The 143,478-nt window shown below is 49.3% G+C and overlaps 3 protein-coding genes across 3 annotated transcripts in view; 2 read left to right on the forward strand and 1 right to left on the reverse strand.

The window, feature by feature from the left end:
• LOC139360958 (P2Y purinoceptor 8) overlaps positions 1 to 963 on the reverse strand; it is a 67,948-nt gene extending 66,985 nt beyond the window's left edge. The window contains exon 1 of the mRNA XM_071089435.1: positions 363 to 963. The gene's annotated coding sequence lies outside the window, so the exon portion shown is untranslated. The remainder of the gene's footprint in view (positions 1 to 362) is intronic.
• A 43,363-nt stretch (positions 964 to 44,326) lies between these two features.
• Positions 44,327 to 57,060, forward strand: LOC105478057 (A-kinase anchoring protein 17A). The gene is given in 6 exon segments (XM_011735020.2): positions 44,327 to 44,478; positions 46,357 to 46,501; positions 46,503 to 47,138; positions 48,243 to 48,391; positions 53,656 to 53,896; positions 55,130 to 57,060. Coding segments are annotated over 5 exon segments (2,091 nt in total). The 5' UTR covers positions 44,327 to 44,478; positions 46,357 to 46,375; the 3' UTR covers positions 56,069 to 57,060.
• A 13,454-nt stretch (positions 57,061 to 70,514) lies between these two features.
• LOC105478259 (acetylserotonin O-methyltransferase) lies at positions 70,515 to 96,872 on the forward strand. Its single transcript, XM_071089409.1, has 8 exons — positions 70,515 to 70,947; positions 78,840 to 79,014; positions 80,683 to 80,812; positions 84,267 to 84,335; positions 87,498 to 87,616; positions 89,082 to 89,222; positions 94,992 to 95,114; positions 96,594 to 96,872. Exons 1-8 carry the CDS (start codon positions 70,879 to 70,881, stop codon positions 96,803 to 96,805), a joined length of 1,038 nt encoding a protein of 345 aa, XP_070945510.1. The 5' UTR covers positions 70,515 to 70,878; the 3' UTR covers positions 96,806 to 96,872.
• Positions 96,873 to 143,478: the final 46,606 nt, after the last annotated feature.

Genomic DNA, 143,478 nt, shown 5'->3' on the forward strand with positions numbered 1-143,478 from the left:
TTTTAAATGTATTTTTTTAGTAGAGATGGGATTTCACCTTGTTAGCCAGGATGGTCTCGATCTCCTGACCTCGTGATCCGCCCGCCTCGGCCTCCCAAAGTTCATGGAATGAGTTTTTAAAGGAAAGGTGGTTTGCATCCCTGGAAAATGTGAGCATTTCCCCGCTAAGCGGTTCTGCAAAGTCTCCTTCGCAGGGAATTTGCAGATTTGCACACCTGGTCTCCTCTAGCGTGAGAAGAATATACTTCATGGGGTTTGCACCGTCTTCCCCCATGTTCTCACCCCACACAGACCCTCCCAGCGACCCTCTCATCTCCCTTGACAACACAGAACAAGAAGAAACGGCCAGCCCGGCAGCTCACCCGTGCAGAAGCAGCGGCAGAAGGAGCAGGTGAGAGTTCAGAGGTTCTCCAGGTAACGGAATCCAACGCGTAAGTCGACGGCCGTGTGCCTCAGAGCCCAGGACTCAGAGGGTCAGCCACCAGCTTGCAAGCCCTGGCCACCCAGAGTGCTTAAGAAAGTGCTTGCTGGTGGCAGACAGCTGCCCTTCCAGTTCCATCTCTCCAGCAAACGTTGCAAGGGTGGCCTCCCCGCTGGGTGGCCCGCCGGCTGGCACGATCATCTCCAAATGCAAATTCTGCAAACTCTACCTCCGAGCGGACAACCACGGTTACGACTCAGGCTTAGGTGGAAAGGAAGCCTGTTGTGAAATTTCCTGTGTAACTGTCTGAACCCTGGTGTGCAGGGCTGAGCTCATCGCTCGGTCTCTGGGCGGCACCGTTAACCGCCCACCTCCCTATCACTGGCTCCCAGGGGGCCCCACTCGAAGAAAACCCTGAGAATTTTCTAGAGAGGAAAAGAGGGAGAATGATTTTCCTCGACGTTGTCACCAGCGGCAAAGTGCCGTGGCATTCCCCAGAAGAGATTCCTGTTTCTTCTGAAATTAAAACAAAACCAAACCCCAAAAAAAAAAAAAAACCCAGAACACGTTTCCTTTTAGATTCTAAAGCTGTGCGAATTGCGACGTCTCGGTACACGGCCAGACTGTGACAAGCCAACAGACCTTGGGCACTGATCATTCCGGCTCTGACACTGGGTCACCGACGGGAGAGGTTCATACCCTCAACATCCCCTGAGGATTGGCAGGTTTCACGACTGAGGACCAGGTTCCCGAGTTCCGGCATCCTTGCTTGTGAGGAGCGATGGTGGGCTGTTGTCATTCGTGCGAGGAGGAGGTTGAGATGGAAGGATCTGTCACCCCGAAAGAATGAGTGAATATTGAACCACGGCTCAGGGAAAACACAGGGTACAAACCCTCAAGCCAGCCTGGGTGTGGGGGCTCATGCCTGTAATCCCAGCACTTTGGGGGGCCAAGGGAGGTGGATCACTTGAGGTCAGGAGTTCGAGACCAGCCTGGCCAACATAGCGAAATCCCGTCCCCTACTAAAAATACAAAAATTAGCTGGGCATGGTGGTGGACGCCTGTAATCCCAGCTACTGGGGAGGCTGAGGCAGGAGAATCGTGTGAACCCGGGAGGTGGAGGTTGCAGTGAGCCGAGATGGCACCACCGCGCTCCAGCCTGGGCGACGAGAGCGAAACTCTGTCTCAAAAACAAACAAATAAATAAATAAAAATAATACAAATAATAAAACGGAGTGCATAGACACCACAGAATAGTACAAAGCCATGAAAAAGAATGAAACGATGTCCTTTGCAGAAACTTGGATCCAGCCGGAGGCCATTCTCCAAAGCGAATTAATACAGAGACCCAAAGCCAAATGCCGCATGTTCTCACTTATAAGCAGGAGGTAAACATGGGGTCCTCATGGACATAAAGAAGAGAACAACAGACCAGGCGCGGTGGTTCATGCCTGTCATCCCAGCAGTGCGGGAGGCCTAGGTGGCTGGATCACCTGAGGTCAGGAGTTCGAGACCAGCCTGGCCAACATACTGAAACCCCGTCTCTACTAAAAATACAAAAATTAGCCGGGCATGGTCACAGACACCTGTAATTTCAGCTACTTGGGAGGCTGAGGCAGTGGAATCGCTTGAACCCGGGAAGCAGAGGTTGCAGTCTCTACTAAAAGTACAAAAACTAGCTGGGCGTGGTGGTGGATGCCTGTAATTCCTGCTACTCGGGGGGCTGAGGCAGGAGAATTGCTTGAACCTGGGAGGCGGAGGTTGCAGTGAGCCGAGATTGCGCCACTGCACTCCAGCCTGGGCGACAAGAGCGAAAACTCGAAAGAAAGAAAGAAAGAAAAAGAAAGAAAGAAAAAGAAAGAAAGAAAGAAAGAAAGAAAGAAAGAAAGAAAGAAAGAAAGAAAGAAAGGAAGAAAGGAAGGAAGGAAGGAAGGAAGGAAAGGAAGGAAAGGAAGGAAAGGAAGGAAAGGAAGGAAAGGAAGGAAAGGAAGGAAAGGAAGGAAAGGAAGGAAAGGAAGGAAAGGAAGGAAAGAAAGGAAAGAGAAAGAAAGAAAGAAAGAAAGGAAGGAGAAAAGATGGGAACAAGAGGCATTACAGACTCCTAGACAGGGGAGGGAAGGAGATGAAGGGCTGAAAAACTACGTACTGGGTGCTAAGCTAAGTAGCTAGGTCATGAGATCATTCATACCCAAAGTCTCAGCATCACACAATATGCCTTTGTAAGAAACCTGCACATGTACTCCCGGAATCTAAAATAAAACAAAGGCCGGGCGCGGTGGCTCACGCCTATAAACCCAGGACTTTGGGAGGCCGAGGCGGGCAGATCACCTGAGGTCAGGAGTTCGAGACCAGCCTGGCCAACATGGTGAAACCCCATCTCTACAAAATACAAAAATTAGCCGGGCACAGACATGGTGAAACCCCATCTCTACAAAATACAAAACAATTAGCCGGGCGAGGTGGCGGCGCCTGTAGTCCCAGCTACTCAGCAGGCTGAGGCAGGAGAATGGCGTGAACCCGGGGGGCGGAGGTTGCAGTGAGCTGAGATCGTGCCCCTGCACTCCAGCCTGGGCAACAGAGCGAGACTCTGTCTCAACAACAAGAAAATTAAAGATGTGATCTCGAAAACAATATGTTGATAAAAGGCTAAAAGTAATGAAAAAGTAAAGACAACTGAAATTGAATAGATAGAATATTATTATTATTATTATTATTATTTTTTTTTTTCTGAGGCACAGTCTTGCTCTGTCGCCCAGGCTGGGGTGCAGTGGTGCCATCTCAGCTCACTGTAACCTCCGCCTTCCGGGTTCAAGCAATTCTCCTGCCTCAGCCTCCCAAGTAGCTGGGATTACACACGCACACCACCACACCCGGCTAACTTTTTGTATTTTTAGTATAGATGGGGTTTCGTTATGTTGGCCAGGCTGGTCTCGATCTCCTGACCTCGTGATCCGTCTGCCTTGGTCTCCCAAAGTACTAGGATTACAGGCGTGAGCCACTGCACCTAGTTCCCTGTTTTTTGTTTTTTGTTTTTTTTGTTTGTTTGTTTGTTTTCAGGAGCAGGTGTATTCGGGCAATACATGGGATGCTCATCTTAACATTTTATCATTGGTTGGCTTTTTTTAATTGTCTTTTTTTTGAGACAGAGTTTCACTCTTGTCGTCCAGGCTGGAGTGCAGTGGCGCGATCTCGGCTCTCTGCAACCTCCGCCTCCCAGGTTGAAGCCATTCTCCTGCCTCAGCCTCCTGAGTAGCTGGGATTACACATGCCCGCCACCACGTCTGGCTAATTTTTTGTATTTTTAGTAGAGACGGGGTTTCATCATGTTGGCCAGGCTGGTCTCGATCTCCTGACCTTGTGATCCGCCCGCCTCGGCCTCCCAAAGTGCTGGGATTACAGGCGTGAGCCACCGCACCCGGTTCCCTGTTATTATTTTTCAGGAGCAGGTGTGTTTTGCCAACACATGGGATGCCCATTTTAACATTTTATCTTTCGGTGGCATTTTTCATTAATTTCAGGTTCGAGTCAGAGAGAAGAAAGGAAATCTACAGTGAAATCTCATCTCTACTAAAATACAAAAAGGTCGCCAGGTGTAGTGGCGCAGGCCTGTCATCCCAGCACTTTGGGAGGCTGAGGTGGGAGGATCACTTGAGGTCAGGAGTTCGAAACCAGCCTGGCCAACATGGCAAAACCCCGCCTCTACTAAAAATACAAAAATTAGCCGGGCATGGTGGCGGGCACCTGTAATCCCAGCTATTCGGGAGGCCAAGGCAGGAGAATGGCGTAACCCCGGGAGGTGGAGCTTGCAGTGAGCCAGGATCGCGCCACTGCACTCCAGCCTAGGCGACAAGAGTGAAAACTCCATCTCAGAAAAAAAAAAAAAGGTGAGAACAACAGGTATTGGAGGCTCCTAGAAAGGGGAGGGAGGGAGAAAAACGGCTGAAAAACTACCTTTTGGGTGCTAAGCTCAGTAACTAAGTCATAGATAGATATTCATACCCAAAATCTCAGCATCACACAATATATCTTGTAACAAACCTGCGTATGCATCCCCAGAATCTAAAATAAAATAAAGGCCGGGAGTGGTGGCTCATGTCTGTAATCCCAGGACTTTGGGTGGCCCACGTGCGCAGATTTCCCAAAGTCAGGAGTTCGAGACCAGCCTGGCCGACATGGTGAAATCCTGTCTCTACTAAAAATACACAGATTAGCCAGGTGTGGTCACGGACACCTGTAATCTCAGCTACTCGGGAGGCTGAGGCAGGAGAATCGCTTGAACCCTGGGAGCAGAGGTTGCAGTCTCTACTAAAAGTGCAAAAATTAGCTGGGCGTGGTGGCAGGTGCCTGTAGTCCCAGCTACTCAGGAGGCTGAGGCAGGAGAATGGCGGGAACCCGGGAGGCGGAGCTTGTAGTGAGCCGAGATTGCACCACTGCACTCCAGCCTGGGCGACAGAGTGAGACTCCGTCTCAAAACAAAGATTTCTCTTGACTTTCCCCATCTTATAACGTAGGCTACAAAGATAGTTTAGAGTATGGAGCCAGGGGGTGTTTTGTTTGGTCAAGAGTACGTGCAAGCCCAGAGAACACTTAGCAAAAGATGTGAATTCTCTCGTAACAGATTGATGACACGTTTTACCAAACTTCAGAGTAAATGCTAAATATCAGTTAACCCAATAGCAACTTAAAAGGAAAAAGTATGTGAGTCGGGTGAAAACTTCCAATGGTGAATGTCCTAAAGACAAGTTTCTTATTTGTGAATGTGCATGATATAATTTTGCGGCATAAAATTTTAAAAAATAAAATTGTTTACCCCCCCAAAAAAAGATATATCGTTACATGAGTTAGTGTTCTCCAGAGAAAAGCACCAATAGAATGTATTTTTATATATACATAAGACATCCATTTTTATCTGGGCGTGCAAGGTTTATATATATAAATATATGTGTTTTATTGTCTATATCTTTAGGTAGATGAGGACATAGGCAAATATATTTCTTTTATATAATTTATAAATATTTATATATTCTATACATATTTACATATTTATCAATACATACATATGTATTTTAACAACTCTATAATATATGAGACTTCTTGGAGGAAATAAACTCATAATATTACGGAGATTGAGGTGTCCCGCAATCTGCTGTGTGAAAAGCTGGAGACCTGGAAGAGCCAAGGGTGTGAATTCCAGTCTGAGTCTGAATTTCTACCCAGAAGAGCCAAGAGTATGAGCTCCCGTCTGAGTCTGAAGGCCTGAGACCCAGGACAGCCGAGGGTGTGAGCTCCAGGCTGAAGGCCTGAGACCCAGGACAGCCGAGGGTGTGAGCTCCAGGCTGAAGGCCTGAGACCCAGGACAGCTGAGGGTGTGAGTTCCAGGCTGAAGGCCTAGGGAGACCAATGTCAGAGCGGAAAACCCAGTAGGCAGGAGGAATTCCCTCTTAGTTTCTGGGACGACGGCTGTGCGTAGCTGTCCACCTGCTTGACCTCTCTGTGGGGCAGCTACAGACCCTCAGGCCGGGTGCTACAGACCGATGTCGATAACTCAGGCTCATATCTGCATCTCGTGGGGACCATGCATCATGTTTTGTGAGTCCGGGTTGCAGGTTGCAGGGAAGAATGTGCTCATCTCTCTGACATGGCGTTTGAAGGTGTCTGAGCCGATCTGAGCTTGATCTGAGGACGCCGGCTGAACCCCGGTGGGTTTAGTGACTGCCGTGAGGTCATTTGGGGCTGTTTCTCTGAAGGAAGCCAGGAACAGGATGCGTTCATGTCCCGGGAGAGCTGAGGGCCTGATGTTGAGAGCGGAACGGAAAACTGACGGGCCCTGGAGGAAGAGAGGGACAGAAATAGCAGCCCCGGCCAGGTCCCCACGTCTGCCCTGGGAAACCAGGCTGTTGGCAGCTGCCCTCACAAGGTGCCCACGCAAGGGACAGACAGACAAGGCGGCCTGGAGCTGCGGTGGGGTCCGAGCCATTGTATCAGCTTCTCTGCTGCATACGCAACGTTTCGGGGCTGAGCACACCGTGAAGCTTTCGGGGGCTGTTCACTCAGGCCTGGGAGGCCTAGACCATCCCAGAAATAGAATCCCAGTCCTGAAATCCAAGCACATCCGTGCAGGCCAGGTGTGGAGACGTGATTCTATCTGCAGCCGTTGGTTTAGGGATGGGGAGGATATTGAATGCTGCTTCCCATACGCCCTTTAAAATAATTGCAGGTTCGTGCTCTGAAGGTGAGAAAGGAAGCTTATTTGCTAATAGGGTCTTTGAAGATACGAGGAAGGTTAGGATGTGGAGGGCTGTAGTCTCAACTCTTCCTGCAACACGCCCTGAGCAAAATCCTGGGTGTCGGCCGGGAGCGGTGGCTCATGCTTGTCATCCCAGCCCTTTGGGAGGCCGACGTGGGTGGATCACTTGAGGTCAGGAGTTTGAGACCAGCCTGACCAACATGGCGAAACCCTGTCTCTACTAAAAATACAACAATTAGTCCTGTGTGGTGGTGTGCACCTGTCATCCCAGCTACTCGGGAGGCTGAGGCAGGAGAATGACTTGAACCCAGGAGGCGGAGGTTGCAGTGAGCCGAGATCGTGCCATTGCACTCCAGCCTGGGCGACAGAGTGAAACTTAGACTCAGGAAAAGAAAAGAAAAAAAAATGCTGGGTGTGGTGGCTCACACATGTCATCCCAGCACTTTGGGAGGTCGAGGCAGGTGGATCACGAGCTCAGGAGTTCGAGATCAGCCTGACAAACATGGTGAAACTCCGTCTCTACTAAAAATACAAAAATTAACCCAATGTGGTGTCACGTGCTTGTCATCCCAGCTATTCGGGAGGCTGAGGCAGGAGGATCCCTTGAACCCGGGAGGCGGAGGTTGCAGTGAACCCAGATCACGCCATTGCACCCCAGCCTGGGCAACAAGAGTGAAACTCCATCTCAAAAAAACAAAACAAAGCAAAACAAAAAAAGATTCTGGGCATGGATGGAGACGGGGAATACAAAGGAAAGAGAAAGAAGAGAACACAGCATGAACGGGGTCCAAGGAACCACCCAAGGGTCCATCATGCTGAGACCTTTGAGGGATCGTGTGGGACCTGCCTCAGAGCCATCCCTCGGAGACAAGTGAAGGATGGACATCGTGGGCTGAGCTGGTTTCCTGTGAACCAGGGGCAGCAGAGGAGATGGATGTGACTGTGTGTGGCCTGTCGGGCGCCACGCTGCAGGTCACCCTGGGGGTGTTTGGGGGACGCAGGTCTCACCGAGCCTCTGGGATCGTTGTCTTAGGAGATGAATTCTTACCCTTCCGTGTGCACCATCATCCTCTTAACCTTGCAGGATTGAGGGCCAAGCCTATTGTAGCGAAAGGCTGGTGGCTGCTTGCGGGATGAGAGGCCAAGTGTATTTTGGGGGTATGATGCTTCGGAGCCGTTCCTGGTCTGAGTGAGGTGGTATCGGTCGCTGACAGTTACTGGGCTCTGATGTGCCAGCTGGATGCACGGCCTTTTTGTCATCAAAAAACGCTCGTGTTACAAGGACATTTGGGGCCGGGCATGGTGGCTCGTGCCTGTAATCCCAGCACTTTCGGAGGCCGAGGGGAGGTGGGGGATCACTTAAGGTCAGGAGTTCGAGACCAGCCTGACCAACATGGTGAAACCCCATCTCTACTAAAAATACAAAAAATTGGCCGGGCGCGGTGGCTCAACCCTGTAATCCCAGCACTTTGGGAGGCCGAGGCGGGCGGATCACGAGGTCAGGAGATCAAGACCATCCTGGCTAACCCGGTGAAATCCCGTCTCTATTAAAAAAATACAAAAAACTAGCCAGGCGAGGTGGCAGGCGCCTGTAGTCCCAGCTACTCGGGAGGTTGAGGCAGGAGAATGGTGGGAACCCGGGAGGCGGAGCTTGCAGTGAGCTGAGATCCGGCCACTGCACTCCAGCCTGGGCGACAGAGCGAGACTCTGTCTCAAAAAAAAAAAAAAAACACAAAAAATTAGCCAGGCACTGGGGCGGGCGCCTGTAACCCCAGCTGCTTGAGAAGCTGAGGTGAGAGAATTGCTTGAACCTGGGAGGTGGAGGTTGCAGTGAGCCAAGATCATGCCATTGCACTCCAGCCTAGGCAACGAGAGCACGACTCTGTCTCAAAAAAACCAAAACAAAAAACAAAAACAAAAAAAGGCCAGGCACAGTGGCTCATGCCTGTAATCCCAGCACTTTGGGAGGCCGAGATGGGTAGATCACCTGAGATCAGGAGTTTGAGACCTGCCTGACCAGCATGATGAAACCCCGTCTCTACTAAAAATACAAAAATTAGCCAGGTGCGGTGGCATGCACCTGTAACCCCAGCTACTCGGGAGGCTGAGGCAGAATAATCACTTGAACCTGTGAGGCGGAGGTTGCAGAGAGCACCAAGATGACACAACGGCACTCCAGCCTGAATGACAGAGTGAGACTCTGTCTCAAAAAAAATAAAATAAAATAAAAATCACTCGGAATGGTTATGCCATTGGCCCAAAGGCCTGGTGGATCTCAAAGTCTGTTTCCTTCTAATGGCATGATTTCCTTTCTCATGACAGATTCCATTCCAAGGTCCCACAGAACCCCAGCCTGGCATTCTGTATCTCTTTCCTGGGATGGGGGTCTCTGTTCTGAGCCTGCAGTGTTAGTCCGTGGTCACCCTGCTATAAAGATTGGCCTGAGACTGGGTAATTGATAAAGGAAAGAGGCCGCGTTGACTCACAGGTCCACATGGCTGAGGAGGCCTCAGCAAACTTACAGTCATGGCGGAGGGCAAACGGGAAGCAGGCACCTTCTTCATAAGGTGGAGCAGAGAGAGAGCGTGCGGAGGGAGAACCGTCAGACACTTGTAAAACCAGCAGGCCGGGCGCGGTGGCTCACGCCTGCAATCCCAGCACTTTGGGAGGCCGAGGCGGGCGGATCACCTGAGGTCGGGAGTTCAAGACCAGCCTCTGGCCAACACGGGGAAACCTCATCTCTACTAAAAGTACAAAAATTAGCCGGGCGTGGTGGTGCACGTCTGTCATCTCAACTACTCGAGAGGCTGAGGCAGGAGAATCGCTTGAACCTGGGAGGCAGAGGTTGCGGTAAGCTGAGATCGCGCCACGGCACTCCAGCCTGGGCAAAAAGAGCGAAATTGTGTCTCTAAATAAATAAATAAATAAATAAATAAATAAATAAATAAAAATACGAAAACAAAATTAGCCAGGCATGGTGGCAGGTGCCTGTGGTCCCAGCTACTCGGGAGGCTGAGGCAGGAGAATGGTGTGAACCCTGGAGGTGGACGCTGCAGTGAGCTGAGATCACAGCACTGCACTCCAGTCTGGGTGATGGAGCGACACTCCATCTCAAAAAACTAAAATAACAACAACAACAACAAAATAAAATAAAATAAAATAAAATAAAATAAAATAAAAAGGGGCCCCAGAGAGCTCCTTTACCCCCTCCACCATGTCAGACACGGCAAGAAGGCGCCATCTATGGACCAGGAAGCCACTGGTTCATAGACCACCAGACGCTGAGTCTGCCACGTCTTCACCTTGGACTTCCAGCCTCTAGAACCATGAGATATAACTGCCTGCTGTCGATAAAGCCCTCACGCTATGGTATTTCATGATAGCAACATAGAAGAACCAAGACACTGTCCTGAAACATGAAGGTTCCAGCCCCAGCAAATGAGGGAATGGGAAGAATAATCCACTTGCAGGGAGGGTCAGGGTTGAAGCTGACGCTACCAGGGCCCTCTTGAGTTGGTGTTCAGGGCCAGATGCAATACGTAGAGAATGTGTATGGGGAAAACAGAGATGGTCACGCTTTCTCATCCATGCCATAAAGACCCGGACACTGGAGCAGTCCTGGGACCCAGTGCCTGGCAAACATACTTCACAATGACTTTCACAGGAACCCTGTCCCTGGGAGGCATGGACACCAGAACCCTGCCGGGGCTGTGTAAACACCGCCTTTCCCTTCTCGTGAGGCTTTTCTGAGTAACCCGGTTGTCTCCCGCCTGTCTGCAGCCCTGGGTAGGTCCGTTGTTGACTGCAAAGGTGGTACGGGAACAGGAAGGACCACACCCTCCAACTTTCTGCATCGCGAACCCTATCTGATCCTCCTCATCTAGGGGTGCTGTTTTTCTGCAGAGGTTGGCACTAAAATCTTTGAAGACAACAAAACAAAACAAAAAACCCAAAGTACTGGCTACAGGAGGCCCAGACTACCAATTTCACTCCCTTATAGACTCGGTTCTGGGGTCTTGATTAAGCGTCCCTGTGACCTGCAACTCAGGAGGAAAACATTTTATGGTTGTTTCTTCTTGTTAAATTAAATGTATCAAGAGGCAGAACGATGCACACATGGGAGTGGATATGCAGGATAAATCCATGCAATGGAATACTACACAGCCATGCAATGGAATACTATGCAGCCATGAAAAAGGAATGAGGTTCTGGCACAGGCTACCGCATGGATGAACTTTGAGGGCATCACGCTCAGTGAGAGAAGCCAGACACACAAGGCCACACTTTGTAGAAGTCCAGGCAAGCATCCCTGTGACCTGCAACTCAGGAAGAAAACACTTGATGATTGTTTATTGTTTTTAAATTAAATCTATCAAGAGGCAGAACCACTTAGGAATATACATAGCAGCACACAATAGCGGAAAGGTGGAATCAACTCAAATATCTATGCACTTGGGAGTGGATATGCAGGACAAATCCCTGCAATGGAATACTACACAGCCATGAAAATGGAATACTATGCAGCCATGAAAAAGGAATGAGGTTCTGGCATGGGCTACCGCATGGATGAACCTTGAGGACGTCACACTCAGTGAGAGAAGCAGACACAGAAGGCCACACTTTGTAGATTTCCAAGCAAGCATCCCTGTGACCTGCGACTCAGGAGGAAAACACTTGATGGTTGTTTATTGTTTTTAAATTAAATCTGTCAAGAGGCAGAACCACTTAGGGATACGCATAGCAGCACACAATAGCGGAAAGGTGGAAACAACTCAAATATCTATGCACATAGGAGTGGATATGCAGGATAAATCCCTGCAATGGAATACTACACAGCCATGAAAATGGAATACTCTGCAGCCATGAAAATGGGATGCTATACAGCCTTGAAAAAGGAATGACACAGGCTGCCGCATGGATGAACCTTGAGGACATCACGCTCAGTGAGAGAAACCAGACACAGAAGGACACACTTTGTAAGATTCCATTTCTATGAAATGTCCAGAACAGGTAGATCCATACAAATAGAGAGTAGATTTGTGGTTGTGAGGGACTGGGGAGCAGGGATTGGGAATTCATGCTTAATGGGTACAGAGAGTCCTTTTAGATGAGGAGAATGTGTGGAAGCACAGACAGCAGTGACGATTGTGCAGTCTTGTCAATGTGCTCAATGGCACCGAATCACATCCTTTAAAATGGTTAGTTTTGGCCGGGAGCGGTGGCTCACGCCTGTCATCCCAGCACTTTGGGAGGCTGAGGCGGGCGGATCACGAGGTCAGGAGATCGAGACCATCCTGGCTAACACGGTGAAACCCCGTCTCTACTAAAAATTTAAAAAAGTAGCCACGCATGGTGATGGGTGCCTGTAGTCCCAGTTACTCGGGAGGCTGAGGCAGGACAATGGCGTGAACCTGGGAGGCAGAGGTTGCAGTGAGCCGAGATCGTGTCACTGTACTCCAGCCTGGGCAACAGAGTGAGACTCCGTCTCAAATAAAAAAATAATAAATAAAATAAAATAAAGTGAAATAAATGGTTAATTTTATGTTCTGTAAATTTTACCAAAAGAAAAAAAAAATGGTAGGGCATGGTGGCTCACATCTGTCATCTCAGAAGTTTAGAAGGTTTAGGTGGGAAAACTGAGCCCAGGAATTTGAGACCACACTGGGCAATGTAGCCAGACCCCATCTCTACAAAAAAAATTTTTTTAAAAATAAGCCAGGCGTCAGGCCTGCAATCTCAGTACTTTGGGAGGCCGAGGCGGGCAGATCACAAGATCAGGAGATTGAGACCATCCTGGCTAAGGTGAAACCCTGTCTCTACTAAAAATACAAAAAATTAGACGGGCATGGTCATGGGCACCTGTAGTCCCAGCTACAACCTCACTGCAACCTCCGTCTCCTGGGTTCAAGCAATTCTTCCGCCTCAGCCTCCCAAGTAGCTAGGATTACAGGGATGCACCACCACGCCCTGCTAATTTTGTATTTTTAAAATAGATGGGGTTTTTGATGTGTTGATCAGGCTGGTCTTGAACTCCTGACCTCAAGTGATCCCTTCTCTCGGCCTCTCAAAGTGCAGGGATTCCAGGCCCACCGGCCGGCCGGACATGATCTGTTTGTGTGTTTGTGGTGAGAATACTTAACATCCACTGTCTTCAAGACTTTTTTTTTTTTTTTTTTGAGATGGAGTCTCACTCTGTTGCCCAGGCTGGAGTGCAGTGGCACGATCTCGGCTCACTGCAAGCTCCACCTCTCGGGTTCACACCGTTCTGTGAGTAGCTGGGACTACAGGCACCTGCCACCATGCCCGGCTAATTTTTTGTATTTTTATTTTTGTACAGACGGGGTTTCACCGTATGAGCCAGGATGGACTCTATCTCCTGACCTCGTGATCTGCCTGCCTCGGCCTCCCAAAGTGCTGGGATTACAGGCATGAGCCACCGCGCCCGGTCTGTCTTCGAGATTTTTAAGTACACGATTCAATGTTATTCATTATAGTCACTGTGTTGTACCGTAGATTTCCTCAGCTGACTCATTCTGTCGGAATGAGCATGGTTTGTTTGTTTTTGTCCTTAGATCAAACATCTTTTCCATTTTAACTGTTTTTCTTTTCTTTCTTTCTTTCTTTCTTTCTTTCTTTCTTTCTTTCTTTCTTTCTTTCTTTCTTTCTTTCTTTCTTTCTTTCTTTCTTTTTCTTTCTTTCTTTCTTTCTTTCTTTCTTTCTTTCTTTCTTTCTTTCTTTCTTTCTTTCTTTCTTTCTTTCTTTCCTTCCTTCCTTCCTTCCTTCCTTCCTTCCTTCCTTCCTTCCTTCCTTCCTTCTCTCTCTCTCTCTCTCTCTCTTTCTTTCTTTCTTTCCTTCTTTCTTTCTTTCCTTCTTTCTTTCTTTTTTTTTTTTTTTCAGACAGGGCCTTGCTCTGTCTCTGCAGTCCAGGCTGGAGTGCAGTGGTGCAGTCTTAGCTCACTGCAGCCTCCACCTCCTGGGCTAAAGCTATCCTCCCACCTCAGCCTCCCGAGTAGCTGGGACTATAGGCACACACCACCATGCCCAGCTAATTTTTCTTTCTAGAGATGGGGTCTTGTTATGTTGCCCAGGCTGGCTTCCAACTCCTGAGCTCAAGCAATCCTCTCACGTCAGCCTCCCAAAGTGTTGGGATTACAGGTGCGAACCACCATGCCCAGGCTTGGACATTTGTCCATCCATCTTCTATTCATCCATCTGTTTATCCGTCTATTTATCCATCCATTTATCCATCCATCCAGCCATCCAGCCAGCCAGCCAGGCAGCCAGCCAGCCAGCCAGCGAACCATGCATCCATTCATTCATCTATCTATCTATCTATCTATCTATCTATCTATCTATCTATCTATCATCTATCATCTATCTATCTAATCTATCTATGTATCTATGTGTGTATCTATGTAGCATCTATCTATCTATCTAATCTATGTATCTATGTATCTATCTATGTATCTATGTATGTATGTATCTATCCATCATCTGTCTATCTACCTACCTATCATCTATCTATGTATCTATGTATCTATCATCTATCTAATCTATTTATGTATGTATGTGTGTATGTATGTATGTATCTATCTATCCATCATCTATCTGTCTATTATCTATCTAATCTATTTATGTATGTACATGCGTATGTATGTATGTATCTATCTATCCATCATCTGTCTATCTATCTACCTATCATCTATCTAGCTAGTTAGCTAGCTAGCAATGTATCTATGTATGTATCTATGTATGTATGTATCTACCTATCTATCTATCTATCATCTATCTATCTAATCTATCTATCTATGTATCTATCTATGTATCTTTGTTTCTATCTATCTACCATCTATCTATCTACCATCTATCTATTATCCATCTATCTATCTATCTATCTATCTATCTATCTATCTATCTATGTATCTATCTATCATCTATCTAATCTAACTATGTGTCTATCTATGTATGTGTGTATCTATCTATCTACCATCTATCTATCATCTATCTTATCTTATCTTATCTTATGTATTAAAGTGGTTCTCAACTGCAGAAGATTTTGCTGCCCATGAGACAATCAGTAAAATATGGAGTCATCCTTGGTTCTCACCACCGGCTGGAGCGGGAGGTGCTCCTGGCATCTGGTGGGTGGAGCTTGGCCAGGGCTGGTGTGTTCTCGGATAACCCCCTCCCCCCACATCCTTTCTGGGATGCCCCGTTGTGGCTGCCTTCATCATCTTTTGAATGAGGGGATGAGGGAGTGAAGACACTGGAGACCATCTGGGTAGAAAGTTTCCCTCTGAGTTCCCACGGACGTCTCGGTCCTGTACCCAGCACAGGTCACCACGGGCAGCCCCTAACCACTGCCGGCCTCCTGAGGAGGGTCACCCTTCGCTTATTCTCCGTCATACCCGTCTGGGGAATGGGTGGATTCCACAGACCCACCAGGCAGCTCCCTGAATCCCTGTACCTGCTGGAGGGTGCTACGGTGTCTCCGATTTACAGGGACAGTTTGAGCAACCAACCAGGTCCCCAGATGGTGTCTGGGCTACAAACCCAGGCCACCGATGTTCCTTGCTATGTGCGGATCAAGACATTTATGTCCCCATTGTTTGGGGGAGTTCATCCACGCAGTAACACTACAGAAAAGTTGAATGCTGTGTTTGTTTTTGTTTTTGTTTTTTTGAGACACAGTCTCGCTCTGTCGCCCAGGCTGGAGTGCAGTGGCGCGATCTCAGCTCACTGCAAGCTCCACCTCCCGGGTTTATGCCATTCTCCTGCCTCAGCCTCCCGAGTAGCTGGGACTACAGGCGCCTGCCACCTCGCCCGGCTAGTTTTTTGTATTTTTAGTAGAGACGGGGTTTCACTGTGTTAGCCAGGATGGTCTGGATCTCCTGACCTCCTGATCTGCCCGTCTCGGCCTCCCAAAGTGTTGGGATGACAGGCGTGAGCCACCGCGGCCGGCCTAGTTTTTCTTTTCTTTTCTTTTCTTTTTTTGAGACGGAGTCTCACTCTGTCGCCCAGGCTGGAGTGCAGTGGCCAGATCTCAGCTCACTGCAAGCTCCGCCTCCCGGGTTCATGCCATTCTCCCGCCTCAGCCTCCGGAGTAGCTGGGACTACAGGCGCCCACCACTTCGCCCGGCTAGTTTTTTGTATTTTTTAGTAGAGACGGGGTTTCACCGTGTTAGCCAGGATGGTCTTGATCTTGTGACCTCGTGATCCACCCGTCTTGGCCTCCCAAAGTGCTGGGATTACAGGCTTGAGCCACCGCGCCCGGCCCCGGCCTAGTTTTTCTTACAAGAATGCAGTATTGTTTGTAGGCTACTCTACAGGTTTGTGAGTGCAGAGACCCCAAACAGGCACAAAGGGGTGGAAAAGGGATGTGCTTGAAAAGAGGACGGAGAGAGAGGGGTCCCACGGCTCTCAGCAGAGAGACAGCTGCAGGTATCCAGCACTGGGGGTTACTGTCACAAAGACATCCAGTAGGTGGGACATTCGCCTGCCTCTTCCCGTTGCATCTCTGAATGCAACCAGGGGCAGCAGCTGAGCTTCAGGGATTCAGAGATTCTGTCGGGACAGTAGATGAGGGACTGGCGGGCACTTGGGCCCTAGAGCTTGGCACCTGCAAAGCAATGTATACCTTTCTTTTTGGAGACAGGATCTCACTCTTTTGCCCAGGCTGCAGTGCGGTGGTGCAGTCTCAGTTCACTGCAGCCTTGACGTCCCGGGCTCAAGCGATCCTCCCGCCTCAGCCTAATCTCTGTTGCAGTGAGCCGAGATCATGCCACTGCCCTCCAGCTTGGGTGACAGAGTAAGACTCTGTCTCAAAAAAAAAAATATATATATATATATATATATGGCAACCGGGCGCAGTGGCTCACACCTGCAATCCCAGAACTTTGGGAGGCCAAGACGGGTGGATCACCTGAGGTGAGAGGTTCAAGTCTAGTCTGGCCAACATGGTGAAACCCCGTCTCTACTAAAAATACAAAAATTAACCAGGCTTGACGGTGGGTGCCTGTAATCTCAGCTACTTGGGAGGCTGAGGCAGGAGAATTGCTTGAACCCAGGAGGCAGAGCTGAGATTGGGCCACTGCACTCCAGCCTAGCGTACAAGAGCAAAACTCTGTCTCAAAAGAAAAAGAAAGAAAGAAGGAAAGAAGAAAGAAAGAAAGAAGGAAAGAAAGAAAGAAAGAAAGAAAGAAAGAAAAGAAAGAGAAAGAAAGAAAGAAAGAAGAAAGAAAGAAAGAAGAAAGAAAGAAAGAGAAAGAAAGAAATGTTTATAGTGCCAGGTGCAGTGGTTCACACCTGTAATCACAGTGCTTTGGGAGGTCAGAGCAGGAAGATAGCTGGAGGCCAGGACTTTCAGACCATCCTGGGCAAGATAGCAAGACTCTATCTCTACAAAAAAATTTTTTTTTTAAATTAGCCCTACATAGTGGTATATGCCTGTAGTCCCAGGTACTCAGGAGCCTGAGGTAGGAGGATTGCTTGAGCCCAGGAGGTAGAGGCTGCCGTGAGCTGAGATTGCACCACTCCTTTTCAGCCTGGGCAATGGTGCAAGACCCTGACTGTAAAACCAAACAATACAAAAAGTGTTTATAGTAATATTTGCAATTGTGTAAGGTTTTGATGGTGATTACGCTTTTCCGCAATCACTTCCTCTGCCTCAAGCGTCTCCCTTTTGTCTGCTGGTTTTGCTCTCTGGTTCTCTTTTCTTTCCACCTTTCTTTGGACTGTAACAAGAATACACGTGGACAAAAACTGTGGCTGAGGGCATCCCATGACTGGGCATATACCCGAAGGATTATAAATCATGCTGCTATAAAGACACATGCACACGTATGTTTATTGTGGCACTATTCACAATAGCAAAGACTTGGAATCAACCCAAATGTCCATCACTGACAGACTGGATGAAGAAAATGTGGCACATACACACCATGGAATACTACGCAGCCATAAAAAAGGATGAGTTCATGTGCTTTGCAGGGACATGGATGCAGCTGGAAACTGTCATTCTCAGCAACTGTCACGAGGACAGAAAACCAAACACCGCATGTTCTCACTCATAGGTGGAAATTGAACCAGGAGAACGCTTGGACACAGGGCGGGGAACATCACACAACGGGGCCTGTTGTGGGGTGGAGGGAGACGGGAGGGATAGCATTAGGAGATACACCGAATGTAAATGACGAGTTAACGGGTGCAGCACACCAACGTGGCACATGTAGACATATGTAGCAAACCTGCATGTTGTGCACCTGTACCCTAGAACTTAAAGTATAATAATAATAATAATAATAATAAACTGGGGCTAATCCAGTGGAGCTTTGCTGTAGTCGGAATGTCAGTGTCTTCCCCCAACTCCCACCTTGATGTAACCGCCGACAAGAAGATGTTAGGAGGCTTGGGGAGGTGACGAGGTTGTGAGGCTGTCATAGAAGGAACCCCAGAGACCTCCCTCGCTCCTTCCCACCATGTGACACACAGAGAGAAGGCACCATCTATGAACCAGGAGACGGGTCCCCACCCGACGGTGAATCAGCCACGCCTTCATCTTGGACTACGCTGTCTATGGATAATGCTAACACGTGCTTGAATTCTTTTTGAGGAATGACTATGGTAGCATTCTACAACATAGCAACATTTCTTTGCTCATAGTGACATAGGCAGCAAAGATAACTGTATAAAACTCAGTTTTTTTCCGAAACGTTATGGTGAAAACTGAAACTCTTTATTCGCACTGCTTGAGATAAGGATTTACGATGGTGTGACTTTCCTCCTTGCCCCTCCTTCTCTCCGATGCTGCCGCAGTCTGTATTTATTTCAGTGTTTCACATCTTTTATTTCCAAAGTCTACTCTAAAAATGTATTTTGTCTTAGAATGCATTGTCCTGATACTAATGAATACGTAGAATATTACTATAGTGTATATTTTAATACACGGTGCCTTGAAAACATTTTTAATGAACCTTCTTATGTTTTATGGTTAACTGCCAATCATTTTGTACCACAGCTTCCTCATTTTAAATTATTAATTTCATTCGTTTCTGGTTTGGCGGGAGTTACTTTGGCTGTTTTTTGTTTGTTTGTTTTTGGTGCAGATTCACTCTTGTTGCCCAGGCTGGAGTGCAGTGGCACCATCTCAGCTCACTGCAACCTCCTCCTCCTGGGTTCAAACAATTCTTCTGCCTCAGTCTCCCGAGTAGCTGGGATTACAGGCGTGCACCACCACGCCTAGCTAATAGCACAGTCTCAGCTAACTGCAACCTCCTTCTCCTGGGTTCAAGCAATTCTCCTGCCTCAGTCTCCTGAGTAGCTGGGATTACAGGCGTGCACCACCATGCCTGGCTAATAGCACAGTCTCAGCTAACTGCAACCTCCTTCTCCTGGGTTTAAGCGATTCTCCCGCCTCAGTCTCCTGAGTAGCTGGGATTACAGGCATGCACCACCATGCCTGGCTAATAGCACAGTCTCAGCTAACTGCAACCTCCTTCTCCTGGGTTTAAGCGATTCTCCCACCTCAGTCTCCTGAGTAGCTGGGATTACAGGCTTGCACCACCATGCCTGGCTAATAGCACAGTCTCAGCTCACTGCAACCTCCTTCTCCTGGGTTTAAGCGATTCTCCCGCCTCAGTCTCCTGAGTAGCTGGGATTACAGGCATGCACCGCCACACCTGGCTAATATTTGTATTTTTAGTAGAGATGGGGTCTCACCATGTTGGTCAGGCTGGTCTCGAACTCCTGACCTCACGTGATCCGCCCGTCTTGGCCTCCCAAAGTGCTGGGATGACAGGTGTGAGCCACCGCACCCGGGCTGTTGTGCTTTTAAAAACACAGTCTGTGTTTTTAAACACAGTCCGGAGTGCAGTGATACCATCATAGCTCACTGCAGCCCTGATTTCCTGTTCTCAAGCAGTACTGGATGCAATTACTTTTAAGTCACTTTTTTTTCCGCCCTCCCCCTCCCCCAAAAGGGGACCTAGGTGTGGTGGTGCACGCCTGCGGTCCCAGCTACTCAGGAGGCTGAGGTGGAAGGATGGCTTGAACCCAGGAGCTGCAGGCTGCAGTGAGCTAGGACCGCACCACTGCCCTCCAGCCTGGGAGACAGAGACTCCCTCTCTGAAAATTAAAAAAAAAAAAGGAGTTGGGGGATATGAAAAACATATTTGCATCCTTGAAAACGCATACTTCTAAGAGGACAGATTTTTCAGTGTAGGATTTTGGGGAGGGAAATATTTCCCCGTCAAAATGACGTACTATATACAATACAGTGTGTAGAGTCAACTTAACTGTATACATAAAAACGGGTAAAAGAGTAGATGATGTGTGAAGTGTTCTTATCACAACAATAATAAAAATACATCATCATCATATTGAAAGGGAAAAGGAATCTTTTGGAGGTGATGGATATGTTTATGACATCGGGAGTGGTAGGACTTTCAAGGATATGTTTTTTTTTTTGAGACGGAGTCTCCCTCTGTCACACAGGCTGGAGTGCAGGGGTGCGATCTCGGCCCACCACAAGCTCTGCCTCCCGGGCTCACACCATTCTCCTGCCTCAGCCTCCCGAGTAGCTGGGACTACAGGCGCCCGCCACCTCGCCCGGCTAATTTTTTGTATTTTTAGTAGAGACGGGGTTTCACCGTGTTAGCCAGGCTGGTCTCGATCTCCTGACCACGTGATCCACCTGCCTCAGAAGGATGTGTCTTTTATCCAAAGTTATCAGGCTGTATACATTAAATATATACAGCTTTTCGTACGTTAAACCTCCATACCGTTATTTTGTTTTTATTGCTTCAGGCCTTCAGTTCTTTTGTTCTGTCGATGCCTGACGATTTGTTGCTATGTAAAATAATCTGCTTATTTCTCCTGGGCATTACGGGATGTGATTTGTCTTTAATATTTAAACAAATTTCCAGGAATTTCCAGGGGTATCTTTTCATTAAGATACTTAAAGGGCTTTTGGTTTGTACGCTGTTATTCAGTGTGGATGTATTTTTCTCTCTTATTTCTTCGATTATTCTTTCTGCTCTATTGTCTTTGTGGAATTTACGTTGAAAATATACCATATATGGGAGATCTGTATATATAATATATGTATACATGAGATGCATTTGTGTTGCAAATATAGCATATATGGTAGATATTATACACGATATGATATATTTATATATAGATGAATTGATGTTGCAAATATAGCATATATGGTAGATATTATACACGATATGATATATTTATATATAGATGAATTGATGTTGCAAATATAACATATATGGTAGATATTATACACGATATGATATATTTATATATAGATGAATTGATGTTGCAAATATAACATATATGGTAGATATTATACACGATATGATATATTTATATATAGATGAATTGATGTTGCAAATATAACATATATGGTAGATATTATACATGATACATATGTGTGTATATAATATATGAATATATAGTATATGTATACATCAGATGAATTGATGTTGCAAGTATAACATATACGGTAGATATTATACATGATACATGATATGTGTGTATATAATATATGAATATATAGTATATGTATACATCAGATGAATTGATGTTGCAAGTATAACATATACGGTAGATATTATACATGATACATGATATGTGTGTTTATAATATATGAATATATAGTATATGTATACATCAGATGAATTTATGTTGCAAATATAACATATATGGTAGATATACATGATACATGATATGCATGTATATAATATATGAATATGTAGTATATGTATACATCAGATGAATTTATGTTGCAAGTATAACATATATGGGAGATATTATATGTGCTATAATATTTCTATACATGGGATAAAAATATGTTGGAAATATACCACATATAGTAGATATTATATATGATATATGTGTATATATATCAGATGCATTTATGTTGCAAATATAACATATATGGTAAATATGTATTATACACATATAGGAGATGAATTTATATTGCAAATGTAACATAATATGGTAGATATATATGATATAAAATACTTATATATGAGACAAATTTATATTGCAAATGTTACAGATATGCTAGATATGTACATATGCTGTGATAGACGATAGACGTATACATGGGCTACATCTATGTTGTAAATATACTACATATGGTAGATATTATATATGATATATGTATATATGAGATGGATTTATGTAGCAAATATAACCTATATGGTACACAGGTATATATGCTATAATAGATGGATACATGGCATAACTTTATCTTGTAAATATACTATATATGGTAGATACTGTATGTGATATATGTATACATGACATGAATTAACGTTGTAAATATATTTGCATATATGGTAGATGTGTATATCTAACATGGTATACGTACACATGAGGTAAATTTATGTTTCAAATATTTTATATATATATATATAGTAGCTATGAATCCAGTCATCCCACAGTAACATTTTGGGAAATTGGTTCTGGAACCCACCTGAGGACACGAAAATCCAGGGATGCTGAGGTGCCTGATATAAAATGGTGTAGTATTTGCATATAACCTACCCACATCCTTCTATATGCTTAAAATCATCTGTCAATTATTTATAACATCTGATATAATGTAAATACTATGTAAATAGTTGTTATAGGCTGGGCGTGGTGGCTTATGCCTGTCATCCCAGCACTTTGGGAGGCCGAGGTGGGCGGATCACCTGAGGTCAGGAGTTCGAGACCAGCCTGACCAACGTGGTGAAACCCGTCTCTGTTAAAAATACAAAAATTAGGCCGGTGAGGTGACTCACACCTCTAATCCCAGTACTTTGGGAGGCCAAGGCGGGTGGATCACAAGGTCAATAGATCGAGACCATCCTGGCCAACATGGTGAAACCCCATCTCTACTAAAAATATAAGAATTAGCTGGGTGTGGTGGTGTGCACCTGTAGTCCCAGCTACTCGGGAAGCTGAGGCAGGAGAATCGCCTGAACTAGGGAGGCGGAAGTTGCAGTGAGCTGAGATCATGCCACTGTGCTCTAGCCTGGTGACACAGTGAGGCTCTGTCTCAAGACAAAACAAAACAAAACAAAAAACAATTAGCCAGGTGTGGTGGTGTGCGCCTGTAATCCCAGCTACTCAGGAGGCTGAGGCAGGAGAATCACTTGAACCTGGGAGGTGGAGGTTGCAGTGAGCTGAGATCACACCACTGCACTCCAGCCTGGGCAACAGAGTGAGACTCTGTCTCAAAAAAAAAATATATATATGTGTGTGTGTGTGTATATATATTATATATGTGTATATATAACATATGTGTATATATTATATATGTGTATATATGTCTATATGTGTATATATGTCTATATGTGTATATATGTATATATATGTGTGTGTATATAGTTGTTATACTGTGTTTTTTATTTGTATTTTTATGTTTTTCAAACATTTCTGATCTGAGGTTGGTTGAATCTGCAGATGTGGAACCTGTGGATATGGAGGGCTGAGTGCATAAGGTAGAATATATAAGTGAAGTTCCTTCTTTGGTTAAAACATCTCTATATGTGCCAGGTGAGGTGGCTCACGCCTGTAATCCTAGCACTTTGGGAAGCCAAGGTGGGCGGATAACTTGAGCCCAGGAGTTTGAAACCAGCCTGGGCACCATGATGAGACCCCATCTCGACTGAAAAAAAAAAAATACAAAAATTAGCCGGGCATGATGGCACGCACCTGTAGTCCCAGCTACTTGGGAGGCTGAGGTGGGAGGATCGCTTGAGCCCAGGAGGTTGAGGTTGCAGTGAGCCGTGAAATCATACCACTGCACTCCAGCCTGGGAAACAGAATGAGACCCTGTCTAAAAAAAAAAAAAAAAAAGTGTATATATGAGATGCATTTGTATTGTAAATAGCATATATATGTATATATGCTAGATATGTATAGAGGAAATAGAATATATGCTTATATGAGAGGCGTTTGTATTGTAAATAGTATATATACATGGGCCGGGAGTGGTGGCTCACGACTGTAATCCCAGCACTTTGGGAGGCTGAGGCAGGAGGATCACCTGAGGTCAGGAGTTCGAGACCAGCTTGGCCAACATGATGAAACCTCATCTCTACTAAAAACACAAAAATTAGCCGGACATGGTGGCATGTGCCTGTAATCCCAGCTATGTGGGCGGCTGAGGCAAGAGAATCACTTGAGCCTGGGAGGCGGAGTTTGCAGTGAGCTGAGATTGTGTCATTGCACTCCAGCCTGGGCGACAGTGGAATTCTGTCTAAAAAAAAAAAAGAGTCACTGCTTTTAATTTTGGCTAAGCATTCATAAGGCAGTCCCAGAAGTTGATATCGTTTGTATTTGGTATGCCAAGACCACGTGAGCACACACCATTGTAAGTGAGAATCTTGTCTGATTTTATTTACGCATTTTGGTTAGTGATGTGGGGTCCTCTCTGTCCCCACCCAAATCTCAGGTTCTGCTCTGTGTCCCCACCCAAATCTCAGGTTTTGCTCTGTGTCCCCACCCAAATATTATCTCCTATTGTAATCCCCAGGTGTTGAAAAAGGGACTTGGTAGGAGGTGATTGAATCATGGAGGATGATTTCTCCCATGCTGTTCTCATGATCGTGAGTTCTCACAAGATCTGATGGTTTAAATGTGTTTGGTCGGCTGGATGAGGTCGCTCACACCTGTAATCCCAGCACTTTTGGAGGCTGAGCCAGGTGGATCACCTGAGGTCAGGAGTTTGAGACCAGCCTGGCCAACGTGGCAAAACCTCATCTGTACTAAAAATACAGAAATTAGCTGGGCATGTTGGTGGGCGCCTGTAATCCCAGCTACTCAGGAGGCTGAGGCAGGAGAATCACTTGAATCTGGGAGGTGGAGGTGGCAGTGACCTGAGATAGCACCACTGCACCCCAGCCTGGGTGACAGAACAAGACTCTGTCTCAAAATAATAATAATAATAATGACAATAAAATGATAATAATAATAAAATGATATTAAAATGAGATCATGTCCTTTGCAGGGACATGGATGGAGCTGGAGGTCATTATCCTTAGCAAACTAACACACGATCAGAAAACTAAATAATACACGTTCTGTCTTATAAGTGGGAGTTAAATGATGTTAACAGTTGGACACAAAGAAAAAATTCAACAGATGCTGGGGGCTACTTGAGGGTGGAGGGTGGGAGGAGGGAGAGGAGAGGAAAATTACCTATATTCGGCACTGGGCTAAGCACCTCGGTGTTGAAATAATCAGTAGCAAAATCCCCCATGACGTGAATTTACCCATATAACATTCTCACGCACCTCCGGAACCTAAAATAAAAGTTAAAACATAAAAAAGAAAAGAAGCTAACTTGAAACGATGCAGTTTGAAGTTTATTAAAAATGCGGAAACGTAACAAGGCTCTCCAAAACTGGGCAGGATGATAGTTTTTATGTTATGCGTATTTTACAAAGAAAAAAAAAATAGGTCGGGCGTGGTGGCTCACGCCTGTAATCCCAGCACTTTGGGTGGCTGAGGTGGTGGGTGGCTCATCTGAGGTTGGGAGTTCGAGACCAGCCTGTCTAGCATGCTGAAAATCGCCTCTACTAAAAATACAGAAATTAGCTGGGTGTGGTGGTGCATCCCTGTAATCCCAGCTACTCAGGAGGCTGAGGCAGGAGAATCACTTGAACCCTGGAGGCGGAGGCTGCAGTGAGCCCCGTCTGCACTATTGCACTCCAGCCTGGGCGACACAGTGAGACTCTGTCTCAAAAAAAAAAAAAAAAAAATTGTAGAAACAAGACAGGACTCACAAAAAATGGACAAGATGATGGCTGGGCGCGGTGGCTCTCGCCTGTAATCCCAGCACTTTGGGAGGCTGAGGCGAGTGGATCGTGAGGTCAGGAGTTCAAGACCAGCCTGGCCAAGATGGTGAAACCCTGTATCTACTAAAACTAATAATAATAAAAAATAGCTGGATGTGGTGGCAGGCGCCTGTCATCCCAGCTACTTGGGAGGCTGAGGCAGGAGAATCACTTGAACCCAGGAGGTGGAGGTTGCAGTGAGCCAAGATCGCACCACTACACTCCAGCCTGGGTGACAGAGCGAGACTCTGTCTCCCACAAAACAAAAAAAAAAAAAAAAAAAAAAAAAGGACAGGATGATCGTTTTTAGGTTCTGTATATTTTACCACAATAAAAGAAGTTTTGGAGGACAGGGTAAGCAATACTGTGGGGGAGGAGGGCGGCTTGCCAACCATTTCCTGACTTCTTCCTGTCCCATTTTTACCTAATCATTCAGCAGGCATCCTGCAGCCGCCGTGTTGAGATGGGCAGGCGGGATCGCAGGGCCGTTTACAGCTGCAACGAGGCGTTGGGGGCCACATCCTAGCTTCCCGTGTTCTTCTCCTAAAAGGGGTCTTTTTACCGTGCCTGAGTCGTGATACCAGCCAGTTTCCTAGTCTTCTCATACTCCCTCCTTGTGGTACATGTGAAGAAACACCACATGGGGACCTGCTGGGGTAAACACCGCATGGGCACCTGCTCAGCTACCCCAGCCTGACACCCGGACCTTCACTGAAGCACCTGAGCTCTTGCACCTGAGCCTGTAGGGAAGGGTCTGGAGCCCAGAGCTCTGACTCCGACTGGCAACGTGTACCCAAATGCCCAGTCTGCACGGCGATTTCAGCTTTGTCGTGTGTGAAGGGAGAGGGATAACAGCAGGATGCCAGATGAGAAAGGCAACCTGTGAACCCAGCATAGCAGTACAGTGGGTACCACCGTGAACACCACACACACGATAGGAAGCTCATTTTCCCCGGTCGAATGTTCGATACGACGTGCCCTCTGCTTAACCAGAATAAAAAGCAAGGCTCCATTCCATGTAACCCTTGCATCATGGTGCCAGACGTAGCCATGGAAAAGTAAACTCCTTGATAAACTAATGAGAATTCACAGGTGAGTTTACAGCTTATCCTGTGGGCTGCTGGCTGTCTAACTTTTTTTTTTTTTTTTTTTTTGACATGGAGTCTCACTCTGTCGTACAGGCTGGAGTGCAGTGGCGTGATCTCAGCTCACTGCAACCTCCACCTCCCGGGTTCAAGGGATTCTCCTGCCTCAGCCTCCCCAGTAGCTGGGACTACAGGTGTGCACCACCATGCTCAGCTAATTTTTGTATTTTTAGTAGAGACGGGGCTTGTGCTGGGATTACAGGTGTGAGTCACCGTGCCCGGCTATCTTTTTAATTAATTAATTAATTATTTTTAAATTTTTTATTTTGAGACAGAGTCTTACTCTGTCACCCATGTTGGAGTGCAGTGGTGCAATCTCAGCTCACTGCAGCCTCTGCCTCTGGGGTTCAGGTAATCCTCCTGCCTCAGCCTCTCAAGTAGCTGGGATTACAGATATGTGCCACCACGCCTGGCTAATTTTTATATTTTTAGGAGAGATGAGGTTTCACCATGTTAGCCAGGATGGTCTTGACCTCTTGATCTCATGATCCACCAGCCTCGGCCTCCTAAAGTGCTGGGATTACAGGCGTGAGCCACCGCACCTGGCCAATTTTGTATTTTTTATTTTTTTGAGACGGAGTCTCACTCTGTCGCCCAGGCTGGAGTGCAGTGGCACAATCTCAGCTCACTGCAGCCTCTGCCTCCTGGGTTCAAGTGATCCTCCTGTCTCAGCCTCCCGAGTAGCTGGGATTACAGGCATGTGCCACCATGCCCGGCTAATTTTTGTATTTCTAGTAGAGACGGGGTTTCACCATGTTAACCAGGATGGTCTTGATCTCTTGATCTCATGATCCACTGGCCTTGGCCTCCTAAAGTGCTGAGATTACAGGCATGAGCCACCGCATCTGGCCATTTTTTTTTTTTTTTTTGAGATGGAGTCTCGCTCTGTTGCCCAGGCTGGAGTGCAGTGGCACAATCTCAGCTCACTGCAGCCTCTGCCTTCTGGGTTCAAGCCATTCTCCTGGCTCAGCCTCCGGAGTAGCTGGGACCATAGGCAGGTACTACCTCTCCTGGTTAATTTTTGTGTCTTTTTTAGAGACAGGGCCTTGCTTCGTCACCCAGGCTCATCTCGAACTCCTGACCTCGTGATCCACCCGCCTCGGCCTCCCAAAGTGCTGGGATGACAGGCGTGAGCCACCGCACATGGCCTTCCAACTTGTTTTCGAACCTCACCGTAGAGTGACGAATGCATTCATAGGATGACCCAGGATCCACACATGCATGCTCCATTTCCTTCATCTGCAAAACAGACACAAGCATTTCACCTGGGAGGAGCTACACACCCAGTAATCGCTGCCTCTGATTGGTGAAAATCGGATAGCGGCAGTCACGCAAAGTCAGGTGATAGAGAAGGATGGCCACAAATCCAGAAGCACCGGGTGAGAATTTCTCTTCGTTTTCCAATTGCCTCTCCTTGGGGAAGCCATAAAAATATGTTGCCTCAGGGCCAGGCGCGGTGGCTCACGCCTGTCATCCCAGCAGTTTGGGAGGCCGAGACGGGCGGATCACGAGGTCAGAAGATCGAGACCATCCTGGCTAACCCGGTGAAACCCCATCTCTACTAAATATACAAAAAATTAGCTGGGCTTGGTGGCGGGCGCCTGTAGTCCCAGCTACTCGGGAGGCTGAGGCAGGAGAATGGCGTGAACCCGGGAGCCGAGGTCGCACCACTGCACTCCAGCCTGGGCGACAGAGTGAGACTCTATCTCAAAAAACAAAACAACAAAAAAAAGTGTCACTTTGGGGTGAAGGTCTGGAATCTCCGGCAAAGATCTATGTCTGAGGATTACAACAAGGAACTGCAGGAAGGTAGGACCCACCAGAGAGGGACTAGGGTGAGGGAATTGACGGCTGTGTCTATGATATAAAACTTGAGGGGGTTCCCCAAACCCAGTAACCAACGTGACTGATCATGTCGTGTAACATATTTTATTTTATTTTATTTTATTTTATTTTATTTTATTTTATAAAGACAGGGTTTCATCACGTTGCCCAGGCTGGTCTCGAACTCCTGACCTCAAGTGATCCACCCACCTCGGCTTCCCAAAGTGCTGGGATTACAGACATGAGGCGCTGTGTCCGAACCTCACGCAATATTTAAATAGCAATAAAGGCCGGGCGCGGTGGCTCACGCCTGTGATCCCAGCACTTTGGGAGGCCGAGGCGGGTGGATCACCTGAGGTTGAGAGTTCGAGACCAGCCTGACCAACATTGAGATACTGTGTCTCTACTAAAAATACAGAATTAGCTGGGCATGGTGGCGCATGCCCATAATCCTAACTACTCGGGAGGCTGAGGCAGGAGAATCACTTGAACCCGGGAGGGGGAGGTTGCAGTGAGCCGAGATGGCACCACTGCACTCCAACCTGGGCAACAAGAGCAAAACTCTGTCTCAAAAAACAAATAAACAAACAAACAAACAAATAAATAAATAAATAAAATAGCAATAAATATGAAGGCAAAAATGCCATGAGAAACAAACCATGCAAATTTTGAATAAGGACGGGACTAGTACGCTGATAGTAATTAAACATGAAAGCTTCATGGTCACTTGGTCAAGAGAAACTGACAAACATGACAATCCTATCCATTAAAATTATATAAGCAAAAATGAAAGTTTGAGAGTATTTCGGTAAGTATGCTTTCATTCAAGCCAGGAAAGTAGAATGACTCCCTAAAAAGTCTGGTTTTGATAAAAAATAAATATTTAAAAGTTAAAGCAATGCTCTGAATTGTCATATACCTGTGTTTCCTTGTTGTAATATTTTCCCAACTATTTTAATGTTCTGGAAAAAAATAACCCACTGGAAAAAAAAAACACATGAAATATATCTAGAGGGGCATGAATTTTTCCTTTTCCATATGTTTTACTCCAGGCTCCAAAAGGAATTATCAAAGCACTGCTGGAATCCTGTGTTTGTTCACAATATTGATTTGTTCATGGTTGTTTGTTTGAATTAATTTTGCTTTTAAAATATTGAGTGAATTTGATTTTATAATATGGGTTATAGGGGTTATGGATGGAGGGTGACTGAATGGATGGGTGGATGGATAGATGGGCTATTGGATAGAGGGTGGACAAATGGATGGATGAGTGGATTAGTGGTTGGGTAGATGGATGGATGGATAGATGGATTAATGGATAGAGAATAGATGGATGGATGAATGGATGGATGGTTGCGTGGGTGGTTAAATGGGTGGGTTAATGAATGGAGGGTGGATAGATGATGGATAGATAGGTTAATCGATTGAGGATGGATGGATGGATGAGTGAATGAGTGGATAGGTCGATGAGTAGGTTAATGGATGGATGGGTCAGTGGTAGGCTAAGTGGGTGCGAGGGTGGATAGATCAAAGAATGAATGAACAGACAGATGGATGGATATATGGATATATCGGTTAATGGATAAAGGGTTGGCTGGATGGCTGGCTGGATGGCTGAATAGGTGGATGGATATATGGGTTAATGAATAGAGGATGAATGAATGGATTAATGAATGGATGGGTTAATGGATGAAGGGTTGGCTGACTGAATGGATGGATGGCTGGATAGGTGGATGGATATATGGGTTAATGAATAGAGGATGAATGAATGGATTAATGAATGGGTGGGTTAAAGGATGAAGGGTTGGCTAGTTGGCTGACTGGATGATTGGATAGGTGGATTGATACATGGGTTAATGAATAGAGGATGAATGAATGGTTAAATGAATGGATGGGTTAATGGATGAAGGGTTGGCTGACTGAATGGATGGATGGCTGGATAGGTGGATGGATACATGGGTTAATGAATAGAGGATGAATGAATGGATTAATGAATGGTTGGGTTAATGGATGAAGGGTTGGCTGGCTGGCTGGCTGGATAGGTGGATGGATACATGGGTTAATGAATAGAGGATAAATTAATGGATTAATGAAGGGATGGGTAAGTAGAAAGTGGGTGGGTTGATAGCTGGGTTAATAAACGGAGGGTGGATAGAGGATGGATAGACAGATACACGGATAGATGGTTTAACGGATGGAGGGTGGATGGATGGGTGGATGGATGGATGTAGGGATGGATGAGTGGGTAGATGGATACATGAATGGGTGGATGGATGAATAGATTGACAGACTGATGACTGGCTGAATGGGTGGATGGTTGCATAGATGCATGAACAGATGAACTGACCGATGGAAGCATAGATGGATGGATGGATGGGTGGATGGATGGATGGATGGATGGATATGATAAAGGCGGGAGAACTAAGATCTCTCATATTGGATTCCAGTTTAGTGATCTGGTCCCCGGGATTCTCAATCTTTGCAAAACCCTCCACCTCCTACCTCAGGGTGCAGCTCTAGGAGAAGAGTCCCCATGTTTGAGGGTCAAGCCTTTGATCACTGACCTCACAGTACTGGGCCCTGCCTAGGAGTCTCTCGATGGACGACCCCACTCCTTGGAGGCATCTTGATAAGAACCACAGTCCTGGGTCTCTCTCTTTCTCATCTTCCCCTAGGACCTTCCAAATGATTCGTTCCCTGCATGGCCTGCTCTGCATAGGGTGGCTTGCCCTGTCCTGGCGTCGTACACACTTTTCTGAATTATACCTCAATTACTCTAAGGAGAAAAGGGAAGGCTGTTGCATGAGAAGCAATGCAAGGAAGTCATTTTCCTCAAGGAGGAGGCCCACTCCCGTATCTTCGTTTTGTATCTTTATTTCCTGTTTGAGGCTTCCGTTTTATCTGATCTTTACAACGTCTGTTTTTCTGGTCTTTACGTGGGCGATAACGTGCTGATGTGCAGTGGTATAGCTCCTTGAAATATCATTGTCACATCAACATTTAATAAATTCCTGGAAACTGCATCCCACACCACAAAGCAGCATTTTCTCAGCAGGCTATGTTTTCAATGAAATTTTCTGCCCAATCACTTAGTATCAACCTCACCAGTTATCACGGATAAACCTGAGTGGTAGCCTCTGCTACTTCTCGTGGAAGGTATTTGATTCTTATGATGTTGTGAATGAGGCTGGACTCGGACTTCTCCTTTTTTGCTTGTGGCCAAGGGATGGCAGACAGGAGACAGAAGTCATCCAGCCACTTGCAGTGATGGATGAATAGATTAATAGGTAGATTTGCGAATGGCTGAATGGGAAATGTATAGATAGATGGGTGGATGAATGAATAGATGGGTGGGTAAGTGGATGGATGGGTGGGTAAATGGATGGATGGATGGGTGAATGAATGGATGGGTGGGTGCATCAATGGATGGATGGGTGAATAAATGGATGAGTGACTGGATGGATGGATGGATGGATAGATAGATGGGTGGGTGAATGGATGGATGGATGGATGGGCACATTAATGGATGGATGAGTGAATAAATGGATGAGTAACTGAATGGAAGGATGAATGGATAGATGGGTGGGTGAATGGATGGATGGGTGGGTATATTAATGAATGGATGGGTAAATAAATGGATGGGTGACTGGATGGATGGATGGATGGATGAATGGATGGATAAGTGGGTGGGTGAATGGATGGATGGGCAGGTACATTAATGGATGGATGCGTTAATAAATGGATGGGTGACTAGATGGATGGATGGGGGCGTGAATGGATGGGTGGATAAGTAGATGGATGAATAGATTGACAGGTAGATTGGTGACTGACTGAATGGGGAATGTATAGATAGATGGATGGATAAATAGGTGGATGGATTGGTGGATGAATGGACGGATAGATGAGTGGGTAAATGGATGGATGGGTGGGTAGACGGATGGATGGATGGATGGATGGATGGATGGATGGATGGATGGATGGATGCATGGGTAGATGAATGGATGGGTGGATGGGTGGATAAATGGATGAACAGATTGATGACTGGCTGAATGGGTATGTGGGTGGATAGATGAATAGAGTGATGGATGGATGGATGGATGGATGGATGGATGGATGGATGGATGAACGGATGAGTGGATGGGTGGACAAATGGATGAACAGATTGACAGGTTGATGACGGGCTGAATGAGTAGGTGGGTGGATAGATGAATAGAGTGATGGATGGATGGATGGATGGATGGATGGATGGATGGATGGACGAACGGATGAGTGGATGGGTGGACAAACGGATGAACAGATTGACAGGTTGATGACTGGCTGAATGGGTGGGTGGGTGGATAGATGAATAGAGTGATGGATGGATGGATGGAAGGATGATGGATGGATGGATGGATGAACGGATGAGTGGATGGGTGGACAAATGGATGAACAGATTGACAGGTTGATGACGGGCTGAATGAGTGGGTGGGTGGATAGATGAATGGGTGAATAAAGTGACAGACACATGAATGAGACATCCAGGTCATCTGCAGTGATGGGATGGCTTGTCTCTCCTGTGTACCACCCTAGGACTCCGTGTCTCCAAATGAAAGCCCCATGCTTGGTTCTAAGATCTTTGTTTGATTAAGGCCAATGCTTTTTCTTTTTTTTTTCTTTTTTAACTTGTTTCCACAATCTCCAGTTACTCACCATAATAGGTTGAATCTCATCCCCCCAAAAGATATATCTCATCCTATCCCCTGTTGAATGAGAACTTATTTGGAAATGGGGTCTTTGCAGATGTGATTAAGTGAAGGGTCTTGAGATGAGATCATCCTGGAGTAGGGTGGGCCCTAAATCCAGTGAAACGTGTCCTTCTAAGAGACAGAGGAGGAGACACAGACACAGAGGAGAGGGCCACATGGAGACGGAGGCAGAGACTGGAGTGATGCGGCCACAAGCTCAGGTACTCCTGGAGTCCCCAGGAGCTGGGAGAGGCAGGAAGGATCCTCCCCTAGAGCCTCCAGAGGGAGCCCAATCCTGCCCACACCTTGATCTCAGACTTCTGGTCTCCAGAACTGTGAGATAAATCATGTCTGTTGTCCTAAACCCTTGAGTTTTAGGTAAATTGTTAGGGCGGCCCCAGAGCAATCACGTACCTGTGAAATGCATAATTCTATATTTCTGCAGTCCCCACCAATTCCCTTTACTTTGGTCACCAGCTGCACATTCAAATTCAGGGGTCCCGGGAAGCACTCTCTTTTCAGAACAGGTGGCTAAAACTTATAGGCTCCCAGTGACCACCTTCAGGGTGAATAATTGCCTAGAATGACTCACAAGAAGTCGGGAAAACACTGTGTTTGTGATTAAAGTCTTATTATACCGAATAGCTATAAATTAAAATCAGCCAAGCTGGGCGCAGCGGCTCATGCCTGTAATCCCAACACTTTGGAAGGTCGAGGTGGGAGGATCGCTTGAGCCTAGGAGTTTGAGACCAGCCTGGCCAACAGAGCGAGATCTCATCTCTCCAAAAAAAAAAAAAAAAATTAGCCAGGGATGGTGGTGCACGTCTGTCATCCCAGTTACTCAGGACGCCGAGTTGGGAAGACTGCTTGAGCCCCAGAGGTTGAGGCTGTAGTGAGCTGTGATTGTATCCCTGTACTCCAGCCTGGGTAACAGAGTGAGACCCTGGCTCAAAAATCAATCAATCAATCAATCAATTAAATGATATCTGGAAAAAAAGAGATGCCTAAAACAGAGACCCTGCCTTAAAGTCAATCAATTAATTCATTTAATTAAAAAATATTAGCCAAGAAAAGTGAAGTATGAGACAGTAAGACTCTGCCACAAAATTAATTGTATTAAATAAGGTCAGCCAAGAAAAAAGATGCCTAAGACAGAGTGAGACCCTGTTCAAAATCAATCGATCAATCAATATCAGCCAAGAAAAGAGATGCCTAAGACATAGTGAGATCTTACCTCACAATCAATCAATGAATTGAGTTAAATAATATCAGTCAAGAAAAGAAATGGATAAGAGGGTGAGACCCTACTCAAAATCAATCAATGAATTAAATAATATCAGCCAAGAAAAGAAATGGATAAGAGAGTGAGACCCTACTCAAAATCAATCAATCAATTAACTGAATTAAATAATATCAACCAAGAAAAGAAATGGATAAGAGAGTGAGACCCTACTCAAAATCAATCAATCAATTAGTTGAATTAAACAATATCAGTCAAGAAAAGAAATGGATAAGAGAGTGAGACCCTACTCAAAATCAATCAATCAATTAACTGAATTAAATAATATCAACCAAGAAAAGAAATGGATAAGAGAGTGAGACCCTACTCAAAATCAATCAATCAATTAGTTGAATTAAACAATATCAGTCAAGAAAAGAAATGGATAAGAGAGTGAGACCCTACTCAAAATCAATCAATGAATGAATTAATTAAATAATATCAGCCAAGAAAAGAGATGCTTGAAACGGAGACTCTACCTCAACATCTATCAATCAATTAATTAAATAAATAATATCAGCCAGGAAACAATATATGAGAGTGAGACCCTGCCTCAAAACCAATCATCGATTAATATCAGCCAAGAAAAGAGATGCGTAAGACAGCACAACACTGTGCCTCAAAATCAATCAATTAATTAAAGTAAATAATATCAGCCAAGAAAAGAGATGTATGAGAGACTGAGACCCTGCTCAAAACCAATCAATTAATTAAATAAATACTATCAGCCAAGTAAAGAGATGTGTGAAACAGAGACCCTACCTCAAAATCAATCCATCAATCAATTAATAAGTTAAATAATTTCAGCCAAGAAAAGAGATATATGAGAGACCGAGACCCTGCTCAAAACCAACCAATTAATTAAATAAATAAATAATATCAGCCAAGTAAAGAGACATGTAAAACAGAGACCCTACCTCAAAATCAATCAATCAATTAAATAATAGCAGGCGAGAAAAGAGATGTATGAGACAGTGAGACCCCTGCTGGAAACCAATCAATTATTAAATTAAAAATAATATCCGTCAAGGAAAGAGATGCATAAAACAGACATCTTACCTCAAAAGCAATCCATCCATCAATTAATGAAGTTAAATAATATCAGCCAAGAAAAGAGATGCCTAAGACACAGGGAGTGAAAGTCAATGAATTAATTAATTTAATTCAGTAATATCCGCCAAGCAAAGAGATGTAGAAGAGAGAGTCAAGGAGGAACCGAGACCCACAGCTTCCATTGTCCTCTCCCAAAGGACTCGTGGGTTCTGTTCCCTCCTCTTGGCATCAATGTGTGATGACAGAGGTCAAGTCGTGCCCACCAAGAAGCCTTATCAGAACCTCAAGTGTGTGGAGTTTTACCCGGGTCCCCACCACTTTCTGCCTCTGGCACTGAGCTTTACTCTCCAGCCCCTCCTGGAGGTTGAAACTGATACTGCATGTCCCAAGACGCCCACCGTAAATTGCCTTGCTGGACCCTCCAGGGGGGCCAAAGCCCGCTGAAGATGACCACATCTGACTAATTTCTGTATTTTTTTTTTCTTTTTTTTAGAGATGGAGTCTTGCTATGTTACCTAGGCTAGTCCTAAATTCCTGGGCTCCAGCAATCCTTCCAAGAAAAGAGGTAGATATCTATTTGGGAATGGTTACTCTTTTTTTTTTTTTCTTTTTTTGAGACAGGGTCCAGCTCTGTTGCCCAGGCTGGAGTGCAGTGGCAAAATTGTAGTTCACTGCAGGCTGGAACTCCTGGGCTCAAGCGATTCTCATGCCTCCACCTCCTGAGTAGCTGAGACTACAGGTGTGTGTGACCACGCCCAGATCATATTTTCCTTTTTCTTCTTTTGTAGAGATGGGGGGTCTCACCATGTTGCCCACGCTGGCCTTGAACTTCTGGCCTCAAGTAATCCTCCTGCCTCGGCCTCCCAATATCAGCCAAGAAAAGAAATGGATAAGAGAGTGAGACCCTACCTCAAAATCAATCAATCAATTAATTAAGTAATATCAGCCAAGGAAAGAAGTGCTGGGATTACAGGCGTGAGACACTGCACCTGGCCAAGGGCATACTGAAAAGCAAAGCATAAATGGCTTCAGCTGATGATAACCGCTTTGCAGGAAAATGCAAAACGCTGATATAAAAAAAAAAATGACTTGGGCTAGGGTGTGGTCTGCTGAGGAGGACAGAGAAGGGATATGAAGCAGGGGACCGATGAGAGCTTGTGGAAGGAAGGTGAAGCTGAAGGGAGGCTGGGCTCTCGGGGCAGGGCCGAAAGTGCTTGCTGCATTTTTCAGGGGACAGATTGCAGAAATCCTCCGTGCTGGAGAAGGATGGAATGGCCGTGCGTCTAGAGGAGTCTCTGAGTCATACAGGAGCTGGTTGCGTCCAGGTAGAGCCTGTGGTTGCATTGTGCGAGTTAAAAATCTGTTTTTATCTGTCACTTCCTCTGGCCTGCACAGCCCCTCACGCAATGGTGGAGAGAATCACCGCATTTCCCGGAGTGGAATGTTTGTTTCCTGAGTGTCCTCTGGTTCAAAGACGGACTCTGCATTTTTAGCGTCATTTGTTGTTGCTCTGGGCAAACGGGTCAAGTATCCTCACGCCTTAAATCTCCTCTGTGACTTCTGGACGGTATTCCTTAAATCTCCATCTTTCTTCCAACATTTAGCAAGCTGAGGGCTGGAATTTTCTGGAAATTTCAGGTTGTCTTCTGAAATCGCCACCATCGGGGGCTGACATGTTCCCCCAGTCCTGGAAACCAGGAGTCTGAGATCAAGGTGTGTCAGGGAGGCACTCCCTCCAGAGGCTCTAGGGGAGGATCCTTCCTGCCCCTCTCACCTCCTGGGGGCTCCGGGCATCCCCGGGCTTGTGGCCACATTCCTCCAGTGTCTGCCTCCGTCTCCACGTGGCCTTCTCCTCTGAGTCTGTGTCTCTTCTTCCCTGTGATAAGAACACCTGTCATTGCATTTTGGGCTTATCCTAATCCAGGCAGATCTGATCTTGAGATGGTTAACAAATGAATTCTGCAAAGACCTGTTTCAAAATAAGGTCTCACTCCAGGTTCTGGCCTTTAGGATGTGGACAGATATTTCTGAGGGCCACTGTTTTTTATCCAGTTCCTTCTGGAGACTCTAAGGGAGGGTCCTTCCTGCCTCTCCCAGGTCCTGGGGGCTCCAGGCATCCCTGGGCTTGTGGCCGCATCACTCCAATGTCTGCCTCCGTCTCCATGTGGCCTCCTCCTCTGTGTCTGTGTCTCTTCTTCCCTATAATAAGAACACCTGTCATTGCATTTTGGGCCTATCCTAATCCAGGCAGATCTGATCTTCAGATGGTTAACAAATGAATTCTGCAAAGACCTGTTTCAAAATAAGGTCTCACTCCAGGTTCTGGCCTTTAGGATGTGGACAGATCTTTCTGAGGGCCACTGTTCACTACACTATAATTAAATTCAGTTTTTTTCCAGAGGCTCTAGGAGAGGATCCTTCCTGCCTCTTCCAGCTCCTGGGGGCTCCAGGCACCCCTGAGCTCGTGGCCGCAACACTCCAGTCCCTGCCTCCGTCTCCATGTGGCCTCCTCCTCTGTGTCTGTGTCTCCTGTTCTGTCTCTTAAAAGGACACCTGTCATTGCATTTCAGGTCCACCTTATTCTGGAAAGGCTGTCCTGTTTTGTTGTGTTGTGTTGTGTTTGTTTTTGAGATAGAGTCTCTGTCACCAGGTTGGAGTGCAGTAGTGCAATCTTGGCTCACTGCAACCTCTGCCTTCTGCGTTCAAGCAATTATCCTGCCTCAGCCTCTCAAGTAGCTGCGACTACAGGCAGGGACCACCACGCCCAGCTAATTGTTGTATTTTTAGTAGAGACGGTTTTGCCGTGTTGGCCAGGAAGGTCTCCATCTCTTGACCTCGCAATCCGCCCACCTCGGCCTCCCAAAGTGCTGGGATTACAGGTGTGAGCCACCACGCCTGGTTAATTTTTGTATTTTTTAGTAGAGACGAGCTTTTGCTATGTTGCCCAGGCTGGTCTCGAACTGCTGACCTCACGTGATCCACCCGCCTCGCCCTACCAAAGTGATTGCATTATACGCGTGAGCCACCACGCCCAGCCCTTCCTGTCCAGTATGTATCTCCACTGTTTGTTCTCTGTGGATCCCAGCAGTCACACCTGACTCTGTTCTGCTCTCTCGACCCAAACTCATCGTCCATCCATCGTCTGACCTATGCTTCTGGACATTGCAACTGTGCAAACACTCTCTCTCCGTCTAAAGGAAGAAGAAACAGAGGTTCAGAGTGGTTGAGTCACTTACCCACAAACTGGAGGAGGGATATCCACCCAGGTCCCATCTTTCATCACGGCCAACGTTTGATCTTCCAGGCATGAGCCATGTAGCCTGAGGCTGTCTGTTGAGAAAGATACAGTCACAGTGTATCTTATAGGGTGTGCCCATAATTAATAGGACAGGTGTCCTCATGAGAAGAGGAGAAGAGGCTGGGTGCGGTGGCTCAAGTCTGTAACCCCAGTACTTTGGGAGGTTGACGCCGGTGGATCACGAGGGTCAAGAAATCGAGACCATCCCGGCCAACATGGTGAAACCCCATCTCTACTAAAATTACAAAAATTAGGCCAGTATGGTAGCACCACGCAGGACTAATTTTTGCATTTTTAGTAGAGATGGGGTTTCATCACGTTGACCAGGCTGGTCTCGAACTCATGACCTCAGGTGATCCACCCACCTCGGCCTCCCAAATTGTTGGGATTAGAGGGGTGAGCCACCGTGCCCAGCCTAGTTTTACTTTTCATCTTTTTAGAGACAGAGTCTACCTCTGTCACCCAGTCTACAGTGCAATGGTGTGATCACAGCTCACTGCAGCCTTAAACTCCTGGGCTCAAGTAATCTTCCCACCTCAGCCTCCCAAGTAGCTGGGACCACAGGCACATGCCACCATGCCTGGCTAGTTTTAAATTTTTTTTTAGAAGTGGGGTCTCACTATGTTGTCCAGGCTGGTCTTGAACTCTTGGGCTTTTTCTATGTTAGCCTCCAAAAGTGCCGGTATTACATGCATGAGACAATCCAGACGTTTTCTTTTCTTTTTTTTTTTTTTTGAGACGGAGTCTTGCTCTGTCGCCCAGGCTGGAGTGCAATGGGGTGATCTCGGCTCACTGCAACCTCCGCCTCCTGGGTTCAAGCGATTCTCCTGCCTCGGCCTCCTGAGTAGCTGGGACTACAGGCGCCGCCACCACGCCCGGCTAATTTTTGTATTTTTAGTAGAGACGGGGTTTCACCGTGTTAGCCAGGATGGTCTCCATCTCCTGACCTCGTGATCCGCCTGCCTCGGCCTCCCAAAGTGCTGGGATTACAGGCGTGAGCCACCGCGCCCGGCCCCAGACCTTCTTTTAAAGTACTCACCTGATTAGGTCAGGTCCACCTAGAATACGCTCCTGTTTGATTATCTGGAAGTCAGTTGACTAGAGACCTTAACTGCATCTGGAAAGTGCTGGCACCTTTGCCATAGCATCATGGGACTGATATCTCAGACTATTTTTATTTGCCTTTCATGCTCAATTCGGGGAAATTATACAGACTGAGTACACAGGAAGAAATCATGGCTATCTCCCTATGACAAAGAATTACAGCTGCAGATACCAGAGAACTTTGTTTTTTTATTTCTGGGGTACATTCAGGAGAGGGGGATGTTTTGCTCCAAAATGTTTTACAAGTGGGGTCTCACTACACTGTCCAGGCTTAGAGGGCCAAGCATTTTCCTTCAACATTTTCCAAATTACGATAATCATCCTTTGGTGCTTGCTGGTTCTGAAGGAGTGACGATCTCCTTCTGAATTCGCTTTGTGAAATACCTTCAGGGAGCTAGCTGAGTGGCAAAGCTCCCCGGGGAAGCACACACCAATGGTATGTAAAGCAGCAGCTGCGAGAAGAATTTTTAAAGAGAACCCCAAACGCTTTCGTGTCCCTAAGAAGAAGGAGACTGTACATGAAGGCAGCAAAGGGGTGTGTCTCACTGAGAAGCCTGCTTGGGTTCACAGAATGGTCCCCGTCCTGGGCACCCTGGTGTGTTTGGTCAAGTTGAGACTCATAATCATATTAATATTAGCCTTTAGGGACATCATGGCTCACACAATGCAAATGACCCCCAAATACCCACAAGCCCTCTTCTTTCCTCCCCTCCCCTCCCTTCCCCTCCCCTTCCCTTCTTTCCTCCCATCCCCTCCTCCACTCCCCTCCCCTCCCCTCCCTTCCCCTCCCCTCCCCTCCTCCCGTCCCCTCCTCCCATCCCCTCCCCTCCCCTCCCTTCCTCCCGTCCCCTCCTCCCATCCCCTCCCCTCCCCTCCCTTCCCCTCCCCTCCCCTCCCTTCCCCTCCCCTGCCCACCTTTCCTCCCGTCCCCTCCTCCCATCCCCTCCCCTCCCCTCCCTTCCCCTCCCCTCCCCTCCCCTCCCTTCCCCTCCCCTCCCCTCCTCTCCTCCCGTCCCCTCCTCCCATCCCTTCCCCTCCTCTCCCCTCCCTTCCCCTCCTCTCCCCTCCCTTCCCCTCCCCTCCCCTCCTTTCCTCCCGTCCCCATCCTCCCATCCCCTCCCCTCCCCTCCCCTTCTTTCCTCCCGTCCCCTCCTCCACTCCCCTCCCCTCCCCTTCTTTCCTCCTGTCCCCTCCTCCACTCCCCTCCCCTCCTTTCCCCTCCCCTCCCCTTCCCTTCTTTCCTCCCGTCCCCTCCTCCACTCCCCTCCCCTCCTTTCCCCTCCCCCTCCCCTTCCCTTCTTTCCTCCCATCCCCTCCTCCACTCCCCTCCCCTCCTTTCCCCTCACATCCCCTTCCCTTCTTTTCTCCCATCCCCTCCTCCACTTCCCTGCCCTCCCCCTCCCTTCCCCTCCCCTTCCTTCCCTTCCCCTCCACTTCCCTCCCTTCTTCTCCCTTCTTTTCTCCCGTCCTCTCCTCTACTCCCCTCCCCTCCCCCTTGCCTTCTTTCCTCTCCCTTCTTTTCTCCCGTCCCCTCCTCCACTCCCCTCCCCTCCCTTGCCCTCCCCTTCCTTCCCTTTCCCTCCCCTTCCCTCCCTTCCCCTGCCCTCCCTTCCCCTCCTCTTCCCTCCCTTCCTCTCCCTTCTTTCCTCCCGTCCCCTCCTCCCCTCCCCTCCCCTCCCTTCTTTTGAGATGGAGTCTTGCCTTGTCACCCAGGCTGGAGTGCAATGGCGCAACCCTCAGCTCACTGCAACCTCCACCTCCCGGGTTCAAACCGTTCTCCTGCCTCAGCCTCCCTCAGTAGCTGGAACTACAGGCGCCCGCCACCATGCCCGGCTAATTTTTTGTATTTTTACTGAAGACAGACAGGGTTTCACCATGTTGGCCACGCTGGTCTCAAACTGCTGACCCCAGGTGATCCACCCGCCTCAGCCTCCCAAAGTGCTGGGATGACAGGCATGAGCCACCGTACGGTCCCTGGAGGCTGAGTCCAAGATCGATGAGTGGGAGGTTCAGGGCCTGGTGAGGACCTGCTTCCTGGTTCACTGATGGTTCCTTCTGGCTGTGTCCTCACATGGTGGAAAGGGCGAGGGAGCCCTGTGGAGCCTGTCTTCTAAGAGCACAAATCCCACTCATGACCTAACCACCTCCTAAAAACCCCACCCTCTAATATTCTTGCAGTGGGTGAGGACAGAAACCATTTCTCTTACTGTCTCCTGCCTCTGAAGAGGAGGAGGAAGTAAAAGCTGAAAAACAACAGGAATGAAGTTAGTGGCAAGACCAGCCGGGTGCCACGGATGACCAGGCCTGAGGTTAAAAGATTAACCCCCCACTCGAACCACATGTGCTCTCCATCTATCACCACCCTTTCACGTGGAACCCCTTCGAGTTGTAAGCCCTTCAAAGGCCGGGAACTCCGTCTTCGGGGAGCTCGGCTCTTAAGACTCGAGTCTGCCGACGCTCCCGGCCGAATAATAAAACCTCTTCCTTCTTTAATCCAGTGTCTGAGGAGTTTTGTCTGCGGCTCGTCCTGCTACACGGGAACTGAGTTTGCACTTGAGTCTTAGAAGGACAGAAACACGGAAGGTATAGCAACCCTCTCACACAGCCTGGTCCCTCTGAAGCCTGCCTGGGTTCACAGAACGGTACCCCTTCCCGGGGCCCCTGGTGCGTTCACTTTCTCCTTTGTCACCTGCTGACGTTGAGAAATGCAAGATTCCTGTTGTGATGCTCTGACCCTGGATTTCCACTTTGGGGACCTGTGGCATATTTCGGACATCAGAAACACGCACTTCTCACATGGAGCCTGGCATACTTAATAAACAACAAATTATAATAAATAAGTGAATAATGCGTTATAAATTATCATTATTTATTTACTGGAGACAGAGTCTCGCTCTTGTCACCCAGGCTGGATTGCAGTGGCGTGATCTCGGCTCACTGCAACCTCCGCCTCCCGGGTTCAAGTGATTCTCCTGCCTCAGCCTCCTGAGTAGCTGGGACTACAGGCACCCACTTCCATACCTGGCTAGTTTTTTGTCTTTTTAATAGAGACGAGGTTTCACCATGCTGCCCAGGCTGGTCTTTTTTTTTTTTTTTTTTTTTTTTTTTGAGACGGAGTCTTGCTGTGTTGCCAGGCTGGAGTGCAGTGCTGCGATCTCGGCTCACTGCAAGCTCCACCTCCCGGGTTCATGCCATTCTCCTGCCTCAGCCTCCCTAGTGGCTGGGACTACAGGTGCCTGCCACACCCCCTACTAATTTTTTTTTTTGTATTTTTAGTGGAGATAGGGTTTCACCATGTTAGCCAGGATGGTCTCGATCTCCTGACCTCATCATTCGCCCGTCTCGGCCTCCCAAAGTGCTGGGATTACAGGCGTGAGCCACCACGCCTGGCCCCAGGCTGGTCTTGAACTGTTGACCTTGTGATCTGCCCACCTTGGCCTCCCAAAGTGCTAGGATTACCGGCGTGAGCCACCGCACTTGGTCTCATTTATTATTTTATAGTTACATTATAAATTGTCATTTATTATTTCATAATTACATTATAAATCATTTCATAATTACATTAAATATTGTCAGTTATTTCATAATTACAGTATAAATTATCATTATTTCATAATGACATTATAAATTAATTTTTACGATTATATTATACATTAGCTTTATTTCATAATTACATTAGATTATCATTTATTTTTAAATTACATGATAAATTATTTATTATTTCATAATTACATACATTATTTTATAATTACAAATTATCATTTGTTTCATAATCACAATACAAATTATCTTAATTTCATAATACCATTGAAAGTTGTCATTTATTATTTCATAATTACATTATGTAATGGTATGCGTTAATAACTATTAATAATACAATTAATAATTAACAATTCAATTAATAATTAACTAGCAATGTATAATATGTAATTCTATAATTACGTCATAGAATAGGATATCTAAGTTATACATAAATTATATTATTCAAGTATATTACACACAATTTGTAAGTATAGTATAGAATCCCGTTACAGGATTATATTTATATAATATAAATATATTATTATATTTCAGAATTTTATTATAGATATTTGACTCTATAATTGGAATTTAGACCCCACACCGACCCCCTTTCCTGTTTGGCTGAAGGGCGATGGCCGCAGATCCTGGCCGAGGGACGTCCCCTGGTTACCCGCAAGCAGGTGGCCGCATGGGCGGGGGGGTGGCGGGGAAACTGGCCTGGCGCACGCGCAGTGCAAAAGGCCGGGCTCCCGGAAGTCCCGCCTTCCAGGGCGGGGCCAGGACCAGGAGGAGAAAACCCGGTGTCGCCGCGCGGCCGCTTCCGCGAGCCCTCGCGCCGGAAACGGAAATGCGTCACAGAGGGCGGGCGGCGACGGCGGTGGCGGCGTCGGAGGCGCCTCCAGGGGAACGGTGGCGGCGCCGGGTGGTGAGGCCGCGCCTGTCCGGGGGGTCGTCGGGGGACGGCGGGAGCTTGGGCCAGCGGCGGCGGCGGCCTGGGACGCAGGCGGAGCCCCGCGCAGGTGAGTGCCGCCCCCGGGCCTGGCGAACGCTTCGCTGGTCTGACCGGGCCCGGGGGGGCCGGGGCTTGGGAGGCGGGGCTGGGGCCTGGGGGGCGGGGCCTGGGGTCTCGGAGGGGAGGGGGCTGGGGTTGGGGGGCGTGGGGTGGGCTCGGGGGGCTGAGAGCGCCGGGGGCCGTACGGGGGAACCAGGGGGCTGGGGAGGTCTGCGGTCGGGGTCCGGGGGTCCCGGGAAGTAGGGGTGGGGGCTGGGCCCGGGGGGCCGGGGCTTGGGAGGCGGGGCTGGGGGCCTGGGGGCGGGGCCTGGGGTCCTCGGAGGGGAGGGGGCTGGGGTTGGGGGGGCGTGGGGTGGGCTCGGGGGGCTGCGAGCGCCGGGGGCCGTACGGGGGAACCGGCGGCTGGGGAGGTCTGCGGTCGGGGTCCGGGGGTCCCGGGAAGTAGGGGTGGGGGGCTGGAGCGGTTCCGGGGGACTCCACCGAGGGAGCTGAGGCCTGGAGCGGTCTCGGAGGGCTGGGAGCTCGGGGGACCGGTTGGGGGGGTCCCCAGGGTTCGGCGAGCGGGAGACTGGGAGGCCTGGGACTAGCGGACGTGGCGCTGCGGTCGCTCCCAGGTCTACACTGGGAAGCCAGGGGCTGTCCGGGGGTTTCGGAGGCGGGGGCTTTGGGGCTCATCCAGGAGTGCGGTGACCGAGGGGCGGGGGGTACCGAGTGGCCGAGAGCCTGAGAATGCGTGGGGCCTTTCCGGGGGTGCCAGGGGCAGCCCGAGGCTATGCTGGGGGGGCTGCGGTAGGTGGGAAGACCAGGGGCAGTGCCGGGTACTGGGGGTTGGGCAGCCAGTGTACCGGGGTGGTCGGGGGTGCGCTGGAGGCCACCGTGGGGAGGGTTCCTTGGTGGTGCAATTGCTGGGGCCGCCTGGGTTCTAGGGGGGAGGGTTCCCTGGTCTCTGCCCAGGCTGGAGCCCCTCCCTTGTGCCCCACTGACCTTTTCTGGTAGCTTTTCTACCCTCCCTCCCTCTTTCGCGCCTCCCACCTCGGGCTTGGGCGAGGAGGCCGTGTCCTGGGCCTGGCAGGAGGCCTCCAGGTGGATGTGGTGGGCGGCCGGGCCAGAGGCGGTCACCTGGGATGTTCAGGTTTCTGTGAGTGAAGCTTCCTCTGCTTGGAGCTGGCCGTCAGGAAGTGGCTGCCCGTCAGCTCCGTACGGAACAGGTGTGGGTTAAAGAAGGTGGGTGGGTGGAGGAAGAAGGCACAGATGGGGGACTCTGGCCCCCAGCTTTTGGAAAGTTCCTTGTACTTTCTGGCTTTGAGTGGGTTAAAGCTGGGATACGTCTGGCCTTCGTGGAGATTACTAGGGTTCATGGTTCTGGATTGTTTTGTAGCCGGAGACTTCCTGTTTTATCAGTGCAAGTACAGGGCCGCCGCCCCCTCCACAGCGCCCTTCCAGATGCCTGCAGCTGTGCTCTCCCTGGCCCCTTCCCTTCCCTCCAGTGTCTTTCTGCACCTTCCCGTGGAGCTAGGCGTTTGTAGCTTCCCCGTCCCTACTTGACCTGCATGAGGGGTCTGGTCGCGCTCAGCTTCCTATTCTGCAGGCCTTGGGAGCTGCTGGGTGCTGGATGTAGGGTGTCGGGCAGTGCCGGCCGAGGCTTCGACACTAACCTGTTCTTTATCAGCTCGGCTTTTTCCCCTTTAGTGTACTCTTAATGATTTTAAAGAGTAAAAAACTCCGTCGAGATGGCTTTTAACAAAGGAGAAACCGGTCTCTGACACGGCAGAGAGACACTGCCGTTTCTCTTCTCCGAGTCCCAGAGTGCCGGCTGGTGCGGCCCCTCCTCCTTGGCGGGGGAGCCGGTGGGGCCGACGCTGACCGTCTGCATCTTCTGTTTCAGGCCCAAGGTCCCGGAGGCTATGGCAGCGGCTACCATCGTGCACGACACGTCTGAGGCCGTGGAGCTCTGCCCCGCGTACGGCTTGTACCTGAAGCCCATCACCAAGATGACCATCAGCGTGGCGCTCCCGCAGCTGAAGCAGCCGGGGGAAGTCCATCTCCAACTGGGAGGTGATGGAGAGGCTGAAGGGCATGGTGCACAACCACCAGTTCTCCACGCTGCGTATTTCCAAGAGCACCATGGACTTCATCCGCTTCGAGGGGGAGGTGGAGAACAAGAGCCTGGTCAAGTCTTTCCTGGCCTGCCTGGACGGCAAGACCATCAAGCTCAGCGGCTTCTCCGACATCCTGAAGGTGCGCGCGGCCGAGTTCAAGATCGACTTCCCCACCCGCCACGACTGGGACTCCTTCTTCCGCGACGCCAAGGACATGAACGAGACCCTGCCGGGGGAGCGGCCGGACACCATCCACCTGGAGGGGCTGCCCTGCAAGTGGTTCGCCCTGAAGGAGTCGGGCTCCGAGAAGCCCAGCGAGGACGTCCTGGTCAAGGTGTTTGAGAAGTTCGGGGAGATCCGGAATGTGGACATCCCCATGCTGGACCCCTACCGGGAGGAGATGACGGGCCGCAACTTCCACACCTTCAGTTTCGGGGGGCACTTGAACTTCGAGGCCTACGTGCAGTACCGCGAGTACGTGGGTTTCATCCAGGCCATGAGCGCCCTGCGCGGGATGAAACTCATGTACAAGGGCGAGGACGGCAAGGCCGTGGCCTGCAACATCAAGGTGAGCCCTGGGCGCCGAGACCCACGCGCTTCCTCCCTCGGGGCGGCTTCCTTCCAGCAGGGTCAGTAGATCGCTCCCAGCCACACCCGCTTAGGCTGTGGGGACCTCCCCTGAGTAAAACGACAGCAACAGCCCCCGTTCCCGTCGAATTTCAGGGACACAGGCGTGAGGTCGAGTAGGGGGTCCGTGCTGTGGTTTTGGAAATTCGGTATCTGAAGGAAGATGTCTAGTAGGTGAGGGTTGGACCCTCAGGAACTGTGACAGGGATTTGAACCGTATCAGAACCAAGAGAACCCTGGCCTTCCCAGAATGCTCCTTGAAACTAGGGATTAACGTTCCCTTAAGCCTCATGCGCTGTTTGTTTGTTTTTTGAGACAGAGTATCGATCTGTCGCCCAGGCTGGAGTGCAGCGGCACGATCTCTGCTCACTGCAACCTCCGCCTCCTGGGTCCGAGCGATTCTCCTGCCTCAGCCTCCCGAGTAGCTGGGACTACAGACACGTGCCACCACGTCTGGCTAATTTTATATTTTTAGTAGAGACAGGGTTTCGCCATATTGGCCAGGCCGGTCTCGAACTCCCCGACTTTGTGATCTGCCCGCCTGGGCCTCCCAAAGTACTGGGATGACAGGCATGAGCCACCGTGCCCGGCCCTTGCCTCATGTATTTCGACCCGTGTTGGCTTCGTGGTGACAAATGAACCAGCCTCCTGGAGGAGGTTTTGTGGCCTTAAGATGTGCCCCGTGGTCGTGGGCAGGAGGCCCCGGGGTGGCTCTGGCCACAGGAGATGGTGGAGCCGGGTAGCGGAAGGGGAACCGTGTCTTGCCGCGGTGGCGCGTCACTTGTGTCCAGTAAGTGGCGAGGGGTAGTTGGTGTTCCTTGTAACTCTGTGGGATGAGCTAAGTCTTGAGCTACTGATGGTGACTTGGAGGGAGTGGTTTGGCCTCTGGGCCCCACTGTCTGGGTCTGCACCGGACGTGAGTGGTGAGCGGGAGCTCAGGCTCTGAGGACTTGGCCCTGTGGCCCGGGAGAGGGAGAGGGCGCCTGGCCGTGTGTCTGGGGGGCTTTGGGGGAAGGCCGTCTCACACTGTTGTTTGCTTTTAAAGGTTTCTTTTGATTCGACCAAACACCTGAGTGATGCGTCAATTAAGAAGCGGCAGCTGGAGAGGCAGAAGCTTCAGGAACTGGAGCAGCAAAGAGAAGAACAGAAGCGCAGAGAGAAGGAGGCGGAGGAGAGGCAGCGAGCGGAGGAAAGGTACCTTCTGCGGGAGGGGCCCTCGGCGCTGGTGTCCGGCACCTGGGAGTGTGCGCAGACTCGTGTGCGTGTGTATGCATGTATTCCTGTGTGGGTGTGTGCGTGCTTGTGAGCTTGTGTGTACCTGTGTGCGTGGAGGCATGTGTGCCTGTGAACCGGTGTGTGTGCTTTGTATGTACGTATGTGTGCCCGTGTGTGTGCCTGTGCGTCTGTGCACCTGTGCCTGTGTGTGTGCATGCGTGCCTGTGAGTGCCTGCGTGCATGTGTGCCTCTCTGTGCGTCTGTGCCCGCGTGTGCCCACGTGTGTGTGCATGTGTCTGTGAGCTCGTATGTGTACCTTTGTGCATGTGTGCCCATGTGGGTGTGCCTCTGCATCTGTGCACATGTGCCTGTGTGTGCGTGTGTACCTGTGTGCACGTGTGTGTACCTGTGTGCATATGTGTGCATGTGTGCCCATGTGTGTGCCTCTGCATCTGTGCACACGTGCCTGTGTGTGTGTGCATGTGTGTGAGCTCGTGTGTGTACCTGTGTGCATATGTACGCATGTGTGCCCATGTGTGTGTGCCTCTGCATCTGTGCACACGTGCCTGTGTGTGTGTGCATGTGTGTGAGCTCGTGTGTGTACCTGTGTGCATGTGTACGCATGTGTGCCCATGTGTGTGCCTCTGCATCTGTGCACACGTGCCTGTGTGTGTGTGTGTACCTGTGTGCACGTGTGTGTGCCTCTGCATCTGTGCACACGTGCCTGTGTGTGTGTGCATGTGTCTGTGAGCTCGTATGTGTACCTTTGTGCATGTGTGCCCATGTGGGTGTGCCTCTGCATCTGTGCACATGTGCCTGTGTGTGTGTGTGTACCTGTGTGCACGTGTGTGTACCTGTGTGCATATGTGTGCATGTGTGCCCATGTGTGTGCCTCTGCATCTGTGCACACGTGCCTGTGTGTGTGTGCATGTGTGAGAGCTCGTGTGTGTACCTGTGTGCATATGTACGCATGTGTGCCCATGTGTGTGCCTCTGCATCTGTGCACACGTGCCTGTGTGTGTGTGCATGTGTGTGAGCTTGTGTGTGTACCTGTGTGCATATGTACGCGTGTGTGCCCACGTGTGTGCCTCTGTGCACACGTGCCTGTGTGTGTGTACATGTGTGAGAGCTCGTGTGTGTACCTGTGTGCATATGTACACATGTGTGCCCACGTGTGTGTGCCTCTGTGTCTGCACACGTGCCTGTGTGTGTGTACATGTGTGTGAGCTCGTGTGTGTACCTGTGTGCATATGTGTGCATGTGTGCCCACGTGTGTGTGCCTCTGTGTCTGCACACGTGCCTGTGTGTGCATGCATGCCTGTGAGCTCGTGTGCGTACCTGTGTATGTACGCGTGTTTGCCCCGTGTGTGCCTTTGCATGTGTGCACACATGTGTCTATGTGTGTGTGCATGCGTTCCTGTGAGCTCACGTACCTGTGTGCATGTGTGTACCTGTGTGCATATGTACGCATGCGTGCCCTCGTGTGTGTGCCCCTCTGCATCTGTGCACACAGCACACACATGCCTATGTGCATGCTTGTGTGCCTGTGACCGTGTGTGTACTTGTGTGTGTGTGCACGTACGGGTGTGTGTGCATGCCTGTGGGTGCGCAGCTGTGCACGTGAGGACCTGCGTGAGTGGCTGTTTGAGACGCAGCAGAATATGCGTGTTTCTGTTCGTTTTCCTGTGGTACATCATGGTCTGATGTGATCTCTGTCGGTTCCCAGGACCACGCCTTTCCCGAAGGGCCACCTCTTCTCCCTCCACACGCTGTTCACATATCCCACTGAAACAAGCAGAATGCCTTAGCCGTTTGCAAGTTTGCGTTTAGGTTGAGGCTCCGTTTACAAAATGAAGTAGAGGGTTGATGGTGATGGCCAGATTTAAAACAAAACAAAAAACCATAGGATAAAAACCCAGTTTCGCTTAAGAGGCCTTTAAAGCAATGGCCTGAGTTGTTCACTGCGGTTGGGGTACCAAAGACCACCTCAGGTCAGTCTTTGTAGCCCTTTTCATCTTCTTAGCATTGCAGGAGGGAACCAACAACTTGCCGTGAATCCCGTGAGGCGGATTCCTCGTTGTCCTTCTCCATCCCTCCTGCTGTGCTGTCTTAGTGAGGCGGACTCCTCCTCCTCCCCCTCCTCCCCCTCCTCCTCCCCCTCCTCCCCCTCCTCCTCCCCCTCCTCCTCCCCCTCCCCCCTCCCCCTCCCCCTCCTCCCCCTCCTCCTCCTCCTCCTCCCCCTCCCCCTCCTCCTCCTCCTCCTCCTCCTCCCCCCTCCTCCTCCCCCCTCCTCCTCCTCCCCCTCCTCCTCCTCCTACCCCCTCCTCCTCCTCCTCCTCCCCCTCCTCCACCCACCAGGCTGTGCCCTCCGAGGACTTTAGTGCGTCCTGCACGTCTGTTGCGCTTCATGTCGCCGATACCGAGTCTGGGATGTGTTGGACTTGACTGGGGGCCTCCTGGACAGCCTCCGGTGGGACCGAGTTGGTCCGTTGTGTTTCTGTTTCTCACTGCTTTATGTGACGCTGGTGCCAGTGTGTTGATGTGTGTGGCGGGTGATGTTTGCACGAGAGTCCCGGCACTGAACTCCTGGGAACAGGGCCATCCTGCCCTTGGTGTTCTTTATATAGCCCCCGTTGCCTCCCCAGGGGAGAGTGGGCTGAGGCCTCCTTAGATGAGGCAGGTGCAGCATGTAAGCGAGTGGCCGTGAATGGGCTGGGGGGGCCCAGGTCAGCCGTCAGGAGCCCCAGGACCCAAGGCAGGAAGTACACAGAGGCAGACACCCTGGGAGAACTGGACGTGCTGCTGTGTCGCCATCCTGGGAGAGGGCGGTTCGGATGTGGGGTTGAGTCAGGGTCCCCTGTGTCAGCCGCTGTCAGGCCGACTGGGACAGCCGGGGTGGGAGACCGTCCTGGGACATTACAGGGACTCTTCCAGGGTCAGACACAGCCCAGGCCTGGCTGAATGTGCCTGTCCACGTTCTGGAAGTGGGGAGTGGGACTCAGAGCCTCGGACCTCTCAGTCTTGCAGGACAGTCCCCACAACATTTCAGAAAGCAGCTTTGGGGTGAGGAGAAGCTGCATCCTTGATCTTTCCCTGAGGAGAGATGGGCGTCGGAGAAGTGAAGTGGGCCTCTGCAGGGAAGAGGCCCCGTCCACCTGGCCAGACCACAGAGGGCTTGGGGGACGCGGGGCCAGGCCATGAGCTTCTCCACAGCAGGACAGGGTGGCTGGAGCCCCGGGGGAGGGCCGGCCCGTCGTCAGAGTTGGCGGGGAGGGCTCCAGGGTGGCCGGTGGAGCTGTCCTTCCCCACGCAGGGCCGTACTCGCCCCTGCTGCCCCCCCGTCATTCCTCAGAGGCTGAGCATGAGAGGAGGCCCAGGGCAGCCTCCGGGTTTCTCTGGTGGGTGGAAATGAGGCGTGTGTGTTTGGCCCTCACAGGTGACTTGGAGCTTGATGAGTGCTGTCCTCTGAAAGCTGCCCAGCCTTGAGGCGTCGGTGTGAGTCCCGCCTAAGGGCGTGCTATGTGCTGGGCTGCCCTGAGCCGTCCTCTGAGCTCGTGGGGCGGTGACAGCTCACAGGACAGTTAAACCTTCAGCACATGGAACTGCTTGAGGACCTTCATACCCCGGCCGGAGACCGTGTGGATCACTGCCTGGCCGTTGGCACCTGGCCCGGCTCCCTTCTTGGGGTGGTGGAGAGCGGGACGCCTTTTCTCCCGGCCTGCTTCTCCTCTCCCCTTGGTGTGTCCTCTCACCCTGGTGTGTCCTCTCCCCTTGGTGTGTCCTCTCACCCTGGTGTGTCCTCTCCCCTTGGTGTGTCCTCTCCCCTTGGTGTCTCCTCTCCCCTTGGTGTCTCTGCGGGTCTACGTCATCCCGTCAGGCCTGCTCAGGTTCCTCGGTGCTGCTTAGAGCTGCACATGGGGCTTCCAGGCCACTTTTCCTCTTTTTTTTTTTTTGTTGAGACGGAGTCTCGCTCTGTCACCAGGCTGGAGCGCAGTGGTGCGATCTCGGCTCTCTGCAAGCTCCACCTCCTGGGTTCAAGCGATTCTTCTCATTCTTCTGCCTCAGCCTCCCAAGCAGCTGGGATTACAGGTGCCCGTCACTATGTCCAGCTAATTTTTGTATTTTTAGTAGAGACGGGGTTTCACCGTGTTGGCCAGGATGGTCTTAATCTTTGTGATCTGCCCGCCTCGGCTTCCCAAAGTGCTGGGATTATAGGTGTGAGCCACTGTGCCCGGCCCGGGCCACTCTTACCAGGTCTTGCTGTGTTTCGTCACCGCTGGGCTGCTGGGGCAGGGGTCCCTCCCCGTCCAGCTGTGTGTGTGGTCGCCGCCCTGCTTGTTGAGGTCATGGGTGATCGTCACCCAAAGAAGTGCTGGCGTTGAGTGCAATCGGATGAAGCCACGTGCCCCTCCCCTGGGAAGGGCCCCTCCTGCCCTGCTCCCTCGACGCCCTCTCCACAGCCCCAGGCAGCCGGGCTGGCGGTTTTGTGCCGTTGTGGGTGGGGCCTTTGTAGAATTTCACAGAACGGGGATCTGTGCGGTCTGTTGTCTTCAAGGCCGCATTGTCCACTTGGCTCTGGTGCAGGGCTCTGCACGGCGCGTGTCCCTCCTCCTCCTCCTCCCTGGTGCCCGGGGCCGCCTCCCTGGTGTGCGCGCATGCTGGCCTTCACTGGTGATTGTTAGAAAGCTTTCCTGTGCAGCTGGAACCTGCTTCCTGGGGCCCCTGCCGTTTGTGCTCAGTGCTGTCCTCTGGACGCATGCACCAGCCGAAGCCGGGCGCCTTACGTGGTTTGGGGGCCATCTGCGTCCTCTGCCGTGCCTGTTTCCGCATTGGGGCGCTGGCCTTTCCTCGGTGGCGGCCACAGATGCTGCACCCCAAGGATCTTCCGCAGTTTCTTGAGTTGTTGCTGATGCTCTTTCCACCGTCCGTCCGTCCGTCTTTCCCCTGGCTGGGGGCGTGGCTTTTGATGTGGTCGATCCGCTGGTCGTTTTCTTGGTGGTTTCAGGGTTGGGTCACGCTTAGCGGGGTGGTGTGTTGGAAGGTCACGGAGGTCCTCGCCCGGCTCACTCCTTCCACCTCTCGGGCTGCTTTGAGTCAGCCGAGGTCCACTTTGGGATAAAGAGTTAAATGCTTAATCGTTCGACTGTGGCCTTTTCCCCCTTGTGTGAAAAGCCACTTGTATGGTGTATCATGTGTTGGCTACAGCTGCTATCGGTGACAAACCCCCGGTGTGTTCCATGCAGGAAACAGAAGGAGCTGGAAGAGCTGGAGCGAGAGAGGAAAAGAGAAGAGAAGCTTCGCAAGAGGGAGCAGAAGCAGAGGGACCGCGAGCTGCGCCGGAATCAGAAGAAGCTGGAGAAGCTGCAGGCGGAGGAGCAGAAGCAGCTGCAGGAGAAGATCAAGCTGGAGGAGCGCAAGCTGCTGCTGGCCCAGAGGAACCTGCAGTCCATCCGGCTCATCGCCGAGCTGCTCAGCAGAGCCAAGGTACCCGGGGGCTCCCTCTGCCGCCGCCAGCCGCACCCGGGCTGCCCTCGGTGCCCTCCCCTGAAACGCGGGTGGTGTCACGGCGCCGTTTCCCCGCTGGCCGCAGCTGTACCCACAAAACCAGCTTTAGTGCCGAGGATGACGGCTCCTGCCCGGTAGGGTGTAGCACTTGTCTGTCGTTCCCGATGATTTCAGAGCTGTGACAGTTTCCTTTTGCAAAGCTGGTGCATTCAGGTTCCCCGAGCAGGCTGGCAGCCTCCCGGGGGCTGGGGCAGAGGTTCTCTGTTTCCTTTGGGTCCGGGCAGTGGTGGAGAGTGCAGGGGGCCGCTCTCTCTGGCCCCTGCCTCCGTGTGTGGTCAGCTGGCCTGGCTGTGACCTCACCAGTGGCCCAGAGCAGAGGGGCAAGGTGGGCTGGGTGGAGGGCCGAGCACGCAGAGGGGGCCTGCCGTGGGCCCGGGGCCCTCCTCCGCCGTGTGAACCTAGCAGGTCTCACCAGCGCCGGTACTGACGACCCCCTCAGCACCAAGAGCCTCCTTGCTCCTCCTGCAGGCACGACTGGTAACTGCCATGAGCCCGGGGCCAGGGCCCAGAGACAGACAGACCTCCCCAGGACAGACGTCCCCAGCACGCTCCTTGTCCTCAGGAGGGCTGCGTCCCCCTGGAGTCCAGCGCGGGGCGACCCCATAACCTGTTGTCTGATTACAGTTGTGATAAGTCCCCGGGAAGGAGCATGACAAGAGGCTGAGACATGTGGCAGCCCAGTCCTTACCTCATGGTGAATATTGAAGACACTAACCCAGGCTAGGCCAGGCTCGCCCCGCGGCGGCGGCGGCGGCAGAGGCGGCGTGTGTCTGCGGCGTCATTTCAGCTCCCTGCTGCCGGCGGCCGCTTGTGACCTAACTCCAGGCCCTGCGTGCAACGTGGCGGGGCTCCCGGCAAGGCCCGGCTCTGCCCGAGAGGCCCGCCCCGGGGCTGTGCCGGGTCGCTTTGCCAAGGGGTTTCCTTCTCACTCAGACGCATGATGGCCCCAGGTGTGGCCGAGGGAGCCGAGGGATGGACGGGCTGGACCTGGCTCGCAGTAGGAGACGCCCCCCGCCCCAGGGCTGGAGTCCAGCCAGGCCGCTGATCCTGCATCCCCAGACCATGGGGCCTCCAAACACCGTCCCAGCTCCTCTCCCAGTGTCCGGCCGGGCTCAGGGGTCAGGCTCAGCCGCGCTTTCCTCTTCCCCGCAGGCCGTGAAGCTACAGGAGCAGGAGCAGAAGGAGGAGAAGCTGCGGCTGCAGCAGCAGGAGGAGCGGCGGCGGCTGCAGGAGGCCGAGCTGCGGCGCGTGGAGGAGGAGAAGGAGCGCGCGCTGGGCCTGCAGAGGAAGGAGCGGGAGCTGCGCGAGCGGCTGCTGAGCATCCTGCTGAGCAAGAAGCCGGACGACGCCCACGCGCACGACGAGCTGGGCGTGGCGCACGCCGACCTGCTGCAGCCGGTCCTGGACATCCTGCAGACCGTGTCGTCCGGCTGCGTGAGCGCCGCCGCGCTGCACCCCCTCGGGGGCCAGCTCCCCGCCGGGGCCCCCAAGGAGACCGCGGCGCAGCCGGAGGCCGACGGCGCTCCCCAAAGCGTGAACGGCAGCGTGGCCGAGGAGGCCCCGTGCAGGGAGGGTCAGAGCTGCTGCCGCGCGGCCCCCGAGGACGGCTCTCCGGAGAAGAGGTGCCCCGGCGGCGTCCTCTCCTGCATTCCCGACAACACCCAGCAGCCCAAGGGCCTCCCTGCCTGCGAGCAGAACGTCTCCAAAAAGGACACCCGGTCGGAACAGGACAAGTGCAACCGGGAGCCCAGCAAGGGCCGGGGCCGGGCCGGCGGAGACGGGCTGGATGAGCGGCACAAGCGGGAGAGGAGCCGGGCCAGGCGGGCGGGCAGCAGGGAGGACGACGGGCGGCCGCGCAAGGAGCGGCGGCCCCACAAGAAGCACGCCTCCAAGGATGACGGCCCCCGCCGGCGCAGCGCCAGCCCGGACCACGCCCGGTCCCGGAGGTCCCACAGCAGAGACAGGCACCGGAGGGAGCGCAGCCGGGAGCGGAAGGGCAGCGCCGGCAGGAAGCACAGCCGCCACCGCCGCCGGAGCGAGCGCTCGCGCTCCCGGTCCCCGAGCAAGCACCGCAGTACCTGGAACAGGTAATGACGGGCGCGGCCTCCCCATGGCCTGTCCGGGAAAGACCAGGACCTGCTCCAGCGTCCTGGCCGCTCCTTGGCCGCTCTCCGTCCACCCCCTGCAAAGCTGAGACCCTCCCGCAGCCAAGAACGTCCAAGGAGCCCGCTGGCAAAGAAGGAAGACGCCACGCTTCAGACATCCATCTTTCTTCACTCACCGCAGCCTACTTGGCACTTCAGTTTCAAACACGTAGCCCTCGAAAACTTGATCCGATAGCTTTAATCCGGCCAGTCCTCTCTCGATCAGGAAAACCGCACGGACGGACAGCGGTGAGAAGGGCAGAGCTGCCGCATTACTTCCTCCCCACGCGGGGGTCTCTGTGTCTGCTTGGCGACCTCCCCGCGCGCACGGCCCAGGAGGTGCACCTGACGCAGCAGGGGAGACTCCTCAAAGGTGTGGACCACCGGAGTCACACCGGCACTAGACAGAAAAGAAAAAGCGTTGCCCTGGTCATTTCTCCCTCCGCCTCCCCAGTTTGTAACTTCAACTGATCGGGAAATACAGGTTGGGTGGGATATGCCGAAACGTGATGCCGACGTGGAGTCACGGGTGAGGAAGGTACAAGTCCTTTGAGATCAAAACCCAAACGGGCCATTCTTTTTAAGGTGTCGGTGTGCGGGGAGTGGTTCCCCAATGGTCTGATGCTCCTTAACTTCCAAAACATTCACTTTTTACAACTTCAAGGAATTACGCATAAAAAAGGGTGGTGAAAAAGCTTTGGTTTCTAGTAAAGGTTAGTGCGTGTGGTTTTTTTAAGAAGCTGTTTTGCTAAATTATTTTTACTTGGAATGTTTCAAACAGATTTCAGGCTGCAAACTTGTTAAGTTTTATAATCATTCGCTTCTCCAAGTGAAGCTCAGAAGTACTTAAAAATAGCTGTAACGTTCGCGTTAGGAAAGATGGTGTTTATTCCAGTTTGCATTTTTATGGTGAAATAAAATCCTTTTCCAATGAACTGAGATTTTTCACGCTTATGATTTTTGTGTTTTTATGTGCCTTGGACTGCGTTATTCCGCTAATTCTAGCCAAGTGCGTCTCAACCCAATAGAAACCGTTCACTTTTCCTAGACCTGCTGATTCGGTGATCGTACATCACACAGCTCTCCCGGGGCGGTACCGTAGTCACCTTCTGAGAGGAGAATCCTGGGTCCTAAGAGGCATCAAATTTGTTTGCTGAGAACATAAACGTAGCCAAATTCAGAAAACCAATCTTTTTTAAAACCAAGGAGCTGTTTTTAAAGCACATTTAAAAGACGGTGGTTCTTTTCCCCACCAAACGTAGTGGTCACGGGTAGTAGTGTCAGCGCTGCCTGGTTGACCCAGGGTGGAATAGTCCCTCCCTCTGTTTAGTTAAATCACATACCTTCTTGGGGACTGGAGGGCTGGACACGTGCCTGTCCCACCCCCAAGCTCATATCGCTAGCGGATAGATGAGCAAATGGCTCTGTCTTGCCTGTGACCAGACACGGAGTGTTTGCAAACATGGGCCTGTCAGAAGTGTATGCATCTGTGTCGGTCTGTCCAGCCCAGCACTGAGCTTTTGCCTGTTCCACAGCTATAAGAACGTTGCCAGGGCCGGGCGTGGTGGCTCACGCCTGTAATCTCAGCACTTTGGGAGGCCGAGGCAGGCGGTTCACCTGAGGTCAGGAGTTCAAGACCAGCCTGGCACCCCGTGTCTCCTAAAAACACAAAAAATTAGCCGGGCGTGGGGATTGGGCGCCTGTCATCCCAGCTACTCGGGATTCCGAGGCAGGAGAATCGCTTGAACCCGGGAGGTGGAGGTTGCAGTGAGCCGAGATTGCGCCACTGCACTCCAGCCTGGGTGACTTAGAGCGAAACTCCAAGTCAAAAAAAAAAAAAGTGTTGCCAGGACCAGGCGCTGCTCTGGGCACCTGGTATATGGTGCTGGAAAAGACAGCGCTCTCTGCAGCCCTGGGGATTTGCAAATGTGTAGATACGGGGACGAGAAGTCCCAGTGACAGCTGCTCGAGCAAGCTGTGTGCGCAAGGCAGAAGGCTGGACGTGGTGTGTCTGAGATCAAGAAGTGAATGTGGCCGGGGAAAGGAGTAGGCGGAAGAGATGCAGGAAAGGTGGACATGGAGCTGATCGCACACATGAGGCTGATCCACTCCAGACTTTTGGGACGAGAAGCAAGAGGGCTGTAAGCTGGGAGTGTTTTGAGCGTGGGGACTTGTGGCAACAGGCATCCCCTGTGACGTGCTGGTGGACTGGGCTAGGCGTTGATGGGAGAGGAGAAGGTGGCAAAACTTCAATGCGTGTTGCCTTGTGATACGTTGGACGTGGACGGTCTAGGAAAGCTGGAGAGCACCACCCCCAGGCCTATAGAATTGGGTATCTATGGAAGAGATTTAGGAATCTGAACTCTTTCTCTCCTTTCTTTTCTCTTTCTCTGTCTCCTTCCTTCCTTCCTTCCTTCTTCCTTTCTTCCCTTCCCCCCCCCACCTACCTCCCTCCCTTCCTTCCTTCTTCTTTCCTGCCTCCCCCTTCCTTCCTTCCTTCTTCCTTTCCTCCCTTCCGCCTCCCTACTTACCTTCCTTTCTTCCTTCCTTCTTCTTTTCCTCCCTTCCCCTCCCTACCTACCTCCCTCCCTTCCTTCTTCTTTCCTGCCTCCCCCTTCCTTCCTTCCTTCCTCCCTTCCTTCTTCTTTCCTGCCTCCCCCTTCCTTCCTTCCTTCCTTCCTTCCTTCTTCCTTTCCTCCCTTCCGCCTCCCTACCTACCTTCCTTTCTTCCTTCCTTCCTCCTTCCTTTCCTCCCTTCCCCCTCCCTCCCTACCTTCCTTCCTTCCTCCTTTCCTCCCTCTTCCTTCCTTCCTTTCCTCCCTTCCCCTTCCCTACCTACCTTCCTTTTTTCCTTCCTTCTTCCTTTCCTCCCTTCCGCCTCCCTACCTACCTTCCTTTCTTCCTTCCTTCCTCCTTCCTTTCCTCCCTTCCCCCTTCCTACCTACCTTCCTTCCTTCCTCCTTTCCTCCCTCTTCCTTCCTTCCTTTCCTCCCTTCCCCTTCCCTACCTACCTTCCTTTTTTCCTTCCTTCTTCCTTTCCTCCCTTCCGCCTCCCTACCTACCTTCCTTTCTTCCTTCCTTCCTCCTTCCTTTCCTCCCTTCCCCCTCCCTACCTACCTTCCTTCCTTCCTCCTTTCCTCCCTCTTCCTTCCTTCCTTTCCTCCCTTCCCCTTCCCTACCTACCTTCCTTTTTTCCTTCCTTCTTCCTTTCCTCCTTTCTGCCTCCCTACCTACCTTCCTTTCTTCCTTCCTCCCTCCTTCCTTTCCTCCCTTCCCCCTCCCTACCTACCTTCCTTCCTCCTTTCCTCCTTCTTCCTTCCTTCCTTTCCTCCCTTCCCCCTCCCTACCTACCTTCCTTTTTTCCTTCCTTCTTCCTTTCCTCCCTTCCCCCTCCCTTCCTTCCTTCCTTCCTCCTTTCCTCCCTCCCTTTTCCTTCCTTCCTTCCTTTCCTCCCTTCCCCCTCCCTACATTCCTTCCTTCCTTCCTTCCTTCCTTCCTTCCTTCCTTCCTTCCTTCCTTCCTTCCTTCCTTTCCTTCCTTCCTTCCTTCCTTCCTTTCCTTCCTTCTCTCCTTCCTCCTCCTTTTCTTTCTTTCATTTCTTAATTTCTCTCTCATTTTTTGAGACAGAGTCTCGCTCTGTCACCCAAGCTGGAGTACAGTGGCGCAATCTCGGCTCACTGCAACCTCCGCCTCCTGAGTTCAAGCAATTCTCCTGCCTCAGCCTCCCGAGTAGCTGGGATTACAGGCGGGTGTCACCACGCCCGGCTAATTTTTTCTATTTTTAGTAGAGACAGGGTTTCACCGTGTTAGCCAGGATGGTCTCGATCTCCTGACCTTGTGATCCGCCCACCTCAGCCTCCCAAAGCGTTGGGATTACAGGCGTGAGCCACCGCGCCCCGCCAGGAATCTGAACTTTAAACACTGTGCCTTGATCCTCATGCGTATTCAACTTGAAATATCTGCTTTGTAGCCCAGCACGGCATGGGCTGATCCAGCTACTTACGAACTGATGACGGTGTTGTCGGCATCTCCAGCTGTCGTTGGTTTCCTCTTTCTCCTTGCAGTTCTATCCATCTTTGCCTTTTGTATTTTGATGCTATGTTATTTGGTGCCTACAAGTTAAGGATTGTTACGTCATATGTCTCATTTCTAATGTCCCTTCTTTACCCTTGGCAATTTTCCTTCTGAAGCTTGTTTTAGATGGGAATTGAAGGAAAGGAATTGGATAGAAACGGGTGTCCATGGCAATCTGAGGTCTAGCCCCCTGGACACGGACAGATGACGTCCAGCATGGCATGAGCGTGCTCACGAGTGCCTTTCAGGGAACGTTCTAAGTTCGAGGGATAAAGAACTGGTATTTGTGGGCCGGGCACGGTGGCTCACGCCTGTCATCCCAGCACTTTGGGAGGCCGAGGCGGGCGGATCATGAGGTCAGGAGATGGAGATCATCCTGGCCAACATGGTGAAACCCCGTCTCTACTAAAAAATACAAAAAACTAGCCGGGCGAGGTGGCGGGCTCCTGTAGTCCCAGCTACTGGGGAGGCTGAGGCAGGAGAATGGCGTAAACCCGGGAGGCGGAGGTTGCAGTGAGCTGAGATCCGGCCACTGCACTCCAGCCTGGGCGACAGAGCCAGACTCCATCTCAAAAATAAAGTATTCGTGTGTGTGTGAGACATTGCAGTTACTTATTGCAGTTGCTTTTAGAGGCATGGGAGCAACACGAAGAATGTAGATTCAGGAGCTAGAATGCCTGATTCTGAACCGGTTCCCCGAACAGCTTACCTTCTGCAAGGTGAGGGGCGGGGGAGTGGGAGTTGTGTGTGGAACACACAGGTAGGTCAGTGTTTCTCTGGAACCTCCATCGTTTCGTGGGATCCTCTGAGGCTTGAGAAACATCAACATTGTGAGTTCAGGTTGGATTTTCCATGTTACCAATACTTTTATTTTTTTTCTAGAAATTTCTCCCTCTCTCTCCCAACCCTTCTCACTGTCTCCCTCCTGTCTCTTCTCTCTTCTCTTAATCCTTCCTTCTCTCCTCTCCCCCAGCTTCCCCTCTGCTTCTCCTCTCTCCCGACCTCTGTTTTTGTCTCTCTTTGTCTCTCCTCCTCTCTTTTATTTATTTTTTGTTTTGAGATGGAGTCTCGCTCTGTCGCCCAGGCTGGAGGGCAGTTGCGCGATCTCGGCTCACTGCAAGCTCCGCCTCCCGGATTCCCGCCATTCTCCTGCCTCAGCCTCCCGAGTAGCTGGGACCACAGGCGCCGCCACCTCGCCTGGCTGATTTTTCATAGAGACGGGGTTTCACCATGTTGGCCAGGCTGGTCTTGAACTCCTGACCTCGTGATCCACCCGCCTCGGCCTCCCAAAGTGCTGGGATGACAGACTTGAGCCACCGTGCCAGGCGGTCTCTCCTCCTCTCTTAATGCATCCTTCTCTCTTCTCGCCCAGCTTCCCCTCTGCTCGCCCTCTCTCCCGATCTCTATTTTAGTCTCTGTCTCTCTCAGTCTTGTGATTTAGGGCATTTCGTGCTGAGTCCCTTTCTAGTAATTGGGATCCCGTTATCTCGTGATGGGTCATTAAAAATAGCCACAATTGGCCGGGCGCGGTGGCTCACGCCTGTCATCCCAGCACTTTGGGAGACTGAGGCCAGTGGATCACCTGAGGTCAGCAGTTCAAGACCAGCTTGGCCAACATGGTGAAACCCCGTCTCTACTAAAAATACAAAAGTTAGCCGGGTGTGGTGGCACATGCCTGTAGTCCCCAGCCGCTCGGGAGGCTGAGGCAGGAGAATCACTTGAACCCGGGGGGCGGAGGTTGCAGTGAGCCAAGATTGCGCCACTGCACTCCAGCCTGGGCCACAAAAATGAAGCTCTGTCTCAGAAATAATAATAATAAATAAGTCTGCAATGAGTTTGAATTCCACCTGGCAGAACAGAAAGAGAATGGATTTATTCCGAAATAGGAGTGAGAATGCATGATCCTCTCATTCATTTCGTTTTATGATGCTTAGTTCTGAACTGATTTGCCACATGTGTTCAGTTGGGATCTCAGGATGTCTTTTAGCCAAAAAAAATCAAACTTCTCCTGGCCGGGTGCGGTGGCTCACGCCTGTCATCCCAGCACTTTGGGAGGCCAAGGCGGGCGGATTACGAGGTCAGGAGATTGAGACCAGCCTGACCGACATGGTGAAACCCCGTCTCTACTAAAAATGCAAAAAACTAGCCGGCGTGGTGGCGGGCACCTGTAGTCCCAGCTACTTGGGAGGCTGAGACGGGAGAACGGTGTGAACCCGGGAGGCGGAGCTTGCAGTGAGTTGAGATTGCGCCACTGCACTCCAGCCTGGGCGGCAGAACAAGACTCCATCTCCAAAAAAAAAAAAAAAAAAAAAATCAGACTTCCCTGTTGAGTATGACGTGTGTCACGGTGACCATGCTGGGCTCCTTCCCTTTTTTTTTTTTTTTTTTTTCAAGACAGTCTCCCAGGCTGGAGTGCAGTGGCACAATCTCGGCTCACTGCAACCTCCGTCTCCCCGGGTTCAAGCAATTCTGCTGCCTCGGCCTCCCGAGTAGCTGGGGACTACAGGCACACGCCACTGTGCCTGGCTATTTTTTGTATTTTTAGTAGAGACGGGGTTTCACCATGTTGACCAGGCTGGTCTCGAACTCCTGACCTCAGGTGATCCACCTGCATCCCAAAGTGCCGGGATGACAGGCGTGAGCCACTGCACCCGGCCTCGCCAGGTAAACTTTCAAGTTCAAAAGTGCCACTTGGGGAATTCCAGCGGGGCAGGAGGCTGGGGATACGGGTGTATGTGAAAAAAGCAGTGGTGTGTCTCCGATTCCACTCTCTGTGCCCACGTGGACACGTTCAGCTCCCACTCAGAAGTGAGAACACGTTGCGTTTCACTTTCTGTGTCTCCTTGATTTCAATTAAAGTAACGGCCTCCAGGGTAACAAAACCGCACTTCTATGCCCTAAATCTATAATATGTCAAGGTAAAAAAAAAAAAAAAAAAAAAAACAGTGGCCCGGGCACGGTGGCTCACGTCTGTCATCCCAGCACTCTGGGAGGCCCAGGCAGGTGGATCACCTGAGGTCAGGAGTTCCAGACCGGCCCAGCCAACACGGTGAAACCCCGTCTTGACTAAAAATACAAAAATTAGCCAGGCCTGGTGGCGGGCACCTGTTGTCCCCAGCTACTCGGGAGGCTGAGGCATGAGAATTGCTTGAACCCGGGAAGTGGAGGTTGCAGTGAGCTGAGATCGCCCCACTGCACTCCAGCCTGGGAACAGAGTAAGGTTCCGTCTCAAATAAATATGTATTTCAAAAGCGTCAATATGACATGAACTGGTGTTAATTTGTTCACCCGTATTGTTTAAATGGATGGTTTTGGTTATTAGATTGCGATAGTGTTCAAATTCCATAGGCCCTCGCCTTCAGGACGAACCAAAGATGTTTTGAAAAATTATGTATTCTATGTCTAAAATGGCACCACCTGCATTTTTGAAAAAGTTGAAATGATATTACAAATGCCTCGGGTGGCTCGTGCCTGTAAGCCCAGCACTCTGGGAGGCCGAGGCAGGAGGATCACTTGCGTCCAGGAGTTCGAGAACAGCCTGGGCAACAAAGCAAGACCCCATCTCTACAAAAATAAAAAATTAATCGGGCTTGGTGGCAGGCACCTGTCGTCCCAGCTGCTCAGGAGGCTGAGGCAGGAGGATTGACCGAGTCCAGGCACCTGTCATCCCAGCTGCTCAGGAGGCTGAGGCAGGTGGATTGACCGAGTCCAGGCGTTGCAGACCAGCCTGGGCAACATGGTGAGACCTCGTCTCTAGCAAACATATGGAAACTTTTATGTTTTTAAACTAGCTGGGTGTGACCCTGTAATCCCAGCACTTTGGGAGGCCGAGGCGTGCAGATCACAAGGTCAGGAGATCGAGACCATCCTGGCTAACACGGTGAAACCCCATCTCTACTAAAAATACAAAAAAAAATTAGCGGGGGAGGGGGGTGGCAGGTGCCTGTAGTCCCAGCTACTCGGGAGGCTGAGGCAGGAGAATGGCGTGAACCTGGGAGGCGGAGGTTGCAGTGAGCCGAGATCGTGCCACTGCACTCCAGCCTGGGCAACAGAGCGAGACTCCGTCTCCAAAAAAACAAAAAACAAAAAACAAAGCAACAGGACGTTCCCTTGGGAGAATGGAGGGGCAGCCAGCTACTTTGCTACAGTTGACCCCAGGGCAGGACCCACACACCTGACCATCCAGGGCCAATCACCCCACAGGCGTCTCAGACACCACATATCCCCTCCAAATCCCAGCCTCCGTGCCCTGCAAACCCGCCAGCCCCGGATCTTCTGCATTCTGGGGCCGTGGGGACACCACGCTGGCCTGGCCGGGAGGGTCCCAGGCTCTTCTCAATCTCTCGGGCCCGTCCTCTCCTGCTGCCACTGCCCCAGTGAGCCTGCGAGACCTGTAGGAAGCTTCAGGGGCCTGAGCCTCCAGGCCTTCCCCTACTCCAGCCAAGCCTCCAGGCCAGCCCTTCCCCTACTCCAGCCAAGCCCCCAGGCTGCCCCTGCTGCCTACTCCAGCCAAATGTCCAGGCCGCCCCTGTCCCCGCTCCAGCCAACCCTCCAGGCCGCCCCTGTCCCTGCTCCAGCCAAGCCTCCAGGCCGCCCCTGTCCCCTGCTCCAGCCAACCCTCCAGGCCACCCCTGCCCATGCTCCAGCCAAGCCTCCAGGCCGCCCCTGTCCCCTACTCCAGCCAAGCCTCCAGGCCGCCCCTGTCCCCTGCTCCAGCCAAGCCTCCAGGCCGCCCCTGTCCCCTGCTCCAGCCAACCCTCCAGGCCACCCCTGCCCATGCTCCAGCCAACCCTCCAGGCCGCCCCTGTCCCCTACTCCAGCCAACCCTCCAGGCCGCCCCTGTCCCCTGCTCCAGCCAACCCTCCAGGCTGCCCCTGTCCCCTGCTCCAGCCAACCCTCCAGGCCGCCCCTGCCCATGCTCCAGCCAAGCCTCCAGGCCGCCCCTGTCCCCTACTCCAGCCAAGCCTCCAGGCCGCCCCTGTCCCCTGCTCCAGCCAAGCCTCCAGGCCGCCCCTGTCCCCTACTCCAGCCAAGCCTCCAGGCCACCCCTGTCCCCGCTCCGGCCAAGCCTCCAGGCCGCCCCTGTCCCCTACTCCAGCCAACCCTCCAGGCCGCCCCTGTCCCCTGCTCCAGCCGACCCTCCAGGCCGCCCCTGTCCCTACTGCAGCCAAGCCTCCAGGCCGTCCCTGTCCCTACTCCAGCCAAGCCTCCAGGCCGCCCCTGCCCATGCTCCAGCCGACCCTCCAGGCCGCCCCTGTCCCCGCTCCAGCCAAGCCTCCAGGCCACTCCTGCCCCTGTAGCAGGACTAGCCATGGACAAAAACCCCTCAGACACCAGGTTAAGAAAGGTCTCGGCTTTATTCGGCCGGGAGCGTCGGCAGACTCGCGTCTTAAGAGCCGAGCTCCCAGAAGACAGAGTTCCCGGCCCTTTGAAGGGCTTACAACGCTAAGGGGTTCCACGTGAAAGGGTCCTGCTAGATGGAGAGCACATGGGGTTAGAGTCAGCGGGGGTTAATGTTTTAACCTCAGGCCTGGTCATCAGTGGCGCCCGGCTGGTCTTGCTGCTGACTTCATTCCTGTTGTTTTTCAACTTTTATTTCCTCCTTTTCTTCAGAGACAGGAGACGGTAAGAGAAATGGCTTCTCTCCTCACCCCTACTTCAGCCAGGCCTCCAGGCCGCCCCGTCCCTGCTCCAGCCAAGCCTCCAGGCCGCCCCTGCCCCTACTCCAGCTAAGATCTCAGGCCACCCCTGCCCCTATTCCAGCCAGGCCTCCAGGCTACCGCCGACCATACCCCAGCTAAGACCCCAGGCCACCCCTGACCCTACTCCAGCTAAGACCCCAGGCCACCCCTGACCCTACCCCAGCTAAGACCCCAGGCCACCCCTGACCCTACCCCAGCTAAGACCCCAGGCCACCCCTGACCCTACTTCAGCTAAGACCCCATCCACCCCTGACCCTACTCCAGCCTTAGACTCCAGGCCACCCCTGCCCCTATTCCAGCTAAGACCCCAGGTCACCCCTGCCCCTATTCCAGCTAAGACCCCAGGTCACCCCTGACCCTACTCCAGCTAAGACCCCAGGTCACCCCTGCCCCTATTCCAGCTAAGACCCCAGGTCACCCCTGCCCCTATTCCAGCTAAGACCCCAGGCCACCCCTGCCCCTACTCCAGCTTAGACTCCAGGCCACCCCTGACACTACTTCAGCTAAGACCCCAGGTCACCCCTGCCCCTATTCCAGCTAAGACCCCAGGTCACCCCTGCCCCTATTCCAGCTAAGACCCCAGGTCACCCCTGCCCCTATTCCAGCTAAGACCCCAGGTCACCCCTGCCCCTACTCCAGCTAAGACCCCAGGTCACCCCTGACCCTATTCCAGCTAAGACCCCAGGCCACCCCTGCCCCTATTCCAGCTAAGACCCCAGGCCACCCCTGCCCCTATTCCAGCTAAGACCCCAGGTCACCCCTGCCCCTATTCCAGCTAAGACCCCAGGCCACCCCTGCCCCTACTCCAGCTTAGACTCCAGGCCACCCCTGACACTACTTCAGCTAAGACCCCAGGTCACCCCTGCCCCTATTCCAGCTAAGACCCCAGGTCACCCCTGACCCTACTCCAGCTAAGACCCCAGGTCACCCCTGCCCCTATTCCAGCTAAGACCCCAGGCCACCCCTGCCCCTATTCCAGCTAAGACCCCAGGTCACCCCTGACCCTACTCCAGCTAAGACCCCAGGTCACCCCTGACCCTACTCCAGCTAAGACCCCAGGTCACCCCTGCCCCTATTCCAGCTAAGACCCCAGGTCACCCTGCCCCTACTCCAGCTAAGACCCCAGGTCACCCCTGCCCCTATTCCAGCTAAGACCCCAGGTCACCCCTGCCCCTATTCCAGCTAAGACCCCAGGCCACCCCTGACCCTACTCCAGCCAGGCCTCCAGGCCGTCCCACTCGCCCGAGGTGTACACAAGCTCCTGGGGTTTCTGGCCAACTCTATCTCCCAAACATCCCATCCCCAAATGGCAGCTTCTGACCGTGTCCAGACCACGCAGGCCTCTCCCAAAACCGTCCTGCCAGACCCTGTCTCAAGGTGGTGACGGACGGGGGTCCGTGCAATGTCCCCTGAGGGCTTTTAAAACCAGCCTGTCTGCTATCCCCCGGCCCCCTCCCCTTCCTCTGTCTTTTCAGATGCTCCGGCCACACGGGGTTCTCGGCTTTCGTTTGAACAGCCTGCACACACTGCCGCTCCCCCACGGGCTCGGTACCTGCCGCTCCGTCTGGCACGCATGGCCTCTCCTGGGAGCACCCACCCGGTCCCTCCTGCCTCAGATTTCAAAGAATTCCACAACCACCTTCACCCCACAATCCAGCTCTCCCTCCCCTCCCCTGCTGTCCACACCCTCAAATCACCTTCTAACATCTTCATCTTTTTTTAATTTTTTTTTTAGATGGAGCCTCGCTCTGTCACCCAAGCTGGAGTGCAGTGGCGAGATCTCGGCTCACTGCAACCTCCACCTCCCGGGTTCACGCCATTCTCCTGCCTCAGCCTCCCGAGTAGCTGGGATGACAGACGTGCACCGCCACCAGGCCCGGCTAATTTTTTGTATTTTTAGTAGAGACGGGGTTTCACCGTGTTGGCCAGGCGGGTCTGGAACTCCTGACCTCACATGATCTGGCTGTCTTAGCCTCTCCCAGATTGCTGGGCTGACACGTGTGATCCACCACACCTGGCCGAGATCTGACGGTTTTATAAACGGGAGATCCCTGGGGCACGCCCTCTTGCCTGCCGCCGGCTGTAAGACGTGCCTTCGCTTCTCCTTCGCTTCCCCGCCGTGGCTGTGAGGCCTCTCTGGCCGTGTGGAACTGTGAGACCATTAAACATTTTTGTTTTTCTTTATAAATTACCCAGTCTGAGGTACGTCTTTGTCAGCAGCATGAAAACGGACTCATACAATATGTTTGTCAGCCACGAGTGCGTCTGGTTTTTCAGAAGTGTCCGTCGGCCGGGGCGCGGTGGCTCACGCCTGTCATCCCAGCACTTTGGGAGGCCGAGGCGGGCGGATCACAAGGTCAAGAGATCGAGACCAGCCTGGCCAACATGGTGAAACCCCGACTCTACTGAACATACAAAAATTAGCCGGGTGTGGTGGCAGGTGCCTGTCATCCCAGCTACTCAGGAGGCTGAGGCAGGAGAATGGCGTGAACCCGGGAGGCGGAGGTTGCACTGAGCTGAGATCGCACCACTGCACTCCAGCCTGGTGACAGAGTGAGACTCCGTCTCAAAAACAAGACAAGTGTCCGTTCATGTCCTTTGTAAGTCTCCATTCTCTAGTCACCGTGTTCCTGCCCTTCTCAATGCCTCAGGTAATCGCCTTAACTCAGATCCCTGAGAAATCCCCTCAGCAGGCAGAGATTTGGCCGCCTGACAGTGGCTTTGGGGTTCCATTAAGCAAATGTGATCGGGGGCCAGCCCTGTCTGTCTCCAGCTGTCCCCTGGAGTCCCCTGGAGTCCCCAAGGACCCTTCGTCGCTCTGAACTTCAAGGCTTTCTCTCTTTCTCTCTCTCTTTCCCTCCCTCCCTCCCTCCCTCCCTTCCTTCTTTCCTTCCCTCCCTCCCTCCTTTCCTTTCTTTCTTTCTCTCTCTCTCTACCTCCCTTCCTTTCTCCCTCCCTGCTTTTTCTCTTTTCTTTCTTTTCTTTTCCTTTCCTTTCCTTCCCTTCCTTTCCTTCCCTTCCTTTCCTTTTCCCTTTCTTTCTTTTCCTTCCTTCCTTCCTTTCTTTCTTTCTTTTCCTTTCTTTCTTTCCTTTCTTTCTTTCTTTGTTTCTTTCTTTCTTCTTTCTTTCCCCTTCCTTCCTTCCTTCCTTCTTTCCTTCCTTCCTTCCTTCCTTCCTTCCTTCCTTCCTTCCTTCCTTCCTTCCTTTCTTTCTTTCTTTCTTTCTTTCTTTCTTTCTTTCTTTCTTTCTTTTCTTTCTTTCTCTCTCTACCTCCCTTCCTTCCTCCCTCCCTGCTTTCTTTTCTCTTTTCTTTCTTTCTTTTCTTTTCCTTTCCTTTCCTTCCCTTCCTTTCCTTCCCTTCCTTTCCTTTTCCCTTTCTTTCTTTTCCTTCCTTCCTTCCTTCCTTTCTTTCTTTCCTTTCTTTCCTTTCTTTCTTTCTTTCTTTGTTTCTTTCTTTCTTCTTTCTTTCCCCTTCCTTCCTTCCTTCCTTCTTTCATTCATTCCTTCCTTCCTTCCTTCCTTCCTTCCTTCCTTCCTTCCTTCCTTCCTTCCTTCTTTCTTTCTTTCTTTCTTTCTTTCTTTCTTTCTTTCTTTCTTTCTTTCTTTCTTTCTTTCTCTTTCTTTCTTTCTCTTTCTCTTTCTTTCTGTTTTCTTTCTCTCTCTATCTCTCTTTCTCTCCTTCCTTCCTTCCGTCCTTCCCTCCCTCCCTCTCCTTCCTTCCTTCCTTCCTTCCTTCCTTCCTTCCCTTCTCTCTCTCTCTTTTCTTTCCTTCTTTTCTTTTCTTTCTTCTTCCTTTCTTTTTGAGACAGACTCTCACTCTGTCGCCCAGGCTGGAGTTCGGTGGTGCGATCTTGGCTCACCACAACCTCCGCCTCCTGGGTTCAAGCCATTCTCCTGCCTCAGCCTCCCAAGTAGCTGGGATTACAGGCGTGAGCCACCATGCCCGCCTAATTTTTGTATTTTTAGTAGAGATGGGGTTTCACCATGTTGGCCAGGCTGGTCTTGAACTCCTGACCTCAAGTGATCCACCCGCCTCAGCCTCCTAAAGGGCTGGGATGACAGACTTGAGCCACCAGGCCCAGCTAATTTTTGTATTTTTAGTAGAGACGGGATTTCACCATGTTAGCCAGGCTGGTCTCAAACTCCTGACCTCAGGTGATCTGCCCCAAATTGCTGGAAAGCCACCGCACCCGGGCAAGGCTGTGTTTATATTCTTCCCTCTAAAATCACTCGGAGGCCAGGTGCAGTGGCTCACGCCTGTCATCCCAGCACTTTGGGAGGCTGAGGCGGGTGGATCACGAGGTCAGGAGTTCGAGACCAGCCTGACCCACATGGTGAAACCCCATCTCTAGTAAGAATACAAAAATTTAACCAGGCATGGTGGCAGGTGCCTGTAATTTTAGCTACTTGGGAGGCTGAGGCAGGAGAATCACTTGAACCTGGGAGGCAGAGGTTGCAGTGAGCTGAGATTGTGCCATTGCACTCCAGCCTGGTGACAGAGCGAGACTCCATCTCAACAACAACAACAACAACAACAAAAAGGGTCTCAGTATGTTGCCCAGGCTGGCCTGCTGGCATCTTGATGTTGAACTTCCAGCCTCCAGAAGTGTGAGAGAACTGTTTTTTGAGCCACCCAGTGAGACGATTTGTTTAGTGCTAATGAGGGGTGAGCGTATTGGTCTGGGATCAGTTCTACAGCTGATGACTCCAAGGCTCAGGGGAGGCCTCAGGCAGACTATTTTAGGGCTGCGGAAGGGCCCGCACAGAAAGCCAGGGAATTCCGACACGCTTTGTGATCCCCTAATAAGGTTAATGCGAGTTTCTAGAGTGATCTGTCTTTGTTTGAGTACTGGGCAGCCAGCAGGGAGATTCAGACAGCAGCCGTGAGCGGGTCCCTCTTTCCCAGCTTGCCAGCAGGCTCCGTGCTCCTAGAAGCAAACCCTCCAGAGGCTCCGGACGCCGCGGCTGGATTGGAGACGACATGGGTTCCTCAGGGGACGACGGCTATCGGCTCCTCAATGAGTACACCAACGGCTTCATGGTGTCCCAGGTAGGATACGCTCTGTGGGACAAGCAGGGGAGTAGACTTCCGTTCATCACACTCACGTTCCACTGTGGGGGGTGTCGATCGAGAAAAATGATGAGTCTCCATCGTTTCAGGAGGTTTATTTCCCACCGGGAAAAACGTGCACCTGCAACATAGCCTCAGGAGGTCCTGAGGATGTGTGCCCAAGGTGGTCCGGGGGCAGCTTCGTTTTAGACATTTTAGGCAGACATGAGACGTCAATCAATATATGTGAGTACATTGGGCCGGGCGCGGTGCCTCACGCCTGTCATCTCAGCATTTTGGGAGGCTGAGGCGGGCAGATCACGAGGTCAGGAGTTCGAGACCAGCCTGGCCAATATGGTGAAACCCCGTCTCTACTGAAAATACACAAATTAGCTGGGCTTGGTGGTACATGACTGTAATCCCAGCTACTCGGGAGGCTGAGGCAGGAGAATGGCGTGAACCCGGGAGGCGGAGGTTGCAGTGAGCCGAGATCGTGCCACTGCACTCCAGCCTGGGCGACAGAGCGAGACTCTGTCTCAAAAAAAAAAAAAAAAAGAAAAAGAAAAAACAGAAACAAGAAAACCACCCACACACACACAAAACAAGAATGGTCAATGGTGAATTTTATGAATTTTACTTTAATGCAAACATAGAGATAAGTCAGAGATTTATTTTTTTATTTATTCTTTATTATTTTTTTTATTTTGAGACAGAGTCTTGCTCTGTCTCCCAGGCTGGAGTGCAGTGGTGTGATCTCGGCCCACTGCAGCCTCTGCCTCCCGGGTTCACGCCATTCTCCTGCCTCAGCCTCCCGAGGAGCTGGGATTACAGGCGCCCGCCACCAAGCCCGGCTAATTATTTTATTTTTAATTTTTATTTAATTATTTATTTATTTATTTTTCTGATATGGAGTTTCACTCTTGTTGCCTAGGCTGGAATGCAGTGGTATGATCTCAGCTCACTGCCACCTCCACCTCCCGGGTTCAAGCAGTTCTGCCTCAGCCTCCCGAATAGCTGGGATTACAGGCACCTGCCACCACGCCCAGCTAATTTTTTCTATTTTTGGTGGACGCGGGGTTTCACCATGTTGACCAGGCTGGTCTCAAACTCCTGATCTCAGGTGATCCACCCGCCTCGGCCTCCCAAAGTGCTAGGATTACAGGCACGTGCCATCACGTCCAACTAAGTTTTCTATTTTTTTTTTGGTTTTTTTTTTGAGACTGAGTCTTGCTCTGTCGCCCAGGCTGGAGCCCAGTGGCACAATCTCAGCTCACTGCAACCTCCGCCTCCCGGGTTCACGCCATTCTCCTGCCTCAGCCTCCCGAGGAGCTGGGACTACAGGCGCCCGCCACCTCGCCCGGCTAATTTTTTGTACTTTTAGTAGAGATGGGGTTTCACCATGTTAGCCAGGATGGTCTCGATCTCCTGACCTCGTGATCCACCTGCCTCGGCCTCCCAAAGTGCTGGGATTACAGGCGTGAGCTGCCGCGCCCGGCCTAATTTTTCTATTTTTTAGTAGAGGTGGGGGGGGTTTCACTATGTTGACCAGGCTGGTCTTGAACTCCTGACCTCAAGGGATCTGCCGGCCTCGGCCTCCCAAAGTGCTAGGATGACAGGCGTGAGCCGCTGCGCCCGGCCAGGATACGTTTATTTTTTTTAAAGCTCCCTCCACGAATGGGTGTTCAGTGCGTTGGGTAACGGTATTAAACAGTACAGTGGTCTTGATGAGGTGAGCCCAGATGTTGAACAACTGCAGTTTCCAAAGATCTAAAGAGGCGATTGGAATGAAAGCGTCTGTGGCTGACTTCATGGGCTGAGGGAATGGGCTTCTCTCATGCAATCGCCGTTTTTTTTTTTCTTGAGTAAAACTGCAGTTTTGACAACACACAACTCCACTGCTTCGTGACAGCAACACCAAGATGATGGCTGCAGGTGGTGGCGATGAGGATACTGAAACCAGCAGATCTTGGCCGGGCACGGTGGCTCACGCCTGTCATCTCGGCACTTAGGGAGGCTGAGGCGGGAGGATCACCTGAGGTCAGGAGTTTGAGACCATCCTGGCTAACACGGTGAAACCCCGTCTCTACTAGAAATACAAAAATTAGCCAGGCATGGTGGCAGGTGCCTGTCATCCCAGCTGCTCAGGAGGCTGAGGCAGGAGAATCCCTTGAACCCGGGAGGCGGAGGTTGCAGTGAGCCGAGATCCTGCCACTGCGCTCCAGCCTGGACGACACAGTGAGACTCTGTCTCAAAACAAAAACAGAAAAACCAGCAGCATTGTGCAAGGGGGTCATGTGCTGGTGGTATTTTGAGACGTCCGCAGCAGCTCTCATGTGACATGAAAATATCTGTGGGTTCTCTGTCAGCAAGCCACAGGATTTTTTGGTTTTTTGTTTTTGTTTTTGTTTTTTTTTTTCAGAGTTCCACTCTAGTTGCCCGGGCTGGAGTGCAGTGGCACGATCTTGGCTCACCGCAACCTCCGCCTCCCAGGTTTAAGCGATTCTGCTGCCTCAACCTCCCTAGTAGCTGGGATGACAGGCACCTGCCACCACCATGCCCGGATAATTTTGTATTTTTAGTACAGACGGGGATTCTCCAGGTCGGTCAGGCTGGTCTCGAACTCCCAACTCCTCAGTTGATCCACCTCGGCCTCCAAAGTGCTAGGATGACAGGTGTGAGCCACCGCACCCGGTGGCTCCCTCAGGCTCTTGTATCACAGCTGTGGCTTGAAGTACGCTCATGGTTGGCGGGAATAGCCCATCTTAGGAAGAGGTAGTGAAAATCAGAGTGAAATCTCTTCTCGTTCCTTGTTTGTAGAGCCCCTGAATTTTATCCCTAGGCCCCCAAGGGTTGGAAATACCTATTCCCCAGCCACCCATACATGGAGCAGCCTCCCGGGTTCAAGCGATTCTCCTGCCTCAACCTCCTGAGTACCTGGGATTACAGGTGCCTGCCACCAAGCCCAGCTAATTTATTTTTTATTTTTATTTACTTTTCTGATATGGAGTTTCACTGTTGTTGCCCAGGCTGGAGTGCCATGGCACAATCTCAGCTCTCTGCAAGCTCTGTCTCCCAGGTTCAAGCAGTTCTCCTGCCTCAGCCTCCCAAGTAGCTGGGATTACAGGCGCCCACCACCACGCCTGGCTCATTTTTTGTATTTTTGGTAGAGACGGGGTTTCACCGTGTTAGCCAGGCTGGTCTTGATCTCCTGACCTCAGGTGATCCGCCCACCTTGGCCTCTCAAAGTGCTAGGATGACAGGCACACGCCACCACGTCTGGCTAATTTTTCTATTTTTATTTTTATTTTTTTTTATTTTGAGACGGAGTCTCGCTCTGTCCTCCAGGCTGGAGTGTGGTGGCGCGATCTCGGCTCACCGCAAGCTCCGCCTCCCGGGTTCACGCTATTCTCCTGCCTCAGCCTCCCGAGTAGCTGGGACTACAGGCGCCGCCACCGCGATCGGCTAATTTTTTGTATGCCGGCTCATTTTTTGTATTTTTAGTAGAAACGGGGTTTCACCGTGGTAGCCAGGCTGGTCTCGATCTCCTGACCTCGTGATCCGCCCGCCTTGGCCTCTCAAAGTGCTGGGATGACATGCACGCGCCACCACGTCTGGCTAATTTTTCTATTTTTTAGTAGAGGTGGGTTTTTGTTACTGTCCCAGACAACAGTCATCTGCTCCCTTTGCCTCCTTTGACCCAGCCTGCTGGGGCTACTGACTGCTCATTCGAAGCCTGTCGCTGGTTCACAGGGGGTTTGCTGGGTCCGAAATCTTGGAAGAACAATCACTTTAGGGCACATGATACCATGTCATGGGAGCTGTCAGCAGTTGAACAGAACCAGAGTTAAGGCAGAGTTAATACCACCTTAAGAGGATCAAACTTAGTGCACCCTTAACAGAAACAATTAGCTAATGCAACTTTCATAGACCAAGAGTGAACACAGACATAAGAAGATAACATTGAGTATCCCCTTGGCTGGGTGCGGTGGCTCACGCGTGTCATCCCAGCACTTTGGGAGGCCGAGGCGGGTGGATCACAAGGTCAGGAGTTCGAGACCAGCCTGGCCAATATGGTGAAACCCCATCTCTACTAAAAATACAAAAATTACCTGGGCATGTTGGCAGGTGCCTGTAGTACCAGCTACTCAGGAGGCTGAGGCAGGAGAATCTCTTGAACCCTGGGAGGCAGAGGTTGCAGTGAGCCGAGATCACACCATAGCACTCCAGCCTGGCAGACAGACCCAGACCCAGTATCCTCAAAAAATAAAAAAAAGTGGGGCCTACGGGAGGGATAGCATTAGGAGAAATACCTAATGTAAGTGACAGATTGATGAGTGCAGCAAACCACCATGGCAGGTGTATACCCACAGCAGACCACCATGGCACGTGTATACCCACAGCAGACCACCATGGCAGGTGTATACCTACAGAACACCACCATGGCACATGTATACCTACAGCAGACCACCATGGCACGTGTATACCCACAGCAGACCACCATGGCAGGTGTATACCTACAGCAGAGCACCATGGCAGGTGTATACCTACAGCAAACCACCATGGCACATGTATACCTACAGCAGACCACCATGGCACGTGTATACCCACAGCAGACCACCATGGCAGGTGTATACCTACAGCAGAGCACCATGGCAGGTGTATACCTACAGCACACCACCATGGCACGTGTATACCCACAGCAGACCACCATGGCAGGTGTATACCCACAGCAGACCACCATGGCAGGTGTATACCTACAGCAGAGCACCATGGCAGGTGTATACCCACAGCAAACCACCATGGCACATGTATACCTACAGCACACCACCATGGCACGTGTATACCCACAGCAGATCACCATGACAGGTGTATACCCACAGCAGACCACCATGGCACGTGTATACCCACAGCAGACCACCGTGGCAGGTGTATACCCACAGCAGACCACCATGGCACATGTATACCTACAGCAAACAACCATGGCAGGTGTATACCCACAGCAAACCACCATGGCACATGTATACCTACAGCAAACCACCATGGCACGTGTATACCCACAGCAGACCACCATGGCACGTGTATACCCACAGCAGACCACCATGGCAGGTGTGTACCTACAGCAGATCACCATGGCAGGTGTATACCTACAGCAGAGCACCATGGCACATGTATACCTACAGCAAACCACCATGGCATGTGTATACCCACAGCAGACCACCATGGCAGGTGTATACCTACAGAACACCACCATGGCACATGTATACCCACAGCAGACCACCATGGCAGGTGTGTACCCACAGCAGACCACCATGGCACATGTATACCTACAGCAAACCACCATGGCAGGTGTATACCCACAGCAGACCACCATGGCAGGTGTATACCTACAGCAGACCACCATGGCACATGTATACCTACAGCAAACCACCATGGCAGGTGTATACCCACAGCAGACCACCATGGCACATGTATACCTACAGCAAACCACCATGGCAGGTGTATATTCACAGCAGACCACCATGGCAGGTGTATACCTACAGCACACCACCATGGCACATGTATACCCACAGCAGACCACCATGGCAGGTGTATACCTACAGCAGACCACCATGGCACGTGTATACCCACAGCAAACCACCATGGCAGGTGTATACCTACAGCAGACCAACATGGCACGTGTATACCCACAGCAGACCACCATGGCACATGTATACCTACAGCAGACCACCATGGCAGGTGTACACCTGCAGCAGACCACCATGGCAGATGTACACCTACAGCAGACCACCATGGCAGGTGTACACCTACAGCAGACCACCATGGCAGGTGTACACCTACAGCAGAGCACCATGGCAGGTGTACACCTACAGCAGACCACCATGGCAGGTGTATACCTACAGAACACCACCATGGCAGGTGTATACCTACAGAACACCACCATGGCACATGTATACCACAGCAGACCACCATGGCAGGTGTGTACCCACAGCAGACCACCATGGCAGGTGTATACCTACAGCAGACCGCCATGGCACATGTATACCAGTGTAACAAACCTGCATGTTCTGTACATGTATCCCAGAACTTAAAGTATAATAATAATAATAATAATAATAAAACTTTTTGGGAGCAGAAAAAAAAAGATCAAGCTTAGTACACCCTTAACAGAAACAATTAGTTAATGCAACTTTCATAGACCAAGAGTGAACATAGACGTAAGAAGATAACATTTAATATACCCTTAAAAGAACAATTAATTCACCCATCCCCAACAGGAATGAATACAACTTTAATGAATAAAACAGAACACAATGCTAGTTTTAAAAGGTTAATACAACATTAAAGAACAAGAATTCATATAGCTTTTTTGTTTTTTTAAAGACCGAGTCTCGCTCTGTCGCCCAGGCTGGAGTGCAGTGGTGCGATCTCAGCTCACTGCAACCTCCGCCTCCTGGGTTCATGCCATTCTCAGCCTTCTGAACAGGTGGGATTACAGGCATGCACCACGCCTGGCTACTTTTTGTATTTTTAGTAGAGACAGGGTTTTCCTGTGTTGGCCAGGCTGGTCTCGAACTCCTGACCTCAAGTGATCTGCCTGCCTCGGCCTCCCAAAGTGCTGGGATGACAGGTGTGAGCCATCGCGCCCGGCCTAATCTAGCTTTAATAGAAAAGGCGCTAATACAAGCTTAGTAGAATAAACTTGATGCAGACTTCCTGTAACAAGCAGTCAATGCAATCTTAAGCAAACAGGAATTAATAACAGCTTAACAAAAAAGGTAATACCACCTGAATAGAATACATCTTAATACAAGCTTCATAAGAACAAGAACTCATAAAACCTTAACAGAATAACCTAACACACCCTTAATAGAGTAATTAATTAATACAAATAAAACAGGAGCTAAGACAACCTTAATATAATTAACAGAATAACAACCATAAAAACTTAACGAAACAAGTTAACACAATCTTAATAGAATTATTATTAATTAATTATTAATTATTATTAATCCAACCTTAATAGAATAAAACTTTCTCTACCCTTAACAGAAAAAATTAGTTAATACAAAGTTATTAGAACAAGACCTGCTGGACGCAGTGGCTCACGGCTGTCATCCCAGCACTTTGGGAGGCTGAGGCGGGTGGATCACTTGAGGTCAGGAGTTCAAGACCAGCCTGGCCAACATGGAGAAACCCCGTCTCTACTAAAAATGGAAAACTTAGCTGGGTGTGGTGGTGGGCGCCTGTAATCCCATCTACTCGGGATGGGGAGGCAGGAGAATCACTTGAACCCAGGAGGCTGAGGTTATAGTGAGCTGAGATCGCGCCACCGTCCTCCAGCCTGGACGACAGAGCAAGACTGTCTCAAAAAGAGAGAGAGAGGACCATGCGTGGTGGCTCATGCCTGTCATCCCAGCACTTTGGGAGGCTGAGGAGGGCGGGTCACTTGAGGTCAGGAGGTCCAGACCGGCCTGGCTAACATGGTGAAACCCCGTCTTTACTAAAAATATAAAAATTAGCCGGGGATGGTGGGATAGGCCTGTAATCCCCGGGAGACTGAGGCAGGAGAATCGCTTGAACCCGGGAGGCGGAGGTTACGGTGAGCCGAGAAGGCGCCACTGCACTCCAGCCTGGGCGATGTAGTGGGACGTCATCTCAAAATACATACATAAATTAACATAAATAAATAAATAAATAAAAATGCCTGTTTTCCATAGTGGTGCAACCTCATTTGACTCCGTCTCAAAAAAAGAAAGAAAGAAAAAATGAATAAAAATGTAAATAAAACAATGCGTTCCTCCCCAGCCTGGCGTCCTATGGGGTGTTTCTGTGGCCATGGGTTCCCAGGGTCAGGCTGAGCGCTGACCTTTTATTTCTGCTCCTCCTTCAAGGTTCTCTTCGCCGCTTGCGAGCTGGGGGTGTTCGACCTTCTCGCCGAGGCCCCAGGGCCCCTGGACGTGGCAGCAGTGGCTGCAGGTGTGGAGGCCAGCTCCCACGGGACAGAGCTCCTGCTGGACACCTGCGTGTCCCTGAAGCTGTTGAAAGTGGAGACGAGGGCAGGAAAAGGTGAGGACAATGGGTGTTTTGAAGGAGGCATTTTAAGCGGGCCACCCTCTGCAGCCCATGTGTTTCGTACAAAGCCAGACCGTCTCCATCCCGGCTAACACCGCGAAACCCCATTTCTACTAAAAAAATACAAAACATTAGCCGGGCGTGGTGACGGGCGCCTGTCTTCTCAGCTACTGGGGAGGCTGAGGCAGGAGAACGGCGTGAACCCGGGAGGCAGAGGTTGCAGTGAGCCGAGATCGCACCCCTGCACTCCAGCCTGGGTGACAGAGCGAGATTCCGTCTGTATTTGCAGGTTTGGGGGTTCATGTGGTTTGTGTCGTAGCTACCGAGGTCTGCCCTGGGGACGTCAGAGCTGCCAGAGTGCGAGGCCCAGGCTGGGGGATTCCTTGAGCCCAGGAGTTCGAGAGCAGCCTGGGCCACGTCGCAAGACCCCATTTCTAAAAAAGACAGAAAAATTAACTGGGAGAGGTGGTATACACCTGTGGTCCCAGCTATTCAGAAAGCTGAGACAGAAGAATTGCTTGAACCTGAGAGGCAGAGGTTGCGGTGAGCCTGGGTAACTGAGCAAGACTGCATCTCAAAATAATAATAATAATAAAAAATAATAATAATAATAATAATAATACAAAAATGAACAGGGAGTCGTGGTACACGCCTGTGGTCCCAGCTACTCAGGAGGCTGAGGCAGGAGGATTGGTCCTGTGTCAAAACAAAACAAAACAAAAAACAAAACCATACACACACAAAAAAAACAGCCAGAGATGTTATGCGAATGATGGGGTTTCTTTCTTTCTTTTTTTTTTTTTTTGAGACGGAGTTTCACTCTGTCCCCAGGCTGGAGTACAATGGTGAGATCTCGGCTCCCTGTAACCTCTGCCTCCCCGGTTCAAGCGATTCTCCTGCCTCAGCCTCCTGAGTAACTGGGACTACAGGCGTGAGCCACGACACCTGGCTAATTTTTGTATTTTTAGTAGAGACGGGGTATCAGCATGTTGGCCAGGCTAGTGTCAAACTCCTGATCTCAGGTGATCCACCTGCCTCGACCTCCCAAAGTGCTGGGATTACAGGAGTGAGCCACCATGCCCGGCCCTCTCGCTCTGTTTTTGAGACAGAGTCTCGCTCTGTTGCCCAGGCTGGACTGCAGCGGTGCAATCTCGGCTCACTGCAACCTCTGCCTGCCGGGTTCAAGCGATTCTCCTGCCTCAGCCTCCCCAGTAGCTGAGATTACAGGCACCCGCCACCTGGCCAGGCTAGTTTTTGTATTTCTAGTAGACCAGGCTGGTCTCGAACTCCTGACCTCAGGTGATCCACCTGCCTCGGCCTCCCAAAGTGCTAGGATGACCGGCGTGAACCACCGTGCCCAGCCTCAATATGTTATTTTAGACACTCTGGGAAATGTAATGTGTGTTTTCTCTCGTGGTTCAACTGCATTTGTACTTCCTCCACCCAAAACTCTTGATGGGATTTGTCTAAACCGAACCTGACGGGGGTGCCAGCTGCCCCAGGTCACCTTTGTGCCTTCCACAGAACGCCCCAGCTGTGCGGGTGTTGGCGCTCCCAGGCAGGAATCATGTGGAAATCACCACGTTGGTGAGCTGGGGAGCGTCCGCCAGCAGGGACTCGGAATCTCACTGCTTTCTCCCTGTTCTTTTTTGTGTGTTTCAGCTTTCTATCAAAACACAGAGCTGTCCAGCGCCTACCTGACCAGGGTCAGCCCGACCTCACAATGCAACCTGCTAAAGTACATGGGCAGGACCAGTTACGGGTGCTGGGGCCACCTGGCAGATGCTGTGAGGTGGGGACTGCATCCAGGTGGTACCCCCGGGGGGCTGGTGAAGGGGCATTGGAGGAGGTGAAAGGCAAAGTTTCTTTTTTTTTTTTTTGAGACGGAGTCTCGCTCTGTCACCCAGGCTGGAGTGCAGTGGTACAGTCTTGGCTCACTGCAACCTCCGCCTCCTGGGTTCAAGCCATTCTCCTGCCTCAGCCTCCCGAGTAGCTGGGACAACAGACACCTGCCACCACGTCCAGCTAGAGACGGGGTTTCGCCATGTTAGCCAGGATGGTCTCAATCTCCTGACCTCCGGTGATCTGCCCACCTCAGCCTCCCAAAGTGCTGGGATTATAGGCGTGAGACACCGCACCCAGCCTTTTTAAAAATATATATATATATATATATATTTATTTATTGAATGGAGTCTCGCTCTGTCGACCAGTCTGGAGTGCAGTGGCGCCATCTCACCTCACCCAGCCTGAAATGGCAGATTTCTTGCAGAACCAGTCATGGAATTGCTAGAGTTGCTTACCCAGAGCAGACGGTAGAAATCACCTGGTGTGGCCGGGTGCGGTGGCTCACGCCTGTCATCCCAGCACTTTGGGAGGCCGAGGTGGGCAGATCACTTGAGGTCAGGAGTTCGAGACCAGCCTGGCCAACACAGTGAAACTTCCATCTCTACTAAAAATACAAAAAATTAGCCAGGCGTGGTGGCGGGTGCCTATAGTCCCAGCTACTCAGGAGGCTGAGGCGGGAGAATCGCTTGAACCCAGGAGTCAGAGATTGCAGTGAGCCAAGATAGTGCCATAGAATTCCAGCCTGGGCGACAGAGCGAGACTCCATCTCATAAAATAAGATAAGGCCGGGCACGGTGGCTCACACCTGTAATCCCAGCACTTTGGGAGGCCAACGCGGGCAGATCAAGAGGTCAGGAGTTCAAGACCAGCCTGACCAACATGGTGAAACCCCGTCTCTACTAAAAATACAAAAATTAGCCGGGCGCGGTAGCGGGCGCCTGTAGTCCCAGCTACTCGGGAGGCTGAGGCAGGAGAATAGCATGAACCTTGGAGGCAGAGGTTGCAGTGAGCCGAGATCATGCCGTTGCACTCCAGCGTGGGCGACTGAGATGAGATGAGATGAGATGAGATGAGATGAGATGAGATGATGAGATGAGATGAGATGAGATGAGATGAGATGAGATGATGAGATGAGATGAGATGAGATGAGATGGTGAGATGAGATGAGATGATGAGATGAGATGAGATGGTATGGTGAGGTGAGGTGACGTGAGGTGAGATGATGAGATGAGATGATGAGATGAGATGATGAGATGAGATGATGAGATGATGAGATGAGATGAGATGAGATGATGAGATGAGGTGAGAAGATGAGATGAGGTGAGATGATGAGATGAGATGAGATGAGATGATGAGATGAGATGATGAGATGAGATGAGATGATGAGATGAGATGATGAGATGAGGTGAGATGATGAGATGAGATGAGATGAGATGATGAGATGAGATGATGAGATGAGATGATGAGATGAGATGATGAGATGAGATGATGAGATGAGATGAGATGATGAGGTGAGATGATGAGATGAGATGATGAGATGAGATGATGAGATGAGATGAGATGATGAGATGAGATGATGAGATGAGATGATGAGATGATGAGATGGCATGAGATGAGATGTGATGAGATATGATGAGATGAGATGATATGAGATGATGAGATGAGATGAGATGATGAGATGAGATGAGATGATGAGATGAGGTGAGATGATGAGATGAGATGAGATGATGAGATGAGATGATGAGATGAGATGAGATGATGAGATGAGATGAGATGATGAGATGAGGTGAGATGATGAGATGAGATGAGATGAGATGATGAGATGAGATGATGAGATGAGATGATGAGATGAGATGAGATGATGAGATGAGATGATGAGATGAGATGATGAGATGAGATGAAATGATGAGATGAGATGATGAGGTGAGATGAGATGATGAGGTGAGATGAGATGATGAGATGAGATGAGATGATGAGATGAGATGAGATGAGATGAGATGATGAGATGAGATGAGATGATGAGATGAGATGAGATGATGAGATGAGATGAGATGATGAGATGAGGTGAGGTGAGATGAGATGAGATGATGAGATGAGATGAGATGATGAGATGAGATGATGAGATGATGAGATGAGATGATGAGATGAGATGATGAGATGATGAGATGAGATGAGATGATGAGATGAGATGAGATGAGATGATGAGATGAGATGAGATGATGAGATGAGATGAGATGATGAGATGAGATGAGATGATGAGATGAGGTGAGGTGAGGTGAGATGAGATGAGATGATGAGATGAGATGATGAGATGAGATGATGAGATGAGATGAGATGATGAGATGAGATGATGAGATGATGAGATGAGATGATGAGATGATGAGATGAGATGATGAGATGATGAGATGAGATGATGAGATGAGATGATGAGATGAGATGAGATGAGATGATGAGATGAGATGAGATGATGAGATAAGATGATGAGGTGAGACGAGATGATAAGATGATGAGGTGAGATGAGATGATGAGATGAGATGAGATGATGAGATGAGATGATGAGATGATGAGATGAGATGAGATGATGAGATGAGATGAGATGATGAGATGAGATGATGAGATGAGATGAGATGATGAGATGAGATAAGATGATGAGGTGAGATGAGATGATGAGATAAGATGAGATGATGAGATGATGAGGTGAGATGATGAGATGAGATGAGATGATGAGATGAGATGATGAGATGAGATGATGAGATGAGATGAGATGAGATGATGAGATGAGATGAGATGATGAGATAAGATGATGAGGTGAGATGAGATGATAAGATGATGAGGTGAGATGAGATGATGAGATGAGATGATGAGATGAGATGATGAGATGATGAGATGAGATGAGATGATGAGATGAGATGAGATGATGAGATGAGATGATGAGATGAGATGAGATGATGAGATGAGATAAGATGATGAGGTGAGATGAGATGATGAGATAAGATGAGATGATGAGATGATGAGGTGAGATGATGAGATGAGATGAGATGATGAGATGAGATGATGAGATGAGATGATGAGATGAGATGATGAGATGAGATGAGATGAGATGATGAGATGAGATGAGATGATGAGATAAGATGATGAGGTGAGATGAGATGATAAGATGATGAGGTGAGATGAGATGATGAGATGAGATGAGATGATGAGATGAGATGATGAGATGATGAGATGAGATGAGATGATGAGATGAGATGAGATGATGAGATGAGATGATGAGATGAGATGAGATGATGAGATGAGATAAGATGATGAGGTGAGATGAGATGATGAGATAAGATGATGAGGTGAGATGAGATGATGAGATGAGATGAGGTAGTTAAACAGCAGCCTTCCCTCTCTTTTCTTAGAGAAGGAAAGAACCAGTACCTGCAGACGTTTGGCGTTCCCGCTGAAGACCTTTTTACAGCCATCTACAGGTAACACCCATCACTTTGAAACCAACAACTCAGATAAGATTGTGTTTATTTCTAAAGGACTTAGGAGACCCAATCAATGTACTCAAACGGGATAACCCAGGAGGAAGTCACCATTTAGTTTAAAATAACACCCCCCACCCCCACTACCATCCCAGATTCTGATGTTCGAATGGATCCAGTTGTTGAGTGGGTGCAACTTGACCCTTCCTTCCAAAGGACTACTCACAAACTCAGTGTTTATGTAGAACATGGAGGCACCGGCCAGGCGCGGTGGCTCACGTCTGTCATCCCAGCACTTTGGGAGGCCGAGGTGGGCGGATCACCTGAGGTCAGGAGTTCGAGACCAGCCTGGCCAACACGGTGAAACCCCGTCTCTACTAAAAATGCAAAAGTTAACCGGGTGTGGTGGTGTGCACCTGTAATCCCAGCTACTCGGGAGGCTGAGGCAGGAGAATCGCTTGAACCTGGGAGGTGGAGGTTGCAGTGAGCTGAGATCACGCCATTGCACTGCAGCCTGGGCAACAAGAGTGAAACTCCAGGAGAGAGAGAGAGAGAGAGAGAGAGAGACAGAAAGAAAGAAAGAAAGAAAGAAAGAAAGGAAGGAAGGAAGGAAGGAAGGAAGGAAGGAAGGAAGGAAGGAAGGAAGGAAGGAAGGAAGGAAGGAAGGAAGGAAGGAAGGAAGGAAGGAAGGAAGGAAGGAAGGAAGGAAGGAAGGAAGGAAGGAAGGAAGGAAGGAAGGAAGGAAGGAAGGAAGGAAGGAAGGAAGGAAGGAAGGAAGGAAGGAAGGAAGGAAGGAAGGAAGGAAGGAAGGAAGGAAGGAAGGAAGGAAGGAAGGAAGGAAGGAAGGAAGGAAGGAAGGAAGGAAGGAAGGAAGGAAGGAAGGAAGGAAGGAAGGAAGGAAGGAAGGAAGGAAGGAAGGAAGGAAGGAAGGAAGGGAGAGAGAGAGAGAGAAAGAAAGAAAGAAAGAAAAGAAAAGAAAAGAAGAAAAGAAAAGAAAAGAAAAGAAAAGAAAAGAAAAGAAAAGAAAGAAAGAAAGAAAGAAAGAAAGAAAGAAAGAAAGAAGGAAGAGAAGAGAAGAGAAGAGAGAAGAAAGAAAAGGAGAGGAGAGGGGAGGGGAGGGGAGGGGAGGGGAGGGGAGGAGAGGAGAGGAGAGGAAAGGAAAGGAAAGGAAAAGAAAGAAGGGAAGGAGGGAAGGAGGGAAGGAGAGAAGGAGGGAAGGAGAAGGAAGGAAGGAGAAGGAAGGAAAGGAAGGAAAAGGAAAGAAGGGAAGGAAGGAAGGAAGAAAATAGAGGCCCAGTTTTTGATTTGGTCAGAGGTGAAGGTGAGGCCAGGGGAGACCCCAGTTCTTCACTTTGCTTTGTGGACGTGGACACAGCTTTGGCCTTTGCCTGAAGCTCTTACCTGGAATTCCAAGCCTGAAGCTCTTACCTGGAATTCCAAGGTGGAGGTGGATTGATGGGCCGGTCCAGGGTTCCAGCTGAGGCATGGAGTAGAGAAGCCTATGAAGGACAAGGGGATGCCTGAGGGGTTTGCCTGCCCCCCAGCCTCTCCTCTCCTCCCCTCCGCTCCCCTCTATTCCCCTCCCCTCTCCTCTCCTTCCATCCTGTTCCCTCTCTTCCTCTTCTGTCCTCCTCTCTTTCTCTCCTTTTCCTTCTCTCCTCTCTTTTTCTCTCCACCTCCCCCCTCCTCTCTCCCATCTTCCCTCTCTTGTCTCCTCTCCCTTCTCTCTTCTTCACTCTCTTCTTTCCTCTCCTCTCCTTTTCCCTCCCATCCCCTTTCATCCTCTTTCTCTTCTTTTCCTCTTCCTTTCTCCTCTCTTTCCTCCTTTCTTTCTCTTCCCTTCTCTCCTCTCTTTTCATTTCTACCTCTCCCGTCGCCTCCCTTCGCCTGCCTCTCTCCTTCTCCTCTCCCGTCTTCTCCTTTCTCTCGTCTTCCGTTTTCATGCCCCATATTTCCCCTCCTTTTTTCCTCCTCTCTTCTCCTTTCAGTCTTTCTTTCTCTCTTTCTTTCTTTCTTTTCCTTGTTTCTTTTTTTCCTTCCTACCTTCTTTCCTTTCTCCCTTCCTCCCTCCCTGTCTCCTTCCTTCCTCCCTTCCCTCCCTCCCACCCTCTCTACTTCCCTCCCTCACTTCCTTCCTTCCCCCCTTCCCTTAGTCCTTCCTTCCTTCCCTCCCACCCACCCTCTCTCCTTTCCTCCCTCCCTCACCCATTTCTTTCTTTTCCTTCCTTCCTTCCTTCCTTCCTTCCTTCCTTCCTTCCTTCCTTCCTTCCCTCCTTCCTTCCTCATTTCCTTTCTTTTTTCTTTTCTTTCTTTCTCTCTCTTTCTTTCTTTCTCTCCTTTCCTTTCTTCTTTCCTTTTTTCTTTTTCTCCTTCTTCCTTCCTTTCTTCATACATATGTGAATATATGTATACATGTGTACGTATATGTGTATATATGTATCTGTTTAGTGGGCACAAGTCCCCATCTCTTCCATGCTTACGTGTTGCGGTGTGGAGCCTGGGCTTTTAGTGTGGTCATCACCTGAATAGTGACTCTGGTACCTAAGAGGCAGTTTTTCAGCCCTCATTACTCTGAGGCAAACCCCCGCAGCAGGCTCTTTAAAGAGGACAGGAGGAGAGAGGGAGCTTGCAACACATGAGCTCTGTCCGCCTCCGTGTCCAGCTGTCCTTGGCTCCATCTCACCTCCCTCCCTTACTAGTTCCTGCCTTTTCTCTAGCCTCTTCCCCCACCACCTGAATTCCCACCTTCTGGGGCCCCTGCCCCAGGATATGTGGACCCCCCCCCCTTCCTGGATTTGTCCTCTGGAGCTGAGCTCTGTGGGTGGGGGGACATATTATCGACTTTCCCCTTAGAAAACATCTAAACTCCTCTTCGGATAGAAATCCCTTCCCATCGAGCGGGGAAATCCCTTCCCATCCAGAGAACAATGATGCGTTCTGACTCGACCCCGGGTTTCCCAGAGCTGCGTACCCTTTGGTGGCCGACCTCTTTGTCTCTGGTTCCCCCATCCCAAATGACTCCGTGTTCCATTTCACACATACGAAGCCCTCAGGTGCACCTGTGGGGTACAGCTCTGTTCTCAGCAGGGGGTTATGTACGCCCTTGCTCTGGACGCTTGCCCGGATCTTCACCGTCTTCACGAGCGTGGCTTTGCACGCCAGGTCTGAGGGTGAGCGGCTGCAGTTCATGCAAGCTCTGCAGGAGGTCTGGAGCGTCAACGGGAGAAGCGTGCTCACCGCCTTTGACCTTTCGGGGTTCCCACTTATGTGCGACCTTGGTGGTAGGTACCCCCCCAGCCCCCAAAACCTCACAGCTGTGTCTCCTGTTCTCTGTAGGGAGCGTGTTACCAATGTCTTTTCTTTTTTTTTTTTTTTTTTTTTTGAGATGGAGTCTCGCTCTGTCACCCAGGCTGGAGTGCAGTGGGACGATCTCAGCTCACTGCAACCTCCGCTTCCCAGGTTCAAGCAATTCTCCCACCTCAGCCTCCAGAGTAGCTGGGACTACAGGTGCAAGCTCCCCCACCCGGCTAATTTTTTGTATTTTTAGTAGAGACAGGGTTTCACCATGTTGGTCTCGATCTCTTGACCTCATGAGCTGCCTGCCTCGGCCTCCCAAAGTGCTGGGATGACAGGTGTGAGCCACCGCGCCCGGCCTAACAATGGCTTTTATTTTCTGCATTCTGATGCTTTGACATGTAGGGGATTTCTGGTCTTGGAGGAATCATTCCTCCCGGCACTGGGCACTTCCTAGAGTCAGCAAACATCTCCGCCGCAAGCACGCTTTTCTTTTATTTCTATTTTATCTTTTTTTTAGATGTAATCTTGCTCTATTGCCCAGGCTGGAGTACAGTGGTGCGATCTCGGTTCGTTGCAACCTCCGCCTCCCAGGTCAAGCAATTCTCCTGCCCCAGCCTCCCAAGTAGCTGGGATTACAGGTGCCCGCCACTATGCCAGGCTAATTTTTGGATTTTTTAAATAAAGACGGGGTTTTGCCATGTTGGCCAGGCTAGTCTGTATCTCTTGACCTCGTGATCCACCTGCCTTGGCCTCCGAAAATGCTGGGATGACAGGCATGAGCAACCATGCCTGGCCCCTATATTTTATCTTTTTTTTAGATGTAATCTTGCTCTATTGCCCAGGCTGGAGTACAGTGGTGTGATCTCAGCTCACTGCAAACCTCCGCCTCCCAGGTCAAGCAATTCTCCCGCCCCAGCCTCCCGAGTAGCTGGGATTACAGGTGCACGCCACTATGCCAGGCTAATTTTTGGATTTTTAAATAGAGACGGGGTTTTGCCATGTTGGCCAGGCTGCTCTGTATCTCTTGACCTCGTGATTGACCCGCCTCGGCCTCCCAAACTGCTGGGATGACAGGCGTGAGCCACCGTGCCCAGCCCCTATATTTTATTTTATTTTTTAGATGTAATCTTGCTCTATCGCCCAGGCTGGAGCGCAGTGGTGTGATCTCAGCTCACTGCAACCTCCGCCTCCCGGGTTCAAGCGATTCTCCTGCCTCAGCCTCCCGAGTAGCTGGGATCACAGGCGTCCGCCACCACGGCAGGCTAATTTTTGTATTTTTTTGATAGACACGGAGTTTTGCCACGTTGGCCAGGCTGGTGTCGAAGACCAGACACGGTGGAAGGACCCAAGTTCCTGGTTTGAACCCTTCATGGGTCCACGGTGCGTGGAGGGCGAGTGACGTCTTCCCGGTTCATCTCTGGGGGCCAGACACGCTTTGTCCTCTTCCAGGTGGCCCTGGAGCTCTGGCGAAGGAATGCCTGTCTCTGTATCCTGGATGTAAGGTCACCGTTTTCGACGTCCCAGAAGTGGTGCGGACGGCAAAGCAGCACTTCTCATTCCCGGAGGAGGAAGAGATTCACCTCCAGGAAGGTGTGTTGGTGTCTGTCAGGGAAGCAGAGACGTGTCTCATGGTTTCTCCGAGCACGGGGTGTGGCTGGACGCTTCTGGGAGATGATGAAGACGTCATGCGATTTTTTTTTTTTTTTTTTGAGACAGAGTCTCGCTCTGTCAGCCAGGCTGGAGCGCAGTGGCCGGATCTCAGCTCACTGCAAGCTCCGCCTCCCGGGTTCACGCCATTCTCCTGCCTCAGCCTCCCGAGTAGCTGGGACTACAGGCGCCGCCACCTCGCCCGGCTAGTTTTTTGTATTTTTAGTAGAGACGGGGTTTCACCATGTTAGCCAGGATGGTCTCGATCTCCTGACCTCGTGATCCGCCCGTCTCGGCCTCCCAAAGTGCTGGGATTACAGGCTTGAGCCACCACGCCTGGCCTGTCGTGGTTTTCTTCTTGCTCCCAACAACACCCTCAACTCCACACTGTCTGTTACTCATGATGGATGGAAAGCTGTGTGTAGGTATACAGCTTTCTTACAATTATTATTATCATTATTATTATTTGATACAGAGTCTTGCTCTGTCCCCCAGGCTGGAGTGCAGTGGTGCAATGTCAGCTCACTGCAACCTCCACCTCCCGGGTTCACGCGATTCTCCTGCCTCAGCCTCCCGAGTAGCTGGGATGACAGGCGCCCGCCACCTCGCCCGGCTAATTTTTGAACTTTTAGTAGAGACAGGGTTTCCCCATGTTGGCCAGGCTGGTCTCGAACTCCCGACCTCAGGTGATCTGCCCACCTCGGCCTCCTGAACTGCTGGGATTACAGGCTGGAGTTCAGTGGTGCAATCTCGGCTCATTGCAACCTCCACCTCCCGGCTTCAAGTGATTTTCCTGCCTCAGCCTCCCAAGTAGCTGGGATTACAGGTGCCCCCCACCACGCCCAGCTAGTTTTGTATTTTTAGTACAAACGGGGCTTCACCATGTTGGCCAGGCTGGTCTTGAACTCCCAGCCTCAGATGATCCACCCACCTCGGCCTCCCAAAGTGCTGGGATGACAGGTGTGAGCCACCGTGCCCAACCAGGTGAGTTTTTTAGTGGTGAATTCTGAGATTTTGTTACACCCATCCCCCGAGCCATGTGCACTGTACTCAATATGTACTGTTTTTAAAAAATTATTTTATTTTATTTATTTATTTTTGAGACAAAGTTTGCATCTGTCGCCCAAGCTGGAGTATAGTGGAACCATCTCGGCTCTCTGCACCCACCACCTCCCCAGTTCAAGCAATTCTCCTGCCTCAGCCTCCTGAGTAGCTGGGATGACGGTGCCTGCTACCACACACCTGACTAAATTTTGTACTTTTTAGTACAGGTGGGATTTCATCATGTTGGACAGGCCGGTCTCAAACTCCTGACCTCGGGTGATCTGCCCGCCTCAGCCTCCCAAAGTGCTGGGATGACAGGCGTGAACCATCGTGCCCGACTTTTCTTTTTCTTTTCTTTTCTTTTTTTTTTTTTTTTGAGAGTCTTTTATCCCTCACCCACCTCCCACATTTCACCCTGAGTCCCCGAAATTCTTTGTCTCATTTGTATGTCTTTGCATCTTCGTATCTTAGCTCCCACTTGTAAGTGAAAACATCCAATAGTTTTTTTTCATTCCTGAGTTCCTTCATGTAAAACGGTGGCCTCCAGCTCCATCCAAGTTGCTGCGAAGGCATTATTTCTTTCCGTTTTATGACTGAGTTGTATTCCATGGAGAAAACATCAAATCGAACTAGCTTGGTCACGAGAGGCTGAGATGAGACCTGAAGGATGAGAAGAACCTGGTTTATGTGAAAGAAACAGCACGCTGGCCGGGCGCGGTGGCTCACGCCTGTAATCCCAGCACTTTGGGAGGCCGAGGTGGGCGGATCACAAGGTCAAGAGATCAAGACCATCCTGGCTAAGACGGAGAAACCCCGTCTCTGCTAAAAATTAGAAAATTAGCCGGGCGAGGTGGCAGACACCTGTAGTCCCAGCTACTGTGGAGCTGAGGCAGGAGAATGGCGTGAATCTGGGAGGCGGAGCTTGCAGTGAGCCCAGATGGTGCCACCGCACTCCAGCCTGGGTGACAGTGTGAGACTCTGTCTCAAAAAAAAAAAAAAAAAAAAAAAGAGGTAAGGCCCAGGGCAGTGACCCCTGCTTGTCATCCAAGCACTTTAGGAGGCCGAGGTGGGTGGCTCACTTGAGCTCAGAAGTTTACCATCAGCCTGGGTAACATGGTGAGACCCTGTCTCTACAAAAAAAAAAAAAAAAAAAATTAGCCAGGTGTAGCCATGCACAGCTGTGGCCCCAGCTGTTCCGGAGGTCGAACTGGGAGGATCGCCTGAGCGTGGCAGGTGCAGGCTGCAGTGAGCCATGATCGTGCCACTGCACTCCAGCCTGGGCGACAGAGCGAGACTTTATCTCAAAAATAAAAAAATAAAAAAAATGAAAGAGTTTGTAGCAACACTTGTTGGTTGGATAGGACCTGAGAGAAAATGTTTTTTTTGTTCATGGTTTTGCAACCTGAACAACTGTTAGGATACCTTATGGTTTAATGGGAAGCACCCAGGGTTGGAATCTGGAAGCTGCACGTGAGTTCCATTTACCATGAGACCCCAGGCAAACTGCCTGCTTTCTGTGACACATAGTCACATCATTTCTCCTTCCTTCCTTCCTTCCTTCCTTCCTTCCTTCCTTCCTTCCTTCCTTCCTTCCTTCTTTCCTTCCTTCCTTTCTTTCCTTTCTTTCCTTTCTTTCTCTTCTTTCTTTCTCTCTGTCTCTCTCCTTCCTTCCTTCCTTCCCTCCCTCCCTCTCTCCCTCCTTTCTCTCTCTTTCTTTCTCTTTCTTTCTTTCTTTCGTTCTTTCTTTCTCTTTCTTTCTTTCTTTCTTTCTTTCTTTCTTTCTTTCTTTCTTTCTTTCTTTCTTTCTTTCTTTTCTTTCCTTTCTTTCTTTCCTTTCTTTCCTTCCTTCCTTTCTTTCTCTCTCTTTCTTTCTTTCTTCTCTTTCTTTCTTTCTCTTCTTTCTCTCTGTCTCTCTGTCTCTTTCCTTCCTTCCTTCCCTCCCTCCCTCCCTCCTTCCTTCCTTCCCTCCCTCCTTCTTTCTTTTCTTTTTTCTTTTCTTTTCTCTCCCTTCCCTTCCCTTTCCTTCCCTTCCCTTCCCTCCCCTTCCCTCCCCCTCCCTCCCCCTCCCCACTCCTCTCCCTCCCTCCCCCCCCTTTTTTCTTGACTGAGTTTCGCTCTTGTCGCCCAGGCTGGAGTGCAGTGGCGGGATTTTGGCTCACTGCAAACTCCACCTCCCAGATTCAAGAGATTCTTCTGCCTCAGCCTCCCGAGTACCTGGGACTACAGACCTGTGCCACCATATCCAGCTAATTTTTTTTTTTTTTTTTTTTTTTTGAGACGGAGTCTTGCTCTGTCACCCAGGCTGGAGTGCAGTGGTGCGATCTCGACCCACTGCAAGCTCTGCCTCCTGGGTTCATGCCATTCTCCTGCCTCAGCCTCCCGAGTAGCTGGGACTACAGCGGCCCGCCACGAGGCCCGGCTAATATTTTTTTGTATTTTTAGTAGAGACGGGGTTTCACCGTGTTAGCCAGGATGATCTCGATCTCCTGACCTTGTGATCTGCCCACCTCAGGCTCCCAAAGTGCTGGGATTATAGGTGTGAGCCACCGTGTCCGGCCTTTTTTTTAAAAAAAAAATTTATTTATTTATTTATTTTTTGAAGTGGAGTCTCGCTCTGTCGACCAGTCTGGAGTGCAGTGGCACTGTCTCAGCTCACTGCAACCTCTGCCTCCCGGTTCAAGCAGTTCTCTGCCTCAGCCTCCTAAGTCGCTGAGATTATAGGCACCCACCACCATGCCCAGCTAATTTTTGTATTTTTAGTAGATAGGGTTTCACCGTATTAGCCAGGATGGTCTCGATCTCCTGACCTTGTGATCCACCTGCCTCGGCCTCCCAAAGTTCTGGGATGACAGGCGTGAGCCACCGCGCCTGGCCTGAGTTAACTCTTTCCTGCACAGAGCTCACCAAGATCTCTCCCAAGTTTGGCACCTTATGACTTTGCAGGAAACGTATGACGAGACTTGAGTGTTTGACATCACACATGTAAAAGATAAAGGGTGACTCTTCGGTGTTTACTCCAAATCTGGGAACGGGTCTTGACTGGAGGTTCAGTTCAACTCATCAGATAGCAGGTGCTGACCGAATTCCCAGGGCCTCCTGGAATCCACGGCTTTGAGTCATAATAGCAGGTGTACTTTTGCAGGAGACATCAGAAAGAAAGAAATCACAACACGGGCCAGGCATGGTGGCTCACACCTGTAATCCCAGCACTTTGGGAGACTGAGGCGGGTGGATCACCTGAAGTTGGGAGTTCGAGACCAGCCTCAGCAACGTGGAGAAATCCTGTCTCGACTAAAAATACAAAAATTAGCCCGGTGTGGTGGTGCATGTCTGTAATCCCAGCTACTTGGGAGGTTGAGGCAAGAGAATCGCTTGAACCCAGGAGGTGGAGGTGGTGGTGAGCTGAGATCGGGCCATTGCACTCCAGCCTGGGCGACAAGAGCAAAACTCCATCTCAAACAAAACAACAAAACAAAAAAGAAATCATAACATGATTTTTTAAAGGAGAAGGAGAGAGGTCCACCCATCCTGATGGTCCATGAGGACGTGGGCACAGCCTCTGTGTGTGTTGGGGACAGTGTCCCAGCTCTCCTGTGAGGTCCACCCATCCTGATCTGTGAGGATGTGGGTACAGCCTCTGTGTGTGAAGGGGACAGTGTCCCAGCTCTCCTGTGAGGTCCACCCATCCTGATGGTCCATGAGGATGTGGGTACAGCCTCTGTGTGTGAAGGGGACAGTGTCCCAGTTCTCCTGTGAGGTCCACCCATCCTGATGGTCCATGAGGATGTGGGTACAGCCTCTGTGTGTGAAGGAGACAGTGTCCCAGTTCTCCTGTGAGGTCCACCCATCCTGATGGTCCATGAGGACGTGAGTACAGCCTCTGTGTGTGAAGGAGACCGTGTCCCAGTTCTCCTGTGAGGTCCACCCATCCTGATGGTCCATGAGGACGTGAGCACAGCCTCTGTGTGTGAAGGAGACAGTGTCCCAGCTCTCCTGTGAGGTCCACCCATCCTGATGGTCCATGAGGATGTGGGTACAGCCTCTGTGTGTGAAGGAGACAGTGTCCCAGTTCTCCTGTGAGGTCCACCCATCCTGATGGTCCATGAGGACGTGAGCACAGCCTCTGTGTGTGTGTTGGGGACAGTGTCCCAGCTCTCCTGTGAGGTCCACGTATCCTGATGGTCCATGAGGACGTGAGCACAGCCTCTGTGTGTGAAGGGGACAGTGTCCCAGTTCTCCTGTGAGGTCCACCCATCCTGATGGCCCATGAGGACGTGAGCACGGCCTCTGTGTGTGAAGGGGACAGTGTCCCAGTTCTCCTGTGAGGTCCACCCATCCTGATGGTCCATGAGGACGTGAGCACAGCCTCTGTGTGTGAAGGGGACAGTGTCCCAGTTCTCCTGTGAGGTCCACCCATCCTGATGGTTCATGAGGACGTGAGCACAGCCTCTGTGTGTGTGTGTTGGAGACACATATCATTCAGTATTTTCTTATCTTTCTCCTGAGCCTTTTTGTTTTTCAAGGCTAGATCTGCAGGTCACTAGCCTGGAAGACCTGGGAAAGGTATGACCCATCCCGGTGACCTTTTCTACCTGAAATAGGTTTAGTCAAATGGGATTGGATGGCAGGCTGACCTCAGGGTGCCTGTCCTATTGCCCTGTGTTCCAGGGGATTTCTTTAAAGACCCTCTTCCGGAAGCAGATCTGTACATCCTGGCCAGGATCCTCCATGACTGGGCAGATGGAAAATGTTCACACCTGCTGGAGAGGGTCTACCATACTTGCAAGCCAGGTAAGCTGTAGGGTTTGCATATCAGCTGTGCTTGTGACTCGGGGCAGAACTACACGAGTCACATTGAGAAGGCAGGCACTGAAACCATCCCACAGGTAAGTGTAGACATCCTGCCAAAAGGCTTTCCTTTTAGATAACTACCTATAAGAAATAGAGTCCTAATTTCTCTTCTATTGATAAAACCACATAAAGATGGAAAAACTGAAAGGTCCTCTGAAACTTCAGTGGCCTCACTTTGGTGAAACTGTTTCAGAATTAGGCTAGTATTTGTGTGTGTCATGAGGACAGTGCCTCACTGACTTCTGAGGTCCACCTATCCTGATGGTCCGTGAAGATGTGGGCACAGCCTGTGTGTGTGTGAAGGGGACAGTGTCCCAGTTCTCCTGTGAGGTCCACCCATCCTGATGGTCCATGAGGACGTGGACACAGCCTCTGTGTGTGTGTGTGAAGGAGACAGTTTCCCAGTTCTCCTGTGAGCTCCAATCATCCTGATGGTTCATGAGGATGTGGGTACAGCCTGTGTGTGTGAGATGGGGACAGTGTCCCAGCTCTCCTGTGAGGTCCACTCATCCTGATGATTCATGAGGATGTGGGCACAGCCTCTGTGTGTGTGTGAAGGAGACAGAGTCCTAGCTCTCCTGTGAGGTCCACTCATCCTGATGGTCTATGAGGACGTGGGCACACCCTCTGTGTGTGAGATGGGGACAGTGTCCTAGCTATCCTGTGAGGTCCACTCATCCTGATGGTTCATGAGGACATGGGCACAGCCTGTGTGTGTGAGATGGGGACAGTGTTCCAGCTCTCATGTGAGGTCCACTTATCCTGATGGTTCATGAGGATGTGGGCACAGCCTCTGTGGGTGAGATGGGGACAGTGTCCTAGCTCTCCTGTGAGGTCCACTCATCCTGATGGTTCACGAGGACGTGGGCACAGCCTCTGTGTGTGAGATGGGGACAGTGTCCCAATTCTCCTGTGAGGTCCACTCATCCTGATGGTTCATGAGGACGTGGGTACAGCCTCTGTGGGTGAGATGGGGACAGTGTCCTAGCTCTCCTGTGAGGTCCACTCATCCTGATGGTTCATGAGGACGTGGGCACAGCCTCTGTGTGTGTGAGATGGGGACAGTGTCCCAGTTCTCCTGTGAGGTCCACTCATCCTGATGGTTCATGAGGACGTGGGTACAGCCTCTGTGTCTGTGTTGGAGACAGTGTCCCAGTTCTCCTGTGAGGTCCACCCATCTGGTGGTTCATGAGGATGTGGGCACAGCCTCTGTGTGTGTGTGAAGGGGACAGTGTCCCTGCTGTCTGTTCTGTGAGGTCCGTCTATTCTGTGATATTCCATAAAGACGTGGGCACAGCCTCTGAGTGTGTGATGGAGACAGTGCTCTGACTGTCCTCTGAAGTCTGGTTGTCCTTATGGTTCACTGGGACTTTGGCACAGTCTGTGTGTGTGATGTGGACTGTGCCCCTCCCTTTCTAGGTGGTGGCATTCTGGTAATTGAAAGCCTCCTGGATGAAGACAGGCGGGGCCCTCTGCTCACGCAGCTCTACTCTCTGAACATGCTTGTGCAGACAGAAGGGCAGGAGAGGACCCCCACCCACTACCACATGCTCCTCTCCTCTGCTGGCTTCAGAGACTTCCAGTTTAAGAAAACAGGAGCCATTTATGATGCCATTTTAGTCAGGAAATAACTTTTTCTTGTGATCTGGAACTACTGTCAAAGCACACAAGACATAATAATAAAGAGATGTATCTCCAGTGGCTTCTTGTTCTTGGTGTTCACACGATAAGTGACTGGAGGTTTCTATGGACAGGGTTGGACTGCCTCTACTTTGTAGATTGTTTCCCGGGCTTTACTGAGGACCACACTGATGGGGGTGGGAGAGCTCAGCTTTGACATTGACCGTAGGCAATGTTTGGGTCCTCTTCATGCTTTAAGGTGGGGCTGCAGTGTTCACCTTGAGAGGTGTCTGTTAGAAGCTTCATCCTGAACAGAACTTTGGCACCAGTGATGGATGTAGCAACAATGGGTGTCTATGAAATATGAGGTTCTCCTTTCAGGCTGCCTTGCACAGCTCTGTGAAGTATTAGTGATGCCATTTCAACAGTGAGAAGTGTTCAACAGTGAGACAAGCTTTCTGTCTCTCTTTCTTTCTGCCCTAGACAGTCCTGTCTGTCTCTCCTGTATGGATCTGTACTCAAATCTTTCCATGTAGCCGCCATGAGAACACAGGCATTTGCCGTCAGATTAGATCACGCCCCATCTGTGGATACAGAGAAATCAGCAGAAGATGTTACTGAGGAGGAAAAGATTTCCCTCCTACCAATCTCGTACCCATCTCTCCCTGGGCCTCTTCCATGATGTCAACAAGGTTTTCTACTTCTTGTTTTCCTCTAGTGTACGTTTTAGATGATTTTGGTACTTTCTTTACTCTCAGTCTAAACACTTTTTTTTTTTTTCAACTAAAAAGATGAGAAAACAAAACAAATGGAATAATTGTCAAAGCAAGTTGTCGTGGGTTGAATTCTGTCCCCCAAAAGATCTGTCCAGGCTGTGGCTCCTGGAACCTGTGAATGGGATCTTATTTAGAAGTAAGATCGGCCGGGCACGGTGGGTCATGCCTGTCATCCCAGCACTTTGGGAGGCCCAGGAGGGCAGATCACCTGAGGTTGGGAGTTTGAGACCAGCCTGATCAACATGGAGAAACCCTGTCTCTACTAAAAATACAAAATTAGCTGGGCATGGTGGCACATGCCTGTAATCCCAGCTACTAGGGAGGCTGAGGCAGGAGAATCGCTTGAACCTGGGAGGCAGAGGTTCTGGTGAGCTGAGATTGTGCCACTGCACTCCAGCCTGGGCAACAAGAGTGAAGCTCTGTCTCAAAAAAAAAAAAAAAAAAAAAAAAAAAAAAAAAGAAGTAAGATCTTTGCTGATGAAATCAAGTTAAGATGAGATCATTAGGGTGAGCTCAAAATCCAATATGACTGATGTACTTATAAAAAAAAAAAGAGACAGCCAGGCGTGGTGGTTCACGCCTGTAATCCCAGCACTTTGGGAGGCCGAGGTAGGTGGATCACCTGAGGTTAGCAGTTCGAGACCAGCCTGACCAACATGGAGAAACCCTGTCTCTACTAAAAATACAAAAAAGTAGTCGGGTGTGGTGGGGTACGCCTGTAATTCCAGCTACTTGGGAGGCTGAGGCAGGAGAATCACTTGAACCTGGGAGGTGGAGGTTGCGGTGAGCCGAGATCGTGCCATTGCACTCCAGCCTGGGCAACAAGAGTGAAACTCCATCTCAGAAACAAAACAAAACAATACAAAACAAAAAACGCCACCATTTTTTCAGCATTGCTGACACTACTATGATTGACCTTTGGTTGATCAACTCTATAATTTAAGAATAATTGCTGTCTTTGGGGCTCCCTCAAAATGGCCATTTGTGAAGTGAAACTTATGAGTGATAACACCTACAGGAGGCTCGTATGTTTCCTTCTATTATAGTCAAGTTTTTGTTGTAGTCGTTTTGTTTTGTTTTGTTTTTGAGACAGAGTCTCACTCTGCCATCCAGGCTGGAGTGCAGTGACGCTATCTTGGTTCACTGTATCCTCTGCCTTCCAGGTTCAAATGATTCTCCTGCCTCAGTCTCCCAAGTAGCTGGGATGACAGGCGCACGCCAGCATGCCCAGCTAATTTTATTATGTTTAGTAGAGAAGGAGACTTCACCATATTGGCCAGGCTGGTCTCGATCTCCTGACCTCGTGATCTGCCTGCCTCGGCCTCCCAAAGTGCTGGGATTACAGGTGTGATCCACCGTGCCCGGCCTTGCAGTAAAGTTGTGTCGATGCATCTTTTCGGGATTTTTTTTTTATCCTTCCAAAGACTCCGCAGTGTAAAGTTTCTCTTTGGTTGGTTGGGCTTGAATTCTTTTCTGACACCGAGTATCACAGTGAGAGGCAGGACAAAGGTGTCCATACTGGCATATTATACCACTTCAACGAGCCAGCATTTTTTTCCTTTACACTCTCATGTTACATTAGCAATTAGGGCAGGTTGTTTTTGCCTTTGATTTCTAACAATTGGATTTGTTTTGTTCTAGCCTTAAGGAAGAAATTGCAATCAATTCTTATATGTTTATGGTGGTAACGTAGACATAATATACCATTTGCCATTTTGACCATTTTTAAGCATACAGTTCCGTGGCATTAAATACGTTCATAATGTTTTTTATTTTATTTTATTGATTTTACTTTAAGTCCTGGGATACATTTGCAGAATGTACAGGTTTGTTACATAGGTTTACATGTGCCATGGTTGTTCGCTGCACCTGTCAACCTGTCATCTAGGTTTTAAGCCCTGCATGCATTAGGTATTTCTCCTAATGCTCTCCCTCCCCCAGCCCCCTACCCTCTGACAGGCCCTGGTGTGTGATGTTCCCCTCCCTGTGTCCGTGTGTTCTCATTGTTAAACTCCCACTTATGAGTGAGAACATGCGGTGTTTGGTTTTCTGTTCCTGTGTCAGTTTGCTGAGGATGATGGTTTCCAGCTTCATCCATGTCCCTGCAAAGGTCATGAACTCATCCTTTTCTATGGCAGCACTGAAATACATTCATAATGTTCTACAGCTGTCTCAACTTTTCTTCATCACCCCAGACAGAATCTCATAGCCCTTAAGGAATAACTCCCCATTTCACCTACCCCCAACCATGGGTAGCTAGTGTTCTTTCTTTCTCTTTTTTTCTCCCCAAAATCATTTTGTAAGTCTAGTCCAATGATTATTTTTCTCATTTTAATTTCAATTTCAAGTTGTGGGGGGCACGTGTAGGATGTGCACGTTTGTTACCTGGGTAAAGGTATGCCGTAGTGCTTGCTGCCTGGATGAATCCGTCACCTAGGTATTAAGTCCAGCATGCATTAGCTCTTTTTTTTCTGATGCTCTCCTGCCCTCTGTGCCTGCAAAAGGCCCCAGTGTGTGTTGTTCCCCTCCCTGTGTCCATGTGTTCTCATTGTTCAACTCCCACTTATGAGTGAGAACATGCGGGGTTTGGTTTTCTGTTCCTGTGTGAGTTTGCTGAGGATAATGGTTTCCAGCTCCATCCACGTCCCAGCAAAGGACATGGTCTCGTTCCTTTTTATGGCTGCATAGTAATCCATGGTGTATATCTACCACATTTTCTTACTCCAATCTATCCTTGATGGGCATTTGGGTGGTAACCATTGTTTTCTCTGTCTTTATACATTTGTTTATCCTATATTAAACTGCAATTTTTTTTTTTTTGAGATGGAGACTCACTCTGTTGCCCAGGCTGTAGTGCAGTGGTATGATCTCAGCTCACTGCAACCTCTGTCTCCTGGGTTCAAGTAATTCTTCTGCCTCTGCCTGCTGAGTAGCTGGGATTACAGGTACATGCCACCACACTCAGCTAATTTTTGTATTTTTAGTAGAGACAGGGTTTCACCATCTTGGCCACGCTGGTCTGGACCTCCTGACCTTGTGATCCACCCATCTCGGCACCCCATAGTGCTGGGATTACAGGCGTGAGCCATCGCACCTAGCCTGCAATATTTTAATAATGAAAGCGTGTGTAGGCCGGGTGCGGTGGCTCATGTCTGCAATCCCAGCACTATGGGAGGCCGAGGTGGGCGGATCACAAGGTCAGGATATCGAGACCATCCTGGCTAACAAGGTGAAACCCCACCTCTACTAAAAATACAAAAAATTAGCCGGGCGTGGTGGCGGGCGCCTGTAGTCCCAGCTGCTCAGGAGGCTGAGGCAGGAGAATCGCTTGAACTCGGGAGGCGGAGGTTGCAGTGAGCCGAGGTCGTGCCACTGCCCTCCAGCCTGGGGCACAGAGCGAGACTCCGTCTCAAAATAAATGAATTTTTAAAAAGTGTGTGTAGACGTGAATACATACCGATGGTTTCCAGCTTATGATGGTTGATTTTGCAACTTTTCAGCTTTACGGTCCGTGCATCAAGATACTCAGTGCATTTTTGAGTTAGGGGATGTGGAACCACGATGGACTCGTGGGGAGGTCACCCCACTGGAAGTCAAGGAGCCTCCCTGTGTGTGTGTATATAGGTTCCTCACCCTCTAAAAAAACATTATAAGCGCTGTGGCCACCCCTAAAGTGCAGCAGGCTCATGCGTGCAGCCCGCCTGGGCTGGAATGGTGTTTGTAGATACAGGTGAGAACTGGACAGCCCACTTCTTCAGGCAAACCCTCTTGTTGCCATGGCAACAGGTGGGCCCTGCCGGAAGAGCGTGCACCGGCGCCCGCCAGCAGGTGGCAGCATGGAGCAGCCGATGGAACCCAGCTCCGTTCGCTCCAAGATTGCACCTGTCACAGGCAGGCAGGGCCGGGGGGACCACGAATGGGGGAAAAGCAAACCGCCACCGCGACCCTATTGCTTTGCCACCTTTTTTTTTTTTTTTTTTTTTTGAGGTGTCTCGCACTGTCCCCCCGGCTGGAGTGCAAAGGCATGATGATGTTGGCTCACTGCAACCTCTGCCTCCTGGGTTCAAGCGATTCTCCTGCCTCAGCCTCCCGACTAGTTGGGATGACAGGTGCCCACCACCACGACCGGCTAATTTTTTTGTATTTTTACTAGAGACGGGGTTTCGCCATGTTGGTCAGGCTGGTCTTGAACTCCTGACCTCAGGTGATCCGCCTGCCTCGACCTCCCAAAGTGCTGGGATTACAGGTGCGTGCTACCACGCCTGGCATTTGTTTGTATTTTTAGTAGAGATGGGGTTTCACCACGTTGGCCAGGCTGGTCTCGAACTCCTGATCTCGTGATTCGCTCGCCTCCATCTCCCAAAGTGTTGCGATTACAGGCGTGAGCCACCGCGCCCGGTCTGCTTTGCCCTTTTAAATGTTAGGTTTCACTGAAAACAATTCCACATCCAAAAAGATTTTTTCATTATTTTCCCCCATCAAGGGCAGATACACTAAAACATCAGAGGCTGGCCTGGTGCAGTGACTCGTGCCTGTAATTCTACACTTCGGGAGGCTGAAAGCGGTGTATCAGTTGAGGTCAGGAGTTTGAGACCACCCCGGCCAACAGGGTGAAACCCTATCTCTACTAAAAAACACAAAATTAGCTGGGCGTGGTGATAGTCGCCTGTAATCCCAGCTACTAGGGAGGCTGAGGCAGGAGAATCGGTTGAACCCGGGAGGCGGAGGTTGCAGTGAGCCGAGATTGTGCCACTGCACTCCAGCCTGGGCGACAAGAGTAAAGCTCCATCTCAAAAAAAAAAAAAAAAAAAAAAAAAGAAAAGAAAAGAAATCAGAGGCTTAAATTTTCTCTTGCTGAAAAATGAGGGGAGGGATATTTTCCCACTCCCCCACCCACCCCACCCAGCAAAACTCAAAACTGGTAGCTGCAAGTTCTTTCTCTGCCTTTTTCAAATGTGTGTAAATCTTTTTAAGAAACCCGTACCACCCATATCATAGCTCAAGAATGTTTCCTGCAGTGTCTGGGAGGAATCTCTTTGAAATGTGGTCCCCAAGGGGGAAGGAAAAAGCCACAGAGGAGAAGAGCTTCATTTAACCTGTCACCTGACTCCAAATTGCAAAGCCTATACCTCCTGTCATAATGAGTCCTTCTTCAGTTTTAGAAACTGAAAGGAAAGGGCTGTCTCCACTTTGCTGCATGAAAGGATGAGATTTCTTTCTTTCTTTTTCTTTTTTTTCTTTCTTTTTTTTTTTTTTTTTGGAGACAGAGTTTTACTCTTGTCGCCCAGGCTGGAGTGCAGTGGCGCGATCTCGGCTCACTGCAACCTCCGCCTCCCGGGTTCAAGCGATTCTCCTGCCTCAGCCTCCCGAGTAGCTGGGATGACAGGCACGCACCACCACGCCCGGCTAATTTTTTGCATTTTTAGTAGAGACAAGGTTTCTCCATGTGGGTTAGGCTGGTCTTGAACTCCCGACCTCAGGTGATCCGCCCGCCTCGGCCTCCGAAAGTGCTGGGATGACAGGTGTGAGCCACCACACCCGGCCCATAAAAGGGTGAGATTTCCTTCTGTGTTTCTGATCCCTTTCACGGATGGTCTGGGATGTACATCACACTCTAATACAATGCTTGTTTTGTAAAAAAAAAAAAAAAAAAAAAAAAAAAGATTTTGTTTTTCTTCTACCCTTGAGGAGGGGGGTTTCTGGATTGGAAGGAGGAGGAAGGAGTTCCTGGATTGGCAGGAGATTTTGCTTTTTTTTTTTTTTTTTTTTTTTTTTTTTTTTTATGAGACAGAATGTCTGTCGCCCAGGCTGGAGTGCCCTGGACGATCTCGGCTCACTGCAGCCTCCACCTCCCGGGTTCAAGTGATTCTCCTGCCTCAGCCTCCTGAGTAGCTGGAATTACAGGTGTGCACCATCATCCCTGGCTAATTTTTGTATTTTATTTTATTTTATTTTATTTTTTTCGGAGACACAGTTTCTCTCTTGTTGCCCAGACTGGAGTGCAATGGCTCAATCTCAGCTCACCACAACCTCCGCCTGTCAGGTTCAAGCGATTCTCCTGCCTCAGCTTTCCAAGTAGCTGGGATTACAGGCACCCACCATCACGCTGGGCTAAGTTTGTATTTTTTTTGTAGAGACAGGGTTTCGCCGTGTTGCTCAGGCTGGTCTCGAACTGCTGACCTCAAGCGTTCTGCCCGCCTCGGCCTCCCAAAGTGCTGGGATGACAGGCGTGAGCCATCATTCCTGGTAGAGATTTTGCTTTTTAATTCTGTCATTTCCCTAACACGTTGAAAATGTATGGCTTGGGGTGTTCATCATGTCAGCTTTATGTTTTGATTCGATTGCCTAGACCATTTCCTTTTTTATCACACTCCACTGTTGGACCATGAACTCTTTTATTATTATTATTATTATTATTATTATTATTTTTTGAGATGGAGTTTCGTTCTTGTTGCCCAGGCTGGAGTGCAACGGCCTGATCTCAGCTCACTGCAACCTCCGCCTTCCGGTTTCAAGCGATTCTCCTGCCTCAGCCTGCCGAATAGCTGGCATGACAGGCGCACACCACGCCCGTCTAATTTTTGTATTTTTGGTAGAGATGGGGTTTCGCCACGTTGCCCAGGCTGGTCTCAAACGACTGACCTCATGATCCACCTGCCTTGGTCACCCAAAGTGCTGGGATTACAAGCGTGAGCCACCACGCCAGGCTAATTGTATATTTTTAGTAGAGACGGGGTTTCAGCATGTTGCCCAGGCTGGTCTTGAACTCCTGACCTCCGGTGATCCCCCCGCCCTGGTCTCCCAAAGTTCTGCCATGACAGGTGCGAGCCACCACGCCCAGCCACCGTGAACTCTAATGTCAGAAGGTATGCAGGCCCTTTTTTCTGCATTTTTTTCTCTAGTGTATAGATCCTGGTAAGCCACATCCAGAACAGATTTCTCTGGAAGAACTTTGCCTTGAATGGAAGCAATTGTCCTGATGGCCACTAGGAGGAGCAAGCATCCTTTTCTCTCTTCGAAGGGTAAACCGAGAAGGACCTGAGGCAGGTGTCAGTCAGTCGAGGAAGCTGACTTTGCCAGGGTTGAGGACGCCATGACACAGCTTCAGAAGGTCCTGATGACGTGGGCTCAAGGCGGTTGGGGTGCAGCTTGCTTTTACACATTTTAGGGAGACATGACGCATCAACCAATACACATAACATGTACTTTGGTTCCATCTGGAAGGGCAGGATGACTCAGAGTGGGGGTAGACTTAAACATTTTCTGGGCCAGGTGCGGTGGCTCACGCCTGTCATCCCAGCACTTTGGGAGGCCGAGGCAGGTGGATCATGAGATCAGGAGATCGAGACCATCCTGGCCAACATGGTGAAACCCCGTCTCTACTAAAAATACAAAATTAGTCCAGGCGTGGTGGCTCACGCCTGTCATCCCAGCACTTGGGGAGGCTGAGGCGGGTAGATCATGAGATCAGGAGATCGAGACCATCCTGGCTAACACGGTGAAACCACGTGTCTACTAAAAACAAAAAAAATTAGCCAGGGGTGGTGGCAGGCGCCTGTAGTCCCAGTTACTCAAGAGGCTGAGGCAGGAGAATGGTATGAACCTGGGAGGTGGAGTTTGCAGTGAGCCGAGATCAGGCCACTGCTCTCCAGCCTGGGCGACAGAGTGAGACTCTGTCCAAAAAAAAGGAAAAAAAATTAGCTGGGTGTGGTGGTGCGAGCCTGTAATCTCAGTTACTCGGGAGGCTGAGGCAGGAGAATCACTTGAACACTTGAGGGCAGGAGTTTGAGATCAGCCTGGCCAACATGGCAAAACCCGGTTTCTACTAAAAATACAAAAAATTAGCAGGGCGTGGTGGCACATGCCTGTAATCTCAGCTGCTAGGGAGGCTGAGGCATGAGTATGGCTTGAACCCGGGAGACGGAGGTTGCAGTGAACCGAGATCACGCCACTGCACTCCAGCCTGGGCGACAGATGGAGACTCTGTCTCAAAACAAACAACCAAACAAAAACGTCCTTATTGGCAGTCGGTTGAAAGAGTTATTATCCATAGTAAGGCACGTCTGGCTTATGACGGTGTTGTAGAGACCGAGGTTTTATTAAGTAGATGGAGCCTCCCAGGTTGCTTCCAAGAGAAGAGACTGCAAATGTTTTTTTTCTTTTTTCTTTTTTTTTTTTTGATGGAGTTTCACTCTTGTTGCCCAGGCTGGAGTGCAGTGGCGCGATCTCGGCTCACTGCAACCTCCACCTCCCGGATTCAAGCGATTCTCCTGCCTCAGCCTCCCGAGTAGCTGGGATGACAGGCGCCCGCCACCACATCCAGCCGATTTTTGTATTTTTAGTAGGACAGAGTTTCACCATGTTGGCCAGGATGGTCTCAATCTCTTGACCTCATGATCCGCCCGCCTCGGCCTCCCAGAGTGCTGGGATTAGAGGCGTGCTCCCGACCAGAGACTCCAGATGTATCTTACCAGACTGAAGGTCTGTGTGGATGTTCATCCTGAAAGTATCAGACGTGTTTGAACCAGAGCAACTCCATCTTAAGTACAGGCTGGGTAAAATGAGGCTGAGACCTGCCGGGCTGCGTTCCCACATGGTTAAGGCATTTTAAGTCACAGGATGAGACAGGAGGTTGGCACAAGATGCAGGTCATGAAGATCTTGCTGATAAAACCGGTTGCGGTAAAGAAGCCAGACAAATCACACCAAAACCAAGATGGCCACAAGACTGATTTCTGGTCGGCCTCACTGCTACACACCCACCAGCACCATGACAGTTTACAAATGCCATGGCAACATCAGGAAGTTACCCTATATGGTCTAAAAAGGAGGGGGCATGAATAATCCACCCATATATATATATATATATATATACACCTTCTATTAGTTCTATTCCTCTAGGGAACCCTGAGTAATACAGTCTATATGGTCTAAAAAGAGGAGACATGAATAATCCACTCCTACTTTAGCATATCATTAAGAAATAACCATAAAAATGGGACCGGGTGCGGTGGCTCACCCCTGTCATCACAGCACTTTGGGAGCCCAAGGTGGGCGGATCACGAGGTCAAGAGATCGAGACCATCCTGGCCAACATGGTGAAACCCCATCTCTGCTAAAAATACAAAAATTAGCTGGGCGTGGTGACGCACACCTGTCGTCCCAGCTACTCGGGAGGCTGAGGGAGAATTGCTTCAACCCAGGAGGCGGAGGTTGCAGTGAGCTGAGATCTCGCCACGGCACTCCAGCCTGGTGACAGAGAGACTGTCTCAAAGAAACAAACAAAAAAAAGGGCTACCATGTGGGTTGGGGTTGCCATAATGTAATGCCTGTGAGCCTAAAGTATGTGAGAGACAGGTGTCAATCAATTTAGAAAGTTTATTTTGCCACCCTTAACGAAAAAGCTATGACACAGCCCTCATGGCGTCCTGATGACACGTGCCCAAGGTGGTTGGAGCACAGTTTGGTTTGATACATTTTAGGGAGATGACAGACAGCAATCAATATGTATAGACATGAGACATAAATCAATATGTCATCAATATGACAAGAGACACCCATCTACATGTATAGGGAGACAGGGGACAGCAGCCAATGTGTACATGGGTTCATGGGACAACTCAAAGTGGGACTTTGACATCATAGGTAAATAAGAGACATGTCCAGGCGCCCTGGCTCACGCCTGTCATCCCAGCAGTTTGGGAGGCCGAGGTGGCGGATCACCTGAGGTTGGGAGTTCGAGACCAGCCTGGCCAGCATGGTGAAACCCCATCTCTACTAAAAATACAAAATAAATCAGCCAGGCGTGGTGGCATGCACCTGTCATCCCAGCTACTCGGGAGGCTGAGGCAGGAGAATCACCTGAACCCCGGAGGTGGAGGTTGCAGTGAGCCGAGATCGCACCACTGCACACCAGCCTGGTGTCAGAGCGAGAGTCCGTCTCAAAAAAAAAAAAAAAGTTGTATTTTTTTGAGTCCTTGATCAGCCTTTCACTGAATTAGGTTGGTGTGGAAGTAACGCAGTAAAAACAAAAACCACAACACAGCCACGACAACAACAACAAAAAAAAACTCAGGTACAAAAGTGCAAAACGGCACAATATCATTTGCATGAACTGTCTGGAGAATAAGGCCGTGGCCAGAGTGAGAGAACAGATGGGTGATGGCTTAAGGCTGAGAGCAGGGAGACCGGGGAGTGACGGCTTCATGGGCAAGGGGTCTTTTTTTTGGGGGGGGAGGTTATGAAGATATTCTGAAACTAAATAGGGTTGGTTGTTGTGTAAACGCTCAGTGCGCTGAACTGTGTCGTCACTGTGCAATTTTAAAATGGCAAACTCTGTGTGATGTGCATGTTCCCCCAGGAAGAAACAAAGCAGCACAAACGGAGGTGATAACTCAGGTCATATCACACCCTGCCGGCCCCATCACCCTTCCTCCTTCCTCTGTTCACCTCCTCCTCCCCTTTCCGGGCTCTTCAGACAAGACCGGGCAGCCCTCCCCTGGCCGTCTGGACCCAGTCCTGTCTGTTTTGGGTGCATTTTAGGTCATTCACTCTGGCTGGAACCTGAGAGCGTCAGCCATGCGGTGAGTCCCCACGTCCCTCCAGCAGTCTGAGAGCAGAGCCGTGTCCTCTGCATTTGCACACCCTGGAGAAAACTGTCAGGCAGCAGACATGAGGAGCCCCTGGGAAGATTCAGTGAGGGCTGGCAGGCAGGTGTCAGGAAGACTGAGCGACTCTCTGGAGAAAGGACGTATTCCTTAAAGACAAATCCATCAAGGGATCAGTTTAAATAATTCCTGCTCAGCGCACACCCCACATGAAGCTTCATCAGACACTGCATCTGTTTTGCCTTTTCTAGAGACATGAACTCTCAGCTCAGTGATACCGTCTGTCAGGGTTTCAACGTCCCACCCCCAGGGGAGTCGGTTTCCATCAACCAAAGCTCTCCATGGTCCAGTTCTGAGGACGGGGGACGCTGGCTGCCTGGTGACGGCCGCCCTGGCCTTTCCAAAGCTGCACTGTCCTCTTGCATTAAGAAAGATTAGTTTGCACTCCGGGAGGAGAGACGCAGAAGGTTAACAAGATTAGAGAGAGCCCCGGAGACCAGCCGTGAGATTCCCCGAGGGATGTGGCTAATGAAACTGTAAAAACAAGGCAGGTGATGGCTCTCACGGCCGGGCCCTGATTTCAGAGCTGGAAATCTCTCTACCTCTTCTAGGCAGTTTTCTACCCCAATAATTTAGGTTGTCACTCGTGGTATCCAAGCCCCGGCACAGTTGGTTTTCTTTTGTTGTTGTTTGCAGTTTGCAGTTTGTAGTTTCTAAAGATGTGTTTTTCTATTTTTCTTTTCTTTTCTTTTTTTTTTTCTGAGATGGAGTCTCGCTCTGTCGCCCAGGCTGGAGTGCAGTGGCCCCATCTCGGCTCACTGCAAGCTCTGCCTCCCGGGTTCACACCATTCTCCTGCCTCAGCCTCCCGAGTAGCTGGGACTACAGGCACCTGCCACCACGTCCGGCTAATTTTTTGTATTTTTAGTAGAGACGGGGTTTCACCGTGTTAGCCAGGATGGTCTCCATCTCCTGACCTCGTGATCCGCCCACCTCGGCCTCCCAAACTGCTGGGATTACAGGTGTGAGCCACTGCGCCTGGCCTTTCTATTTTTCTTAGCTAAGAAATGTGTATGTGTGTGCATATGGTTGTCTGGTTGGTAGAGGTGGAGAGCTTCATGAATGTGTGTATGCGTGTGTCTCCGTGTGTATGTGTTTGTATGTTATGTTTGTGTCTGTACATATGCATGTGTCTTTGTGGATGTGTGTTTGTATATGTGTGGCTGTGTGTGTGCTTGTCTGGTCGTGTACGCATGTGAATGTGTGTGTTTGTATTTGTGTATTTGTGTCTGTGTGTATGCGTATTATGTATTTATATATGAATGTGTTTGTGCATGTGTATATTTGGGTGTGCATGTGTGTATGTATATGTGTGTGTGCATGTGTGTGTATGCATGCTAGTGTGTGCAGTTGTTTATGCATTTGTGCATATGTGCATGTGTGCATTTGTGTGTGTAGATATGGATATGTATCAGTGTGTATGCCTGTTAGTATCTGTGCATTTGTGTAAGTTTGTGTATGTGTATAATTGGGTGTGTGTGTGTGTATGCATGCTAGTGTGTATGCAATTGTTTCTGTATGTATTTGTGCATATGTGCATGTGTGCATTCGTGTGTATAGATATGGATATGTGTCAGTGTGTATGCCTGTTAGTATCTGTGCATTTGTATATATTTGTGTATGTGTATAATTGGGTGTGTGTGTGTATGCATGCTAGTGTGTATGCAATTGTTTCTGTATATATTTGTGCATATGTGCATTGTGCATTTGTGTGTGTAGATATGGATATGTATCAGTGTGTATGCCTGTTAGTATCTGTGCATTTGTGTAAGTTTGTGTATGTGTATAATTGGGTGTGTGTGTGTATGCATGCTAGTGTGTATGCAATGGTTTCTGTATGTATTTGTGCATATGTGCATGTATGCATTTGTGTGTGTAGATATGGATATGTATGAGCATGTTTGCCTGTCAGAGTCTGTATGCATTTGTGTGAATGTGCTTGTGCATGTGTATATTTGGGTGTGCATGTGTGTATGTGTGTGTGTGTGTGCATGCCAGTGTGTAGGCAATTGTGTATGTGTTTGTGCATATGTGCATGTGTGCATTTTTGTGTGTAGATATGGATATGTATGAGCGTGTATGTCTATTCGTGTCTATATTTTTGTGTGTTTGTGCATATGTGCATGTGTGCATTTGTGTGTGTAGATATGGATATGGAGCCATACTGTATGCATTTGTGGCTATGTGTTTGTGCATGGGTATATTTGAGTGTATTGATATGGATATGTATGAGCATGCATGTGTATTAGTGTCTGCATGCATTTGTGTGTATGTGTGCACATGTGCCTGAGTGCATTTGTGTGTAGATGTGGATATGTATGAGCGTGTATGCCTGTGTCTGTATGCATTTGTGTGTATGTATGTGTTTGTGCATATGTGCCTGTGTGCATTTGTGTGTGTTGATATGGATATGGATGAGTGTGTACGCCTGTTAGTGTCTGTATGCATTTGTATGTGTTTGTGTATGTTCATGTGTGCGTTTGCATATGTGTGTGCATACGTGTGTCTGTATATGTGCATCTATATGTGTGTGCATGTATGTGCATGTGTGTATGTGTATAGGCACATGCTGATTTGTGTGTGTGAGGGGAGGGGGCACAGGCAGACACTCTCTGTGTGGTCCCAGGTGGGGCTTGGTGACAACGAGCCTAGGGTGTTCAGCCCTGGGTGGATGTGGTAGCAGAGGGAACAGCAGGGCAGCGTCCAAGGTGCGAAAAAGCACAACTTGCCCCGAGAGAGAACCCTGCAGTCTGGGCCACCTCGGCTTCTCGGGCCACAGGTGCATTCCTCACAGGTGACCTGAGGGGTGGAGGAAAGGCCATCCCTGCAGGCCAGCGGGCTTGCTGGTTAGTGCTCACACTCAGTGTGCACCTGGAGGGCACCAGAGATCTTCCTACCTCCCAGGAGCCCATGCACGATCTCCGGGAATCTAGCCCTTGTCACTCCCTACCTGGGGCACCACCAGACCCCATTTACAGACCGGAAGCGGCCTGGGGCTGATCTTGTTGACCACTGTCCGGCATCGATGGGTCTGAGCTGCACGTGCCATTGTCCATGCGAACATTCTCCTCTCAGAGCTTTGCAAGCTGTTTTGGCACAAACTCACTGCTCAGCAGACTTCCTTGAACAAGGAGTCTTCTTAAAAATGACACTTCAGCCTGTCATCCCAGCACTTTGGGAGGCCGAGGCGGGCAGATAGCTTGAGGTCAGGAGTTCGAGACCAGCCTGGCCAACACGGAGAAACCCCATCTCCACTAAAAAATACAAAAAATTAGCCAGGGTTGGTGGTGCATGCCTGTAATTCCAGCTACTCAGGAGGCTGAGTCAGGCGAATCGCTTGAACCCGGCAGGCAGGGGTTGCAGTTAACCGAGGAGACCACCTCTCATATTGTCTTATGCCCAATTTCTACCTCCAAAGAAAGAAGAAGTAAAAACTAAAAGGCAGAAATGAAATCCACAAGCAGACAGCCCAGCGCCACACCCTGGGCCTGGTAGTTAAAGATCGACCCCGGATCTAATCGGTTCTGTTATTACAGACATTGTATGGAAAAGCACTGTGAAAATCCCTGTCCTGTTTTGTTCCGATCTAATTACCGGTGCATGCAGCCCCCAGTCACGTACCCCCTGCTTGGTCAATCAATCACGATCCTCTCACGCGCACCCCTTAGAGTTGTGAGCCCTTAAAAGGGACAGGAATTGCTCATTCGCTCGGCTCTTGAGACAGGAGTCTTGCCGATGCCACCACTTCCTTCTTTAACTCGGTGTCTGAGGAGTTTTGTCTGCAGCTTATCCTGCTACACAGTGAGCGGAGATTGCAACATTGTACTCCAGGCTGGGCAACACAGCGAGGCTCTGTCTCTAAAATAAAATAAAGTAAAATGAAGTAAAGTAAAATAAAATAGAGTAAAATAAAATATAAATATAATAATAATAAAATATAATAATAATAATATCTGCCTACATAGGTCAGTATGCAGGCGGCAAATTGACTCCTTGTTCTGTGGCGTCAGAGCCTTGGAGAAAAGGGGGGTCACTGAGAAGGTGGGAGGGCTGGGTCAAGTAAAAAGAAAACCCCAGGGAGGCTGATGCAAATCCCAGACCTCAAGGGGCTAGGGAGGGGCTGTTCTATCAAGTCCTGACGCCCAGGGCTAAAGGTAGAAGAGAAGGAATCCATTCTTTGCCTTCTCTCTCTTCCCGCCCCCTAGCCCTGCACCTGCTCCCCATTGGCTGAGCCCTGCTGAGGTCACCCAGCCAGGGTGATGTCAATCAGAGCCAAGCAGATGTCAATCACACAGGGTCTTTTCTCTCTTCCCGCCCCCTAGCTATACCTGCTCCCCATTGGCTGAGCCCTGCTGAGGTCACCCAGCCAGGGTGATGTCAATCAGAGCCAGGCAGATGTCAATTACACAGGGCTTTCTCTCTCCTCCCGCCCCCTAGAGCCTGCACCTGCTCTCTATTGGCTGAACCCTGCTGAGGTCACCCAGCCAGGGTGATGTCAATCAGAGCCAGGCAGATGTCAATCACACAGGGCCTTCTCTCTCTTCCCGCCCCCTAGCCCTGCACCTGCTCCCCATTGGCTGAGCCCTGCTGAGGTCACCCAGCCAGGGTGATGTCAATCAGAGCCAGGTGGATGTCAATTACACAGGGCCTTCTCTCTCTCTCTTCCCACCCCCTAGCGCCTGCACCTGCTCCCCATTGGCTGAGCCCTGCTGAGGTCACCCAGCCAGGGTGATGTCAATCAGAGCCAGGCGGCTGTCAATTACACAGGGCCTTCTCTCTCTCTCTTCCCGCCCCCTAGCCCTGCGCCTGCTCCCCATTGGCTGAGCCGTGCTGAAGTCACCCAGCCAGGGTGATGTCAATCGGAGCCAGGCGGATGTCAATCACACAGGGCCTTCTCTCTCTTCCCGCCCCCTAGCTCCTGCACCTGCTCCCCATTGGCTGAGCCCTGTTGAAGTCACCCAGCTACAGAGCCAGGCAGCTGTCAATCACACAGGGCCCACAACAGCCCAGAGATGAGTTGAGTGCGAATCTGGCGGACCCTGTGAATCGCCTCAGCACCTGCACAGTGGGAAGGGGTCGCCCCTGGCACGTTGCTGCCAAGTTTCAACAGCGCTTAGAGGGGAGGCAGCAGAAGCAACTCGGCTTCTCGATGGGCTTGGCCCGGGGTGCACTTGCACGAAGCATTGGCAGGAAGGAAGCTTAAAAATTCGTCTGGGGCCACCAGCTTCCAGGGATCCCGTGGGACACGGGGCGTGGAGGGTTTGTGTAAACAGCAGAGTGCGTTCTGTGTCATTTACTGCTGTTCTCTTCGGTCACATAGTTCTTTTGGTTTTGGTTTAAAAATAGGTGACGTTTAGGCTGAACGCAGTGGCTCACGCCTGTAATCCCAGCACTTTGGGAGGCCGAGGTGGGAGGATCACCTGAGGTCAGGAGTTCGAGACCAGCCTGGACAACATGGTGACACCCCGTTTCTAATAAAAATACAAAAATTAGCCTGGCGTGGTGGGGGTGCCTGTAATCCCAGCTACTCTGGAGGCGGAGGCAGGAGAATCACTTGAGCCTGGGAGGTGGATGTTGCAGTGAGCCGAGACAGGGCCACTACACTCCAGCTTGGGCAACAGAGTGAGACTCCATATTAAAAAAAAAAAAAAAGTGATTTTAGGCCGTATGTAGTGGCTCACGCCTGTAATCCCAGCACTCTGGGAGGCTGAGGTGGGAGACTCTCTAGGGCCCAGGAGTTCAAGACCAACCTGGGCAACATAGCAAGACCCCGTCTCCATTTATTACATTAAAAAAAAAAGGGGTGAATTTTATTTGTCAGAATGAGTTATAAAAATTCTGTGCTTTTTATTCTTTTTTTTTTTTTTTTTTTTTTAAGACAGAGTCTCACTCTGCCAACCAGGCTGGAGCACAGTGGTGTGATCTCGGTTCACTGCAACCCCCACCTCCTGGGTTCAAGTGCTTCTCCTGCCTCAGCCTCCTGAGTAGCTGGGATTACAGGCGAGCGCCACCACGCCAGGCTAATTTTTTTGTATATATATATTTTTAGTAGAGACGGAGTTTCACCATGTTGGTCAGGCTGATCTCGAACTCCTGACCTCGTGATCCGCCTGGTCTCCCAAAGTGCTGGGATTACAGGCGTGAGCCACTGCACCCGGCCTTATTTTCTTCTTTTTAATTGAGAAAAATTACACATGTTCATGGGATACATAGTGATGTTTCAGTCCATATAGTGTGTAATTATCAGATCCTTATAACGTATAATGATCAGATCAATGTATAATTAATGATCAGATCCATATAATCTATAATGAGATGATTGATAGCACATCCATCATGTCAAACAGCCTTTCTTTCCTTCCTTTGTCTTTCTTTCTCTCTCTCTCTCTCATCCAGGCTGCAGTGCAATGGCGTGATCTCAGCTCACTGCAACCTCCACATTCAGGGTTCAAGCAATTCTCCTGCCTCAGCCTCCCATGTAGCTGAGATTATAGGCATGAGCCACCACAGCTGGCTAATTTTTGTAATTTTAGTAGAGACAGGGTTTCGCCATGTTGGCCAGGCTGGTCTAGAACTCCTGACCTCAGGCGATCCACCCACCTTGGCCTCTCAAAGTGCTGCAATTACAGGCGTGAGCCAGCATGCCCAGCCTATCATTTCTTTGTGTAGGGAACATTTAATATCATCCTTCCAACTATCTGAAATTGTAGAATATATTATTGTTAACTATCATCATTCTACAGGACTTTAGAACACTAGGATTTATTCCAGCTGTCTAGCTGTAATTTTGTATGCTTCAATAATTGTTTTCATATGGACATAATAGCTCTCCAGGAAGAAAAAAAAAAAACAATAAATGTCACTCAGAACAGTAATCAGTAATGCTGTCAAAACTTTATGCAGGCTGGGTGTGGTGGCTCATGCCTGTAATCCTAGCACTTTAGGAGGACGAGGTGGGTGGATCACTTGAGGTCAGGAGTTCCAGACCAGCCTGGCCAACATAGTGAAACCCTGTCTCTACTAAAAATACAACAACAAAAAATTAGCCGGGCGTGGTAGCAAGTGCCTGTCATCCCAGCTACTCAGGAGGCTGTGGTGGGAGCATCTGTTGAGCCTGGGAGTTGGAAGCTACAGGGAGTCATGATCCTGCCACTGCATCACAGCCTGGGTATTAAAGGGAGACCCTACCGGCCAGGCGCGGTGGCTCACACCTGTAATCCCACCACTTTGGGAGGCCGAGGCAGGCGGATCACAAGGTCAGGAGTTCGAGACCATCCTGGCGAACATGGTGAAACCCTGTCTCTACTAAAAATACAAAAAATTAGCTGGGTGTGGTGGCGGCGCCTGTAGTCCCAGCTACTCGGGAGGCTGAGGCAGGAGAATGGTGTGAACTCGGGTGGGCACCTGTAATCCCAGCTACTGGGAGGCTGAGGTAGGAGAATCGCTTGAACCCGGGAGGCGGAGGTTGCAGTGAGCCGAGATCACACCACTGCACTCCAGCCTGGGCGACAGAGAGAGACTCTGTCTCAATACAAACCAACAAACCAACAAAAAATTGATGTTATGAACAGCATTTGATAAATTACGTGAGACAGTCAATACCGTGTTCTGAAACCGTCTTTGTGTTGGGTGATCTTGCCCAGCTGTAGACAAACGTGAGTGCTGTGTTTAAGGCGGGCTACGCGATGATACTTGGAAGGTTAGCTGTGTTCAATGCCTTTTCCAGCAAAGGATCTTTTCAGTTACACTGGGTTTGTCGGGACGTAAGCCATTTCAGGTCAAGGAGTATTTGTATTTTGCGTTCGTGAACATTTCACTATTCAATCCTTTTAAAGTGGGGCATTTGTGTGTCAGTTTGAGAGACATTAAAAAATAAAAAACACCTGCAGCAAGGACCCGAAAGATCACCGTCCTCCTTACGACTTCAGATTTGATAAAGCAGGCTTTTAAAAAATGCTGTAGGGAATTGCAGGTCAGCTTCACAAAAAATACATCTTCAAATACCACAAATACAGCTATTAACATTCAAACTGGCCGGGCGTGGTGCTTCACGCCTGCGATCCCAGCACTTTGGGAGGCCAACGTGGGCGGATCGCTTAGGGTCAGGAGTTCAAGACCAGCCTGGTCAACACGGTGAAACCCCGTCTCTACTAAAAATCCAAAACTTAACCGGGTGTGGTGGCGGGTGCCTGTCATCCCAGCTACTCGGGAGGCTGAGGCAGGAGGATCGCTGGAACCCGGGAAGCGGAGGTTGCAGTGAGCTGAGATCGTGCCACTGCACTCCAGCCTGGGAGACAAGAGCGAGACTCCGTCTCAATAAAAACAAACAAATTCACAAACGAACAAAAAACCCTCCAAAAGGCAAGGATGACGGGGTTTGTCAAGACAAGGACCCTTTTTTTTGTGTCTTTGGACTTGAGGGAATAGTCCCCTGCAAGCTCTAAAAGTCAATACATGTGACATTTTTAAGGGTAGGTGGTAATCTTGTCATCCTCACTGACTTCAGAGCTGTCGTTCATTCCTCAGATTAGGGTAGGACGGTAGCGAAAATGACACCCGTGACGGTGGCCACATCCTAATTCCTGGATCCCCGCCCCTGTGAACGTGTGACCTCACATGGCAAAATGAACGTTGCAGGTGCGATGAAGGTAAGGATCTTGAGATGGGACACGATCCTGTATGACTGGGCGGACCCAGTGTCTTCACAGGGTCCTTAGAAGAGGAGGTGGCATGGTCAGACTGCGAGATGGGCAGAGGCTATGCAGCTGGCTTTCAAGATGCACAGAGGGACCGTGCGTGAAGGATTGCCACGTATCTTTTGCTGGACTCTAGTTCAATCCACTTTAATTGCATCCAGTTCCTTTATAAAGCTCTAGGGTAAGGTCCTTCCTGCCTCTCCCAGCTCCTGGGGACTCCAGGTGTCCCTGGGCTTGTGGCCGCATCACTCCAGTCTCTGCCTCTGTCTCCATGTGGCCTCCTCCTCTGTGTCTGTGTCTCCTCTTCTGTCTCTCTCTTTTTTTTTTTTGGTGATGGAGTCTTGCTCTGTTGCCCAGGCTGGAGTGCAGTGGTGCCATCTTGGCTCACTGCAAGCTCTGCCTCCCGGGTTCCCGCCATTCTCCTGCCTCAGCCTCCCGAGTAGCTGGGACTGCAGGTGCCGCCACCTTGCCTGGCTAGTTTTTTTTGTATTTTTAGTAGAGACGGGGTTTCACCGTGTTAACCAGGATGGTCTCGATCTCCTGACCTCGAGATGCGCCCGCCTCGGCCTCCCAAAGTGCTGGGATGACAGGTGTGAGCCACCGTGCCCGGCCTCCTCTTCTGTCTCTTGTGAGGACAGCGGTCATTAGATTTACGTCCACTCTCCTACAGGATGATCTCATCTCAAGCTCCTAGAATTAATTATGTGTGCAGACACCCTATTTCCAAATAAAGTGTCACTGACAGGTACTAGGGACTTAAGGCAACAGAAACTCATTCTGTCTCACTCCTAGAGACCAGAAGTCTGAGATCAGTGTGTCTTAGGGCCATGCTCCCTCCGGCTTTAGGGGAGGATCCTTCCTGCTTCTCCCAGCTCCTGCGGGCTCCAGGTATCCCAGGGCTTGTGGCCGCATCACTCCAGTCTCTGCTTCCGTCTCCAAGTGGCCTCCTCCTCTGTGTCTGTGTCTCCTCTTCTGTCTCTTACAAGGACACCTGTCGCTGGATTTAGGATCCACCCGACTCCAGGATGATCTCATCTCCAGATCCTTAACTAATTACATCTGCAATTACCTTATTTTCAGATGAAGCCTGATTCACAGGTTCTGGGGATTAGGATGTGGACATTTCTTTTGGGGATCACCATTCAAACCTTTGCAGTCGTGTTCGGTTCCCTCCGGAGGCTCTAGGGGAGGCTCCTTCCTGCCTCTCCCAGCTCCTGGGGGCTCCAGGCATCCCTGGGCTTGTGGCCACATCACTGCAGTCTCTGCCTCTGTCTCCACGTGGCCTCCTCCTCTGTGTCTGTGTCTCCTCTTCTGTCTCTTAGAAGGATGCCTGTCAGTGGATTTAGGACCCACGTTAAATGCAAGATGATCATATTTCCAGATATTTAACTAGATCACATGGAGAAAGACCCCACTTCCAATTAAGGACACACTCTGAGGTTCTGGGTAGATGCGAATTTTTTTGGAAGGGGGGGTATGTTTTCACCCAGTACAGTGTCTGGATTAGGGAAGGAAGTGAGGTCGTTTCATTCATAGAATTGATCATTCCTCCTGTTTATCAAGCATTCTCTAAAATGTTCCCGAGCCGAGTGAGGAGCTCTGAGAGCTGTTGAACAAACCTGTCCATAGTGGTTTCTACCTTCTGTGCTTTATAATTTAGACACACCCCAGGACTTCGGGAGGCTGAGGCAGGCGGATCACGTGAAGTCAGGAGTTTGAGACCAGCCTGACCAACATGGAGAAACCAACCCCATCTCTACTAAAAATATAAACTTAGCCAGACATAGTGGTGCATGCACCTATCATCCCAGCTACTCGGGAGGCTGAGGCAGGAGAATCGCTTGAACCCAGGAGGTAGAGGTTGCGGTGAGCCGAGATCCACCAGTGCACTCCAGCCTGGGCGACAAGAGCGAAACTCCGTCTCAAATAATAATAAGGATCCTAATAACAATTAGAGAAATTCATTATTTCTGTGCCTGGTGAATCGGCGTGCTTCCCTTGGCATGGATTACAGGATTTTTATCTTGCTTGGGACATCTCCTGGGATGAAAGTCAGGTCCTGGACTTTTAAAATCAAAGGCCATGATGTTCAATGACCATTAAAGAGAAAGATCAAAGCTGCCCCAACGTTCTGTTTGTCTGATTGAGCATTTGCAGGCTGAGGGGTGGACAGATGGTTTCTGATGTCCGCAGGGGACCGGTTTACACCTGGAAGCCTGACATGTCATTCACCACAGACCCCGGGGCGTGGCGGACCCTTCACTTTTCACTCCCTCTGGCTTCTCTTTTTTTGAAGCTAAGAAAGATGATTTTCATTTCCAGCAACGTTTAGGAGGCTTTCTGGACACTTGCCTGTGAGCAGGAAAAGGCTAAGAAAGGTATAACCTGTCTTTGGGACAGGCTGTCCGTCGGAGGCTGAGGCGGGTGGATCACCTGAGGTCAGGAGTTCGAGACCAGCCTGGCCAACATGTCGAAACTCCGTCTCTACTAAAAATGCAAAAATTAGCCGGGAAGGGTGGCGGGCACCTGTCATCCAAGTTACTTGGGAGGCTGAGGCTGGAGAATCGCTTGAAACCGGGAGGCGGAGGTTGCGGTGAGCCAAGATCGTACCAGTGCACTTCAGCCTGGGCAACAGAGGAAAACTCCATCTCAAAAACAAACAGCCTGGTGCGGTAGCTCACGCCTGTAATCCCAGCATTTTGGGAGGCCGAGGTGGGTGGATCACTTGAGCCCAGGAGTTCGAGACCAGCCTGGGCAACATGGCAAAACCCTATGTCTACAAGAAATACAAAAGTTAGCTGGGTGTGGTGGCGTATACCTGTGGTCCAAGCTACTCAGGGGGCTGAGTTGGGAGGATCACCTGAGCCCAGGATGTCGAGGCTGCAGTGAGCTGCGATCATGGCATTGCACTCCAGCCTGGGTGACAGAGCAAGACCCTGTCTGCAATAACATTTAAATAAAATTAATAAAATAATTTTTTTATAGACAGGATCTCGCTATGTTGCCTAGGCTGGTCTCAAACTCCTGGCCTTCAAGTGAGCCTCCCACCTTGGCCTCCCAAAGTGCTCGGATTACAGGTGTGAGCCAGTGTGCTGGCCCTGAGTCCTAACTTTCATAAGAACAATTCATGTGTGAGTGTGTGTGTGTGTGTGTGTGTGTGTGTGTGTGTGACGGAGTCTCACTCTGTCACCCAGGCTGGAGTACAGTGGCACCATCTCAGCTCACTGCAACCTCCGCCTCCTGGGTTCAAGTGATTCTCCTGCCTCAGCCGCCCAGAATAGCTGAGATTACAGGCATGTGCCATCAAGCCCAGCTAAGTTTTTGTATTTTTAGTAGACACAGGGTTTCACCATGTTGGCCAGGCTGGTCTCAAACTCCTGACCTCAAGTGATCCACCCGACTCGGCCTCTCAAAGTGCTGGGATGACAGATGTGAGCCACCATGCCCAGCCTTTCATAAAAATAAATCTTAGTAGAATCCTGCCTACCACAGAATTGCATCACCTCTCCCCTCACTTTGTGTCCAAAGGGAAGTCACAATCTCCATTGCAGGGTTTGAGCTCAGGCTGAGATGAGATTCAGCTCTTCTGGGAACTTGCAAATGCTTTGAAAAGTATGAAGGGGTCCAGACGCGGTGGCTCACGCCTATAATCCCAGCACTTTGGGAGGCCGAGGTAGGCAGATCACGAGGTCAGGAGTTCGAGACTAGCCTGGCTAACCTGATGAAACCTGTCTGTACTAAAAATGCAAAAATCGTCTGGGCGTGGTGGTGTACGCCTGTAATCCCAGCTATTCAGGAGGCTGAGGCAGGAGAATCTCTTGAACCCGGGAGGTGGAGGTTGCAGTGAGCTGAGATTGCGCCACTGCTCTCCAACGTGGGCGACAGAGTGAGAGTCCGTCTCAGAAAACAAACAGACACACAAAAAATAGAAACAAAACAAACAAACAGAAACAAAACAAAACAAAACCCAACCCCCACAAACGTATGAAGGAGGCAGGTGCATTCCTGGGTGTAATATTCTCGATGAACACCAGGTGGCGGTGGTGAGGCGCCAGCCACATGAGGCATCTTGAAGTGTGAACCTCCTGAAACAGTGAAGTTTGTGTCCACAGCACCTGGGATGTGGTCAGACACTGGGCTACACGGTGCTGTGAAGGTATCTTCCAGATGACATGAACGTTTTGTTCAGAGTTTGGATGAAGCCGGTGACCACGCACAGTGTGGGTGGGCCTCGTCCAATCAGTTGAAGGTCTGAAGAGCAAAGACCCAGGTTTTCCAAGGACAAAGGGGATTCTGCCTCCTGGGATTCAGGTTCCAGCTGCAGCCTTAACTCTTCCTAGGGTGTGCAGGCTGCTGGTCTACCTGAAAATTTTAGTGTTTCCCCTCCAGAATCATTGAGCCAATTCCTTAAAACCTCCCTTTCTTAGATATCTATATACACACACATAAAACCAACATATACCTCCTACATCGCCAATTCCTTAAAATCTCTGTCTCTCAAATATCTATATGTATGCATAAAACCAACATACACCTCCTACATGGCCAATTCCTTAAAATCTCTGTCTCTCAAATATCTATATGCATGCATAAAACCAACATACACCTCCTACATGGCCAATTCCTTAAAATCTCTGTCTCTCAAATATCTATATGCATGCATAAAATCAACATAAACCTCCTACTTAGCCAGTTTCTTTTTCTTTCTTTTCTTTTTTTTTTTTTTTTGAGACAGAGTCTTGCTCTGTTGCTCAGGCTGGAGTGCAATGGTGCAATCTCGGCTCACTGCAACCTCTTCTTCCTGGGTTCAAGCAATTCTCCTGCCTCGGCCTCCCGAGTAGCTGGGATTACAGGCGCCCACCACCACATCTGGCTAATTTTTGTATTTTTAGTAGAGACAGGGTTTCACCATGTTGGCCAGGCTAGTCTGGAACTCCTGACTTCAGGTGATCTGCCCGCCTCGGCCTCCCAAACTGCTGGGATTACAGGCATGAGCCACCACTCCTGGCCTTAGCCAATTTCTTAAAATCTCTCTCTCTCAAATATCAATATATGTATATATGAAACCAACATATACCTCCTACTTAGACAATTCCTTAAAATCTCTCTCAAATACCTATATGCATGCATAAAACCAACATATACCACCTTCATAGCCAATTTCTTAAAATCTCTCTTTCTGACATATCTATATATGCAGGTATAAAACCAACATGAACCTCCTACTTAGCCAATCTCTTCAAAATCTCTCTCAAATATCAATATATGTTTGTATGAAGCCAACATATGCCTCCTACTGAGACCATTCCTACAAATTTCTTTCCCTTTCTCTCAAGACCTATAGATGTCTGTATAAAACCAATATATACCTCCTACTTAGCCAAGTCCTTAAAATGTCTCTTCCTCAAATATCTAGAGGTATGTATAAAACCCACATATACTTCCTTCATAGTTAATTTCTTAAAATCTCTTTGTGTATACAGATTTATATAGACATATAGATATATTGTATGTCTTCATATAGATAGGCATGTATAAAGCAAATACATACCTCCTATATAGACAAATCCTTAAAATCTTTCTCTTTCTGTGTGTATATATAGATATAGATATATAGATATTATATATCTATACAGAGATATGTATGGATACAACCATTATGTACCTGTTATATTGACAATTCCTTAACGTCTCTCTGTGTATATCTATATATACACATATATAGACATTATATATCTATATGTATGTAAAAAAAAAAAGCAACGTATACCTCCTATATAGACAATTCCTTAAAATCTCTTTGTCTCTTTCTTTTTTTTTTCTGTGATGGAGTCCCGCTCTGTCGCTCATGCTGTGTGCAATGGTACGGTCTCGGCTCACTGCAATTTCTGTCTCCCGGGTTCAAGCGATCCTCCTGCCTCAGCCTCCCAAGTAGCTGCAATGACAGGCACCCACCATCACGCCTGGCTAATTTTTTGTATTTTTAGGACAGACGTGGTTTCACCACGTTGGCCAGGCTGGTCTCAAACTCCTGACCTCAGGTGATCTGCCCGCCTCGGCCTCCCAAAATGCTGGGATTACAGGTGTGAGCCACCGTGCCCGGCCTAGATATAGATACGTAGCTCTTATATATCTCTATATAGATTTGTATGGATAAAGCCAGCATGTACATCCTATATTGAAAATTTCTTAATATATCTGTCTTCGTGTATATTTATATATATATAGCTATATAGACATTATATATCTATATGTATGTAAAAAATATATATATACCTCCTACATAGACAATTCCTTAAAATCTCTTTGTCTCTCTCTCTCTGTTATCTATCTATCTATCTATCTATCTATCTATCTATCTATCTATCTATCTATCTAATCTATCATCTATTTACCTGTGTCTATGTAAGTATGATTAAAACCAATATGTATCTCCTATATAGACAATTTCTTTACATTTCTCTTTGTGTGTGTATGTGTATGTGTGTGTGTGTATATATGTAATATCTATATGTATGTATAAAACCAGTAGCCAATTTCTTAAAATCTTTCTGTAACCTATCTACATGTGTGTTTACATATCTGTCGATACGTATGTATAAAACATCTACCTATAGGCCGGGTGCAGTGGCTCACACCTGTAATCCCAGACCCAGCACAGAGAAGGACGAGGAGAAGCATATCCTCCTGTGTAAGCATCAGTGCCAACCACAGCAGGTGCAGCAGTAGCAATGAAGCTCGGAGCACTTTAGGAGGCCAAGGAGGGCGGATCACGAGGTCAGGAGTTCGAGGCCAGCCTGGCCAACATGGTGGAAACCCCATCTCTACTAAAAATGAAAAAAAAAATTAGCCGGGTGTGATGATGGGCACCTGTAGTCCCAGCTACTCAGGAGGCTGAGGCGGGAGAATCGTTTGAACGTGGGAGGCGGAGGTTACAGTGAGCCGAGATCGCACCACTGCACTCCAGCCTGGGCCGCAGAGTGAGACTCCATCTCAAAACAGAACAAAACAAAACAAAACAAAGCAAAAAAAAAAAAAAAAAAAAAAACCCTATCTACCTCCTATTGGTTTTTTCCATCTTATTGGTTCTGTTTCCCTGTCTGATATCCGCCCCCACCCAAGGAGAGAGAACAAGAGGGTTTGCGGGGTGACTGGGACAGTCACAGACGACTTATGGGTGCCTGGATTCCGGGAGGGGACGGGAGGACTCAGAGTTTCCCTCCCATGGGAGGCCGGGAGCTTTCAACTGCCTCTCTGCCCCCGACCCAGCACACAGAAGGACGAGGAGAAGCATATCTTCCTGTGTGAGCATCAGCGCCAACCACAGCAGGTGGCAGTGGTAGCAATGAGCCTCGGCACTCAGCGTTTATCTGCACTGTGGGTGAAAGTTCGGGAAGACAGGAGAACCTGCGGGCCCCGAGCGCCAGCCTGGCCCCTGTGGGTGGGTGGGGGCCGGGGGGGGGGAGTTCTAGAGCAGCGTTCCTCAGGCTGGGGCTGGGTTCTTTCCAGGAGAATTACTCTCTAGAGAGACATGTTCCAATGCAGATTCCCAGGCCTGCCCGGGAGAATCCAGTTCAGAAGCCTGCGGTGTGGCCAGGAGTTCCTCCGTGATTCAGGTGGTTCGATGGTAAAGCAGAGTAATACTTTTTTTTTTTTTTTTTTGAGACGGAGTCTCGCTCTGTCGTCCAGGCTGGACTGCAGTGGCGCGATCTCGGCTCACTGCAACCTCTGCCTCCCGGGTTCAACACATTCTCCTGCCTCCGCCTCCTGAGTAGCTGGGACTACAGGCGCCCGCCACCATGCCTGGCTAAGTTTTGTATTTTTAGTAAAGGTGGGGTTTCCCCATGTTGGTCAGGCTAGCCTCGAACTCCTGACCTCATGATCTGCCCGTCTCAGCCTCCCAAACTGCTGGGATGACAGGCGTGAGCCACCGTGCCCGGCCGATCCTCTTTTGTTTACGGGCTAAACTGTGTCCCCTCTAAAGTTCCTAGGTTGAAGCTCTAACTCCAGGACCTCAGAATGTGGCTTTATTTGGAGATAGGGTATGTAAAGAGGTAATTAGGGTAAAATGAGGTTATTAAGGTAAAATAACGTTATTCAAGTAAAATGAGGTTATTAAGGTGGGCCCTGATTCAATAGGACTGACGTTCTTGTAAGAGGATATTGGGAATGGGCGCGGTGGCTCACGCCTGTCATCCCAGCACTTTGAGAGGCCAACGTGGGCAGGTCACCCGAGGTCAGGAGTTCAAGACCAGCCTGGCCAACATGGCAAAACCCTGTCTCTACTAAAAATACAAAAATTAGCCCGGCATGGTGGTGGGCACCTGTAGTCCCAGCTACTCAGGAGGCTGAGGCAGGAGAAATGCTTGAACCCGGGAGGCGGAGCTTGCAGTGAGCCGAGATTGTGCCACCGTACTCCTGCCTGGGCAACAGAGCAACACTACTTTCTCGGAAAAAAAAAAAAAAAAAAAAACCCACAAACAAACAAACAAAAACGGCTGGGCACGGTGGCTCACGACTGTAATCCCAGCACTTTGGGAGGCCGAGGCGGGCGGATCACAAGGTCAAGAGATTAAGACCATCCTGGCCAACATGGTGAAACCCTGTCTCTACTAAAAATACAAAAATTAGCTGGGCGTGGTGGTGCGTGCCTGTAATTCTAGCTAGTCGGGAGGCTGAGGCAGGAGAATCGCTTGAACCCGGGAGGCAGAGGTTGCAGTGAGCGGAGATGGCGCCAGTGCACTCCAGCCTGGGCGACCAGAGTGAAACTCTGTTTCAGAAAAAAAAAAAAAAAAAAAAGAAGAAGAAGAAAAAAGGACATTGGAGCTCACACACGGAGGGATAAAATCCTATCAAGGTATAGGGAGAAGGCAGCCATCTACAAACTGTAGATCGAAAACTATCTGAGACAGGTGTCATCAATGATGACATTTATTGTGCCAAGGTTAAGGATCGTGGCAGAGGTTTGGAGAACAGTTACCCCCAGGTGGTTAGGTTACAGCTTGATTTTATACATTTTACGGAGACAGACGTTGCAACGAACCCATACATCCATACATAGAAGGCGTACGGTGGTTTGGTCCAGAAAGGTAGGACATCTGCACGTGGGGCCTCCAGTCACATGTGAATTCGATGATTTTCTGATATGCTGTTCAATTTAGCAGAAAGAAATACTTCAGTTTACATGAGGTTGTGGAAGGCAAGGTTCTTGCAATGTACATGAAGCATCCAGGTAGCAGGCTTAGAGAGAATGGATGGTAAATGTCATTCCCTTTTTATTTTTGAGGCAGAGTCTTGCTCTGTCACCCAGACTGGAGTGCAGTGGCACAATCTCAGCTCACTGCAACCTCCGTCTCCCGGGTTCAACCCATTCTCCTGCCTCAGGCCTCCCAAGCAGCTGGGACTACAGGCACCTGCCACCCAGCCGGGCTAATTTTTGTATTTTTAGTAGAGACGGGGTTTCACTGTGTTGGCCAGGCTGGGGTAAATGTCTCTTTCTCAGAGCTTCAAAGGTGTCCGACTCTCCAGAGGAGACCTCATCCAGGAAGACGATGGATGCGGTTTGGCTGTGTCCCCACACAAATCTCACCCTGAATCCTAGCTCCCATTTTCCCCACCTGTCTTGGGAGGGGTGTGGGGGGACGTCATCGAATCATGGGTGCAGGTTTTTCTCAGGCTGTTCTAATGACAGTGAGTAAGTCTCACGAGAGCTGACGGTTTCAGAAAGGGGAGTTTCCCTCCACAAGCTCTGTCTTGGCGGCTCCCATGGAAGGCGTCCCTTTGCTGTTCCTTCATCTTCCACCATATGATTGCGAAGCTTCCTCAGCCGTGTGAAACCGTGAGTCCTTTACAGCTCTTTCCTTTATAAATAATATAAAATGGAATAATGTTTTATATTATTATATGAATTTATAAAAAATATAATAATTTTATAAATTACCGAGTCTCTTTCCTTTATAAATAATATAAAATGTAATAATATAAAATATTATGTTTTATATAATTATATATTATTTAATATAAATTATATATTTATATAATTATATATTATTTAATATAAATTATATATTTATATAATTATATATTATTTAATATAAATTATATATTTATATAATTATATATAATATATTTATATATAATTATATAATTATATATTATTATATTTTATATTATATAAATTTATAAAAAATATAATAATTTTATAAATTACCAAGTCTCTTTCCTTTATAAATAATATAAAATGTAATAATGTTTTATATTATTATATGAATTTATTAAAAATATAATAATTTTATAAATTACCGAGTCTCTTTCCTTTATAAATAATATAAAATATAATAATATATTATTATATAAATTTATAAAAAATATAATTTTATAAATTACCGAGTCTCTTTCCTTTATAAATAATATAAAATGTAATAATATAAAATATTATGTTTTATATAATTATATATTATTTAATATAAATTATATATTTATATAATTATATATAATATATTTATATATAATTATATATTATATTTTATATTATTATATAAATTTATAAAAAACATAATAATTTTATAAATTACCAAGTCTCAGGCTTGTATTTATCAGCAGCATAAGAACAGACTAATACAGGGATTCTTTGTTTTCTTTCTTTCTTTGTTTTTTTTTTTTTGAGACAGAGTCTTACTCTGTCACCCAGGCTGGAGTGCAGTGGCTCGATCTCGGCTCGCTGCAACCTCCGCCTCCTGGGTTGAAGCCATTCTCCTGCCTCAGCCTCCCCAGTAGCTGGGATGACAGGCACCTGCCCCCGCGTTACTTTTTGTGTAGGGATTCTTTACAGAATGCAAATTCCCCCCACAAGAGACGGCTTTGCAGACAGGTTCCAAGATGCGTGAGAGACAATGTATTTTGCAGAAAAATATGCTGATTCCTTTAGGGCTATCTGTCCTGTGAGGATTTGGTATCTTATTGCTACAAAGAATCTGTTTGATCCATCTCATCTCAAAAAATAAAGAATATAGAAAACTGGTCTCTTTAGACCAGGCTTGGTGGCTCATGCCTGTCATCCCAGCACTCTGGGAGGCCGAGGCAGGCCGATCACGAGGTCAAGAGATTAAGACCAGCCTGGCCAGCATAATGAAACCCCGTCTCTACTAAAAATGCAAAAATTAGCTGGGCGTGCTGGCCTGCGCCTGAAATCCCAGCTACTCGGGAGGCTGAGGCAGGAGAATTATTTGAACCCAGGAGGCGGAGATGGCAGTGAGCTGAGATCGTGCCACTGCACTGCAGCCTGGGGGACAGAGCGAGACTCCATCTCAAACAAACAAACAAACAAAAAGCAACAGCAAAAATCCTCCTCTCTTTAGATAGGGTAGTGTGGTACTTTGGCTCCCGGCTGGCGTCTGGGAACTTGTGTGTGGAAGCTTATCCTGAATGATACACGTGCCTCACCATGTGGAAACTCTTTTCACAAACAATGTGATTTGTGTCGAACACCTGCTTTCCTTCTGGGTGGGACCATGGAATTTGGGGAGGTACTTGGCGGTGGTGGTTGCCTATGGCACCTGCCCCTAATAGACAGCCCCTAATTAAGCTGAGTCTCCGATGAGCTTCCGTGGTAGACAGCGTTTGACATGTGTGATCAGGACTGGTTGCTGGGAGAACTGGGTATTTTGTGTGTGATCCGACTTAGAGACAGTGAAGCTTGTCCCTCGATTTTCCCCAAACCTTTCTCAGTGTCTGTTTTCCCTTTGTTCATTTTGCTTCGTGTGCTTCGGCTACAATAAATCATAGCTGCGAATGTGACTACAGGCTGACTTTTGAATTCTTCTGGAAAACCCACAAACCTAGGGGCTTCCAAATAATACGCTTCAGCGTTTCAACATGGAAATAACCTTCCTGATTCAGGAGAGGGAAAATAGCAGCACAGACGGAATAATTCAAACAGAGACACCAAAAGAGGCGAACGTGAAAGGTTCAGGTTTCAAAGTTTAGGAGGTGGAAAAAAAAAATAATCGGTCTATCTTTTTTTTTTTTTTTCAATTGGAGCTAGCTTTCTTCTTTCTTTCTCTGTCTCTCTCTTTCATTATACTTTAAGTTCTGGGATACATGTGCAGAACGTGAAGGTTTTTTACATATGTATACATGTGCCATGGTGGTTTGCTCCACCCATCAACCCATCATCTACTTTTAGTATTTCTCCTAATGCTCTCCCTCCCCTAGCCCCCTGACTCCCTGACAGACCCCAGTGTGTGATGTTCCCCTCCCGTGTCCATGTGTTCTCACTGTTCAACTCCCACCTATGAGTGAGAACATGAGGTGTTTGGTTTTCTGTCTTTGTGATAGTTTGTTGAGAATGATGGTTTCCAGCTTCATCCATGTTCCTGCAAAGGACATGAACTCATTCTTTTTTATGGCTGCATAGTATTCCATGGTGTCTATGTGCCACATTTTCTTTATCCAGTCTGTCATTGATGGACATTTGGGTTGGTTCCAAGTCTTTGCTATTGTGAACAGTGCCACAGTAAACATACATGTGCATGTGTCTTTATAGTAGAATGATTTATAATCCTTTGGGTATATACCCAGTAATGGGATTGCTGGGTCTAATGGTATTTCTGGTTCTAGATCCTTGAGGAATCGCCACACTGTCTTCCACAATGGTTGAACTAATTCACACTCCCACCAACAGTGTAAAAGCGTTCCTATTTCTCCACAACCTCTCCAGCATCTGTTGTTTCCTGACTTTTTAATGATCACCATTCTAACTGACGTGAGATGGTATCTCGTTGTGGTTTCGCTTTGCATTTCTCTAGTGACCAGTGAGGAGGAGCTTTTTTTCATATATTTGTTGGCTGTATAATTGTCTTCTTTTGAGAAGTGTCTGTTCATATCCTTTGCCCACTTTTTGATGGGGTTGTGTGTTTTTTTCTTGTTAATCTGTTTAAGTTCTTTGTAGATTCTGGAATAATAGCCCTTTGTCAGATGGATAGATTACAAAATTTTTCTCCCATTCTGTAGGTTGCCTCTTCACCCTCATGGTAGTTTCTTTCGTTGTGCAGAATCTCTTTAGTTTAATCAGATCCCATTTGTCAATTTTGGCTTTTGTTGCCATTGCTTTTGGTGTTTTAGTCGTGAAGTCTTTGCCCATGCCTATGTCCTGAATGGTATTGCCTAGGTTTTCTTCTAGGGTTTTTATGGTTTTAGGTCTTAGGTTTAAGTCTTTAATCCATCTTGAGTTAATTTTTGTATAAAGTGTAAGGAAGAGATCCAGTTTCAGTTTTCTACATATGACAATGAGTCTCAGCCAATTCCCAGGGAAGGGTTAGATAGTCAAAGAGGCTGCCCTCCCATCCTGTGTCAGGGAGCCAGTGGGGGGTGGAGGTTGGTCATCTTCTCACCCAATCCTCTCGTTAGCTTCACACGCAGCTACATGATTTCTGTTATTCTGACGTTCACTTCAAGAGATGGTGGACACTCATTGTCAGACGTGTCTTCCTTCTCGGTTTCTTTTGTGGTCAGAATATATCAATGCATTTCTTCTTTTCCAGTTTCTAAACTTTGAAACCTGCATTTTTCATTTTCTTCTCTTTTGCTGTTTGAGTTTGAATCATTTCATCCCTGCTGCTGTTTTCAGGCTCCTGAATAACGAAGGTTATTTATATACGGAGATGCTGAAGTGTATTATTTGGAAAAAGAAATTTATGACCTCTGAAATGGGTTTGGAGATTTATTAAAAATAAATATCTTTTTTTTTTTGAGACGGAGTCTCGCTCTGTCGCCCAGACTGGAGTGCAGTGGCGCGATCTCGGCTCACTGCAAGCTCCGCCTCCCGGGTTCACGCCATTCTCCTGCCTCAGCCTCCGGAGTAGCTGGGACTACAGGCGCCCGCCACCACGCCCGGCTAATTTCTTTTTTGTATTTTTAGTAGAGACGGGGTTTCACCGTGTTAGCCAGGATGGTCTCGATCTCCTGACCTCGTGATCCACCCGCCTCGGCCTCCCAAAGTGCTGGGATTACAGGTGTGAGCCACCTCGCCTGGCCTTAAGCCTGTAGTTTTGTTCAATTATTACGGTAGCCCCAGGAAGGTACTAGAGGGCGGAGGTTTCTGTAGTAATTTTTTCCTCACAGGATGTTAGCAATCTGCTTTTTCTAGTCTGTCTCAGGTCTTAGCCCACCAGAGAGCTATGTGGGGTATTCAGTGGCTGTTTCGTTTTGGGCCAGTACTGCAGATGTATCTAGAATATGTCGGTGTCATTGGTGTGAACTTGAATCATGCTCTGTGGTATCATGTATCATGGCTAATTTGCGGTAAGTCCTGTTGACAGCTTTGATACTTTCCAAGGAATCCTGAAAGCCACATTCATCATTTCTGAATGAGGACAAAGCTCTCTTGATCCCTTGTCTAGCAAAAGCCCCAGAGAGTTCACTCAGATAAAAGGTGCCTGTCTTGGGAAGGATGGCCCAACAGAGTTGCTGATGGATGAGAGATTTCAAAGAAAGGAGAGAAGGCAGACAGCTGGGGTTTCATTTTCAGACTGCGTCTGTGGACGTCTTGAATGCCCGGTGCAAGCCGGGGGTGATGGTTTATTCTGGGACGGTATTACGTTCTTTGTCTGGACTCCATTTCCACATAATTATCTTCTTTCATTGTCCATTTTGTTTCTGAGCATCTGGGATTTCCTCTACGGTAACACCATGGCACGTGCCAATTTTTAGAATTATTCTTGGGAGTGTGTGATTTCTCCAGGGATTTGGGGGTTTACAAAACACTCGAGGGAGCGTATTTTCCCTGCCTCTTTTATTTGACGGTGGAAGGAGTCATAGCAGCATAGAACAGGAAGCTTTCTTGGCAGTCCTCAAGAGTGCATTTAACTCTTCTCCTAGGACAGCAGGGACCACCAGCCCACACAAGAGGACTTATTTTCTCCACTTCAGTCTTGCCTGAAAATCTGCTCTAGTTTTGAGCAACATCGAAGGTAAACACATCGGAAAGAAAGTCATTGTTTTGGTCAGTGCTCTCTTGAAGAAGCTATTGCCTCCTCCTCCGAATGCCTGCTGGGCGAAATATTCCTAAAGCATCTGACAAATTCATCAGGGGTTTCTGCTCTCGGACAGCTATTTTTCTTGATGATAAAGACTTAGACAACGTGTGGAATTCTAGATGTATTAACATATACTCAGACAAGCACTGAAACAGACTTTGCTCTCCTAGTGAAAATCTCAGTGATACGGGTGCAATCCGGCGCAATGAGTCATCAGTAAATAAGAAGTTCTGGAGATGGGAGCTGGGGCTCCTTCAGTGAGGAGGAAAATTCGAAGCCATGTCACCCAGAGAACACCGAGATCCTGGAATCAGAAGGCAGGCTTTGGAGAGCTATACAGCATTCTGCAAAGATCACCTGAGGACTTTCTGAAGGTCGTCATCCATTCAACTTCCTGGCAAGAGTCACTGTTCATTTTTTTTCTTGAGATGCAGTGTGGCTCTGTTGCCCGGGCTGGAGTGCAGTGGCGCAATCTTGGCTCACTGCAACCTCCGCCTCCTGGGTTCAAGCGATTCTCCTGCCTCAGCCTCCCGAGTAGCTGGGATTACAGGGCAGGTGCCACCACGCCCGGCTAATTGTTGTTAGAGACAGGGTTTCACCCGGTTGACCAGGCTGGAATCGAACTCCTGACCTTGTGATCCACCCGCCTTGACCTCCCAAAGTGCTGGGATTACAGGTGTGAGCCACTGCGCCCAGCCATCACTGTCCAATTTTGAAAAGTAGGAGCAGGATAAGGGAGGTACGTTTTGGCGAATTCCTTTGGTATAACAAATTTTGGGGTTTAACTCTTCAACCCATCACATTGACCAGAGTTTTGTGGGTCTGTGTCTCTTCTCCTGTCTCTTAGAAAGATGCCAACCAGGGTCGGGCATGGTGGGTCACGCCTGTAATCCCAACACTTTGGGAAACTGAGGTGGGTGGATCACTTGAGGTCAGGAGTTCGAGACTGGACTGGCCAATGTGGTGAAACCCCGTCTCTACTAAAAATACAAAAATTAGCTGGGCGGGGTGATGCATGCCTGTAGTTCCAGCTACTCGGGAGGCTGAGGCAGGAGAATTGCTTGAACTTGGGAAGCAGAGGCTGTGGTGAGCCAAAACCATGCTATTGCATTCTAGCCTGGGCAACAAGAATGAAGCTCTGTCTCAAAAAAAAAAAAAAAAAAAAAGAAAAAACAAAAAAACCAGGCACAGCATGGTATGAAGCTGATGCTGTAATCCCAGCACTCTGGAAGGCCGAGGCAGGTGGATCACCTGAGGGCAGGAGTTCAAGACCAGCCAGGCCAACATGGAGAAACCTTGTCTCTACTAAAAATACAAAAATTAGCCAGGCGTGGTGGTGGGTACCTGTAATCTTAGCTATTCAGGAGGCTGAGGCAGGAGAATTGCTTGAACCTGGGAGGTGGATGTTGCCTTGAGCTGAGACTGTGCCATTGCACTCCAGCCTGGCGACACAGTAAGACTCTGTCTCAAAAAAAAAAAAAAAAAAAAAAAAAAAAAAAAAAGGCTGAGCATGGTGGCACTTTGGGAGGCTGAGACAGGCGGATCACCCGAGGTCGGGAGTTCAACACCAGCCTGGCCAACATGATGAAACCCTGTTTCTACTAAAAGTACAAAAATTAGCTGGGTATGGTGGTGTGTGCCTGTAGTCCCAGCTACTTGGGAGGCTGAGGCAGGAGAATCGCTTGAACCCGGGCGGCCAGGTTGCAGTGTGCCGAGATCACGCTACTGCACTCCAGCCTGGGCTACAAGAGCAAAACTCCATCTTAAAAAAAAAGAAAAAGACAGAAATAGGGGACTTGGGACTCGTCACCCTAAGCCAGGATGTTCTCATCCCTAATTCCTTAACTAGACCACATCTGCAAAGAGTGTTCTACCAAACAAGGTCCCGTTCTCAGGTTCTAGGGGATTAGGACCTGCTTATATCTTTTTGAGGAGACCCCATCGAGTGGACTGAATTGCATCCACTCCACAAATTCGTATGTGGAAGCCGCGATGTCCACCATGATGATTATCTGAAGATGAGGACTTTGGTAGGTACGTGAAGTTACATGAAGTCGTACGTGAATCAATTCCATTTAGTCACTACACTCATCGCTGGATGGACACGTTGTTGATTTTTGAGTAGACCATTGACATGTCTTTCACTACGGTTTTTAAAAGATTCCTTTGCAGCGGTGTCCAGAATAAATTAGAAGCCGGGCACAGCGGCTCATGCCTGTAATCCCAGCACTCTGGGAGGCAGAGGCGGGCGGATCATGAGGTCGGGAGATCGAGATCATCCTGGCTAACACGGTGAAACCCCGTCTCTATTAAAAATACAAAAAATTAGCCGGGTGAGGTGGTGCGCACCTGTCATCCCAGCACTCTGGGAGGCTGAGGCACGCAGATCACCTGAGGTCGGGTGTTCGAGACCAGCCTGACCAACATGGTGAAACCCCGTCTCTACTAAAAATATAAAAATTAGCCAGGTGTGGTGGTGCATGCCTGTACTGTCAGCACTCTGGGAGGTCGAGGTGGGCGGATCACTTGAGGTCGGGAGTGTAGGGAAAAGAAAGAGAGATTGTTACTGTGTCTATGTAGAAAGGGAAGACACAAGAAATTCCATTTTGACCTGTACCTTGAACAATTGCTTGGCTGAGATGCTGTTAATTTGCCACTTTGCCCCAACTTTGAGCTCACAGAAACCTATGTGTTGTGTGGAATCAAGGTGTAAGGGATCTAGGGCTATGCAGGATATGCCGTGCTAACAAAATTTTGCAGGCAGTATGCTTGGTAAAAGTCATCGCCATTCTCTGGTCTCAATAACGGGCACCACGCGCTGTGGAAAGCCGCAGGGACCTCTGCCCTGGAAAGCCGGGTATTGTCCAAGGTTTCTCCCCATGTGAGAGTCTGAAATATGACCTCGTGGGATGGGGAAGACCGGACCGTCCCCCAGTCCGACACCCGTGAAGGGTCTGTGCTGAGGACAATTAGTAAAAGAGGAAATTCTCTTGCAGTTAAGACAGAGGAAGGCCACTGTCTCGTGCTTGCCCCTGGGAATGTCTCGGTATAAAACCCGATGGTACATTTGCTCAATTCTGAGATGGGAGAAAAACCGCCCTGTGGCGGGAGGTGAGACATGTTGGCAGCAATGCTGCTCTGTTATCCTTTGCTCCACTGAGATGCTTGGGCGGAGAGAAACACAAATCTGGCCGACGTGCACATCCAGGCGTAGCACCTCCCCTTGAACTTAATTATGACACAGATTCTTTTGCTGCTGTGTTTTCTTGCTGACCTTCTCCCTGTTATGATCCTGCTCTTCTACCGCATTCCTCTTGCTGAGATAATGAAAATAATAATAATAAAAAAAAAAACCTGAGGGAACTCAGAGACCGGTGCCGGTGCAGGTCCTTGGTATGCAGAGTGCCGGTCTCCCGGGCCCACTGTTGTTTCTCTATATACTTTGTCTCTGAGTCTTATGTCTTTTGTCAGTCTCTCGTGCCACCTGACGAGATATACCCACGGGTGTGGAGGGGCAGGCCACCCCTTCAGGGAGTTCGAGACCAGCCTGACCAACACGGTGAAACCCCATCTCTACTAAAAATACAAAAATTAGCCGGGCGTGGTGGTGCGTGCCTGTCATCCCAGCACTCTGAGAGGCCGAGGCGGGCGGACCACTTGAGGTCGGGAGTTCGAGATCAGCCTGGCCAACGTCGTAAAACCCCGTCCCTACGAAAAATACGAAAATTAGCCGGGTGTGGTGGTCGGCGGACCACTTGAGGTCGGGAGTTCGAGACCAGCCTGGCCAACGTCGTAAAACCCCGTCCCTACGAAAAATACGAAAATTAGCCGGGTGTGGTGGTGGGTGGACCACTTGAGGTCGGGAGTTCGAGACCAGCCTGGCCAACGTCGTAAAACCCCGTCCCTACGAAAAATACGAAAATTAGCCGGGTGTGGTGGTCGGCGGACCACTTGAGGTCGGGAGTTCGAGACCAGCCTGGCCAACGTCGTAAAACCCCGTCCCTACGAAAAATACGAAAATTAGCCGGGTGTGGTGGTGGGTGGACCACTTGAGGTCGGGAGTTCGAGACCAGCCTGGCCAACATCGTAAAACCCCGTCCCTAACAAAAAATACGAAAATTAGCCGGGTGTGGTGGTCGGTGGACCACTTGAGGTCGAGAGTTCGAGACCAGCCTGGCCAACGTCGTAAAACCCCGTCCCTAACAAAAAATACGAAAATTAGCCGGGTGTGGTGGTCGGTGGACCACTTGAGGTCGAGAGTTCGAGACCAGCCTGGCCAATGTCGTAAAACCCCGTCTCTACGAAAAATATGAAATTTAGCCAGGTAAGGTGGCACACACGTGTAATTTCAGCAAATCAGGAGGCTGAGGCAGGAGAATCGCTTGAACCCGAGAGGCGGAGGTTGCAGTGAGCCAAGATGGTGCCACTATACTCCAGCGTGAGTGACAGAGAGACTGTCTCAGCGGGGGAAAAAAGAGTAAATTGTAGAGAACAACTGTGTAAGCTGGTAGGATAGGAGATGGTTGCAGGAATGCTGGTCAGAAGATCGTGACGTGGAGTTAACAAAGGAGGTGGTACACACTGCTTAGTTCTGAATTTTTTGAAATTCTTGAATGAGTTTCTTACTGGAGTGAAATATATATATAACCTAAAATTTACCTTTTTAACCATTTTTATTTATTTATTTGAAAAGGAGTCTCGCTGTGTCACCCAGGCTGGAGTGCAGTGGCGTAATCTCGGCTCACTACAACCTCCACCTCCCAGGTTCAAGTGATTCTCCTGCCTCAGCCTCCTGAGTAGCTGGGACTACAGGCACCTGCCACCACGCCTGGCTAATTTTTGTATTTTTAGTAGAGATGAGTTTTCACCATGTTGGCCAGGCTGGTCTCAAACTCCTGTTTTTAAACATTTTTAAACGTATCGTTCAGTAGCATTAAGGACATTCTCATTATTGTGCAATTTTCAGCACTCTCCATCTCCAAAGCTTGTTTCTTTCCCCACTGAAACTCCGTCCTCGTTAAACACTCTCAGGGCCAGGCACAGTGGCTCACACCTATAATCCCAGTGCTTTGGGAGGCTGAGGCGGGTGGATCACCTGAGGTCAGGAGTTCGAGACCAGCCTGGCCAAGATGGTGAAACCCCGTCTCTACTAAAAATACAAAAATTAGCCGGGTGTGGTGGCAGGTGTCTGTAATCCCAGCTACTCGGGAGGTTGAGGCAGGAGAACCGTCTGAACGTGGGAAGCGGAGGTTGCAGTGAGCCGAGATCGTGCTGCTGCACTGCAGCCTGGGCGACAGAGTGAGACTCTCTCTCAACAAACAAACAAAAATAAACAAAAAACCAGTCTCTCCCCATTCCCCTCCCACAGCCCCTGGCTGTAAGAGTTAAAGAGGAAAGAATGATCGCCATTCTAACTGGTGTGAGATGGTATCTCATTGTGGTTTTGATTTGCATTTCTCTGATGGCCAGTGATGATGAGCATTTTTTCATGTGTCTGCTGGCTGTATGAATGTCTTTTTTTAAGAAGTGTCTGTTCATATCCTTTGCCCACTTTTTGATGGGGTTGTTTGGTTTTTTTCCTTGTAAATTTGATTGAGTTCTTTATAGGTTCTGGATATTAGCCCTTTGTCAGATGAGTAGATTGCAAAAATTTCCTCCCATTCTGTAGGTTGCCTGTTCACTCTGATGGTAGTTTCTTTTGCTGTGCAGAAGCTCTTTAGTTTAATGAGATCCCATTTGTCAATTTTGGCTTTTGTTGCCGTTGCTTTTGGTGTTTTAGACATGAAGTCCTTGCCCATGCCTATGTCCTGAATGGTATTACTGGGTATATACCCAAAGGATTATAAGTCATGCTGCTGTAAAGACCCATGCACACGTATGTTTATTGAGGCACTATTCACAATAGCAAAGACTTGGAATCAACCCAAATGTCCATCAGTGACAGACTGGATTAAGAAAATGTGGCACATATACACCATGGAATACTATGCAGCCATAAAATAGGATGAGTTCGTGTCCTTTGTAGGGACATGGATGCAGCTAGAAACCACCATTCTCAGCAAACTATGGCAAGAACAGAAAACCAAACACCGCATGTTCTCACTCATAGGTGGGAATTGAACAAGGAGATCATTTGGACACAGGAAGGGGAACATCACACACTGGGTCCTATTGTGGGGAGAGGGGAGGGTGGAGGGATAGCATTAGGAGATATACCTAATGTAAATGACGAGTTAATGGATGCAGCACACCAACATGGCACATGTGTACATATGTAACAAACCTGCACATTGTGCACATGTACCCTACAACTTAAAGTATAATAATAAAAAAAAAAAAAAGGAAAGAAACAGGAAAAGCGGCTTAACAGTTAAAGTCACGTTTATTTTGGTGAATAAACCTGAGAGGCGATTTTGGTTAGGAGCACGTTACAAACTAAGAGTTTTTAATGGTTTAGGGCAGGAGAGCTTATTACAGGCTTGGAATGTTTTTGTTTTTTTTTTGTTTTGTTTTGTTTTGCTTATTTGGGAGGGAGAGTTTTGTGTTTGTTGGTTTTTTGTTTGTTTGTGTTTGTTTGTTTGTTTTAAGATGGAGTTTAACTCTTGTCACCCAGGCTGGAGTGCAGTGGTGTGATCTCGGCTCACTGCACCCTCCACTTCCCGGGTTCAAGCGATTCTCCTGCCTCAGCCTCCTGAGTAGCTGGAATTACAGGCACGCACCCCTGCGCCCGGCTAATTTTGTGCTTTTAGTAGAGACGGGGTTTCTCCATGTTGGTCAGGCTGGTCTCTAACTCCCAACCTCAGGTGATCCGCCCGCCTTGGCCTCCCAAAGTGCTGGGTGTGAGACACCGCGCCTGGCCTGTTTGTTTTTTTCCTTGTTTTGTGCAGCTGCAGGCATACCCACCCCCAAGTATCCTTTCCACTTTTTAATTTTAGTGCACCTAAAAGGAAAGGAAGGTTTTATGAGTTTGAAGTTTGGTGGTTACCCAAGAAATTTCTCTCTCTTCGTTTGGGCCCGAGCTGTTTTATTTGTGTTTGATGGTTTGCTTTTTCTGGCTGCTTGTTGTTAGAGGAGAAGTGATTCATGAGGTTAGCAAGGGAGCACGAACTTAAAATAGCACTGTTTGTCACCATGACTGGGAATATACCCAAAGGATTACAAACCATGCTGCTATAAAGATACATGCACACGTATGTTTATTGGGCACTATTCACAATAGCAAAGACTTCGAACCAACCCAAATGCCCATCAATGGTAGACTGGATGAAGAAAACGTGGCACACAGACACCATGGAATACTATGCAGCCACGAAAAAGGATGAGTTCACGTCCTTTGCAGGGACACGGATGAAGCTGGAAACCATCATTCTCAGCAAACTATCACACTGCCTCGGCCTCCTAAAGTGCTGGGATGACAGGTGTCAGCCACTGCACCCGGACTGTTTATGATTTAACTTTTTAATTGACCACCAATTGTACAGATGTACCACATACAACATGATGTTTTGAAATATGTATACATCGTGAAATGGCTAAATTGAGTAAAATAACATTTGAATAACCTCACATACTTATCGCTTTTGTGAGAGAACCCTTGACATGTACTCTATTAGTGGTTTTCAGGAATATAATGCATGGTGGCTGGGCGCGGTGGCTCACGCCTGTCATCCCGGCACTTTGGGAGGCTGAGGGTGAGTGGATCAGTTCAGTCCAGGAGTTCAAGACCAGCCTGGCTGCTATGTTGAAACCCCGCCTCTACAAAAAATACAAAAATTAGCTGGACGTGGTGGCACATGCCTGTAATCCCAGCTACTCGGGAGGCTGAGGCAGGTGAATCACTTGAACCCGGGAGGTGGAGGTTGCAATGAGCCGAGATCACACCACTGCACTCCAGCCTGGGTGACAGAGCGAGACTCTGTCTCAAAAAAAAAAAAAAAAAAGCATAATGCTTTGTTATGAACTATAGTCACCATGATGTACAATAGAGCTCTTCAATGTATGCATTCTAACTAAACTTTGTATTTTGTTTTTTGGTTTGTTTGTTTGTTTTTTGGAGACAGAGTCTCGCTCTGTTGCCCGGGCTGGAGTGCAGTGGTGCGATCTCGGCTCACTGCAAGCTCCGCCCCCCGGGGTTCACGCCATTCTCCTGCCTCAGCCTCCCAAGTAGCTGGGACTTCAGGTGCCCGCCACCACGCCTGGCTAATTTTTTGTATTTTTAATAGAGATGGGGTTTCACCGTGTTAGCCAGGATGGTCTCCATCTCTTGACCTTGTGATCTGCCTGCCTCAGTCTCCCAAAGTGCTGGGATTACAGGTGTGAGCCGCCGTGCCTGGTCACGTTGTATCTTTTGACCAGCATCTTCCAACCTTCCCCAGCCCCTGGTAACCACCATTCTATGATTCTATGATTTATGGTTCTATGGTCTGATTCTATGAGTTCAATATTTTTTTTTTTTTTGATTCTACGTAGAAGTGACATCATGTGGTATTTGTCTTTCTGTGACTGGCTTATTTCAGTGAACATAATGTCCTCCAGGTTCAACCATGTGGTCAGAAATGACAGGATTGTCTTCTTTTTAAAGCCTGAATAGTGTTCTACCATAAAGATATATATACACACACATATAGATCTATATGTTCTACCATAAAGATATATATATATATCTCTCTCTACGTAGATATACATATATCACATTTTCTTCATGCATTCATCTGTTGATGACCACTTGGGTTATCCCATACCTTAACTATTGTAAATAACACAAACACTTCCTATTCCTTTTCATGGCTGAGTAATATTCCCCATATGGTTCGACCATGTTCTGTTCCTCCATTCATCTATTGATAGACACTTGGGTTATCCTATATCTTAGCTATTGTGAATAACACAAAGACTTCCTATTCCTTTTCATGGCTGAGTAATATTCCCCATATGAGTGGACCATGTTCTGTTCCTCCATTCATCTATTGATAGACACTTGGCTTATCCTATATCTTAGCTATTGTGAATAACACAAATACTTCCTATTCCTTTTCATGGCTGAGTAATATTCCCCATATGGGTGGACCGTGATCCGTTCCTCCATTCATCTATTGATAGACACTTGGCTTATCCTATATCTTAGCTATTGTGAATAACACAAACACTTCCTATTCCTTTTCATGGCTGAGTAATATTCTCCATATGGGTGGACCATGTTCTGTTCCTCCATTCATCTATTGATAGACACTTAAGTTATCCTATATCTTAGCTATTGTGAATAACACAAAGACTTCCTATTCCTTTTCATGACTGAATAATATTCCCCTGTATGGGTGGACCATGTTCTGTTCCTCCATTCATCTGTTGACGGGCACTTGGGTTATCCCATAACTTAGCTATTGTGAATAATGCGAAGACTTCATATTCCTTTTCATGGCTGAGTAATAATCCCCATGTATGGGTGGACCATGTTCTCTTCCTCCATTCATGTAATGATAGACACTTGGGTTATCCCATATCTTAGCTATGGATGCAGTGAGGACTTCATTCCCTTTTTATGGCTGAATAATATTCCCCTGTACGGGTGAACCATGATCTATTCCTCCATTCATCTGTTGATGGGGACTGGAGTTATCCCATACCTTAGCTATTGTGAATAACACAAAGAATTCCTATTCCTTTTCATGGCTGAGTAATATTCCTCTGTATGGGTGGACCACCTTCTATTCTTCTATTCATCTGTTAATGGGCACTAGAGTTATCTCATACCTTAACTGTTGTGAATAAAAGACTTCATATTCTTTTTCATAGCTGATTAATATTCCACCGTATGGGTGGACCATGCTCTATTCCTCAAATCATCTATTGATGGACACTTAGGTTATCCTATATCTTAGCTATTGTGAATAACACAAAGACTTCCTATTCTTTTTCATGGCTGAGTAATATTTCCCTATGTGGGTGGACCATGATCTATTCTTCCATTCATCTATTGTTAGACATTTAAGTTATCCTATATCTTAGCTATTGTGAATAACACAAGGACTTCCTATTCCTTTTCATGGCTGAGTAATATTCCCCTGTATGGGTGGACCATGTTCTGTTCCTCAAATCATCTATTGATAGACACTTATGTTGTCCTATATCTTAGCTATTGTGAATAACACAAAGACCTCCTATTCCTTTTCTTGGCTGAGTAATATTCCCCTGTATGGGTGGACCATGTTCTGTTCCTCCATTCATCTGTCGATGGACACTAGGGTTATCCCATACCTTAGCTGTTGTGAATAAAACAAAGACTTCCTATTCCTTTTCATGGCTGAGTAATATTCCCCTGTCTGGGTGGACCATGCTTTCTTCCTCCATTCATGTAATGATAGACACTTGGGTTATCCCAGAACTTACCTATTGTGAATAACACAAAGACTTGCTCTTCCTTTTCATGGCTGGGTAAGAGTCTCTACAGGTGGACCATATTCTGTTCCTCCATGTTCATAGACACTTGGGTTATCCCATATCCAAGCTATTGTAACTAATACAGTGAGGATTTCATTCCCTTTTTATGGCTGAATAATATTCGAGATACAAGATGTCAAGGTACGATGATGAAGTTTATGACTTCCCAGTTTTTTCTTTTTCTTAGAAAGCAGCCAAGAACTAACATGTTTCCTACACTTTCTATTCTCCTTTCCAATGAAGAGTCTCTCTGAGATTTCATTAGGAAAAATACCCCAATTTCCTTACATGCCAATGTATAGAGAACAAGTAGAGATCAAGATGGAAGATTAGAGATCAATTGACCTTTTAGTTTGTCAGTGTCTTGTATATGAACAAAAGCATGTTTTAAAGTAGCCATGTGATTTGAAAAATCTGCGGATGGAAAGCATTTTGAAACGTTGGAGGCTGGGTGTAGCGGCTCACACCTGTCATCCCAGCACTTTGGGAGGCCAAGGCAAGCAGATCACGTGAGGTTAGGAGTTTGAGACCATCCTGGCTAACATGGTGAAACCCCGTCTCTACAAAAAATACAAAAAATTAGCCAGGCATGGTGGTGGGCTCTTGTCATCCCAGCTACTTGGGAGGCTGAGGCAGGAGAATCGCTTGAACCCGGGAGGCAGGGGTTGCAGTGAGCCGAGCTCGCGCCACTGCACTCCTGCCTGGGCGACAGAGCAAAATTCCATCTTAAAAAAAAAAAAAAAAAAAAAAAAGAGAAATCTTTCTGGGATTATGCCAGAGGCTCCAAGGCAAAGATAAGTTATTCCATGGGCATGTCCTATTTCAAAACTATCGACTTAGGTGAACCTTGTATAAGTACCTCATTCCTAACCAGCATGCTGTATGAAACATGCTTATGCCAGTATTTGAATCTCTTTTTGTCTTTCCTCTTTGATTTCTAGGTTGGTAATAAAAATGAGAATACGATGCCACTGCCTAAAAATTAAAATTCAGATGGGGGATGGGTACTGTCCGGATATTTTAAAAGACTGTGTTTTATTAAAAATCCCCAGTGAGAGAAAGATAAACCATTTTAA

The sequence above is a fragment of the Macaca nemestrina genome, chromosome Y (assembly GCF_043159975.1).
Source record: "Macaca nemestrina isolate mMacNem1 chromosome Y, mMacNem.hap1, whole genome shotgun sequence".
Lineage (NCBI taxonomy): Eukaryota > Metazoa > Chordata > Mammalia > Primates > Cercopithecidae > Macaca > Macaca nemestrina.

Coding starts and splice junctions, on each gene's coding strand:
- LOC105478259 (XM_071089409.1), top strand. CDS start 70,879: ATGGGTTCCTCAGGGGACGACGGCTATCGGCTCCTCAATGAGTACACC. Junction 80,813..84,266: donor CACCTGGCAGATGCTGTGAG/GTGGGGACTGCA, acceptor CTCTTTTCTTAG/AGAAGGAAAGAACCAGTACC. Junction 87,617..89,081: donor ACTTATGTGCGACCTTGGTG/GTAGGTACCCCC, acceptor GTCCTCTTCCAG/GTGGCCCTGGAGCTCTGGCG.